This window comes from Bidens hawaiensis, unplaced genomic scaffold (assembly GCF_021521415.1).
Source record: "Bidens hawaiensis isolate Kalapana, Puna unplaced genomic scaffold, B.hawaiensis_p1.1 tig00006520_1, whole genome shotgun sequence".
Lineage (NCBI taxonomy): Eukaryota > Viridiplantae > Streptophyta > Magnoliopsida > Asterales > Asteraceae > Bidens > Bidens hawaiensis.
The window spans coordinates 995760-1121746 of NW_027491437.1; the positions used below are offsets into that span (position 1 = coordinate 995760).

Below are 125987 nucleotides of genomic sequence, written 5' to 3' on the forward strand. Positions count from 1 at the left end.
TGACATATGAAAATTGTTATCTTTTTAACTATTGACAACAAATCACGCAATAATATAGAAATATAAGAAACAGAAACACAAGTTCTTATTTTTTTAATACTTTGTTTGAACTTTTTAAGAATCATTAAATCAAATAAAATGTAGTAACATGCATATGAGTTTCATGTTACCTGAATCTAGAAACAATACATGAAAAGTATTAGGGTTAAATTATAATCTAACCAATATATCAATGGTCAAAAGTAATAAAAGTAAGAAAATATAGTTGTGCTACAATTGTTATCTTGTCATCTCTTGTTAGTTTTTCTTATGATAATAAAGTATACTTACGGGTTCTAAAAAAACAGAAAGCTTACTTTTTTTTTTATTTAAGATGTAAAAATCTTTTTATAACCACGAAGAGTATTTAATTGCAAATAAAAAGTATATATGTAACGATAAGCAACATCTTTAAAAAAAACAAAAAATATAATGAGTAACTAATATGTTGAGTAGTTTTACCATCACTTATTCTCTTATTTGAGAAATAGAAGTATAATTGTAAATTTTTGTTCATTATATTTATAAGTTTTTTTTTATGGCCATTTTGTCTTTTGTGTAATAAATTCCAGCTGGTGTACAGGCTTGCTTGCTTGCTCTCATAATATTAAGTACTCTGTTATGACCGGATTTCCGGTTAGGAGTGAGGAGTTAAACTTTTATAAAACTATCATACTTTTAAAATAACTATTAAAATCTAATGTAGTTTATTAAAAATAAGTTTATTTACGTATGCTAGTGGTATGTGAAAATATTTGATCAGTATATAATTAGCTACCCCTCAACTTATCCTAGGCAGTACAAATTTTATACGATTTGGTCGTTTTTGTATTTCGCTACCCCTGAAAAAATATAACGTTACCCCTGTTTGTTTAAAGCCCAACAAAATTAAAAGACGAAACCAATTAAAGCCAAACCAAATTTAAGCACAAACTAAATAAAACCATTTGTTTGTTTTTTTTTTATGCTTAAACGTTTGATTTAGGTCGGACATCAACATTCAACAAAATAAAGTTTCATTCAGTTGTGGCTTCCACCCCACACCGCCCCAACCCCTTGCATGCTGCATCCGAGTAGCCAACGGCCGGTGCTTCTTCAGTCCCTCACTCCCTCGTCCACGGTTTGAGTTATACTTGTTCAATTTAGGTATTCTTCTACTTCTACTTAAAATTGTAATTGTTCATTTGTTTATATAAATTGTTAATTTGGAATTATTTATGTGCAATTAAATGAATTTTTTTAACAGTGAACTTTTTAAAATTTTTGTTGTCTTTAGTATTTGAACCCAAGACCTCCCCTCCAAACCTAGGTGTTTTAAAGGTTTTGCTCTTGGCAATGGAGCACCACCCCATTAGTAGCAATTGAATGATTGATTATGATTTGTTAGATATTCGGATAATGTAAACTGGAAATTGCAAATCAAACTTTTATGAACATTTTATTAACTTTTATATTTTATTTGGTAATACTCGGTTTTGATCAATGTTTTTTCCATTAATAAACTACACTATTTAACAACTTACACATTATATGACAAAGGAGAACATAAAGTTTTTATTAATTCACATTACACATTCTAATTTTAACAAGTTATACTTTTTCAATTAGTAATAAAATTACTAAGCTAAAATAGCAAACTATAAAACAATTTATATTGTATAAATAGTTTATAAATATAGTCTTGAACCCCATCCCTGTATTAAAAAATAAAGAAAAGAATAATATTTTAGTGCATAGTACTACCTAAAACCCTAAATTTCCAGATTTTTGTCCATTATGTACAACAATATCCACTGATACCCTGTCTATAATATCACACCTCCTCATTAAAAAAAATCAGTAAAGCATTTTCCCCAGCTGAAGCATTTCAGGTTTGAATATTTACTTTCTCCCAATGTTCATCATCAACCCATTAACTAATATTTTCGTTTTGTTCACTATTTTTTTTATTAGCTATAGGTTTAACTTGTGTATCAATGGCGCCTAATGGTAACAAGAACGGATTTGAAACCTTTTGGAGAGCTTGTTTCCACCGCCGCCGCTAGCGGTGGATGCGGCCGCCGCCACCGTCGACACCGCCGCCTTAGGCTTCGCCGTCACGTTCGTGTTAGACACTATTTACTCCTATGTTGTTCGTGTTCCTGATACACCCAAACTCACTGCTCTCAAGATTCCGAGAAGGCGTTTGATTAATGCGCGTGACACGGGTGTTTTGCTTGGAGCTACTGCTGGTTTAACGTGTGTGGTGAAACGTGTACGAGGAAAGGATGATGTTCGTACTAGGTAACTATTTAATTAATTCATCATGTTTTGTTACTGTTTATTATAACTAGCAGCTATAGGTTATGATTTATGATTTTTTTATTTTATTTTATTATTTTTTTTAGTGATAATTGTGTTTTTTTGTAGGATGATGGCTGGATTTGGAGCGGGCTTGCTGATGTCGATGGCTCGACGTGATCCGCCTGCCTTCGTGATTGCGTGGGGGGGTTGCGTGGGCGCTTGCTGAAGGAGGAATGTTCAAGGTGATCATTGTATTTGTTGCTTAATAGGTGATGGGTTGAATGTCACACCCAAGTTAATAATATAGTTTTTTGTAATTACATTTATCGTCGGATATTTACGAAAATAAAAGTTATGTGAATTGATTAACCGAACCGGTTTTAACTCGAACTTGTTTTTGACAGGTTAGGGGGAAATGAGGAAAGGACCAAGGAAGATGGGGATGTGGTTTTTGTTATCTAGGAAAACTATTGTTACTAATTTCATATTGGGTATGTATTAAATGAAGCTAGTTATATATTTTGGATTGTTAAATCTTTATGGATATGTTTAATAATTACAGAAATCGGCATCTTTAACTTGTTAAAATGTTGATGTATTAATTAAACTTAGTTATATATTTTGGATTGTTAAATCTTTATATGCAAGTATGGACATGGATATATTTAATTTTTACTGATATAGGCTTAGCTTGGAAGAAAAATAGTCTAAATTAATTCAGCTTGTACGTGTTTTGAACCAACGATAGTCGTTGTATGATTTTTATCAAAGAATTAAATAAGTTAAAAGAGTTCAATAGGAGCATGCAATTGTTAAATACAAAAGAATAATAATATGATAGAATCCAAATAGTCTAAACAATTTGGATCGATCAAAAATGGAATCGGACGCCCTCAAGCTTTGACACTGATTATACAGAAGGTGAAATATCAGAACTATTACAGGAAAAAGTTTATATAAGGTTCAAAGTGGCAACATAGACACTTCAAAGTGTCAATATATGTTTGGGGATCAAGTTTGAATCCGAGCTTGTTTCGGTTGCATGTTGTTACAGTATTATAGAGGTATTTGAAAAACTGTTCACACCGAGGATTTAACCAACTAAAATCACGACATGCCCAACAAAAAAGCATATGGCTGGGTCATCGGGTTCTACTACAGTGGATCTTCGAGCGACAGGTTTTCTCCGTAACATGAGATGGTGGACTTGAGTTACCAAGCATTGTCGGTGATCGTAGGCGTATGGAGTCACCTTTTGCGATTGGTTATCACGTCGGGTTTTATTCGTTTGTTAAAATGTAAAAAAATCATTTGTTAAAATGAAAGGAATTAAATCCATATTCCAAAGTGACAATAAAAGTAGTAATGTGTTGTGTTGTTACTCATGTAAGCCTTAATAAAAAGATGCAATATCAGATTAAATATTTATTATGTTATTTGTCTTTGGCGCATGAGAATCGCTCTAATGCCATTGGCTTGCCTGTTCTCACCACGACAAGGTACTGTGTCACAATCGTACTCCTGTGTATGGTAGAGGAAACAATTTTCCTAAAACCTTTTGTATTTCTAAATAATTATTTTAAAAAAATTTCACTCATTTCTTATTTTGAGGATATTGGTTTTTTATACTCTAAATTTTACCCATTGCCTAATATCATTCCAACTTTTAATTTGTTACCCACAACTCCCAAGTTTCATTCTACTTGTTTCTGGCACTCCCGAATTTAACTGACCATAACTCCGTTAATTTTCTTGCTGATGCGACTTTTTTTTTCTTTAACACAAGTGACATGCTTATGTGAAAATACCTTAAAAAAACCTAATTCCATATAGGGAAAATTCTGAAAATAGTCCAAAAGAGTTGAGAGGTTCTCAAAATAGTCTTTCAAAATTCCATATTCCATAAATAGTCCAACAAAATCTATCGGACTCGATAGAATTGAAAAAATCCGATGGTTTTCTCGATCCAGTAAAATGCTACCAAGTGTCCCACTCCCACCCAACCCCCTCGGATTTTTCCTCTGAAAATCCCCGTTCCAAATGGTTTTCCAATCAAACTTATAAATTCTCAGCCTTTACCTTCCCATTTCCACCATCTTTTCTTCACATATTTACTCCTTAATCCCCTTCTTCATTCCTCTGTCCCCATTTCATAATATTCAAACACCCGAATGACGAATCCGAATGCGGTTGTTTCCGACGCTCAATCCGCCATTGCCATGGCGATCACGGCGGCAGTAAACACCTCAATCTACTCCCAGTCGGTCCCCAATTCGCCTTCCAACATCACTTTGTTTTCGCAAAACAAGTTTCCAAAAATCATTGAAACCGCTACCGGAATATGCAAAAACAACGGGTGGGTGGAAGCCATGAGAGCTTCTTCACCCACCCGAAACTCATCTGAAGATGCTGAAAAGAAAAGAGTTTGGATTGTGAGTAATTGTTTGCCATACTCATTTTGGATGCTCTGTTTTTTAAAAACAAAGAAATATTATATATTTTGAGTGGATTTTTGTTATAATTTTTAATAGATGAAGCATCCTTCTGCATTGGGTGTATTTGAAGAGATTATGAGTGCAGCCAAATTTAAACAAGTTGTCAGTCCCCTTGATTGTTTTGATCGGAAGACCATCAGGATTTTGAGGGGAAATCCAAGGGGTCGGGTGGGAGTGGGACACTCGGCAACATTTTACTGGACCGAGAAAACCATCGGATTTTTTTCAATTCTATCGGGTCCGATAGATTTCGTTGGACTATTTATGGAATATGGAATTTTAATGACTATTTTGAGAACCTCTCACCTCTTTTGGACTATTTTCAGAATTTTTCCTTCCATATAATATACCATCATCACCAATGGTCGGCTGCCACCACCTCCACCAACCATCAAAAACACCTAAGTTTAAGCATTAATTTCGTATACCACTTAATTAAACTAATTCCATATAATATATATTTGTTTCGACCCAACACAAACCGAATATTGCCACGTCTAGTTAATGACATACGAGTATCGGAGAAAACCCGAGCTCGGTAGGAGAAAACTATGAGTCCGTCACTGAATACAAATACCAGATGAAAATAACGATATGTAATATTACTAATACTTGGTCAGCGCAAATAGTCCAATGTTACTATAGACAGGTAAAAGATTATCTTAATTTTTCAAAACTTTTAGTAACTATTAAAACAATGATAGTTTTAGAAATAATTGGAAAGGAAACATTGAGTGTACACAGTTGACGGTTGATAGTACTGTCTAAAACCCCTTTATATATAGCATCAGTCAGACATCTTTCACCAAAAGAAGCAGCTGACCATTTTCTTTCAGTTGAGGGAAATCAGGAATTGATAAAGATTTTATTTTAAAATAACTTAAAAAATGAAATGGTTATTAAAACAAATTATTATTCATCATATTGGTGTTTATAATTGAGAATGCTTTAAGTAAACAATGTTATTGAAAAAATGGTGAACAAGCTAAGATAACTAAAAACCTAAACGGTTGATAACTGAATTATTATTTCTTGTGGTCAACGGAAGCAGTGTGTTAAGAGTGAAAGAATCATAAGATGATAGAGTCTGACAACAACAACAAACGTGTAGCTAACACTCATACCCAGTAGAATCCAACAAGCCCAAACAAAAGTATGTGACAGAATCAGACTAGAAGAGTAGAATATCCAAAACTGATTTGTGATCCAAATAGAACTTAAGCAAAAAAAAATTTTAATGTTGAATTAATTTCTTTTCAATCCATGTCGTCTGCTTGGCTTGAACCCTCAAGACTTCCACTCACAAACCTAGGTGTTTAAAAATTTATCTTTGTCAATGGACCAACGTTCCATTGGTATAACTTAGACAATTAATGGTAAAAATGGATAATCAAAATAGAAGTTAGGAGTTAGTTAAACTCTTTTGAAGATGTAATTATGTAGTGTGATCGTTATATGTCTATTGAATTCATTAAGTTATTTATATTTAAATACCAGCCCGAACCAAAAACATGTAAGCAAATTATCCCATATTTTCCCCTTTCGTCAATTAAGAAAGACACTCCTATTTAAGTTATGCTCTTCCTCAAACAATGCCGTCATAGATCTTGATAACTAGCAAATAAGACAAGCGTGTATATACATGATTCGGTAACACAGTAGCCTATTAACAAGTCTTGCAAAGGAATAAAACACAATATAGTAGGGAGACTTGAAGGCGGAAGATGGACTATCCTCGTGTCTAATGGATATCCAAGGGTTTACCGGTGAGACATAACTCAAAAGGGATTGGAAGTCGATCGTAGAGATTTGCCTTTGCATACATAGAGGTCTTACATTATCTTGTAAAGCATCTATCATAAAAGAATGTGTAATTTTCTATTTTATAGCTTTTTGCATTTTCTTACTTATGCTCCAATATTATTTAAAGTAGCCATACTAGAAACTATATACAGTTTTCTATACACGCCCAAAAGCTGTTCTCTAACTAACTATGTTTCAACTTTCAAGTTTATATAGTGATTACTTGTAAAGCGAACAAACCAAGTGAACTTTTATAGTTCTCGACCTTTTGTATTTTCACCAATAAGTCAAAAGTTCATTTAAATATTCATTTTAGAAATTATAATGTATACACCTTAATACACAAATTGTGATTTAAATAACCGTACACAAAATGCATATTGGCCTACTATATTTGGGTGGACGGTGTGCTACCCATTGGAAAGCCAATCACAAATAGCCAACTCACTTGTATCTATCGGTACCCACCGATCCCACCTCCACTGGAGCCCCTACTGGCGTGCCTACAATAATATTGTGTATGGTGTTCAGGGTTGTAAACAAACCAAACATTCGGTAAACAGTTTGTCGGGAAGTTCATTTGTTTAATAAATGAACAAACATAAACAAGGGAAATTTTGTTCGATTAATTATATTAATAGACGCGATCAAAGGACGTGTTCGTTCAATTATGTTCATGAATGTTTAGAAATATGCTTGTTTATATACTTTCATCAAGTTTATGCTTATTATGTCAAGTGCTTAACAAGGTGATCATCTCTAATATTTGGGATCTGCGATGTTTTTACAAAATTTTATAAAACTTTTCAGAACGGTATATGTTCATGAACCATTTCAATTCCTTAACATTGAACACAAACAAGAATTTTTCTCGGTTATGTATTCGTGCACCATTCATAATGTTGGCTCAACTTGCCAACATGAAAAAAAGCTTACAAACAAGAATTTTTTCTCGGTTATGTATTCGTGTAAATTATGTTTACAACTTTAATAAAAAAGATAAAAAATCATTTATTATTTATTATTTATTTGATTTTGTCTTTAGTGCAACAACATTCTTGCAAATTATATATAATATTGTTCCCGAAAGAATTAACTGTTGGATGGATTAATCTAAACCGTTCAAAGTAGATGAAATTGAATCCTAACCATTTAAAGTCTTAAAAATCCTTGTAGAAGGGGGAGGTTACTGCCAGTTACCAGCATATTCTCACCCTCCGTACGTCTCTCCACGTCGCCCCCTTCATCGGAGCCGTTAACATCAGCGAAGATTTATATCTATTGACACGTCTCCCATCCCCTCAATCTGATTCATATCTATAAAACCGTAGTATGAGAAGGACGGTGAGGGATCATATCATATGGTGTGGTCGTGATAAAGCTACCAAGTAGACAATTGCTTCAAAGAAAGATTCTTCTGTAGCAAGAAGACCGGCACATCTATTAGTCATTGTTGAAACAGATGCAACTTGGAAACATTGTAAGGTAGTTACAATTCTAGAACCACATATATAGAATGATATCATATGATTGAATTTTAGTTTAGTATTATTGATTTTTGAATTTTTTATTATCTTACAGCATATATCTCTTTAATGTACTACAACCTGAGAAAGGACTGATTAAAAGTTATAGAGGGTGTGATATTGGTACATTTTAAGTTAAGGTAACCAAAGCATTCCTTCCAACTACCAACCACCATTCATATTCAGATGTTATGTTTTTTTGCTTTACTTAAATATGATGTTTTTTCTCATTATTGATTTAGCCTATGTTTGGCAGGTTTATAAACATCAAGCAGATTTTACTAAGCTCTTAAGATCATTAAGGCATGAAGGAGAAGTGACTGCTATAGATTGGTATGCATTATTGTATTAGATTTTTTTTATAAGTTATAACCTTTTGATGTTGCTTTCCACACATTTTGGTTTTTTTTAATACTATTTTGTTTAGAATGCAAAGGAATATCTAAATATCTAGTGCCTACATATGATTATATGCTAGATATGGAACTGATAGAACACTGTCTTCAAGAGTATTTGGATTAATTTCTTAGTTGATCATCATTTGCAGGTTTCTTTCCTACAATTTACTTAACTGCATGCTTTTTTCCACAACTCTAATGATATTCTTCAAAAGAAAACGCCTTTAAAGGTACCGTGACACTTAATTTAGCTAATAGTGCCATTAATAAGGGAAGTTCTTGGGAGTCATTATTACTAAAGATGGCTTCAGAGCGAACCCTGAAAAAGTCGAAGCCATTGTCAAAATGGAATCACCTACCACCATAAAACAGGCTCAAACACTGAACGGACGACTAGTCGCGCTTAACCGCTTTTTGGCAAACCATGCGGATAGGTCGTTCCCATTTGTGTCAACACTAAGAAATTGTTTAAAGAAAACGCACTTCCGCTGGACACCAGAAGCGGAAGCAGCTTTCCAGGAGATTCGATCACGCCTGATCGAACTCCCAACACTCACAGCACCACAAGCGGGAGAGGAGTTAATCCTATACCTCTCCGCAACAGATAGAGCAACCGGGGCAGTCCTGCTTGTAGAACGAAAAGGCATCCAGATGCCAATCTATTATGTTAGCCGCGTGCTGGCAGACGCGGAAACCCGGTACTCTACCCTGGAAAAACTGGTCTTGGCACTTATACACGCTTCACGCAGGTTGAGACGATATTTCCAGGGTCACCCAATCACTATTCTCACCAACTTCAAACTCTCAAATGTTCTAGGCAAACCCGAGTTATCGGGACGCCTAGCCAAATGGGCAATTGAATTGGGAGAATATGCGATTCAATACAAGCCGAGACCAGCCATTAAAGGCCAGGTCCTGGCTGATTTTATTGCAGAAGTCCCCGCTGCGCGGGAGAAAGAGTGCCAGGAGGAGGTTCAACCCTCCCCAGCACACGAAATCGATGAGGTCTGGCGACTCTACACTGATGGAGCAGCTAGTAACGAGGGTTCAGGCGCAGGGTTAAAATTAACAAACCCAGCAGGCCAGGAATATACTTATGCTATTCGGCTGGATTTCCCAAGTACGAATAACGAAGCTGAATATGAAGCATTCCTGGCCGGATTGAGGATTGCGCGTAAAATGGGTGTAAAAAATTTGGAAGCCCATGTAGATTCCATGCTAGTGGCAAACCAAATAAACGGGACGTACACGGCTGTGAATGACACAATGGCCCTGTACCTCGCCCAGGCCAAAGCCATCATGCGCGATTTTAATGATTGTAAAGTGATACATGTCAAGCGCAGCGAAAACAAATCTGCGGATGCGTTAAGTAAGCTTGCATCACTGGCCTTCACCCACTTGGGAAAGGACATCCGCGTGGAACTCCTCGAAACACCATCAGTCCCGCACAAGGAAATTTGTGTCATCCAAACCGGTACAGAAACATGGATGACCCCAATAATAAAATACCTTGAAGCAGGAACGTTACCAGAGTCGAAGTCACAGGCAAGAAAACTACGCTGTAAAGCACTGAATTATCAGCTGGTCAATGACACCCTTTACAGACGTAACTTTCTTGGCCCATTGTTAAGATGCGTAGACAACCAAGATGCTGACTACCTCCTAAGGGAGGTTCACGAAGGCATCTGTGGAGTACACGCAGGCCCCCGCGCTGTGGTAGCCAAGCTAAACAACGCGGGATACTTCTGGCCGGGTATGCATATGGACGCGTTGGCATACATCAGAAAATGCAGATCTTGTCAGCTTTACGCACCCAACACGCATCGCCCGAAAAATGAACTTGTTCCTGTCACTTCCTCGTGGCCATTTCAGAAGTGGGCCATTGACGTGACAGGCCCATTTCCAACAGCAGCTGGGAATGTTCAGTTCCTAGTGGTAGCCATTGACTACTTCACCAAATGGATAGAAGCGAAACCTTTAGCCCAAACAACTGCAAAGCATATCAAAAAATTTATTTGGGAATTTATTATTTGTCGTTTTGGACTTCCACAGAATTTGGTAAGCGACAATGGCACCAACTTTGCTGACAAGAAGCTACAGCAGTGGCTGAAAGAACTTCAAATCACCCACACCTTTACCTCAGTGGCACACCCGCAAGGTAACGGTGAGGTAGAAAGAGCAAACAAGAGCATCGTCGAAGGCATCAAGAAAAGACTCTTGGAACACAGATCTGGCTGGGTGGACGAGCTTCCGCACGTCCTTTGGGCAAACAGAACGCTGAAGAAGACCAGTACGGGAGAAACCCCGTTCAGTCTCACTTATGGCACTGAAGCCATGATCCCAGTCGAAATCGGTTTACCCTCACCAAGGGTCTTAATCCAACCAGAAGACAATGATGCGGAAAGACGGTTAGACCTTATGCTAACCGAAGAGCGCAGAGACTTAGCCGCCGTGCGTGAAGAAAACTACAAACGACAAATGCAAAAGTACTACAACACGCGGGTAAAACTCTGCAACTTCAAGGAAGGAGACTACATACTGCGTAACAACGAGGCTTCGAACCAACAACGCCCAGGAAAGTTGGCCCCGATTTGGGAAGGGCCATACATTATCAAAGAAGTTCTGGGAAAGGGCGCGTACCGGCTCGAAAGGCTCGATGGCACTCCCATCCCTAGAACATGGAATGGAGCTCAATTACGCAAATGTTATATGTAGATCAATTCCAACTTGTAAAGAAAAGGCCTAGAGCCACTTCTAATGGAAATGATTCTCCTTTCATGATGTATTGATAGCTTGTAACCTATGAACTTCCCTTACGGGAAGAAGTAGTTGCGTGTGGAAGGCGGCAATACCCGCATAAACACAACGCCAAAATGTTAAAAAGTTCTAAGGAAAACCTACACGCAGGTCAGATGAAGGTAAAGTTTAGCCATCCTTGTAAGTGCAAGTGACGGTCTTACCCGCACAATCACGAACAAGGAAGCCAAACTTAACTTACCATCTACCACGTTAAAAGGTTAACTTATGAACACTTAAAAAAGGAGAAGAAAAACCTACACGCAGGTCAGATATAGGTCTAAAGTTAAAGCCATCCTACTAAGTGCAAGTGACGGTTACACCCGCACAATCACGAAAGAGGAAGCGAAAACTTTAGTCCATTATCAACCACGTTCAAAGGTTTAACTTAATGCCTTAGAAATTTCGAAAAGGAAACCTACACGCAGGTCAGATAGAGGGTAAAGATTAGCCATCCTACCAAGTGCAAGTGACGGTTTTACCCGCACAATCACGAAGGAGGAGGCGAAACTTTAACCCATCATCAACCACGTTCAAAGGTTCTTATTCTAAACACTTGGAAAATTGCTAAATCAAACTAAGTATGCAAGTCATAAGTTTATAAAGCAAGGAACCCAAGGAAGGAAATAACAATCTTATACGCAAAGAGATTAATATTTCACAATCAATTACAAGAATGGCTGGGTAACTACCCGCCTAAAAGAAATCTATACAAAGCTAAGTCTATCCTAGCAGCGGGAAGGGATCTTCAGGATCAGGCTTCAGGGCCACCTCCGCTTGGGCCAGCACCATCAGAGCGCGGCTGCCCAAGGAAAGCCTTAAGGATGTTTAGCCCATCATCAGCAGCAGCAGCTTCATTCACCTTCTCCACCACTGGATGCGGGAAGGCAGCGTACTGGTTCACAGCTTGGTCATAAGCAGCTTCAGTGTTAACATTGAATAAAGGGAAGTTGGAGGGCGGAAAGCCTCTCTCAGCAAACCCTAGACCAAGCAGGAAGCCAGTCTTCTGCCCATCCTCATGAGAAGCGTTGAGGGCTGCGCTCATCGCATCGTCATAAGAGGTCTCTGAAAGGACCTGACGCACAACCTACAAAAGAATTAAAGTTAGAACATTTTCTAATTACGAGCAGAAAGCGTAAAGAAAAAGAGGATACCTGAGGCAACGCTTCTCGAAGCAGCCATTGGAGGGTAGCTTGACTTTCTTTGTAAGCACGTTCGGCTCCGCTTTTATCAAGGTTGGCAAGTTGAATTTCCTTGGCGGCAGCTTCTTCGACGCTTTGAAGTTTCCTCTCAGTGCGGTCAAGCACCCCCCTCTGGTCAAGGATCTCTTGCAGCTTCTTGGCATCTTCCATTGCCAAGGCGTCATGAGCATGTTGAAGAGCTTTTAATTTGCATTTAAGCTGCTCATTCTCTTCGCGAAGCGGCTCAGCAACAGCTTCAGCCTTGGCAGCCCTCTCAGTTGAGTTTCGCGCAGTCTCCTTAGCCAGCCGAAGCTGTTCATTCACAGCTTGGGCAGCCTTGGAGCGGGCCTCGAGTCGCGCCTGGACTTCAACCTCGAGGGCCTTGAATGCCTTCTCCTTCTCGGCTGCGGCAGCGGCCAACTGCCGGTTCTCCTCCCAAAGAGCCCGCGCTTCAGATACATCTTTGGCGCGAGCTGCTTTTAACTTGTCGTTTTCACGACAAAGCAGCTCGACGCGGGGCTGCGTTCGGGCCTGGAGAACCCGAAGCTCATTGGTTAGCCTACCCTCTTGGTAGCTAGCCATGGCTTCCCCCAACGCACCATGAGGAGCAGCGTGGCGAGCCCAGTCCACGCACTCCACAGGGGTGCGAAGGGTTGTTCCTCGGCGTATGTTCCATCTTGGAACATACACTTCATTGGAATCCGACACTGCAAAAGAAACAAAGGCAGTTAGGAAAAGATGACAAAAATATACAAAGAAAAAAGAACCCTACGTACCTGTAGGGTCAATAACAGGCCGATAGCCGCCAAACCCATCACCTGAACCTAAAGGAAATCCATCCAACAGGTCAGGCAGATGGGAAGGTGGCATAGATCGGCGGGAAGCCCGGCGCGTACCTGATGGTCCGGCCGTCGGTGCCGTTGGCGCAGGTATAGTGGCAGCCGCCGTGGTAGCCATTGTTGGCGCCGACTGCTCAGCAACAGTAACCGCCGGCTCCGTGAAAGATGCTGTAAAAACTGCACTCACGGCCGGCGGAGACACCTTCGCAGCTGGAACAGCCTCAGGAAGGCTGGAACCAGCAGAAGCAAGCGTAGACGCTTGGGTCGACGCCTCGGGAAGGCTGACCGAGCCTACCGTCATTGGCGGGGGAATACTTACTCCAACTCCACCCTGGAATGCGTCAACATCCGCACCTGCACGAGCAAAAGTGTTAGAAAAATTTATTCGAAACAAATCTAGACAAGAATTATGGGGGTACTTACGGGGTCTCTTGAGCTTGAACGCACGGACGAGCGGGGGCGAACCCGATGGAGCCGGCCTCTTAACACCGGTAACCGTCGTCGTCGCTGCCTCCCCGGAGGTAACACCTGCAGCCTCCGGAACGGTGGTCTCTTCACCACCGGGCTTCCCCGCCACCTCTGCATTATCTGACTCCGAGTCAGATAGGACTACCGGGTCGGCCGTAGAGGCCACCTTCTCCTTGCCTTTCCCGACGGCAGCCTTTTTCTTCCGCACCAGCGGAGGACCTTCTGCGGATTCCTCAGAAGAAGAAATGTCATGAACTCCAGCAGCAGGCACAGCATTGAGAGGATCAGGGTAGAAGATAGGCTTACCTGGCCGTCGGTGGCTCAGGATCTCTTGGCCTGGCGGGTAAACCTCCACGAACCGACCCGCAGTCTGCTCTAAGATGGGTAACTCGTTCTCGTCCAGAGCACGAGTACCCATCCGCGCAGGACCATCTTCCTCCCGCGGATTCAGGAGCGATTGAAGATCGTTACCCTCTGAAATCAACAAGAAAGTTAGAAAAAATCGTAGTCAGCAAAAAGAAACAAGACATACCATAAGGGGTAGAGTTCGAACCATATTCAAGGACGATCGGAACCTTATCCGCATTCGCCGCCTTCCACACCCGGCTCATCCCCAGCATCACCATCGCCGACTCTGGAAAACGGAAAACCGGGGACTGGACCCGGGATATCTTCGCGAACCATTCCGCCTCCTCGTAGTTGATGGCGGGAAGGTTCGGAAGCGGCTGGCCATTCTTGAACTTCATGGCAATGGGGATGGCTCGAGCGGATATGAAGAAGAACTCTCTCCTCCATGAGCGAAGACTCCGCTCGGTGGCACAAATCTTTAAACCCTTGATACGGGTTGTAAGAGTGTACCACCCTTGGATGCACCTCCAAGTATAGAAGGTCATCAGGCGGTCAACGAGGGGCTCAAGGCCCAGTATCCGGCACACCCACTCAAAGTGCCGGACCTTGGCAATAGCCATGGGGTGCACCTCTGTCAAGTGCACACCGTGCCTCTCTAGGACACGGTACACAAACTTTGTCAACGGAAACCTAAGGTTCCCATAGACAAAGAATGCAGCATAAACCCCGATCTTGCCACTTGGGGCATCGTACACAGTATGGTGGGGCTCAGGAAACTCAGGCTCGAGAGACTCGAGCATGAACTTCCTGACGATATACTGGTACAGCTCGGCAGGAAGAGAACACTGGCATTCACCAGCAGTCTTCTGGTCATCAGCATCGTGAGAAGACATGGTGGAAGAAAGAAGAGATTTCGGAATAATGCTTTACTGAAAAAGAAATTCGCCGGAAATTACTTGAGAAGAAGAGATGAAAGTGGAAAGTGTGAATTGCAAATAACCTTCTCCCTCTTTATACAGTAATCGCAATTAATGCGATGCATTTAATACGGAAGAAAGAGAAAGCAAAGGTGCAATGACACTATGACGCGTGGCAAAAACAAACTAGCAACAGCTGTCAAAAGGACGTGTGCCAGAGATTTCGCGGCCACGCGCCCGAAATCCCGTGCCCACGCGCCTGAAAAAGCAACTGGAATGACCACATAATGTCATGTCGCCATAACTTCTGGCACGTCCTGACACAGTCAGAAGAAACCGTCGCACGACGTTTGAGGTATTGGGTTGTTATCCATCCACCAACCCTTCAAATTTCAAAATTTAAAAATTTGAAGACTTAAGGTTCAAAAAATAAGCGGGAAAATACCCCTTACCTTGGCAAACAAGTAACCATAAGCCGGGTGTGGGTACAGTGTAAAGGCAAAACCCTTCACATACCTAACACCCGCAGGGAATTGAAGCCAAAATATTTGGCAACCAAGTAACCATAAGACGGGTGCGGGTACAGTGTAAAGGCAAAACCCTTCACATACCTAGCACCCGCAGGGAATGGACGCCAAGAATACCTTGGAAGTAAAGTAACCGTAAGACGGGTGCGGGTACAGTGTAAAGGCAAAACCCTTCACATACCTAGCACCCGCTGAGAATTGAAACCAAGAAGGATCTTCTGGGCAATGCTTGCGGAAGCGGAAATAACATCCCCGCATAGCGGGAACATCGAGTACTACGTTGTTTGAGGCTCCAAGATGGAATTGGTGGTTTAAACATAATTGATCACTATGTTCAAAACCTACCAGAACCACAGGGAGAATCCGCACAACTAAGACTCAGTGCTCCTGACTTGCGAGGAGGTTACAGACCTACCCGCATCATACCCAAAGACCAAGCAGGAAACTCGGGAATTTCTGCAAGTGACAAGGACTTCCGCGGGAAGAACCCCCATGGAAAACCTTACAAAAACCCCTTTTCAAAACCCTTTGCTTAAGTCCAAAAGTTCACCTCACTTTATTAGACATTCATGAGAAGAACATTGGACTGGGGGGACTTGAAGAGGTAGGTCCCAGCAGGGCTCAGTTGGTCCCGCATGACTCACCTTGAACAGGGATGTCTGCGCAAAGACCATCTACTCCCGCAGGACCCACCATGCTCAGAGAAGCCTACGCGCAGTATGCAAGCTGCATACGCAGGGAAAAGCCTCCCAATGGTAAAGTAACCCGCCTGTTCCCGCAGTTGCGGATACAAGCCATCAGGGAAGGCTACCCGCACAGCATAGCTACACGCATAAGGCTTAACACTTACAAATATTCAGTGTCACCTGAAAGAATGAGCAAAGGCGGGAGGGGGAAAACTCCCGCCAAAATGGGCCAGTCCGTATGATGGAGGATCTTTTGCGTGATACCTGGCGAGGTAAAGACAAAAGATCTGACCAAGAATGCGACAGCTCACTGACAGCAGCGTGGCAGACAGCACGCCACTGCACTGTGACCAATAGCCGCCGCCTGCTCACCAACTCCTGCCAGAGCACGTGCCTAGCCTGCAGTTGGTAGAAGACGAAGAGTGCACGGCACGCCTGCTCTATGTCAGACGCTACCTGTCCACCACTCACAGGCAAGGCACGTGCATAGGTTACAGTTGGTAGCGTGTTGGGCCGGCTAAACCCCTTGGATACCCACCTTCGGCTATAAAAGACAGCAAATGGTATTATCATTTCATCATCTACTATCTCGTATAACTTACTTGATAACTGCTCTAATAGTATTCATATACTTTTATATTCAAAGAGCAATATAGACTGATTCTCACGCCGGAGGGTGGTCACAAGGAGGAACCCCCCCCTTCTCAGTGACGAGCTTACGGTGTCTGTTTTGCAGGTTCCCTGAAGTACAACTTACTCTGCTGGACCTAACCTTCGTGGGAAACATTACTTAGCCCCCAGATTACCTATAATCTGCCCGGGGTCACTTAGTGTTTCTTCAATATTCTTCAAAAGAAAACGCCTTTAAAGGTACCGTGACACTTAATTTAGCTAATAGTGCCATTAATAACATGTCAAAATCCTTCCAAGCCTTTAATCCTCTTTTCTTGAGCTTAACAATTGATAAATTTTACAGGGGGTGATGAGATTGTCTTTTCTTGCTGGTTTTGCTCTTACTGTTGTTGGAGTTTACTGGTTGATAAAATGATGATCTTTGATATCCATTGGACATGAAAGTGTTAAGATGGTTTGTTGTTTGCCTAACCAATTTTTAAATAAATGATACATGTATGTACAGGTCTTAATTTGATCACTTCATCCCACTTCATTGTGCATTAAATCTGATTGTCAAATTATATATATACAAAGATGTGCTTTGTATAATTTTGGTATAACTCATATTGAATCCTTTTGGTTCAATGAATATGGTACAATTGTGTCTTTGGAGGTTAGAACTTATTGGAAGTGGCAAGATCTACTCATTTACTTCTGAAAGTGTTCAAAGTTTATTCTTAAACTCAAGTGTATATCAAATAGTTTTTCTTAGATTGCTATTATATCCTCGTTTCAATGTTAATGTGCGGTGGTTAGAATTAGAAAAAAAAATATTATATATTTCATTGCCAATAAGCCTCCGTATAAAACTAGTTCTATTGGTCGCAGCAGGCGTTGTCTAAAAGTCCAAAAACACACATTGTGAGCATTCTCTGTGATTGAACAAATTCCGGTACCCTTCATCCATCCATAACGTTTAATATTTTTGTTTGATTAATCATTTACTTACTTAACTTCAGTCTCATTTATTCCGTCTTCAGAATCAATGGCTGACAGTGACGGAAACAAAACGGTCATTTCAGCGGCGTTGTTTCCAGCAAAGCAAGTAGCAGAGATGATGGATAACTTCAAGAACTGGATCACAAAACAGCCGCTAGCCGTCGAAGCCACCGTCGTCACCGTCTGCAACGGCGTTTACGGCGCCGGCTTTAGCTATGTTTTTGACACTATTGCCCTCCAAATCTGCTCTGCTTTCCCGCTCGTTCCAACACCTTTCAAGGTTTACTCCTTTTAATCACTTCCCATTTTATTATTTATTAAATAAAAGTCAGTTGTATTTAACCCTGATATGATTTTGTTTCTTGTAATAATAATAATAATAATAATAATAATAATAATAATAATAATAATAATAATAATGTATGTATGTATAGGCTGCTTTAGAAAGTCGGGTGATGAATGCGCGTGACTTCGGATTATTGTTGGGTGTGGATGGTGGTATAAGATGTGTCATGAAAAATATTAGAGGAAAAGAAGATATTCAAACCAGGTATTTAAACTGATCTGTAATCGAAACATACACACGATTTGGTTTTATGATTTTGTACGTTTCGGGTTGGGTCTACTGGTGTGTTTGAAGCCAAAAAAAAAAAAACAATCCGACGGTTTCATCCTATGCTTCTGTAAAAATCAAGCTTACGTATCACTCTTGGTTTTGTATGTAATAAAATTCGGAAAAAAAAAAGAATGGAATATATAGAATTTGCTTTTTTTAATAATTAGTTTATAAGAATTAAATAAATATGTAACTTAAATATTTTTACTCAAATGTATTATGTTCAATTAGTTATTAACTTATTAATTAACAAATCATTCGGGCCCAAATCCGTTATTTTGGGCCAAATAGCATACTTAATTCGGCCCAAAACTTTTAAGCTCAAAAGGCAAAACCGAAGACGAACGGTTTTCAAAATTTCAAAAACTGAAATTAAAGTTTTTGGTTCAGATTTAGCCCAAAACCGACCCAAGCTGAACTGTGCACACCATAATGATTTTGTTTTATTATAAATTGGCAATATTTTCATGTTACTTGTTTTTTTTTTCAGTTTGATTTGGTTAAATGCATGTAAATTTATTGCAGAATTGTGGCTGGTTTCGGAGGTGGGGCTATGGTCGCAATGGTTCATTGCAAGCGTCCTGAGTTCATAATATCGAGTGGTGTTTTGTTTGCGCTTCTGGAGGCTGCAATGTTTAAGGTGATCATGTTGTTTCTTACTTTTCGTTTTGGTTTTATTGATAATAACATGTTAGATTTAGCAAGTTTGATTGTATTATTTGAAAATTGCCAGGTTTAGGTTATGTTCTGGATTAAAATTGATTGCAATGGAGCGTAAGTGTTTTCAAATTGATACGTTAATGGATAAATTAGATTATGATAAAAAGTTATAAGCATTTTTTTGGTGATCATATCGGCCCGAATTGAACGTTTGGTGAGTCATTTGGTGGTAAGTTTGTTTATTTAATAAACAAGTGTGAACAAATTTTGTGTACATTCATATAAGCGAATATATATGAGCACATATATAGTTTCCTTCATTAATATGCTCATATAAACGAACAAATATGAGCATGCGTTTAGGATTGTCACTTTAAGTTTGCTTTTTTACGTTCCTTTATATAAGGGAAAGTCAACGTACAAATGAAATTAACGTGCTAATTGTGAGAATCAAGTATAGTAATTATATATACATGTAGAGTAATTATGTAATTAAATCATATAGTTATTATATAATTAGTTTATGATTTAATTACATAATTACTATATTTGATTCTCACAATTAGAACGTTAATTTCATTTGTATTTAATCCAAACGTTGTTTATATAATTGTTTAAAATATTTAGGTATGCCACGATTTAATATAATTTTTTTTAAATTAAAGTTAACCTATTACAATTTTGTCTTGCTTTATTAAAATTTTAAGCTCAACATTTTTAACTGATGTCTGCTTGGTTATATCTGTTCATCTATGTTCAACCACGTCCGTTCGTTTACATTTGTGAATAATTCGTTTATACTATAAACAAACGCTCTCATTTTCTTAATGAACACCAACAAGAAAATTGTGTCCATTTAATTGTTTGTGTTTGTTCAATTCGTTTCCAAGTGTAGGCCCGATTCATTTTCAACTTGTTTTGACTCAACCTTGTGCAGGCACATGAGAAATCCAAATCCTCAAAGTAATGGGCTGGTAGGAGGTGAAGATAGGAAGATGGAGATTTTGTTTTATAATATGAGAATCATCCTTTGCTTGTTTATAAAAAAATGCGTTGTGTTTTTTGGTTGATGTTGGGATGAATTGTTGTTGAATCTATGATTCCCAAAACCAAGAGTGATTGCTATGTCATCATGCTCCTTAATACTGTTTTTATAATTTAGTCGTTGCATTGATACAAATTAAGAAACACATGGTTTATGGTTCTGTCTAGTATAGTTTAAAATTCGAATTAAACAAACATAAACAAATAGTTTGTTGCATAATTAAACCCAAAAGAAATGGAAGTGGGCAGGCCGATGGCAGAGCCGTCTCTGAGAATTTATATGACTCGGCCGAGCTGAAATAAAAAAGCCCGTAGACCCTAACAAGTAACGAAATAATATAAGCAAAAATTTTTTTAAGCCTTATGTAAATGGTTTTTTGTTTGGTTTAATAATTAAAATTTTAAATTGGCTTACTTGGTAAATTTTTTGTATAAAAATAAGCTTAAAAACGTCCCAAGTGAGACTAGAGCCTACAACCTTTTGGTTGGTAGTTATACCCCTTAGCTACTATATCAAGCTAGTTATTGTATAATTATGGTGAAACATTAAATATACATATTCTTTTACATAAAAATATATAGATAAAAAAAAATTATGTCCCCCCGAGTGTCGCGACCGGTTGCCCGCGTTGCCCAATGCCTGAGCCGACCCTGGCCGATGGCCCTTTAGTGATTCAAATTAGCCGTTAAATTAAACATTATTATTTTGTAAAGCATATAATCATACACAGACAAGAAAGTGCGTATTTTTTATATAGTTTTTGTATTTTTTTTATTCATACTTTCCAAAGTTTATTAAATATTCGTGCTAAACACTATATATAATTCGATATACATGTCATGTGCTCTATGTAACGATATATAAACTTTACACCATAAAACAGAAAGATTTTAGATATGGACACATCCATTGGTGTTCGTCGGTGAAAGTAATAATCACTTCTAATTCGCATAAACCATGGCTTGGGTAGACGTTTTAACTATGAAGTTCATCACCTGCGGATTACCAACAACACGCACCCCAGTATCGGGAGTAAGTTGTGATTACCATTACTGATATGCATCTGTCGTCGGAAAATATGTGCTTTTACTGATATATTACCGATGATATATTTACTGAGGGATTACTGACGTCCTTACCAGCGATGAATATTTCATTGAAAATCCATCGTATTATTGAACTTGATTAAAATAATTTTAAAACTATTTTTTTTTTCAAATAATATACTAATTTTGTAAACCTATACTAACTTCAGGATGGGCTAGATATTTGAATTTCTATCACACGAATGAAAAACAACTATGGGCTGGAGGTAGTTTCGGGATTGGGGGCAAAACAGCCCACCACCAAATCAGATGGCTTGCTACTGGGCTGTAAAAGAGTTATATTATGCATAATTTTGTAAGTCGGTGAACAATTGGAGGGTACGATTTACGAAGGTGACGGCAGCACCGGAGATCGAACAAAACAAATCAAACGGAGAAGAAGAAAACAAGTAATTTTTTTTTCGATGAACCCTAATATCATGATTATCAATAGCTAAACTTGTTTAAACTATCTAGACAATGATGAATATTGGCTTTGTTTGACTATTTTCTGTTGGTAATTCCACACAGTATTCAAAAGTCAATGAATATGGAAGGACTTGAGTTAACAAGTTGACCAAGTTGATTTAGTTTCCTAATTGTAATATGATTAATATGGTAATGCTTTGGTGCTTGAGTATATATCATAACTGAATCTGCGGAGTCTTGAAATCACAGCAAGCGATGCTTGAGTATATATCATACTCCTTGTCCTATAATTTAACACACACACACACTAGTGGGTTAGCCCCCACTATGCTTTGGGAGCCATCAAGACTCTTTTGAGAGCGCAATCTAACCCAACATGCCTTATGCCTTATTATTATTATTATTATTATTAGGTACATAGTTAGTGATCATTAGTTAAATAATTAAATATGATAACTCTTAGTTTATACAGTATATTTAGTTATAAAAATATAAATTTAAAGTATTCGAAATGAATTGAATGTAGGCTACACACTAAAAGATCATTTTAGCCCTTTAAACATAGTTGTAATTAGTTAAACCAAATGCATTAAGTATTGTACTTACAAATGAATAAAAGTTTGTAAAAACTCTTAAAATAAAATAAAAACTCTTAACATGTCTTGCTCAAATATTTTATAATATAGTAGATACAGATATGGTTATACGGACACATAAGCTTGTGCATTTGAATACTAGTGATTCTTGCACAGGCTAGGCCACATTCACAGGTAGACTCCCACGCAGTTGTTGCATCCATGCCTCCCTTTCTAAAAAAGAATGTTATTCCGCCCCACCAGACACCAGTTCACTGCAAAGACGTTAGAAGAAAAGTTGAAGTTTGCTAGTAAGTTGTTAAAGGTGCATCGAGCCTCTCGTGTAGTTAATATTGATCTATCCTGATTTTAGTTGTATAATTTTAGAGCCCCTTATGTCGGCGGCGTTTAGTTTCTTACGAAATCGATGATTACAACTGATATTGGGGTTTGATATTACAATCTTGAAAAATGGAACTAGTATGAATTTTATCATTTATGGTGTTGAACCTATCCGTTATTAGTTATTATTTAGTTCAGCTTTTGGCATCCCACTTAGCTTAATCCCATTATCCACCCTCTCACAAAACATGATCGATATAGTCGAGTAAATAAAATGTATCCCCAATTAAAATTATTGAAAGGTAAGCGTAAACATCTAATAATCGAATTAACCCATAAAACCAAATCAAAATAACAAAATAGAACACATTATTCAGTCAAGCCAACTTCTAAATGCCGGTTTTATTGTGCTAGTCTTTTATGATTTAGGTCATAACTGAATAACCAGACCAAACCAAACCGATATGTTATCCGGCGAGCCTGTCTCATCCAAATTGAACCACTGAATCGACTAAACCGTAACTCGGGTTACATTCCTTATGTTATATGTTTTCGTTAGAGACTTTGCTACTTAATTGCTAGAGGAAAATTATAAGGAAAACACAAATTACACGATGAGAAAACTAGGCCCAGTTAAAAGTAATTATAGGCCAATCACACAACCAAAACGTTTAAAACATAAAATCAAAATTAACCTAGTAACCTAATCAAACCCACCGGCCAGAAGAAGGTAGTTTCAACTTTCAAGGTTAGAATATGTTTATATCATCATTGCTTCCGTTAAGTTTTGTTTGCTAGTGGAAGGTGACAGCATTTTTACTTAGGTTTAAGAAACTTTGTTGAATTGGATTCATAAAGGAATATATGTTAATCGATCGCTAAACCAATCAAGCCTTCTAGGGCTTCGTTACACTTCAAGTATCTGCATTGTTAATATGTTGTAACATGTTGACATATGTTAGCGTATAAGTAGTTGCTTATATGTTTAGTTAGCATGTATGTTAGTTAATGCATATGTTTAGTTAGTTAGCGTATATGTATAGTTGCCTATAAATACTTTATTGTAATCACTTTTAGAATGTGAATGAGAACCATGATTTGAATGATTTCATAACATATGTTTTGTGTTTATGCTTGATATCTTAAAATTTTGAGCTTAGAATTGCGACTCTCAAAAATTTGAAAGTGGAAAATTGGAGGAGTTTTTTACTCGGTGTCCCGTGCTTGAGATTTTGAACATAAATGTTCCCTACTCTAAAAGCCAAATGAAACTTACTGAGTTTACGAAACTTGCAAATCTCAAAATTTTGTCCTTATTTATGTGTAATCTTGACAATAGGATGTTCATAAGTTCTAGCAGTATCTCTGAACTTGTGGGCTTTCTTCCAAAACTTCAAGAGCTGGATTTGGATTTTATTATGTGCAAGGTATGTCTTTCAAGTTTGCACTCGTCTCATCTTTTCATATCCTAATTAAAATATTTAATATAATCTAAAGCATTCATTTTATGTACCACTCATCTTAGATAACCGATGGTGGCGCTAATACGCACTTCCCAATCGCATTTCCCTCTCTCAAGATTCTTAAATTAACAAGAATATATTTAGACAATGGTACGAATTTATTATGTGGTTTTGAAATGATTAGGAGTTTCCCAAATCTTCAGACCCTTGAAATCTCCGCAATTGGTTGGGTATGTATCCTGCTCCTGTCTTGTAATCTCATACACGGTTTTGCCTTTGAGTACTAGTTAGTTATTCTTGCAGGATGCTGAAACGACACCTACATTTTGCTCTCCAGAGATAGACTACAATACAATGGCATTGTTGCAGCTTCAAAGAGTTGTCTTTAGATATTCATCAACTTCAGAGAATGAAGTGTGTTTGATCAAGTATTTACTTGCATGTTCTCCTGTCCTGAAAAAGATTGTTATCTGCCCCCGGAAGTTCCCAGTGTCAGATGAAAGTTTGTATTTGCTAGGAAGTTGTTGAAACTCTATCGAGCTTCCCCTGGAGTTGATATCGATCTTTCCTAAGTTTGTTTTAATCTTGTCTTTTAATTTCTGCAAATTTGTGCTTGAATTAAGGTGAACTTTTGCTTCTTATTTCGGAACTTGTACGAATTTATTGTTTGGTTTGGACTTATTTTATATCACTATAACTTGTTTGCCACTCCCCCCCCCCCACCCCACACACACCCACCCACCCCTCAGTTACGAAATATTACCAAACAAGTCTAGCCTTTACTGATGCATTTAGTTCATGGATATTGATCATACATATGATTATACATGATCATATGTAGGTGAATATTGCCATATCCATATGCATATTTAAGGTATATATAGCTATCAGTTGGTGTATCGTTATTTTACAAAGACTACAAATAAATTGCATTCTTTTGTGCCATTTTCAATTCTTTGTATCTGTGATTCTGTGAAATTGTGTAAAGTGCATAAGAGGACACGACTTTGAGGCTCAGGGCTTCTTTTCGTGTTAAGCTGTACCACGGTTTGGGAACTTTTTTTCAATTCAATTAACACAAGATATCTTTGTATGCTGAGAGGTCCAACCTTACATGAATCTGAAATGAGGTCAAGACGTATATATCGAGCACAACATAGATATTAGTGGGTTGACACGAACGTGAGCCCTTTAACCCGAGTTTTTTCTTCTTAGCTTTTGGCATATTCTTGCTATAAAATTACAATTTACCCAAAAAAAAATACAAATGTATATAATATGGTTGCATTTTTAAACTATAAAAGCTTATGTCAATTTCTCTTTTCACTTTTAAATGTGGGCATAATATATATATAACTAATGTCAACGAATTTTAAATAAATTATATAAAAGGGGTATAACCATGTTAACCAACAAACACGCTAGAATGCTAGATTGGTATGAGCACGACCATTCCGTTAAATGTGTTCATGGTTCAACATAAAATTTACACTTTGCTTTCATTGAATATTATAATAATTGGTTATGTTCGAGAATTTCTATCCTTACGTTTTCTCTCTTCTATTCAATTAAATAATACTTTTCTATACATTTATCATTAACTTTTCTCTTTCCTCTACTCAGAACTACTTTTAACAAAAATTAAAAAGTTATATGAGGTAAACAGAAGCTTTTCAAATATACAGAAAAATCATTGCATTTTCATTATTCTCTACTCACGACACTCTAAACCACTCCCTACCTTATAAATCGTACCTCACAAAAAATAAAAGATAGGATGTGAATGCTCTTATATTTGATATTTGGAGTCCATTTATCATGCAATTGCCCATGTGAAAGGAGAGTTTTATGGAGCAAAAGCAACATTTTAAAATCACCGGACGGGGTTTTGGCTTTTTGGGCTAAAACCGATATGGAAACCAAATTTTCGGTTCTTTGCTTTTTCATATCCGTATGGTTTCAGTTTTTTTTTCTTTTTTTTTTTGGGTTTCGACTTTCGCCTTTTTGGGTTCGATATGATCTTTTCAGTTTTGTATTAACAATAAAAAGTCATAAATTCAATAATTCTTAGGTATAGGTAGGTTCGGTTTTAATGTCAAGGTTTAATTCAGTTATGTTATTACGGTTTTTTTTTTTGGTTATTTTGTTCGCTTTGGTTTTTTCAGTTCTTCAAAAAACACAAAACCGAACCAAAATCAATATTCCGGTTTTTACTAAAGTTCAAAATCGAACCGTCGGTTTGGCTTTTTTGATTTTGGTTTGCTTTTTTGGCCCAAAAACTAAATTTTGAAATCAGTTCAGGTTGTGATTTCATCAAGATTATACACGCATAGATATGCAAATAACATATATTGATATATATCTTAACCAAACACAAAACATTCAAGAAACAATATCCAAATCCATAGAAATTAAGTTGAGGCTTAAAGAAAGCAAGCAAATTCTAGAGCCTTGGAAGTATCCCATCATCATCATCAACTTTGAAACATTTTGCATACTCTTGTGCTGCAGGAAGCAGAATTTCCTCCTCAGACTCTGAAAAACCTTCCAAGGAAACCTAATAAACCAGAAAATTAACAAAATCAATGCATAATAATAATAATTTAAAAGCTGGGGGAATTGAATGGAAATATATATATATATATATATATATATATATATATATATATATAGTAGGAAGGATTGGAACCTGAGGATGACAGCTAACAGTCATGTCTTTTTTGGTATTAGCCAACATATAATCACCCATAGCTTTCGTTGCCCCAACAACACGTAAATGTCGGTGGAGGACTTCAAGTAGTTCTTTCACATCGGAAGCATTCACACCTTCCAGAACAAAAGTTGCCTTAGCCATAACTTTCTTCTCCGAACCCTGACCGTCTGACGCTGCAGCTGACACGCTCCTGGCCTTCGCCGGACGCCGAAACATTGCCTGAAGGTTAGCATCAAAATAAATCTAAATTACTAGCATAATAATAACAACAAAAATACGATTGAATCAAATCGGTTTATTCGTCACTTATGGCGGCAGTTGATTGACGGATCAGTGAGCGGATTAAAGACGCGGCCATCTCAAGGAAAAGAAGAAAGGAAAAATATAATATGTGAGAGAGGTTATTAGGCGAAACCTAAATAGAAACCGAAGTAATCGGTTATTTGAATACGCAAACCGTTCGGTTTTCGGTTAATTTCGGTTTCGGTTCGATTATTTTCAGTTTTTTTCAATTATGTGTTCACATTGCAAAAAAAAAATTAAAAATGAAAATGCATATTTTAAGCTTGTATAAGAACGTGTTAGAGTACCACAGCCCGCATATATATTGAATTCAAAAACTAAAAATAGGCACGTGTTATGTGGTACTATACGAATACAAAGTTACCAAATAGAGTTTAAAAATTAAAAAGTGTTAAAAGTTTAGTCCCGATCTTCATTAATCATCTTATTTATATATCTTAAAAGTTTAGTCCATTTCTCATCATCTTGATAATCTTTATTATCATCAATCGGTCCGGTTCAATTTTTTTCGGTTTTTTAGCAATGGATACCGAATCGAAACCGAAATTTTTGTTATTCAAAAAATCAAAAAATTAACCGTCGGTTAATGCTTCGGTTTGGTTTTTTCGGTGCGGTTTTTTCGATTAATTCGGTTTTGATTCGATTAATTCGGTTTTCTGCTCACTCCTATGAGAGAGAAAGAGGATTGTGAACGCGGCTAAGGGGTTGTTTGTTACATGCTAAGCCATTAATTAAGAGCTGAACCATTAAGATGCATTAAGAGGTTTGAATAATTAATAGACTCAAAGTCACTAAATACTTAACCAGTTAAGTTTGTTTGGTTGAACCTCTGAACAATTGTGTAAAATGACTATCTTATCCCTCTGGATTACTTCCTGCTAAATGAAATGTGTCTGTTTGGTTAGAACTCTCAACGATAAGTAATTATAAAAAGAAAATACAAAACATCATAGAAAATCCAAATTACACATTATTAGATCAAAATTCATGGAAACATACTAAAATCAAAATAGAAATTAATACTTTACGCACAACCTAACCGATTAGGTGCAAGATAACAAAGGAAAAGAGACCAAAGCGATTCGCATTTTGTCACACCCCAACCTAAGACGGAAATGCCGAAGCGTGATCCGATTACTCACAGCTCGAAGATACTATCATAAAATGTGACAATATCTAATTAATTATTTTATTGAAAAAATACACACCATATCCAAGTATAGCAAACAATATAAGTACATAAATGTAAGCACAAATAATATTTTCTTGTTTATATCCTAAGGTCTTGTCTACGTATCTGATGTGGGCTAAATTATATATAAATTTTATAACTATTCCCTACACTTTTGACTAGCATGTTAGATTGATATTAGTTTTGTCACGCACATTCACATTACAACATATGGATTAGTCATTTCTTTCGGGATGACCGGGCAGCTGCAAGTCCACCAGCCATAAAACCAACCGCCGTAATAGTCGTGCAATATTTATACCGATCACTCCATCTACATACCGTACAATATCACAACATGCATAAAACAACTTAATTCCTTCAAAACAAATGCATAAAGATTAACATATATATTCTTGCCTTTCCTTTCCTGATATGATCTTCAACTTTTCTTCAGGTTAATTTTGGTACAATATGTAAAATCCACACATAGATCTATTGTATAAACATAGATAACACTTGTAAATGAGTACCCATTTTCATCAGAAGAATCTCTCTGTTTTAGAAACCTCACACTCACAGCCCTGTAATTGAATTAAAAACGTTAACATTATATATATGTTTAAAAAGCAAATGTGGGCTCACTCACATATGTTACTGTTCAACTTTTGTGCAATTACCCAAGCATGAAATACAAGCTCTTAATGCTATATTTGTTACTTGAAGATAAGATACAACCCCATAGGGTGGCCCACTACGTGGGATGAACTGTCCACGTGCACCTACAGTTTTAACACATGTTAGCCACCTCCACATATATCATCGATCTATCTTTTCATCTTGCTCAAACAGCTTTTTTAGTTTTTATATCTATTTATCTCTCAGAACATGTGTTCTCTGCTATGCATCCGATTAGCAGTTGAGGTTTGTTTCGATTATATGTAATGTTTAATTTCTAATGTTCGCTTACTTTCATTTATCCCTTTTCCGCATTCAAACCCTAAATAGTTTTGATGTTTCATAATCTCTTGCAGAAATATGTTGGTGGGCTTCCTGTTAATTTTACTTGGAGTTAGGGTTCGATTGGGGTTCGTTTTGCGATTGCATCGGTGAGGTATGGTTTTAATCTGCTATGATTCACTCAATTTCCTTCCCGTTTTTGTTTTGCCCTGGATTTTGTATACACTAAGTGACGTTTTGTTTTCCGTCTGCGTTATTCTTAAGGGTTTAATTCTGATGGTGATTCGGATTATATTTGGTGGAATTAGGATTCAAAGTATTGGATATTTGCTCTTGGATCATTCAGTTTCATCAAAGCATTGGATATTTGCTCTAGGATATTTCAGTTTCATCATCACCAATGAAATTTTAGGTATATGTTTTAACATTAGTTAAATTTCCCTAATTTAATAGTTTTATAGTCATTGTTTCGTGAATTTGTGGTTTGTAAACAGGCTATCTCAAAGCATGATGCCAGTGGGGCCATTTCCGCTTTCTACCAACACCAATCAAAAGATCGTTGGTTGTAAGTATTCATTTTACATAGGATGATATTATGCGATACAAGTAAAGTAAATTATTGAAGAACATATTTATGTAATAATGTTTTTAACAAGTAAGGTTGCATCTGCATCAGTACCTCTTAGTGATAGGAGTCGAAGGAGCCAAACCTGGATCAAGCAGCAAGAGTTGGATGGCATTTTACCTTCTATGCGGCTCAACGCCTTCTTGCGTATCAACTCATATTTTCTTTGGTAAGTTTTATAATGTGTTTGCCTTTTTCTTGAAGTAAATTGATTTTCGTTTGTTTACGTTCGAATCTTTTGTTACGTTCGGTGGCATTAATAGATTATTTGTTTACTTTAGAGTCTGCATTTCTACCAAATGAATTTACCTTTAGTTAGGGATTGCATTATGTGAATAATTTTTTGTTGGTACCATAGGTTTTTATTTTAATTTTTTATTTAAGTTTTGGTGTTTAGTTGTACTTATTAGTCTGTGTTGTTCATGGCTTGACCTGCACCTTACGCTATCAAAATAGTACTGTCTGTTATACAATTAATATATATTTAATCTGTTTTGTCCCAAATCTTAACATATACTAAAATATTTGTGAAAATCCCGAAAGAAACCCATAACCCGTCTTTACTGCAGTTGGAAAAACAAATAAGATGATGGTAACTATCACGATAGACCATGTATTTGCTATCAACAACGTGACAGAGATGCAAAACACTGTCCCGATGGACATACCACAAGCTGCACTCCCAATTTACCCCGCAACCCCGGCTCCAAAATGTGAAGGAAAAAGGCCATCTACTGAACAAAGGTTAGCAAGGATGAGGAGCCTTTTAACCATAGAATGAAGTCACAAGGCTTTTGAAAAATATACTATTAGGCTAACCATGGATAAATATGTATGCAGAGACTACTACTTACATAGTTATATTGGACATGGTAACTTTTAATTTACCAATGATGTGGCTGCTCCATAAAACAAATGACCATATGAACATATCCTAAAATTCGAATCCGAAATATCCGAAATTTCGGATATCCAAACCGCGTATATCCAAAAATTCAAATTCGGATAGCAATTCTGTGATTTTTCGGATATTCAGATTATCCGAACGATTCGAATATTAAATTTAATATTTTTTTAAATATATAATCTATACCACATATAACTAGAGGGGTGGCCGTGCGATGCAGCGGGAAACATAAACTTGTTAATAACGTAACAAGTTTATAGGTGTACATTGTTTCGTTTGAAATCGTAAACCGTTCAAACCGGCCATTGGTTTGGTTTCAAGGTTGAATTTCTTCATTAACTTTTGGCCGATCATTTTCAATCTTCAAAGTTTTGGTTTCAGTTATTGACGACGAGAACCCGTTGCTAACGGTTTGGCCCACGATTTAGTTTTAAAACCATCAAAATCAGACTGGAGACGCCCTTAAATACAATGTTTTTTTTTACTGAAAAAAAAAATTATAACAATATTACTCAAATTAAAGAGGAAAATATGCTTGTTTTTTTGGTGCAATTTCTTTAAAAAAAAGTATTAACGTATGAAAAGGTTATTAACGCTTAAAAATAACGGAGAAAGTTGGGTTAAAAGTGAAAATAAAAATCACATATTAGTGAAAGATCAAGGATCATAGTTGTAACTATTTTTAAAATTTATAAAAGTTAGGTAAAGTGAATGGGCCAATGTTGTAAACTATTGTTTAGTAATTATATTTGCATTTTTATTGGACAAGTTTACTCTTATCCTAAATGCATTGAATGTTATACCATTTGCTATAAATATTGTAAATTCCTTAAAACCAAGGTGCCTTAATTTGCCATCCTTTCATACGTTATATATATAGTATAGATGTAGCACTCATGGGTAAATTAAGACATTTGGTTTTTAAGTAATTTATAATATTTAAAGCTTTATGTACACCCTATAAAGCATGTAGCATAGGGCAAATTTGTCCATAAAATATGTTTTTTTATGTTGTTAGAATATAGTTACAATATTAGCCCTTAAACTTTACTAACATTTTGTAAATTTAATAAATTGTTATAACTTTTACCCCTCATCTTTACTAATGTATTTGACAAGTTTATATATTTTCTTGTTGTATTCTATATCTCTAAATATATTATATTTAAAGAAAAAACAGAGCTTACCGATGCATCATACTTATTTTTGCTGACGCTTCCATATAAAATTTATTCAATGCCCAGGTACGGTTTATAATGTATAAGTCACTGAAGCATTAATGTACAACTCAAATATGCAACAATAAACCAATAAAATGTTTAAACACATAAACATGCATTAAAGTACAACCCATGCTCTGTTTTAGTTTATAAATTCTGAAATTACAAATTGAGGCCTTCAAACTCACGTTACAAAAACAAAACGATAAAATCAACTCAAATTAATGTTATAGGAATTTGTAACCGCTTCACAAAAGGTTTGAAGGTCAAACTTAAACCGTGGGCATAACCGTTAGCAACGGGTTTTCGTCAAAAACCGAAAACGACCGGCCAAAAGTTATTGAAAAAAATCAACCGCGATATCAAGCCAATGACCAGTTGAACGGTTTTACGAACACCTATAAACTTGTTACATGATCACCAAGGTATGTGTATCCCGATGTATCGCGCGGGCACCCGTATAATGTATATCAATGTATAAGAAACAAAAAACCTAATCTGTTTACATGCGCCGCTCCTCTCATCTGAGCTCTCCCTCCTGCCTCCACAAGACCATTACCCAACGACCAAACCTTGAGAATCCAGTCCATCACCGTCGTCTCCGCCAGCCGCGTCTTGAATAAAGACATAATCTCAATTTGGATATGGGTTGTTGGAATTAAGGTTATTGAAATTCAAGGTGGAAGATGTTAAATTTTAGTCGCAATTAACCAACATCAACTGCAGATTTTGTATGTAAAAATTTATTTCTTTGATTTTTATTATAATAAAATCATTGATAGTGAGAATTTGTATCCCCAAATTTGTTTGTGGAATCCATTTCTTTGATTAAATTATACATAGTGAAAACTAATTCTTGTTTGATTTACCACTCTATCCCAAATCATGAGATTTTTTTTAGCATTTCGGATATCCGATTTATTATCCAAACGGATATCTGAAATTTTGGATATCCGAAATTTCGGATACAGATTTGGATAGTAAAAACAGCTATTAGAATTTTCGGATATCCGACTTTGAACACCTCTGATTCCCGGCAAGTTTCTCATCCCTATATCTATAATTATATTAAAAATCATTGCATTTCTCTCTCGTGTTTGAAATTGTGTAAAGTGCATAAGAGGACAAGCCTCTGAGGCCTCAGGGCTTCTTTTTGTGTTGAGTTGTAATACGGGTCTGGAACTTTTTTTCAATTCGATTAACACGGGATATCTTTGTGTGCTGTGAGGTCCAACCTTATATGAACCTGAAACGGGGTTAAGACGTATATATCGAACACAACACAATGAGCCCTTTAACCCAAGTTTTTTTCTTCTTAGCTTTTGGCATATTATTGCTATAAAATTACTATTTAGTGGGAAAAAAAATACAAATGTATATAATATGGAATTCCTCTAATCGTATGTTCTGATGAGGAATCCGCAGATGGTCCTCCGTTGGTGCGGAAGAAGAAGGCTGCCGGCGGGAAGGGGAAGGAGAAGGTGGCCTCCACTGCCGATCCAGCGCCTCGGTCTGATTCGGAGACCGAGAGCGAAGAGGTGGCGGGGAATCTCGGTGGTGATAAGATCACCATTCCGGAGGCTGTGACAACTGTCACAGAAGAGCCCAGGATGACAACGGTGACCGGCGTGAAGAGGCCGGCTCCATCGGGTTCATCCCCGCCCGTCCGTACTTTCAGGCTCAAGAAAACCCGTAAGTACAAATTTTCTTTGTCTTTAGCTTCATAGTTTAATATCGTTAACACTTATCTTCTTTACGCAGGCGTGGATGTTGACGCATTCCAGGGTGGAGCGCAGAGTGGTACCTCCCCGCCAATGACGGTAGGCCCGGTCAGCCTACCTGAGGCGACGACCCAGGCGGCTGCGCCTGCGCCTGCATCCGCTGGTTCAGTTGCTCCCTCCTTTGAGCCGACTGTTCCAGCTGTGATGACATCACCGCCGGCTGTGAGTGCTATTTTTACAGCATCCTTCATCGAGCCGGCGGTTACTATTACTGCGGATTCCGCGGCGGCGACAGCGGCGGCTGCTACCATGCCCCCGCCATCGGCAACGACGGCCGATCCATCAGGTACGCATGGGGCTTCTCGCCAATCTCTGCCACCTTCCCATCTGCCTGACCTCTTGGATGGATTTCCCTTGGGTTCAGGTGATGGGTTCGGCGGCTATCGGCCTGTTATTGACCCTACAGGTGCGTAGGGTTCTTTTGGCCCTTTTCATTTTTTTTTTTTTATCATCTTTTCCTAACTGCTTTATGTTTTTTGCAGTGTCGGATTCCAATGAAGTGTATGTTCCACGGATGGCGCCAATGAAGAAACACTAACCGGACCCCGGGCAGATTACAGGTAACCTGGGGGTTAGATAGATGTTTCCCACGAGGGGTTAGACCCGGAGAAGATGGTTCTTCTGATAACCTGCAAAACAGACACCGTGAGCTTGTCACTGAGAAGGGGGGGTTCCTCCTTGTGACCACCCTCCGGCGTGAGAATCAGACTAGATTGCTCTTTAAATATAAATGTATATTAAGAGATTGCTAGAGCAGATATCAGGTATATTATGATGATACAAGATAAGATGAGATGGTCATACCATTTGTGGTATTTATAGCCGAAGGTAGGTTTCCAAGGAGGTGTGGCCGGCTGCAACAGTATTCCTGTTCCATCAATAGTGGCCTACGCACGTGCCCTGCTGGTAGTTGGTGGGTAGGCAGCGGCTGATAGTGACCAGGACTGCTGTGTACTATTCCTTTTCCACCAACTGCCGGCTATGCACGTGGTATGGCAGTAGTTGTTGAGTAGGCAGCGGCTAATAGTGACATACAGTACAGGAGCATGCTGCTCGCCATACTGTTGTCAATAAGCTGTCGTATCTTTAGTCAGATCTTTTGCCCATACCTCGTCAGGTACAGTACAGAAGATCTTCCCGTATCGTACGGACTGGCTTATTTGGGCGGGAGTATTCCCCCTCTCGCCGTTGTGCGGGATTGTTCCCGGCTTTGCTCATTCCTTCAGGTGACACTGAACGTCTGAGAGCTAAGTGCCTTGTGCGTGTAGCCTTGCTGCGCTGGTGGCCTTCCCTGATGGCTTGTATCCGAAGCTGCGAGAACAGGCGGAGTCCTTCACCATCGGGAGGCATTTCCTGCGGGGACAGCTTGCGTACTGCGCGTAAGGACGTCCCGTCTCTGAGCATGGTTGGTCCTGCGGATCCAGTTGGTTTCTGCGCAGACGTCCCTCTTCAAGGTGAGTCTTGCGGGTCCAACTGGGCTCTGCTGGGACCTACCTCTTCAAATATATATACATATTTTTACATTAAAAGCATATATGTCGGATTAAAAAACCCGACATGGTATTTTACGGTAAAAGACGGTAATTTTATATATGTTATAAAGGATTACGAAACTTTCATCAACAGGTCATCAAATCAATTTAGATCAAATCAATTTAAATCAACATATTGTTTAGACACATTTAACTAGTTGGTTGAAAAGCTTGAGTGTTGATAATGAAACATTAAACCTAAATTGTTTTCGCACGTTATAGGGCCCTCGTATGTCGAGATTTGGAATTTTATTTGTTTTTGCACTATTCGGGATTAACGCACCCCACCCGTGCTTAGTTGCACTAACTTAGATTGAAGGTCTAGCCGGTGACATTTGTTCAATAGATGACCTCGATGTTTACGCATTGGAACATTAAGAGGGACGCTTATAGAAATGCTGTTAAGTCTTAATCATATAAATCATGATAACTGTTTGAGAAAATGGTTGACTCGTTGTCCAAGAAACATAAATTTTTTAGATGTCATATAAACTATGGAACTCACCAACAATTTTTGTTGACGTTTTTATGTATGCATTCTCAGGTAATTGAAGCATTGGAAACACATATGGAGTCACATGCATGTAGAGGCATTTTGATGAAGTATATGTCGTATAGTCTATATACATTGACTATGATTCATGATGTCATAACGCCCCCGCGTTTTCGCCGTTGACGGGGGTGTGACACCATATGAAGTATCTATGCGCTCTAGGTTTGTTGGCCGTTCAAAACAAGGGCACCAACGTCAAATAAAATTTACATGGAATAGTAAGTGTTGTATTTTAAGAAGTGTGATATTTTAAGAAAACCCGGGCCTAACACCCACCTACCGACCCATTTCCTTTCCACCCAAACACCCCCTCTTTCTTTTGGTTCATTTATTATTGCTCAGCAACACAACACACCCACCCACCCATACACACGCACACACCGAGCCTCAACAATCGTAACAATGTCGTCGATGTTTAGGGTTTATAAGCAGCATATAGGGTGTAGGATGTGAGTTCCGTGTGTGAAGCCCACCCCATCCATTTGCAACGGCAGGACCTTAATCCGTTCTCCGGCTGCAAGTGAGGTGCCAGGTACAAGTGCCCAGCTAAGAAATAACGATGGGAGCCACCGTCGGTCTGTGTTTGACATGAACTTTTATGAAACTACTGAAAAACCTACTGAAAAACCCCACCAGATGGAGAAAAAAATAGTAGGTAAACTGGATGACTTTACCGTGGAATATATTAACCATGAGGTCGCTGAAGTTTCCGAGAGTTTGTCCGGGTACAACGTACATATCATTTATAAGCTCGTAACACATTAACGGTGACAATACATTTATTTTATTCAATAATTTTGAAAGTGCACAAATTTATATCTAAAGGAAACAAATATTATTAATTGTAATCCTAAGGTATAACTAGTTTTCTTTTTCCTGATAGTTCATCGTATTAACCCGCAACACGTTTAAAATAATGTAATAATATATTTTATCCACACATGCTGGTGAGTTTTCATAAGTTTTTGCGTATATAAATATATATAAAATGTGTGATTCAACGATCGTCATGCAATATTCACACATAATGTAAATGAAATCAAATAGTGTCGTCATCCTGTTTATTTAGCCGAAGCCGTAGAAGTTGGGGAAATAGAACCGCCTTACGTAAGCAACCGAAGTCGTAACATTAGACGGCGCAAGTATGACTCGTTGGAAAAACTGGTCCACTGGTTTCAGTTCAACACATAAAATTTACAACTGATTAAAATTTACAACTCATGATAATTGAAATGACGTAAATTTACGTAAGCAACCATACCGTAAATTTTACGTAAGCAACCATATCGTAAATTTTTTCGTAACCACTTCGACGCATAATCTTAATTGGTTGTAAATTTTTTTTGACAACCGGTTTCAGTTCAATTATCAATTTTGCGAGGTGTTATGGTTAGGTGGAATGGTGGATCACCTACTGTGCCTTCTACCAGTGAGGCAATAAAGAGTTCTTTAGTCATGTTTTTCTCAATAAATTACTTATATATAACTTACTTATATATTTGTTTAATAGGTTATGTTCTCTTGTGCTATGAGGTAACTTTAATATTTTGTTATTGACATCGAATCACACAATATTATAGATTCATAAGAGCATTCTTATCCATCTTCTATCTTTAAAGCAAAAGTTACACTAAAATTCATTTTATTTTCTTTTTTCATTTCAGTTAAGTAATATTTTTTATACCTTTTATCATTAACTTTTATCATTATAAAAACACCACTCACAAAACATAAGGGATTGAATCATTAAATCAAATAAAACGTAGTAACACATGAGTGTCAAGTTACTTGAATTTAGACACAACACATGAAAAGTATTAGTGTTGAATTATAATCTAACTAAAATATTAATGGTCAAGTATGAAGGAAAGTAATAAAAGTAAGAAAATGCATAACTACTTGTGCTACAACTGTTATCTTGTCACCTCTGGTTAGTTTTTCTTATGATACAAAAAGTATACTTGTCGGTTTGAAAAAAAAATAGAAAGCTTGCTTTTTTATTTAAGATATAGAAATCTTTTTATAACCACGAAGTGAATTTAATTGTAAATAAAAGTATATCACGTTAAGCAACATCTTCTTTTTTTTAAGTTATCAAGTTACAAACAAGATAATGATCTTATTGTAAGTAATATGTTACATATGAGTAGTTTTACCATCTCATAATTGAGAAATAAAAGTACATAATTGTAAATTTTTGTTTCGTTATATTTAAAAGTTTTTTATTGTTTTGGCCATTTTGTCTTGTGTGTAACAAATTTCTGCTTGTGTCAGTGAGTTGTAGGCATGCTTCCTCTCATGACGATGAGGTACTCTGTTAATTACGACCGGATTTGCTGTTGGATCTCCGGTTAGGAATTAACTTTTTTAAAACTATTATATTTTAAAATAACTATTAACGTCTAATCTAGTTTATTAATTGTTAGAATTTGTAGAGACATAGTAGTATTAGTAACAAAGATTTGCTAATCCTCAATCTTAAATAACATAGAAAACTCCACAATTTAGAATTTAAAACTAAGTTAATTTATTTACGTATGCTTGGGGTATATGAATATATTTGATATTGATATTAAATGTATATATTATTATTTTATTTTGAATTTTCTCTCTTTCTTGACAAGCAAATCAAACTTTTATGAATATTTTATTTGATAATGCTAGGTTTTAAACAATGTTTTTTCCATAAAACTATACTTTTTAACATCAACTTATGCATTACATGAACAAAAAAAAACTGAAAAAAAAAACATAAAGTTTTTATTAATTCTTATTGCACATTCTAATTTTAACAAGTTATACTTTTTCAACTAGTAATAAAATTACTAGGAGAAAGTGAATATAAGACTCTTACACATATAATTTAGATGCGAAATCAATCAAAAACTATATACTTTTATTCAAATCCAATTAAAACCTAATTTTAATTTCTTTATTTAACAAACTACTCTCGAAATTGACGCATCTTACATTCTACGATTTATTAATTTATGGTATTGTGTGGTGTGCTCGGTCAATCAATAGAAACTTGATTATGAAATTTAAACAATTGTCCATTATCAAAACTAAGAATTCCGATATGCGTTTGTTCAATTTTTTTAGGATGAAGACATACTCATGATATTTCGATTAAGAGATGTTTTTTTAATATGTTGAAACTACTAAACCAACCAAACATTTAAAATTTATTATAAGATGGTTTACATTATCAACTCGTTCTTTTGGTTGTTCAATTCGAACCTTGTGTCGAAGTATGATGCCAACAATTTTAATTGTTCACCTTTAATCATATTAAACATTTAATTGAGGAGTATTAATTGAGGAGTATGATGCAAACCTTAAACCTCCTTTTCCAATCTGTTTTCTCTTCGAATTATACAGAGTTTTGGTTTTTGGTGTCTTAAAAGATGCACAATATAATGCCATAAATAAAGTTTGCAATAATTTGGGAGCAGTTTGTTAAATAAAGATATTAAAGTTAGTTTTTATTGAACTCAATAAAAAATTACGTACTTCTGATTGGTTTCGCATCTAAGTTAGATACGTGACAGCCTCGTATTCACCTTTTCTTAACTACAAAGAACTAAAATAGTAAAGTAAAAAACAATTATATTGTAAAAATAGTTTAGTCTTAAATCCCATCACTGTATTTAAAAAGAAATAAAAGAATTATACTTTAAATATAATTCAATAGGGAAACACTTGAGTACAGTGTGTCCAAAACTCTAAAGTTGCAGATTTTTGTCGATTAGGTGCAAAAATATCCATTGATTCCCTGTCTATAATATCACACATCCTCTCATTAATAAAAAATCAGAAAAGCATTTTCCCCTGCTGAAGCATTTTAGGTTTGAATCCCATATTATATTTAGTGGTTTTTTTTAGACATCCAAGAAAAAAACAAAAAATTAGGAGACACTCAACCTATCTCAAAAATCATTTTTTTCTTCTTTTTTAAATGTTTTTTGCTCTTGTCTTCTTCTTGACCTTTTTATTTTATGTTTTATTTTGTTTTTTTAATTAGTAGAGTTTTCTTTTTTCAAAATACTTTTTTTAATATTTTCATTGCCAACAATCGGTTATACTTAATTGTTTTGATTTTAAAATTGCAATGAAACAACATAAACAAAACGATATTTATATATACACATAAAATCATTACAACGAGTTCGTACAAAAAAAATATAAAAATCGATCTAAACTGCAGCACTACCCGCATCGTCGTATCGTCTGGTGTCACATCCCAACCTAAGACAAAAATATCTGGGGCGCGATTAATAATGTCATTAACTATTTAATTTATTTCTTTCAATCCAATACATCAGTTCAAACAATCAACAAAACAAATATCCGATAAAATACAATAAGACAAAGTTGTTAATTTATTTAAGACAAATTGGATTTTATTAATTCCAACAATCTTTTATTAACCGATAATAATCACAGCTTAGTTTATTCCCACCAGTAGTCCCAAATGTAAAAAAAATTGGCTCTCAATGGTCCATTGTTTAAAAAAACCTAACTTTAAGTTTTTCCTGAATTTCAAGCTAATTTTTTAGGGCTTTTAATCGGAATGAGGATACAAGTCGATTGATGTAAACTTTAGCTTGAAACGATACTCCAAACAACTTAATTTTTGTTAATTTGAAGTTCAAACACCCTATTTGAGGCACCAATCAAGTCATTTGGAGCATCGTTTCGAGCTAAACAAAAATACTGTCGATATGGACAGAATTTACTTAAATCTTGTCGGTGGTGACGGATTTTAAATAAATTCTGTTGGTGTGGAAGGGATTCCAACTTATAAGAAGAAAATATAAATCTCGTCTCCTTAGAACAAATTCCTCTCACATGCGTCTCCAAATACGAAATTAAAAAGGAAATTTTTTCAAGATTATAAAAATTTTGTACATATAGGAAACATAAAAAAATCGTACAGGAAGACTGCTTTTGAGAAGAAAATTAAGTCATAAAATATTGACGGCTCACTCAAGATTTTCAATTTTTTGCCCGTGTCCACCAACATTATTCATAAAGTTGGCCTGCTCCCTCAACATTTTTAAAAATTTGGCCGACCATGTCATATTAGGGATCTTTTTCCAATGCGTCGTCCATTTTCATATTATTTGATCTATTTTGAAAATATTCAAGATTTTTGGACTATTTTATGCTTTTTCTCTCTTAAAAAAAGCTATATTGAGAATTTTTCCAATAATTGAAAATGAAGCATTCGGAGTACACATTTTGACAATATTGTCTAAACCTCCTTTGTGTATAGGATCAGACATCTTTCACCAAAAGAAACAAAACCTCCTTTTATGTATAGTACACATCTTTCACCAAAAGAAACAACTGATAGGGAAATCGGGATAAAAATTTTATTTTAAAATAACTTCGAAAAATAAAATGGTTATTAAAACAAACTACTGTTCATCATATTACCGATCAAATAAAAAAGAACAAGCTATTGTTTCCTAGTGTTTATAAAGTGATAGCATCCCCTCTTTCTTCCCTTTTCACCCAACTCCAAGCACCCACACTTTCCTTCCCTTTTCACCTAATTCCAAGCACCCCCACTTTCTTCCTTTCTTCTAATATAGGTTTATTTATTAATCAGCAGCAACACACACACATACACGCACACACACTGTGTCTCCGAAATCGTAACAATGCCGTTCCCTAGGGCTTTCTCATCCCATCTCCTGTCTCTAAGACGGGTCGTTATGGGCATCCAAGTGGGCTTGGTTAGGGCACCTTCGGGCTTGAACACCTCCAGGGCGCTCAGCAAGGGGGCTCAAAGGGGGGGGGGTTCACTTTCTAACAAGCACACACATACACACACATATATATGTATATATAATGAAGCGGTAAAGTGACTTAAAACCATAGCGGGACGTTATGAAGAAAGACTTCAATAATTTCAATTCAAATTCCATTTCTTATGTAAATTCCAATTCAAATTCCATTTCCTATGTAAATTCTAATTCCAATTCCAATTACAGTGCATTCCACGAACCAAATGCCCCTTTATTGTCACACCCCGGCTTAAAGCAGAAACGTCTGAGTGTGACGTACAGATTGTTCAAAACACATGTGACACTATTAGGTGACAATATTATGATTAATTAATTTACCATTTGTCATGGCAGGACCTTAATCCGCTAGCCGGCTGCTGCAAGTGAGGTGACAGGAACAAGTGCCTGACTAAGAAATAACGGTGGGAGCAACCGTCGGTCTGTGTTTGACATGAACTTTTATGAAACTACTGAAAAACCTACTAAAAACCCCCCACCAGATGGAGAAAAAAAATAGTAGCTTAACTGGATGACTTTACCGTGGAATATATTAACCATGAGGTCGCTGAAGTTTCCGAGAGTTTGTCTCGGATTTTGGCTAGTGTTCGTCCGGTTGATGCGGTTACGGTTAGCGGTGAGAGGGATGAGTGAATCAGGAAGTGGAAGCTTTATATTCAGATGTTAGGGATCACAGTTAACACTGCCACAGTCTGAGCCGTGATAGACAAGCTCGTGGAAGACTCGTAGGCCATACAACAACTCGTGGAAAAGATTTAAGGTTGTCTTTGATTTTGATTTTCAATTGATATTAGGTTTATGACTATTATGCTGGATTTCAAGTATTTTGTTTGATTTTCAGTTTATGACTTAATCATCTATGGATGTATCCATGTATTTAATCAATTTTATTACTAATTCGCTCTATAGTTTATTTGGCAAAATTAGTTTGATTTTAGTTAGAATGCATGCCAATGAAAGATAATCTACAAACCTTATGAAAATTGCTTGTATCCCCTCTACTATTATGTGGTTTACAAGATCATTGGTTTTTATGTCTTTTCTCTCTCACTTACTTACCAAACTTTCAAAATATATTAAAAAGATTATGAGGTGCTCTAATAACTTTTCATATATAAAAAAAATCACTTCATTTCTCTTTCCTTTATTCATAGCACTTTAAACAATCCCTATTTTGGGTTTTTTTTATTAATTGACAATATTTAAATTTTTTAAAAATTCTAAAAACACAATCTTGTTAAAAAAAATTTTAATGAAAATTTCAGTATAAATTTTATTAAAAAAGGGGTACTTTGATGAATGCATTTTTTTAATTAGTTCGTAATACTTTTAAAAATTCTAAAAACACAAGCTTTTTAAGTTTTTCTTAATATGGTTGTTTAAAAAAAGTAAACATTTTTACTATTTATAAAAAATATATAGAATAATTAAAGGGGCATTTACATATTTCCCCTTTCTAAACTTTGAAATTACATAATTTCCCAAACCATGCTTAAAGAGTATTATACATTTTGAATTAAAAACTTGTATTTTGAGGAAATATATAATTTCAAAGGTTTAAGAGGGGAAATATATAAAAATCCCATAATTAAAACCTAAATCATATTTATGTAATAAAAAATGGTCTGGGTTGGGTTATAGGTGAAAGTGAAAAGTTGGTTTAGGTTAGATTGTATAGGTTAAAGAGAGAAAAATTAATTTTGTATTAAAGGTTGGGTTGGTTTAGGCTGTGAATAAAGTTAGTCTAACAAACCTGTTTACCGTTATGAAAACATGCATAACTATCTAGCTATGGATGTAGCCATGTATTAAACCAATTTTATTATTAGCAAGAGCAATCAGAGACATAGACGGAAAAGTAACATGACGTTAGTGGCCAGAAGGGGTTAGGAGAAGCGGTGGAGAAAGTCAGAAAACTTACATGAAAAGCTTTGAGACCGACATAAGCTAATGGACCGACAGTCCAATAGAAACAAATAAAGAAGAAAATATCATCAAAGCTTAAAGTACAAAAGTATGATGCACAATTCTCCTGATAATGTATATATATAAATTCGCTCTATAGTTTATCTGGCAAAATTAGTTTGATTTTAGCTAGAATGCATGCCATGAAAGATAATATATAAACCTTACGAAGATCGCTGGTATCCCCTGTACCATTATATGGTTTATAAGATCATTGGTTTTGATGCATATAAGTTGGAATTGAAGATTTTAACAAGTGGAGTTAAATTCATCCACCGAATAAGAAGACTAAACCTACAATAAAACGTCTGCAGTATAAATAGCACATTGGCATGATCGTTACTGAAGTTAAAAGTTTGATTTATGATGCCAAAGTTAGTATGTCTCAACTAGGGATATGTTTGTATCAGTTTGGATCCACAACCAAATTAAAAAGTTTGGTTGTAAATTTTATGTGAAAACCGGTTTCAGCTCAATTATCGGTTTTGCGAGGTATTATGGTTAGGTGGACCACATAGCGGGCCTCTACTAAACCAGATTGTTTGCTCACTTGCTTATTTTATAATTTTAATGATAAGTTGTACACATGCCCTATGGTTTCATGTGTAGAGTTTGACCTCTTATTTGTTGTCAGAAAGCATGACGGGGTAGTATCGTGTGTGAATGCTTATTTAGGATTTTCTATGGCTCAACATGAAGTCTTAAGAAGCTATTTAATCATTGGTTGTATGTAATTAGCTACCCTAACCAACGTATGAAGTTAATTATAGTGATTCTGTCATGTAATAAACTATATAACGCTGCAAGAAGAAGATTCATTCACTGGTTATTATAAATCAGCAAAATATGACAAGTTACCAAAATGCAGTAAGCATAGATATCTTAACGAAACAGAAAACATTCAAGAGACAAATTCAAAGTAGTTAGATAGAGTATCTTATGCGACTCCCCCCAGCTAATTCTACAGCCTCGGCGTTCTCTGGAACTATAGCACCACCTGTGAAGCATTTTCCATACTCTTGTGCAGCAGCAAGCGGCACTTGCTGATCATGTTCTCCCACACCTTCCAAGGAGACCTTATAAACCAGATAACTATTATTATTACTAACAAATAAATAATAAATATGAATCAAAGCATATAACATAATTAGTAAGTAACCTCGGGATAACAGCTGGCACGAATCAGTTTTTCCGGATTAGATTTCATATGCTTTCATTTCCCCAGCAACATTTAACTCTCGACTGAGCACTTCAAGCAGCGTTTTCACATCGGAAGCATCCCGACCTTCCAGAAAAAAGGTTGCTTTAACCCTAACTTTCTTCTCAGTAAATTCAACCTCCGAACCATCACAGTCTGATGCTGCCGCAAACGCCGACCCTGCGCTCCTGACGACGGCGATGTTGAATTAAGTGATGAATCAAAGCAAGGAAACTAGTTGCTGGTTGTTTACACAAAAGAACACAAGAACGAATTGCTGTGAAAGCTTTTTGTATTGATGAAAAACTGAATAATAATCAACGTACAAACTGAGAATATAAATACTAGAAATAAAGAAACTACCACTATGGCACTAAGCCATGACTCTAGACTACCATGAAAACAGGAAATAACTAACCACTAGTAACAGAAATAAACATGTGATAAAAGATAAATAAACATGACTAATTTGACTTGTAAAACTTGTGACCGAAACTTCAGCTTTGGATGTTGACAGCTTCAACACTCCCTCTCAACATCGAAATTTCCCAGACCAAAACCACTGCCAAGTTTGAGTAACTTAGGACTTGACACACTCTTTGTAAGAATATCTGCAAGCTGCTCAGTCGTGTCAATCCGCTCCATTTGAATTTCTCCTTTTAAAACCTTTTCTCGGATAAAATGGTAATGTATTTCAATGTGCTTCTTGCGGGCATGAAACACGGGATTTTCTGCAAGCTTGATTGAAGACATGTTGTCACATAATAGTCTAACTGGATAATTCACATCCTGATTCAATTCTCCTAGCAAACGTACAAGCCAAACACACTCTTGAGCTGCAACCGCTGCGGCTCGGTACTCGACTTCAGTGGTAGATAACGACACGATTGGTTGTCGTTTGCTACACCATGAAATTGTACTCAACCCATACTTGAAAACATATCCTGAGGTAGACCGCCTTTCATTTAAATCCCCAGCATAATCCGTGTCACAATAACCAGCCAACTTTGGCTCATTCTCCCTCTTAAACCATATTCCATGACCTACAGTGGACTTTACATATCTCAACACTCTCCGAATGGCAAACAGGTGCGGTTTCCTTGGACACTGCATGAACCGACTCAAGACCCCATGTGACATTCGTCAATTTTCGATTCGTGTTCATATTGTAAACCCGACCCGTTGGGTCGTTTCGATGTATTAAATATATTTTAATAAAGTGATTCCCGACATTTAATGTTCATTATTCGTTGTTCGTTGTTTATAAATTTCCGAACCTTAGCGTTAATCGAGCCGCGCGAGTAAAACGCGTAAATAATCCAAAACCGAAAACTTTATAATTTAATTATAAAGTTGGGTTAAAAATGTAAACTTCAAATACTTATTTAAAACTTAAAAGAACTTAAATTATCTTTTAAATGGTTATTGAAACTTGAGGGACCAGAAATGAAAATAATTCAAATTATATTATTAATATACCCAACCCTAGCCGCCCCCCGCACCCCTTCATTGTTCGTTTTTCCGGCGGGGCCTCTGGCCACCGGAATCCGGCGCCGGAGGTGGCCGCCACCCCCTTAAAACACATTTTTTTTCCAAATTAAATATATAAAAACGATTTGCCGTCAACACTAAACAATAACTATTTAATTGCGTTTAACATCTGTAAATCACCCCGTAATCGTTGCCGGAAATTCCGGGTAATCAAATCAAGGCATTTAACGCTTAGACGCTCCGATTAGTTGTATAAATAGGGACCTAAGCCTTGTTACAACTCGCTCTTAACCTTCTTTCCCTCTAATTCTCTCTACAATAGTCGTAATAATCCGGCAAAGCTTCGGCTCCGGCGAGTCTTGTTCTTCACCAAATCAACACCTTTTGAGGTAATTGTAACATGTTTTTGATTAGTTTTGATCCAATAAACAAAAACCCTATACTAATTTAAACACACATGAAACAGAAACTGAGATTGAATTATTAGGGTTTATGTTCTTCATGTGAAGAAGATGAACCTGAAGTATTATATATATATAATGATTCTTAACTCTTAAACAAATATCCTTCTAGTTCAACTGGTTAAAATCAATTCCTCGCAACCATGAGACCCGGGTTCGAAACCCGGGTCATGCTCATTTTTTTGGTTTAATAAACTATATTGTTATTATTATTATTATTAAAATCCATTCCAAAGCTAATAGTATATTTAAGTATTAAAAACCATACTATAAACGAATATTGTCACCAGAGCAGTTGGATAATACCCAGAACTTATACCACCAAGACCCGGGTTCGAAACCCGGGTCAATCTCATATTTTTTATTATTAAACATTTTTCCAGTTTATTATTAATTAATAAATCATTTTAATCAATTAATAATCATAATAAATTTATAAAAACCTTTTTAAATTAAATAAAAATTATGTAAATTAACTATAAAATATATCTCACCATTTTACATATAAAAATCAAGTTTCTCGTTTTCATAAGTCGTTATTAAAAATCGTGTAATAATCGCAAAGTAAACTTTAATTCTCTAAAAATCGTTTTGTTAAAGCAACAATTATATTTTCGACTTGTAAACAATAGTTCAAGCTTTTCGAACATATAAACTTTGTTTTCTCGCCATTAAAGTGCTTAAATTGTACTAATAACCAAGTTGTCGTTAAAACATAAATAATAATATAATAATCTAAGAGCCATAAGATTCGTAATAAAATAATAAGTATCTTCTAAAACTATCATACATTTAAACAACCTTAAAATCCCGATGGAATAGCCGTTAAAAGTCATGTTTATTTTTATTTATAGTTCGTACGGATTGATTGCTTCGGTTCCTTTGACGCCTTCAAGTTATTCTTATTCCTTTTTCACTTCAATTACTAATGTGAGTTTTTCACCACCCCTTTTTAATGTTTTAATGTTTTGGGGTAGCATATGTATCCTTATAAAAATTCAAGTATTATTTCTTCTATTACCAAAACTACAATTCGTATATGGACTTGTGTGTTACTTGTATTACTTGCACGAATATTACTTGCACGATTGGGAAGCCTCATTAAGTATGATCATACGCCCCCCTTTGCACTCTGGTCCATTTGTATCGAGTGGAAAAGGGCCTCATTATCCAAGTACGTTGGTTGTTACCAATTGGAAAGGACCTTACTTGCGCGATTATCCAAGTACGTTGGTTGTACCAACTGGAAAGGACTTACTTGCTCGTTTATCACATGTCTATGAATTGTATGGTTTTTATGTACGTATTTAAACTGTGGAAACTCACCAGCTATATTTATAGCTGACCATATTTTATACATATGTTACAGGTACCGTGATTAGAGGTTGAAGTATTGAAGACACTTAGATTACTTAGGGTATTTCAATAAAAGAACTATTGTTATGGTTATGTTTTGGTTTGAACTTGTATTGTTACTTTCGAACTTGTGTTACTTGGCTTATTAAATGAATTAATGTTATTACGGTCACTTAATAGTGCCACGTGTGTTTGCACAATCTGTACGTCACACTCGGGCGTTTCCGCTTAAGCCCACCCCAACTATAAAGGAAATGTCGGGTCTTGTTAGTGTGAGGTAAATTAGGCTCCCCACCATTTTTTTATACTCTGAAGGGTCGTCGATCTCCACTCCTTGATCAGCATATGACTTGGTACTTGGGTCCATTGGAGTAGTTGCTAGTTTGCGCGAGATCATATTAAACTTATGCAACATATCAGTAGCATACTTGGTTTGGTGCAGCAGACACTTATCCCCTGCATAAGTTAGTTCTAAACCAAGAAAATGCACCAATTTTCCAAGATCTTTCATCTTGAACCGTACACACAAGTTACTCTTCAACTGAGTGATTTCTTCTTCACTATCTCCTGTAATAATTAAGTCATCAACATACACTAGCTCTACTACAACTTTGTTGTCAAATTTCTTGACAAACAAGCTTGAATCAGCCGTAGTTAGCATAAAACAATTTTGTTCAAGAAACTCTCCAATCTTACCAAATCATGCCCGCGGAGACTGTTTCTGCCCGTAGATCACTTTCTTCAACTTACATACATCTTCCGGACGATCTTTATCTTCAAACCCCAATGGCTGATCCATGAGTATTACCCGGTCAAGGTCACCGTACAGAAATGCGTTGTTGACGTCCATTTGCCATAACTTCCACTGTTTACTAACTGCAACAGCTGGTAACCCTCGGATAGTGGTTATCTTGGCTATCGGGCTGAACGTATCCTCATAGTCAACTCCGTATGTTTGAGAAAAACCACGAGCCACCAAACGGGCCTTATACCTTTCAATGGACCCGTCAGCCTTTCTCTTTAACTTGTAGACCCATTTACAAGAAACTGTTGTTGCATCAGTCGGCTTTGGGATGAGTTCCCAAGTTTGATTCTTTAGAAGAGCATTCATCTCCTCCTTCATTGCCATAACCCATTCTTCTTTCACACATGCTTCATCATATGACTCTGGTTCACCAATATTAGCATACTTAGGATTAGGATTTCTAACCCTTTGTGACCTTCTAAGACCAGGTGCTAAACCATTGTTATTTTCTTCCTCTACAACAGTTTGATCACATGCGTTACTACCTTCTTCCACTTGATTATCATCAAACTGTAGCTTCACCATTTGGACTTCAAGTTCTAATTTAAGTTGTTGAGTATCAGGTAACAATTCAAAACTTGATGACCACCAGGAAGAGTTTTCATCAAAAATAACATTTCTTGAAACATAAACCTTGCCGGTATTAGGATTGCAACACCTCCAACCTTTGCGTTCCGGGTCATACCCAACAAACACACAACGGATAGCTTTCTTCTCCATTTTGTGACGGAGATGACTCGGGACAAACACATAACACACACAACCAAAGACTCGAAAATAGCTAACATTTGGCTTTATATTAGTCAATTTTTGAAAAGGAGAAATGTAATAGAGACTTTGCGAAGGTACCCGATTAATGACATAGCCTGCTGCATTCATTACCTCAGCCCAAAATCGTCCAGGCATGTTCTTGCTATGAATTAGACTCTTTGAGACTTCTCCAAGATGTCGATTCTTACGTTCCGATACACCATTTTGCTGAGGTGTATTTGGACACGTAAACTGCCTTCTAACTCGTTTCTCCTTCAAATACTCGCAGAAATCTTGGGCTATGTATTCTCCCCCATTATCAGATCTCATACATCTGATCTTGTTCCCAGTTAGAGTTTCAGCCACAACCTCAAACTCTTTATACTTTGAGAACACTTCAGCCTTTTCTTTCATAAAATAAGTCCACACAAAACGAGAATAGTCGTCAATAAATGTAACCATAAACCGCAAACCTTGCATAGATGCTTGTTTAACTGGACCAAACACATCAGAATGAATGAGTTCAAGCGGCTCCTTGGCACAATAGTCGGAGCTCTTGAATGACAATTCTTCTGCTTTTCCAAACTGACACCCAGCACAAACCCCTTCTTCATTCACTTCCACCCTGGGCAGCCCATCTACGAGGTTGTGATTCATCATACGGCCCAACTTATCAAACCCTACATGAACCAATCGCTGATGCCACAAATCAGCCATTTGTTTCCCTTTAGCTTTCTCTACATAAGCAGATTCGGCATTCAAAACATACACTGTTTCTATTTTACGACCTTGAAGAATTGGAGTCGATGGGGTCTCAAAGTGTTTATACACTTTCACGTCCTTTGGTCCAAACAATACGTAGAGACCTTCATCTGTCATTTGAGGAACAGATATGAGATTTTTCTTCATCCCGGGAACGTGGTAGACATCCTTCAACACTAGCTCATGCTTGTTTCTACTCGACGGAAGTTCCACATCACCGATATGTGCAATCGAGTGCTTGGAATTATCCGCAATTACAACCACCCGGCTGCCACCATACTTAATTGGGTCTTTTAACTGCTCTTTGTCACCGGTGAGATGGTTTGAGCAGCCCGAATCCATGATCCAATCGTCCAATTTGTTTCTTCGACTTTCAGTTGAAACTGTAAGAGCAACAACCTCTTCAGTTTTGGCAACATAGGCTTCGACATCCCAGCCATCTTCATGTTCGACTGTGGCTGCATTTCCTTCTTCACTTTTGTCACTACAACTCCGGGCAATGTGACCTTTCTGACCACATTTGTAGCACGGAAACGGGACCGTTTTCCGCTGAACCGAGACTTTCGTTCACCAGATTTTTCACCATGATCAGAATCGCCCCGTTTCTTCTCACGTTGTTGATGATGCTTGTTCTTGTCATGGTACCTATACGTGTTACGTGGCTTATTGTTGTACCTACCCTTGCCTTTTTCGACGTACAACACTTCATCTTCTTGCTTGGAACTTGAGCCAATAGATAAATTTCCCAGCTGCTTGGCCGGCTTCTTGGCTAGCTAACAGGTTTTCAAACTCACCCAACGATGGTTGCGTTGGCCAACCCTGTACAGCAACAACAAAACTTCTATATTCAGGCCTCAATCCATGAATGATGATGCGTTTCATTCTGGCATCACCAATAATAGATTGTTGGTCGAGATCGCCAATCTCTCGACATAAAGTCTTAACTTTATGGAAATATTGGGAAATTGTTAGCTCCTTCTGAGTTATACTCAACAACTCGTTTTCAAGCAATTGAAGTCGGGCATCATTCTTTTTAAAAGAACCTCTGACAAAGTATCCCACGCCACTTTGGGACTTGTTGCATCCTTGATATGTTCAAGGACCTCTTTTTCTACCGTTGTCATCAGAATAAACATTGCTTTGCCGGCTTTGACTCGCCACTTTCTTAGAGCTCCATCTACTGTTTCACGAGGGGGTTGAACAGTATCACTCCCTTGTACCACTTCCCAAAGATCTTGCCCCTGCAAATACGAAGAAAGATACGTAGCCCAGGTCTTGTAATTCTGGTTATTCAATTTCTTCACACCACCGATCAATTGCAGGTCTGACATCTTGAATGGAGGTTCTGATACCACGTTTTGAATTAAGTGCTCAATCAAAGCAAGGAAACTAGTTGCAGGTTGTTTACACAAAAGAACACAAGAACGAATTGCTGTGAAAGCTTTTTGTATTGATGAAAAACTGAATAATAATCAACGTACAAACTGAGAATATAAATACTAGAAATAAAGAAACTACCACTATGGCACTAAGCCATGACTCCATACTACCATGAAAACAGAAAATAACTAACCACTAGTAACAGAAATAAACATGTGATAAAAGATAAATAAACATGACTAATTTGACTTGTAAAACTTGTGACCGAAACTTCAGCTTTGGATGTTGACAGCTTCAACAGGCGAAACATTGCCTAAATTAGGATCAAAATCTATATCTAAATTAGTGACATAACAATAACAATAAAATTACGGTTAAATCGAATTATACGGTGGCGGTTGATTGACGGATTAAAGACGCGGCCATCTCTGGTTCGATCTCACGGAAAAAAAAAATAAAATAAAATAAAATAATTGGAGATTAAAGGGCATATTAAGGCACGGCCAAGGGCTCCGGAAAGGCCCATAATTGCTGAGAAAAAATATATTTATATTTTATGTATCATAATTTTGTTTTAAAGTAAAAGCTTACAAAATCAGTCATTGGTTCAACGGAAAAAGTGCTAGAGTATGGAAACAAAGGCTATGGTCACGGTGGTTCACGTGGTAGTAGGTATAGTGGATATTGGTTTAATATTATCTAGAATGTAACAATATTATCGGATTTTAAAAAGAGTATCAGTATAGATATGTTTTATTAATAATATTATATATGTACGAATAGTTTTGTTAACACACTCGTAAACCCTAAATTGTCGAAAGTTTTGAAGGTAAATCTTCATTTAAGTTTCATATTTATGATCCAACAATCTTGAGTTAGGGTTTCTGAAACTAGTTTTATTTTGTTTTGTTAATTAAAAAAACAGTCTAAAAGAATCCATGACATTTGCAAAGAAGCAAGTCACGGAGTTAGTGACTAAATACAAAGAAATGGAGTACAACTTCAAGAACTGGCTCCATAAACAGCCATTAGCTGTCAAGGCAGCCATCACCGCCATCATCAACGGCGCCCCTTGTTTTGCCGGTTTGTTCGTTGTCGATACCATCCTTTATAATCCCGCGTGCAATAACTGGTTGCCTTTTACAGTTCCTCCAATATATCACAAGGTTTACATGTTACTATACTCGTTGTATTATTAATCAACAATTTATATGAATACGAGTATGATCGATGAATATAATTACAAGGGAAGTATAATCAAATTATCTTTTCGGACTATATCTTAATGATATAACAATAAACCTTAATTGGTGTATTGTCTCGGATAATGAGAGCTTAATGATATGTTTTTTTTATTGTTTTGTTTTGTTGTATGTAAAGACTACACAGGCTAATTTGATTGATGCACGCAATTTCGGTGTGTTGGTCGGTTATGATAATGGCATACAATGTGTGATGAGAAAAACAAGAGGAAAAGACGATATTCAAACAAGGTAGTTATGTTTTATTAGCTAGGTTATGATCTCGGTTTGGTTTGGTAATCATGAATGCATATTATTGCAGTATGGCTTCAGGGTTTGGTGTTGGGGTCCTGCTAGCTAGGAATGCTTCATCGTGAACGACCTGCAGTAATGTTGTAAGGCATTGTAATTGCGCTCGGGAGAGGTGGATTGTTTAAGGTGATCCCGTTATTATTTTCTTTTCGTTTGGGTTTATAGTTTTTGGCACGTATTTATGAAAAGGTTATAAATAATCCACCTCTGAATCATTCAACATGTTTCAGAAACGTGGATTGTTTAACACGTATTTTAAGTTTAATATATTAAGTATTTATGAAAAGGTTATAAACAACTTGGAAGTATAATTTCTGTTTAGAAAAGCACCTGTTCTGACTCGACCTTCATGCAGTTATCCGAGAAATCCAAATCCTCAAAGTAACGTGCAGGAAGGAGACGAAGAATAGAGGATGGAGCCACGTTTGCTTTTTTCAATCTGGAAATCAATGTTTTTTACTTGATATTACTATGCTATATATTTTGTAGATGTTACATACTTACATGGAAGTGTGACCCCGGGTCCGTATGACAACAGTTAAGAATACTTAAGATTTAAGAATGCGGTTTTTGTTAATGGATTGTGTTGATATATTACTGACCCATCTTTATTTGGTCCAGCCCATTACGTACGGTGTAGCCTTTTTTTTAGTGGGTACATACTAATTAAACTTTTGGATCGTATAATGTTGTCCCAAGAGCCTAATTCATGGGACCAAATGGTTTTTAAGGAGTTGACTTTTTTAGCCATCTTATCAAGAGCATAATATATGGTCTTTATGGTTTCAATATGCTAAAAATTAATTGTATGTATTATAGGTTGTCTGGTAGTCTTTGAGTTAATTCATTAAGAGACTATTATTGAGTCGATTAGAAGTGGAGTGTTTGATTCACTAAAAAAAACCGTTTATTGGTTCATGATGAATAATTTAAAGAAATCTTTTAATGGTTAAGTTTTGAAAACATGCTGAATAATTTAAAAGTTACCTTTTAATCAGACAACTTAATGATTCAACATAAGATTGTCAAACAACCATTTATTGTGAATTTAGAAATATGAACAACTAATTCGGAGTTGAAACACAAAGAGATTGGAAGGTCTTTGGTTCAAGTCTCCCAGATAGGCCTATAAACGAATCGAACGTTTGGTGAACTTTTCGTGATCCGTTCGGCGGGAAGTTCGTTTAATGTTAGTTTATTTAATAAACGAACGAACATGAATAAAAAATTTGTGTTCGTTTAATTAAACGAACGAACACGAACACATGTTCTGTTCATTCATTTATGTTCATGAACGTTCGTTTATGTTTGTTTATTTATGTTCATTTATGTATTAATAGAAAATAATTAAATATTTTTTTGGATAAGTTATCAACTTAAAAAGTTTTGTATTTGTTAATTTGTGTTCATTTATGTTTGTTGTGTTCATTTATGTTCGTTTATCTTTGTTGAATTATATTAAACGAACACAAGTGTTCAATTTTAAATAAACGAACAAAAACTTAAATATTCGTTCGATTAAGCATTCGTTTCCGTTTAAAGTTAAATGAACGAACACTAACATACCCTTGTTCATGTTCGTTTGAATTGTTTACATGCTTTTATTATTCACGTTGTCTCAATTTCTAAGTTTTGCCAATTTTATTTGTGTTCGTTTGTGTTCGTGAACACATTCATTTCCTTAATAAATGAACACGAACATAAAATCTCGTTCGGTAAGTGTTCGTGAACCGTTCATGAAAAAATTATTTCATTAACGAACGAACATAAACAAGGTCTTGTTCGTGTTTGTTCGGTTAGTTTACAGATCTACTCCCAGATGACAAAGAGTTGTCATTCAAATAAAAGAAAAGGGGAACAAACTAATTCGGATTTTCAAATAAAAGCAAAACGGAACAAACTAATTCGGATTTGAATACCTACAGATGATTCTAATGTGCTTTCTATCTTTAAACATAGATGGAAGTGAAAGCATTTACGGTTTAAGGGTTTTTATTTATATCTTTTAGTCGGATTTTGTATATGGTTGTTTGAGTATGATTTCTTAAGATGTTTGAGTTAGATCTTATGGACGAAGGACCAAATGCCCAAATGGTGATTAACAATGCCTGTTATAACAAAGATGTAGATGGCAGCTTGTGACATTGTTTTTTTTTTTTTTTCAAAAGGCCAATTTTATAAAATAAAATAAAAGGACCACTTACAAGAAGCAAGGAACCCAAGTACAAAGAAAACAAAAGAAACAAGCATCAAACAACTAATTGGTTAGTTAGAGATTTTTTTTCCCCGAGTAAAAACAAGTCATAAAAAAATAACTTTCATGTTTTTTTTGCGTGGTTAAATCGTGTTTATATTGGCGATAGTTAAAAAGAAAGGCTTAAAAGTAAAACAAGGATTTAAAAAATAGACAAAAATGCGTTAGGTAAAGTTTGATACCGTGGCTATTAATTGAGGAAAACAAGATTAACCAGTCTAGTACCTAACAGCTTTGGTTTTGTTTTCACAAATTGAAGAGGTATGTCCCAGCAGAGCCCAGTTGTACCCGCAAGACTCACCTTGAAGAGGGACGTCTGCGCAGAAACCAACTGGATCCGCAGGACCCACCATGCTCAGAGACGTGACGTCCTTACGCGCAGTACGCAAGCTGTTCCCGCAGGAAATGCCTCCCAATGGTGAAGTACTCTGCCTGTTCCCGCAGCTGCGGATACAAGCCATCAGGGAAGGCCACCCGTGCAGCAAGGCTACACGCACAAGGCACTTAGCTCTCAATCACTCAGTGTCACCTGAAGGAATGAGCAAAGCCGGGAACAATCCCGCACAAAGGCGGGAGGGGGAATACTCCCGCCCAAAAGCCAGTCCGTATGATACGGGAAGATCTTTTGTACTGTACCTGACGAGGTATGGGCAAAAGATCTGACTAAAGATACGACAGCTTATTGACAACAGTATGGCGAGTAGCATGCTCCTGTACTGTATGTCACTATTAGCCGCTGCCTACTCACCAACTCCTGTCATACCACGTGCATAGCCGGCAGTTGGTGGAAAAGGAATAGTACACAGCAGGCCTGGTCACTGTCAGCCGCTGCCTACCCACCAACTACCAGCAGGGCACGTGCGTAGGCCACAGTTGGTAGAACAGGAATACTATTGCAGCCGGCCACACCTCCTTGGAAACCTACCTTCGGCTATAAATACCCCAAATGGTATGATCATCTCATCTTATCATATTATCATCATATTATACCTGATATCTGCTCTAGCAATCTCTTAATATACATTTATATTTAAAGAGCAATCTAGTCTGATTCTCACGCCGGAGGGTGGTCACAAGGAGGAACCCCCCCCCCCCCCCTTCTCAGTGACAAGCTCACGGTGTCTGTTTGCAGGTTATCAGAAGAACCATCTTTGCCGGGTCTAACCCCTCGTGGGAAACATCTAACCCCCAGGTTACCCGTAATCTGGCCGGGGTCCGGTTAGTGTTTCTTCATTGGCGCCATCCGTGCATAAAAGCTAGAACTTCATTTCTTTTCAGTTTTTTCAAACTTCTTGAAAGATGGTTAAAGAAACTCCGGTAACCACAACCCCAGCTACTGGGGGAATACCGGCTACACAGTCTTTACAAACACTACCCCGGTTATCCAAGCCGGGGCAAGTGAAGTAAATTTTACGAACACTACCCCAGTTACCCAAGCTGGGGCAAGTGCAGTAAATAATCGCTCATTGGGATTCACCGATACCCAGTTAGAGAAACGAACAAGGCTCCCCCTCCAAACACTCGATGAAGTTAAGGCATGGGCGGAGGCACGTCAGAAGGAATTCCAAGCTGAGTTGGACGAACGCTTGCGTTCCGTCCAACAGGCTGACGAATTCGAAGATTACTTGGACGATGATTCGGAGGAATCCGATAGAGACGCAAACCCTCGTCATAAGGCGATAGGGAAGCGTAAAGAAACGGACTCCCAACCGAGAAGGCATTTTGGGGAAGCCTTCAAACCAAAAGACGCAGGTGGAAGCCCACGTGACTTCTCCAAAACATTTAGACCAACTGTTGCAAATACGGGAACGTCCAAAATTGCAAGGGACATTGCGGAAGCAATTGCCCCAAAAAGTGCCAAACAAATGTCCAACATAGGCACATATGATGGTATATCTGACCCAGACGATCATTTGAACAGATTCATAGCGGGGGCAACCGTCAGCAATTGGACGGAACCTACGTGGTGTTACATGTTCCAAATGACGCTTGTGGGGCCAGCTAGAGCGTGGTTCGATCGTCTACCGGTCAACCACATCTACGACTGGGCAGACTTCCAACAGAAGTTTAGCCAACACTTCAGCCAACAACGAAAGTTTACCGAAGAGCAATGGACAATCCTCAAATGCATTCGAGAGGAGGATGAATCTCTGCTAGACTTCATCACTCGCTTCAACTCAAAGAAGCTAAGTCTGGGTAATATCAGCGAAGATCTTGTTCGCGCCGCTTTCATCCAGGGCGCGAACGACCCAGAGCTCATCCGCACCTTAACGGGTAAAGATGGCATGCCATCCACATGGGATGCCATCATGACAGCAGCAAAACGCTTTGCGGAAACTGAGAAGCAACTGGGTAGAGATCTTCCCCAGAGCACAAACCTCTACACCCAGAAAACAAGAGAAGACAACGTCCTTACCGCCCGACTAAACAAAAAGCGGAAGCTAGGCATTTGGCAGTCAAGGGTGAACTTTGACACCTCATCCGGCTTGCAACATCGGTTAGGCGGAAGGGATAACGTACAGTCAAACAAGAACTCCAGATGGACACCACTCACTAAAAGCGTCACCGAGATATTCGCCACTGAGGAGCTCCCATGGCCAAAGCCTCCAATAATCCGACATCGTCACAATGCTGATCGGAGCAAATACTGTGACTTTCACAGGAAAAAAGGCCACAACACTGAAGAATGCATAGACGTAAAGGACATGGTCGAAGCATTTGTCAGAGATGGGACGCTCGCGCACCTCGTGGCGCAATAAACGCTGAGCAGGCTGATGCGTGTAGAACCCCACTTGGGGAAAACACGAATAAAATTGCAGCTTCAATGTTGGAGACTACATACTGCGCAAACAACGAGATCCCGAACCAGGTGCATATCGGCTCGATGGCACTCCCATCCCAACAACATGGAAGGGAGCTCAATTACACAGTTTGCATGTTGATCAATTCCAAATTTGTAAAGAAAAGGCCCAGAGCCACTTCTAATGGAAATGATTCTCCTTAGAACATCGACGCTGATGATTTTACATTTATACTTTATGAACTATCAACACTGATGCTGGTCTTCACCGCATACATAAGTGTGAAAGTCGTTGCATGGGGAAGGCGGCAAAACCCGCATAAACCCAAAAAACGACAAACCTTCACGCAGGTCAGTTGAAGGGTAAAGTTCAGTCATCCCACTAAATGAAAGTGCCGGTCTATCCGCATGAATCATGATAGAGGAAACTGAACACTAACCTATTAACAACCGCGCGTCGAACAGTTAATTTATTCAACACGGATATGCCGGTCTTCACCGCATAATTACGTGGAAAGTCGTTGCGTGGGGAAGGCGGCAAAACCCGCATAAACCCAAAAAACGGCAAACCTTCACGCAGGTCAGTCATAGGTAAACTTTGGTCAACTAAATGAAAGTGCCGGTCCTAACCGCACAAATCATGAGAGGAAACCGAACCTATTGACAACCGCGCGTCGAACGGTTAACTTATTCAAAACAGAGAATTTCTAACAAAAGGATGAGGAAAACCTACACGCAGGTCAGATATAGGTAAAGTTTAGCCATCCTACTAAGTGCAAGTGACGGTCCTACCCGCACAATCACGAAAGAGGAAGCAAAACTTCAACCTATTATCTACCACGTTCAAAGGTTAACTTATCCTAAACACTTAGAAATTTCAAAAAAGATGAGGAAAACCTACACGCAGGTTAGATGTAGGTAAAGTTTAGCCATCCTACTAAGTGCAAGTGATGGTCCTACCCGCACAATCACGAAAGAGGAAGGAAAACTTCAATCTATTATCTTCCACGTTCAAAGGTTAACTTATTCTAAGCACTTGGAAAATTGCTAATTTAAAATAAAGTATGCAAGTCATATAACGTTTATAAAGCAAGGAATCCAGTGAAAATAGCGGTCTTACCCGCACAAAGATTTATATTTCATAATATTCATTACAAGAATGGCCGGGTAACTACCCGCCTACAAGAATATAAATCTATACAAGCTAAACCTATCCTAACAGTGGGAAGGGATCTTCAGGATCATGCTTCAGGGCCACTTCCACTTGGACCAGCACCATCAGTAGAGCGTGGCAGTTCAAGGAAAGCTTTAAGGATAGCTAGCCCATCATCAGCAGCAGCAACTTCGTTTACCTTCTCCACCACCGGATGCGGGAAGGCGGCATACTGATTCACTGCTTGGTCGTATACAGCTTCAGTATCTACATCAAATAAAGGGAAGTTGGAAGGCGGGATGCCTTTCTCAACGAACCCTAGACCAAGCAGGAAGCCGGCCTTTTCCCCATCCTCATGAGAAGCGTTGAGGGCTGCGCTCATAGCATCGTCATAAGACGTCTCCGTGAAGACTCGATGCACAACCTACAAAAAAGAAAATATACAAGTATCAGAACCTTTTCTATTTACAAAGAAAAGCGTAAAGACATGAAAAGCATACCTGAGACAACGCTTCTCGAAGAAGCCATTCCTTGGCAACCAGAGCCTCCTGGAGGGCAGCTTGAGCTTCGTTACGGGCGCGTTCGGCTTCACTCTTGTTGAGGCTGGCAAGCAACAATTCTTTAGCCGCAGCCTCTTCGACGCCCTTTAGCTTCCGCTCGGTGTGGTCAAGCACCCCCCTCTGGTCCAAGATCTCTTGGAGCTTTTTGGCGTCTTCCATCGCCAAGGCATCATGAGCCTGCTGGAGAGCCTCTAATTTGGCGTTAAGCTCCTCATTCTCCACGCGTAGAGGCTCAGCAACAGCTTCAGCCTTGATGGCCCTCTCGGTTGCGTTCCTTGCAGTTTCCTTAGCCAGCCGAAGCTGTTCGTTAACAGCTTGGGCAGCCTTGGAACGGGCCTCGAGCCGGGCCTGAACTTCAACCTCGAGAGCCTTGAAGGCCTTCTCCTTCTCCGCAGCAGCCGCGGAGAGCCTCCTATTCTCCTCCCGGACAGCCCGCGCCTGAGCTACTTCTTGAATGCGAGCTGCTTTTAACTTGTCGTTTTCACGACAAAGCAGCTCGACGCGCGGCTGCATCCGGGCCAGGAGAACCCGAAGCTCATTGCTTAGCCTACCCTCCTGGTAGCTAGCCATGGCTTCCCCCAACGCACCACTGGGAGCTGCGTGACGAGCCCACTCCACGCACTCCACAGGTGTGCGAAGGGTTGTTCCTCGGCGGATGTTCTATCGTGGAACATACACTTCATTGGAATCCGACACTGCAAAAAAAACATAAAGCAGTTAGGAAAAGATGATAAAAATATGAAAAGGGCCAAAAGAACCCTACGCACCTGTAGGGTCAACAACAGGCCGATAGCCGCCGAACCCATCACCTGAACCCAAAGGAAATCCATCCAAGAGGTCAGGCAGATGGGAAGGAGGCAGAGGTTGGCGATAAGCCCCATGCATACCTGAAGGATCGGCCGTCGTTGCCGATGACGGAGGAGGCATGGTAAAAGCCGACGCCGTCGCCGCTGCGGAATCCGCAGCAAAAGTAACCGCCGGCTCAGTGAAAGATGCGGTAAAAATGGCACTGACAGCCGGCGGTGATGTCGTCACAGCTGGAACAGTCGGCTCAACGGAGTGAGCAACTGAACCAGCGGAAGCAGGCGCAGGCGCAGCCGCCTGGGTCGTCGCCTCAGGTAGGCTGACCAGGCCTACCGTCATGGGCGGAGGGGTACTCCTCTGCGCTCCACCCTGGAATGCGTCAACATCCACGCCTGCACAAAGATGTGTTAATAAGGAAAAGCTATGAAGTTAAAGATAAAGGAAGTTTGTACTTACGGGTTTTCTTGAGCCTAAAAGTGCGGACAGGCGGGGATGAACCCGATGGAGCCGGCCTCTTCACGCCGCTCACCATTGTCATCCTGGGCTCTCCGGAGGTGACAGTTGTCACAGCCTCCGGAGCGGTGGTCTTATCACCACCGGGGTTCCCCGCCACCTCTTCGCTCTCGGTCTCCGAATCAAACCGAGGCACCGGATCGGCAGTGGAGGCCACCTTCTCCTTCCCCTTCCCGCCGGCAGCCTTCTTCTTCCGCACCAACGGAGGACCATCTGCGGATTCCTCATCAGAACATAAGATTAGAGGAATTCCAGCAGAGGTTTCAACATTGAGGGGTCGATGGTTGAATAGCGCCTTACCTGGCCGCCTGGCGCTCAGGATCTCGTGGCCTAGCGGGTAGACCTCCACGAACCGATCCGCCGTTTGTTCTAGGATGGGCAACTCGTTCTCGTCTAGAGCGCGAGTACCCATCCGAGCGGGACTGTCAGCCTCCCGCGGATACAGGAGCGACTGCAAGTCGTTCCCCTCTGAAATAAACAGGAAAGAAGTTAGAAGAGATTCTAAATCAACAAAAAGAAACAAAGCATACCGTAAGGAACAGAGTTCGAATCGTATTCAAGGACGATTGGGATCTTTTGCGCATCCGCATCCTTCCACACCCGGATCTTCCCGAGCATCACCATCCCGGACTCCGCAAACCGGTAAACCGGAGATTGGACTCGGGATATCTTCGAGAACCATTCCGCCTCCTGGTAGTTGGAGGCGTGAAGGCTGGGAAGTGCTTGCCCATTCTTGAATTTCATGGCAAGGGGGATGGCGCGAGCGGAGATGTAGAAGAACTCCCGCTTCCACGAGCGAAGACTGCACTCGGTTGCGCAAATCTTCAAACCCTTGATCCGGGTTATCAACGTATACCACCCCTGGATGCACCTCTAAGAGTAGAAGGTCATCAGGCGGTCGACGAAGGGCTCAATGCCCAGAATCCGGCACACCCACTCGAAGTGGCGAATCTTCGCAATCGCCATCGGGTGCACCTCGGTCAGGTGCACACCGTGCCTCTCCAGGACACGGTACACAAACTTTGTCAATGGGAACCTAAGATTCCCATAAACAAAGAATGCAGCATAAACCCCGATCTTGCCTCTGGGGGCATCATACACTGTCTGATGGGGTTCAGGAAACTCAGGCTCGAGAGACTCGAGCATGAACTTCCTGACGATATACTGATACAGATCGACAGGCAGAGCACACTGGCACTCGCCAGCAGTACTCTTGTCATCGGCGAACACCCCAGCCTCCTGGGCTGTAGCTTCGACATCGTGAGAAGACATCTTGCAGATGGAAGAAGAAAACGATTTCAAGAGAATGCTTGACTGAAAAGGTGAGTATTCGCCGGAAATCGTTAAAGATGAAGAGAAAAGTGAAAGTATGGATTACAAAGAACCCTCTCCCCCTTTATATACTAATCGCAATTAATGCGATGAATTTAATGCGGAAGAGAGAGAAATCGAAGGTGCAATGAAACTATGACACGTGGCAAAAAGCAAGCTGGCAACAGCAGTTGAAAGGACGCGTACCATTAATTTCGCGGCCACGCGCCCGAAAAATCGCGCCCACGCGTCTGAAAAAGCGTCTGGAATGACCATGTACTGTCACGTCACCATAACTTCCTGCACGTCCTGACACAGTCAGAAGAAACTGTCGCACGACGTTTCAGAGGTTTGGACTGTTCTTATCCTTTCACCAACTTTTCGAATTTCAAAATTCAAAAAGATTCAAAAGTAAGCGGGAAAATACCCCTTACCTTGGCAACCAAGTAACCATAAGACGGGTGCGGGTACAGTGTTAAGGCAAAACCCTTCACATACTTAGCACCTGCAGGGAATTTAAGCCAAGAATACCTCGGCAACCAAGTAACTATAAGACGAGTGCGGGTACAGTGTCAAGGCAAAACCCTTCACAGACCTAGCACCCGCAGGGAATTGACGCCAGGAATACCTTGGCAACCAAGTAACCATAAAACGGGTGCGGGTACAGTGTTAAGGCAAAACCCTTCAAATACCTAGTACCCGCAGGGAATTGACGCCAGGAATACCTTGGAAGTAAAGTAACCGTAAGACGAGCGCGGGTACAGTGTCAAGGCAAAACCCTTCACATACCTAGCGCTCCGCTGGGAATTGAAACCAAGAAGGATCTTCTGGGCAATGCTTGCGGAAACGGAAATAACATCCCCGCATAGCGGGAACGTCGAGAACTACATTGTTTGAAGCTCCAGGATGGAATTGGTGGTTTTAACATAATTGATCACTATGTTCAAAACTATCAAAACCTCATGGAGAATCCACACAAGTGGGACTCAACGCTCCTGACTTGCGAGGAGGTTACAGACCTACCCGCATCATACCCAAAGATCAAGCAGGAAAGTCGGGAATTTATGCAAGTGACAAGGACTTCCGCGGGAAGAATCCCCATGGAAAACCTTAAAACTAAACCCTTTTCAAAACCCTTTGCTTAAGTCCAAAAGTTCACCTCACTTTATTAAACATTCATGAGAAGAACATTGGACTGGGGAGACTTGAAGAGGTAGGTCCCAGCAGAGCCCAGTTGTACCCGCAAGACTCACCTTGAAGAGGGACGTCTGCGCAGAAACCAACTGGATCCGCAGGACCCACCATGCTCAGAGACGTGACGTCCTTACGCGCAGTACGCAAGCTGTTCCCGCAGGAAATGCCTCCCAATGGTGAAGTACTCTGCCTGTTCCCGAAGCTGCGGATACAAGCCATCAGGGAAGGCCACCCGCGCAGCAAGGCTACACGCACAAGGCACTTAGCTCTCAATCACTCAGTGTCACCTGAAGGAATGAGCAAAGCCGGGAACAATCCCGCACAAAGGCGGGAGGGGGAATACTCCCGCCCAAAAGCCAGTCCGTACGATACGGGAAGATCTTTTGTACTGTACCTGACGAGGTATGGGCAAAAGATCTGACTAAAGATATGACAGCTTATTGACAACAGTATGGCGAGTAGCATGCTCCTATACTGTATGTCACTATTAGCCGCTGCCTACTCACCAACTCCTGTCATACCACGTGCATAGCCGGCAGTTGGTGGAAAAGGAATAGTACACAGCAGGCCTGGTCACTGTCAGCCGCTGCCTACCCACCAACTACCAGCAGGGCACGTGCGTAGGCCACAGTTGGTAGAACAGGAATACTATTGCAGCCGGCCACACCTCCTTGGAAACCTACCTTCGGCTATAAATACCCCAAATGGTATGATCATCTCATCTTATCATATTATCATCATATTATACCTGATATCTGCTCTAGCAATCTCTTAATATACATTTATATTTAAAGAGCAATCTAGTCTGATTCTCACGCCGGAGGGTGGTCACAGGAGGAACCCCCCCCCCCCCCTTCTCAGTGACAAGCTCACGGTGTCTGTTTTGCAAGTTATCAGAAGAACCATCTTTGCCGGGTCTAACCCCTCGTGGGAAACATCTAACCCCCAGGTTACCCGTAATCTGTCCGGGGTCCGGTTAGTGTTTCTTCACAAATATTTATACGGGTTAATACCTAGAAAGTATGAAATTCAAATTTGATTGCGCACTTATGAAACAAATTTGAAAAAAAAAAGGATCGCTTGACTCCGGTTGGGCCTTAGCAGGCCCGCCCTCGGACACTGGGAATAGTTGTTCGATGTACTCATGCTAGAAGGTGGTCGGATCCTTTGGTTGGAGGGTAGTTTTCAATTGATAGTTAATTTTTATCATTTTAACATAAAGGATAGTATATTTCATATTTATACTAGTTCCCATTGTAGACTGCCTATAATTTTTATTGCTTGTTTTGTTAATTTGTGGATGGATGGTATCTCACTTGTTGAATACATGATCGTTGTGAGTTGTCATCCACGCTTTATGCAAGCATAAAATCCAAAATAAGTAAACGGATGTAAAATATTATTATAACGTGTCTGTCTTTGATTGACCACACCACATAACCCAAATTATACAATGGTGATCAGTATTAATATACTATTAGTTGTATATTGTAACCTAAGGCAACAGTTATGCAATTGTAACTTCAAAATAATATGCACTTGAAACCATCACCACACTCTCTACTTAAAATCGCATTGAGGATTTCAACTTGATTATAATTTAGTCGGAACTTGTTTTCATTCGAATTGAATTAATACTTTCTAACACATCTCGTTCAGCTCTTGATACGAACACAAAGTTTTGAGTTAGAATTAGCTTAATCCAAACTCATTTTAACCCGTTACTAACCCGTCCTGTCACGAACCGAACACAACCAGCATATTCATAGGTTGACCTGAAAGTTTCTTTTATTGTTTATTGTTTTCACGTATTAATATTTTAAATTCACACTTTTTGCAAAGAAAAATACAAGTTAATATAAAACAGATACATTTAAAATATAAAACGTTATGACTGTTTCTTTTTTTAATTATTAATTGTGACATAATGTATATATGTGTGAACCCTCAGGTGGACAAAAATGAAATTGCACTAATTTTGATGTTATTTTACTAATCTCGTGAAAATAACGTTAAAACTGGCAGAAGATTAATCAGGTATCATGTGGTGGCGTTGGTAGTCGAAAGACAAGGGTACATGCATCAATTGGCTGGTGTACCGATGGTTGAGTGTTATGTGCCTTATGTCCAAGGCTTGATGCAAAACTACTATCTAGCCGGAGGTCTCGCCGGAAGCAGCCTCTCAATTCCTACGGGGTAGAGGTAAGGTTGTCTACATCTTACCCTCCTCATACTCTACCATAGCTTTGCTATTGGTGGGATATACTGAGTACAATGATGATGAATTGTGATATAAGATACCCAACCAATTTAATTTAGACAAAACACATAATAAAAAATGGGTTAAACAAGTTCACGTGTTCGACCAGAAACTTGTAAGAATATGGGACACTTTTTATATTAAAATTAATACAAATAATAGTGATACTCTCGTTATTAACATGAGAAAATAAGTAGTACAAATACCGTAATATAAAATATAATAAACAATGAAATAACATAACAAATATGTTAGATGATTCAACTCAAGATCTTCAAATGATAAAGTCTTCAACTTGTTATTCAGCAACATTCTCTTGTAATCTTCTTGACATGAATTAAAAAAAAATCCAACTTTTACCACATCAACAACTTCTAGCAGTCTTTTTGGCTGCAAGAATGAACGAAAAAAAGTTGACGGTTGAGGCTGAGGCACGTGTTCAACACGCTTCCCTTAAAACAGATTCCGCGCCTCTACATAAGACAGCGCGTCTGTCTCCCATGGTACAACAGCCGAAGCAGTTAGTACGGCCGGAGATGTCCACGCGCCCGAGGTTATATCGGGGTAATTAAAGTGTAGTGTTAAAACTTATGGAAAAATTAATAGAATAAAGAAGTAAATGAATCAAGTAGAGAAACTCATCTCTATAGGTTTGGAAACTTATCTCTATAGTTTTCTAACATATGAGTCTTTAAAGATTTCTTCTTCACCAATAACTATTCTTGCATGCATACATTTTCTATTGAATTTTCTAGCTTGTATTTTTTCTAGCTCCTTTCAAATAACACACATAGCCTATTATATATATAAGAGTTAAGGGTGAGTAAGGTATCACTTAATTAGAAATTTAATAATCTAATAAAAACTAATCAATTATCATCAAAAGACTCTACTCAAAAATTTCATGACTAAATAAACAGTTTAATATTAATTATTCTAATTAATCTTCATTCAATATATTTAGTTTTCCAACAAAACTAACCCTTACCCATTTATATTAAACACAAACCCACAAACATCATATTAGATTCATGTCGTGTTAAAAGTTCAGACCACACCACTGGTCATCTAGTCTATTTACTTGACTTGGAACTTGCGTAACTTTAAAGCAATTAATAACTAAATAACCATGATATCTTATTATTTGTAGAAGTTTATTTTATATTCAAACGATAAAAAAAATATTATTATTTTATTCATTTTCAGCCAGCGATAGTCTCCACGATACCATTATTATTCCAATTTCAACTCATCACTTCCATCAAACTCTTCTTCTTCATCTTAATCAACCAAATTAAGCTTCTTCAAACCCTTAATTATTTATGCCAATTCACAATTCAATCAATTAACAATGGGCAGGCGGCGGCTGCATCCCCAGCAAACACCAACCACCATCAATCACCGATTCGGATCCGGGTCCTGACCCAATTCCAGTAACAACCCATCACAATTCAATTCCAATTGAACACGTTGAACCCCATAAATTAAGAATCTTTGTCATATTTTACTCAATGTACGGTCACGTGGAGACTCTTGCGAATAATATCAAGAAGGGTATTGAGGAAATTGAAGGGGTTGAAGGTGTTTTGTTTCGGGTGCCTGAAACGCTGTCGTTTGAGACGTTGACGGCGATGAAGGTGCCGGAGAAAGGTGATGGGATTCCGGTGATATCGCCGGAGGAGTTGGTGGAGGCTGATGGGTTGCTGTTTGGGTTTCCGACGAGGTACGGGTGTATGTCGGCGCAAATGAAGGCGTTTTTCGATTCGACGGGTGGTTTGTGGAGGGAGCAGAGGCTCGCCGGAGTTCCGGCCGGGTTTTTTGTGAGTACCGGCACGCAAGGTGGCGGTCAAGAGACCACCGCGTAAGTTAGCTTCTTGACACTTGTTTGATTCACAAGTTTCACACTTTCATGCTTAGAAAGTGGTCTCTTTTAGGGGCGTATATATGACGTGAACCTAACATAAAATTTATGGGTTTGGGTTATTTTCATCTATCGGGTCGAACCTGTAAACCCGTTAATCTAACCAGGTTGGGGTAGGGTCAACTCGACGGGTTTGCTAGCTGACCTGTTTATTTTGTATTTTATTTTTTAAAATGTGTTTTCATGTAACAAATTAGGGAAAACTTTATACAATAGTAACCAATAAATTGGATGAATATTTTATCGCAAAATTTAAAATTGAAAAAAAAAATTTAACATAAGATTTTATAATTAAAAATGTAATTGTTTTATGAGAATTCATACTTTCTGTTGTAAAAATGCAAATTTAAAAATGTTAGTATTTGAAAATATAAGAAAAAACTTTTGGGCAACCCATGAGAATACAGTTTGTATTCAGGTTCATGTGTCTTATACGATTTTCAAGTTCAGATTTATGTTAAATTTTTGGGTTTGTGCCCGGTGGGACGTGCGAGCCCAGAGCCCACAAGCACAACCTATTTAACACCCCTTTATAAATTAAATCTTTTTGCATATTTTGTAATTATATGTTTCTTTTCTTTTAAAATAATTATTATAGTTTTAATAGGTTATAATTAATGTGGTTGTAGTAGTGAAAAAAAACAAAGTATTTTTCCTGAAAAGGAATTAGTGAATATCATGTGAATATCATGTTCACATGAAAAGTCTTAAATTTACATATTTACATTGTTTTAGTTGGTTATACGTTAAAACTTAAAACTATGTTATTTTGATTAAATTTGTTTTTCCTAATGTTCCTTTACACGCAAAAACTTTCTTTGGTTCGCAATGTTTAATAAAGAAGGAACAAAGTTTTCCATTTTTTTAAAAGAAAGTAATAGGGAAGCACATTGCTACATTTCTTAAATAATGAGCATATAATTGTTTCGAGCTATCGATTGCCTAAAGTAACAAAATAAAACAAAAAGAATGTTTTGGGGGAAAATAAATGTGGGAGTTAAAAATAAGTTGTTATACGTCTTTTTTGTTTCATTAATGGGTAACCTAGTATTTTTTTATTTTTCTTCTGAAAATATACTTTTCATATTTAATCATCACTTGAAATCTCATACCGGTTGATGTGGTTGCAGATGGACCGCAATTACTCAATTAGCGCACCATGGGATGTTGTATGTTCCGATCGGATACACATTTGGTGCTGGAATGTTCAAAATGGACTCGATCCGTGGTGGTTCACCATACGGTGCTGGTGTATTTTCAGGCGATGGGACTAGAGAACCGAGCCAAAGAGAACTTGAGCTTGCACAACACCAGGGTAAGTACATGGCTATGATCGTCAAAAGATTCGCATCTCACTTGACACTATGATGAAAAGGCTAAAACCGAAAGCGTACATCTTTTAGTAAATAAGGTACAAGTTATTACAACAAATATTTAATTATTATTTTTGAAAATGGGTTTGTGAGGTAAAACCCTTTCCAATTTCCATTTATCTGTCATCCAATTTGTTGATTGTATGTGTGTTGATAACAACATTATTTACATTATATTAAATAGAAGAGTTGTATTGTGAATTTATATTTTTCTTTTCTTCTATCATATTAGTATTGTGAAAATTTAATTAAAATACCAGAAAAAGTAATTAAATAATAAGGAAAATAGTTAAGAAATTGAAATAAATACATTTGTTTGATATTTTAATGGAACTGTTAGTTGGCATGTTTGCACCAATTTACATAGTTCGACACACGAAATGCTTTTTCAACGAAATAATAATGCATGTTAAAAAGAAAATGATTGGTCAAATGTTGAACATGGCACATGCTGCTTAAATCATTATAAAATTGAAAATTGATAGATAAAAAAACGCGTCAATTTGGAAACTTCTGCTGATATTAACAGCTTTGTTAAAAGTTTTGCTTAATAATTAAAAATGAGCCATTTAAAATTAGTAATGTGTTGCTAAATCACCACTAGCATAAAATGTACTTTTTAGCCACTTGAGACCCAAGTTAAGCAATTAAAACAAGTTAACTTTTGTTTAGTATTAGTAATTAGACTTTTGTAAAGGTGATAGTTAGATGGACTCATGGAACTTGGAAAGCAACGTCTTCATTATCGCGTGGTAGTTGAGTTGGACACTTGATTGAATTTATTTTTAACGACCAACAATAAAAATTTTCATTAACTACCCAAATAGTATAGCAAGGTCTCAGGCGCACATTAATCGTCTGATGATTTGCAAAATATTTCTCATGTCCCCCCCCCTTCCTTCTTTCACCACACACATCAAAAGACGACTGGAAACTTCATATTTTCCATCGAGCAGCCGGTCACGAGAGCTTTTCACAATGTTGTTCTCTAAAAAGGTGATTTACATTGCCAATAGCATTGTTCTCCAAACTTTTCACATTACTTATCAATTTGATACAAAAGGATGTGTGGCCTAGAAGTTGTGTAGGAAAGACATATCTTTATGTAGTTGATGTTAAAAAACATATTTATTTATGTGATTAGATGTTGTGTTCTAGCTGTTCTAACAGATATTATCAATATGATGTCATTTGCGGATTTGCGACCTTTGCTTATATGAGAAATGCAAGTACATTAGCATGCATAATGATAATTGAAAATGATAAATCTTTCTCAGCCCTATCAATGGTTTTACTACGAGTGAGATTATACCGGCATATTTGTTTGTTTGTGAAAACCTTTTTGTAGTGTACTAGTGTTAAGTTGATTAAAAATAAATTGAGCCTCCATATGTTTATATAAACTCTTCAAAAAGCCCCCTTCGGCCCTTTTAAAGCAGCCCTTCCAATTTATTTTAGTCCATTCCACTTTCAAGAAACGTAAAAATGTAGGTGAAACTTGAAAGTATGAAATCCAGTCGCCTAATAAAAAAAGGACTTTGTTTATGGGGTAAAGTTAAAATAGACGAAAACAGGAAGTGCGAGAATAATTTGTGGTCATACAAAAAATTTTATTAAAAAAATTCAAAAATTAAAAATAAAAAATAATAACTCAAAATATAAATAAAAAACAAAAAAAATAAAAACCTAAATGCTCCCTCCCCCCCCCCCCCCCCTCATTCCCATTAAAAAAAAAAACCGATGAAAAGACACAATGCCGAGAAAAAAGACAAAATGTTGAAAATTAACAAAAGACACAATTATGAATAAAAAAAGACACAATAGATCGCAAAATATAACACAATTCCGAACAAAATATAACACGATATAAAAAAAACACAATGTCAAGGAAAAAGACACAATCAGTAACAAAAAAATTTATAAACAAAAGACACAACCATCTTTTTTTCTCAACATTTTGTCTTTTTTTTAAACAAAAAAGACGGGAGAAACATTATCGTTTTTTACTTTTTTTTTAACTTTGTGTTATGACTTTTTATTTTTTTAGGGGGTTTTTTGTTCCCCTTTGCAAAATAATCTGACGCTCATTTATAATCTGTTAAAATAAACCAGTTACTCGGCCCTATATTTTAAATCAATTCGGGTTACTCGGGAGTCTGATTAATTGCTTACGGTTGATTTTGGCACCCTACTTCTACTAAAGTTTATTATTTACATATTTGTGTCTTTCAATAAAAATCTTGGATCAGCATATATAAATTGGGGTGAGATAATGTACAAACAAGTTTTATCATTCAAACATTACGAATTGAATAAAAAATGGACGCAGTGACATTTTTATAATTACTCTAGATATTAAATACACTGATTAGAGCAATTATAATATATGTAGTTCGCGAAAGTACATAAACCTATATTTGTATTGTTAAACACGAAAATAGTTATCTTCTTGTTGATGAGGACGGCGATAATAGTAAATTCAACACTTAAATGCCATAAACCTATTGTAGTCTTTTATTTAAAAAAGAAAAATAAAATTGGTTGGAAATTGATTTTTAATTATAGAATCATGTAGTATTGAATTATTTTTTGAGTTAAAATTGTATTTTAAAAACTTGTTCAAATCAGCCGGTATTAGAGCATTCACAGTCCGTCCCTCATCTCCATATATAAAATTACACTAAAAACACTACATTTCTCTCTCATGTTTAATTAAATAATACTCTTTTATACATTTATCATTACGGTTTTCTTTTTCCTATACTCACAATCAATTCAATAAATATTAAAAAATAAACAGGGGCAAACAAAGTTTCCCAAAATTTTAAAAAATCATTACATTTTTCTCTCTCTACCCTATAATTTACACTCACAGTCACTCAAAACCTCACTCTATAATTTGCAAACTTCCCTCACATAATTTTAGGAGAGGGTTGACAATGCTCTTACCAGTTATCACTTAATATAGCATTCTCAGCCTATTCCCTATGAGTGAGTTTTGTAATTTATATGGTATGATTATGAGTGGCTGTGAGTATAGTAGAGAGAAAATGTTATATGAGAAAGTTAAATTTAGGGTTTCACTATTCGTAATAATATTTCAATGTTTTCTGAAAGTGGTTGTGAGTGGAGGAGCGAGAAAAAAGATAATGATAAAGGTGTAAAAATTATTATTTAATTAAAAAAGAAAAAGAAAATACAGTTATTTTAATACAGTTATATGATATAAATAGATATCTGGTAAATTGGATGGGAATGCTCTTTGTGGCAGATCTAGCAACCCCTCAACTTTTTTTGTTGAATTATATTTTTAAGACAAATATTTATTTTCCCTTTTTCATTTTATGTAGATTAAGAAAACCTTTTTAACTTGCGGTACCCGACCAGTTTTTAAAACATTAAGTGGGTGTTTGGTTTAGCTTTTTAAGCTTTTGCTTATTAGCTTATATAAGCTAATTTGAAAAAGCTTATTTGAATATTCTTTTTTAGCTTATTTGAAGAAGCTGATTTGTGTAAAGGTATAAGTTACACATTTATCCTTAAATGGTGATGAATTAATAATTATTGAAGCAACTTATTAGTGTAACAAATTAAGAATGATAGCTTTAACAACTTATTAAGAAGCATAATCAACTTATATAATATAATATAAGCTAATCTAAACACTTAAAAAAAGACATTCAAATAATAGAAAACAAGCTATAAGCTAATTTAAAATATAAGTATTTAAAAAAAAAATAACAGACAAGCAAAACACCCCATAAAACATTGGTTATCATCAAGATACGAGTGGCCACGATATCTATCCCGCGAAATCTAATCAACGAAACCGAAAAAAAAATCTCTCATTTTGGATAAAACCAAACGGTCGTTAGCTTAACAACTAAGTCTCCGTTGTTCAACAATGGAGACCCTTGTTCTAACCCTTAACCCACTTAAACCCCAAACCCATCTCTTCAGTTATCAAACCCACAACCGCAGCAGACGCTTAATTCCAACAATTTCTTGTAAGCTGTCATCACAGCCATCAAAAGACAACAAGGTTGTTGTCCCTGGTGCAGCACCATCACTGTCGGAGGAAGTTAAACCTCCTCCTCCTCCGGCAGCGAAGAACTCCGGCGGCGGGCTGTTGGTAAAAAGGTTGACCAAAAGGGTTCTTTTGGGCCTTGCTAATTTGCCTCTGGCTATTGGGGAGATGTTCACCATTGCCGGTCTGATGGCTTTGGGTATGTAGTCTTTTACTTTACTCAAATGTGAATTGTCTGTTTTTATTTTTGAGAATTGAGTTTGGATATAAATGCTATTTTGACTTTGCTAGTCAACACATGTTCGGGTTAAGTATACTGGTTATATTTAACAATGCTAACAATGCAATAAGTTGTTCTAATAGAGCAATGATGGCGATAAATTTGTATACAATTATTACAAGTTAATCTTCAAACGGGTTAATAAAATGTTGAAGGGGTTAAAGTGGCAAGTTTGATTTAATAGTAGAGATAATGATGTTAGTATTAGATTATAACTGCGAGAAGCATTCGAGTAGGTTTAGTATAGTTTATTTTTTTAGTATAAATAGATGGGTTATTAGGCCATTGTAAGGCCACCAGGGGCACCTTCAGGTACCCCTCACGGGTAATGGTTTGCCGATCGGTAAAAGCAGTGCCAAGGAACCGGGCACACATCCGGCAAGTATTAATATAAAAATAATATATTTGTAACTATAACTAACACGTAAATTACTTATAGGAGTTTCTGAACATGACCAAAAGGTGTTTATGGGTCGACACGGCTCATTTCAACCTGAACTTGTTTTGACCCGTTACCCAACCATGTTGACCTGCCATTTTATCACCTCTACTGAATTGTCCTCATTTTTATGCAACTGTTTATGCAGGCACTGCAATAGATCAAGGCGAGAATCCAGAGTACTATTTCCAAAAATACCCTGAGGATCATCCAGTCCTAGGATTCTTCACCTGGAGATGGATACTTACTCTAGGATTTGATCATATGTTTTCATCCCCTGTATTTCTTGGCACTTTAATATTATTGGGAGCATCTCTTATGGCTTGCACATACACCACTCAAATCCCCATGGTCAAAGTAGCAAGAAGGTAAATATTATTATTATTATTATTATCTTAACTAAAGCACCTTTGCCATTTGGCTTAAATCGCTATTTTACAGATGGTCTTTCTTACATTCGGCTAACTCAATTCGAAAGCTGGAATATTCAGATTCTCTGCCCAAAGCCTCGGTTCAGGATTTAGGTGTCGTTTTATCGGGAGCTGGATACGAGGTATATAAAGAGTGTTTGAGTTTGCATTTTGCATTTTGAAACTCTGTATTTGATTATTACGGGCTTGAATTCATAATTCATAATAATCAATAAATTATAATTTGGATAACCATATTCCAGTTCTGATTATCTAATGTTAGATTTCATATAGGTAGTAACAAAACTGATTTATCTTATGATACAATAAAATTACCTATTTATCACTTCTTTTAAGCTTTTGAGGGTGCATTTACTCTCATTTCATAAAGATTTAAACTTTTCTTTTCTTGTTAACTTCACCCAAATTTAGCATTTTTACTTAGGGTGTGCATGATCCCAAAAAAACCAAACCCAAACAAAAATGACAGGTTGGTTTTATACTTTTATGTCTGTGTAAAAACCGAACTTTCGGTTCAGTTTCGGTTTTGTGTATAACTGAAACCAAAGCTAACTTATGTATTTCAGCTTCTAATATGATTTTTACAAAATTTAATAGAATTGAATAGGTAGTGTAACTCAAATATTTTAGCCAAAATGTATAATAACAATTAGCTTTTAGTTAACGAAAGGATTCAGGCCCGAATTCATTATTTTGCGCCAATTTGTTTTTCAGCCCAAAACTTTCAAGCCCAAATGAGAAAACCAAAACCAAAAGCAAACGGTTTTCAAAAACTCAAAAAACCGAAATTTTGGTTATTGGCTCATTTTGATCCCAAAATCAGGTAGTAACAAAACTGATTATTAAATGATTAGACTTACCTACTTACCCCTTCTTTTAACCTAATTTACTCTTATTTCATAAAAAAATTAAACTTTTCTTTTTTTGGTAACTTTAACCCAAATTTCACAAGTTTGCTGATTTGGATCTACAAGAATCCCCCCTTTTCGATATTATTAGCAGGTATTGTAAACATTTTGTAATAAACTAATAATCAGACATTTTTTGTTAGGTTTTTCTGAAAGGACCATCTTTATATGCATTCAAAGGGCTAGCGGGCCGGTTTGCACCAATCGGTGTGCACATAGCCTTACTCTTGATAATGGCGGGTGGGACCTACAGTGCTACTGGAAGCTTTAAAGGTTCGGTAACAGTCCCACAAGGCTTAAATTTTGTTATGGGAGATGTATTGGGCCCGAACGGATTCCTTTCTACACCTACTGAAGCTTTTAACACTGAGGTTCGTGTTATCCGGTTCTACATGGATTACTATGATAGCGGAGAGGTGAGGATAGTTGTTTTTAGTAGTAACAAACAGAGCATGTTCATGTTTGCTTATTTAACTTTAACCGAACAAACGAGCGAATGTGAATAATTAAATGAATGGGTTTTCTTGTTCGTGTTCGTCAAGGAAACGGGCATGCTTGTGTTTGTTTATGTTCCTTCGCTAACAGTGTAAATGAATGGTTCACGAATGTAAACGAACGAACATAACTGAACTTAGATGATCGAACATAACTAAGCTAAAACCAGTAAAAGTAACATGAAGAACAATGTATTTGGCCTAAAAATTTATTAAAAACAGGCAACATTCTAATGTACAATAAAATTTAAATGAATATATCAACGAACGAACTCAAACAAAGCTAATGAACGTAAACGAATTTATTTGAAGAAAGTAAATGAACGTTCACGATCATAAATGAATGGGCAAGACATGTGTTCATGCTCGTTTAACTAAATGAACAATTATTTTTGTTCATGTTCGTTCGTTAAATAAACAAACAAAAACAGACTTCCCGCCAAACGCTTCACGAACTGTTCACTGAACGTTCGGTTTGTTTACCGGCCTGCTTTCTAGTGTTGGAAAATAGGAAAAATCAAATGGGTTGGAAGTTGCCCGAATTGTATTTCTAATACATGAAGCTTTCTTAATTATTTTTTCAAACATGTTTGATTATTATCTCATATATAAAAACCGGTAGCCCCATGACTCTCCTCATGGGAGGCCGTGGGTTCGAGTCTCATGTTGTCTGGAGCATTTTGTTCGAGGTTGAGCCAGGGGGTTTTCCCACTTGTGGGTTTCCTCCTGGGTGGGTGGGCTGGGTCACCACGATCCCACACGGATACGCCGACAATCAAATAGCCCGTTAACATGACTTGTTTCATTATTGTGGTATAGGTTTCACAATTCCACACGGATCTTTCTTTATTTGATATTAATGGGAAGGAAGTAATGAGGAAAACAGTAAGTGTAAATGACCCCTTAAGATATGAAGGAGTCACTATATATCAAACTGATTGGGGCATTTCCGCGCTTCAAGTATTAAAAGATGATGAAGGCCCGTATAACCTAGCTGTTGCACCGTTGACCGTCAATGGAGATAAGAAGCTTTACGGAAGCTTTTTGCCTATTGGAAATGCAGAGTCAACAGATGTCAAAGGAATGTAAGTTTTGTCCTTTTTTCTTCTTTTTTAAAAAAGAATTAATTACATAGATGGTCCTTGCGGGACGCTCACATTGTAACTTTAGTCCCCAAGTTTCAAACTTTGCATGTTCAGCCCTATAGTTTGTCAAGACGTCATTTTTTAAAATGACAAAAATACCCTTAACGAAAAAGATATATGCCCAAACCGCAGGGGCCATCCGTGTAGTTAATTTTTTTTAGATGTGACAAAATGGGCAGGGGTAGCAGGTCAAAATAGGTGTATGCATTGGTTGTACCATAATCATCATCATCATCATCATCATCATCATCGTACTCAGTATATCCCACCAATAGCAATGCTATGGTAGGGTCTGAGGAGGGTAAGATGTAGACAACCTTACCTCTATCCCATAGGGATAGAGAGGCTGCTTCCGGTGAGACCCCCGGCTCGATAGTAGTTTTGCATCAAGCCTTGGACATAAGGCACATAGCACTCAATCATCGGGACACCGGCTGATCGGTGCATGTGCCCTTGTCTTTCGGCTATCAACGCCACCACATGATGCCTGATTAACCTTCCGCCACTTTTAACGTTATTTTCACGAGATTAGTAAAATAACGTCAAAATTAGTGCAATTGTACTTTTGCCCACCCGAGGGTTCACACATATATACATTATATGCGCGCACCGCAAGCAGGGCGTTGGTTGTACCATAATGATGAAACAATAAACCTTTTGACCATTTAACCCGTTGGCCCATTTGAATCTTTTCATATTTAGGTAGTTTTCTACATTTGACCGGGTATCAATAAAATAGAATCTGAATTGACCCGGGTTCGATGCAAACTGGTTGACCTTTTCATCAATTCAGATTCTATTTTATTGATACCCGGTGGGTTCGATGCAAACTGGTTGACCTTTTCATCTTTACTTTATATTTTAAACTCCAATTTTCTTTGCAAAAAGTTGAATTTTTTTTTCTTGTTTATCAACACAGATCAATGCTTCTTCGTGATCTTCAGTCAGTTGTGTTATATGATCAAGACGGGAAATTTGTTGGGGTCCGTAGGCCCAACTCGAAGCTTCCGATTGAAATTAACGGTACCAAAATCGAAATTGTGGATGCAATTGGCAGTAGTGGACTTGATATGAAGGTAATATACTGTTGTTTTAGACACAAAATGGGTCAGGTCAAACGAGATGGGTCGGGTAAAACCGGGCCAGGTCTGATTTTCTCTGAACACTGTATAGTGTTAATAAAAATCTATTTGCTTATTAAACTGATTTAAAAGGTTTTGACCCGTTTCATGTATAGCTTTGACCCGTTAATGAGACGAAATTGCATGTGTACAGACTGATCCTGGCGTGCCGATTGTTTATGCTGGATTTGGTGCGTTAATGCTTACAACTTGCATTAGTTATCTATCACATACACAGGTACGATTGCATGAATCCGACAACAGGTCAAAGTCAAACAAAACACATTTTATCTTGACTTCTGAAAACTAACTATACATTTTGTTTGACAGATATGGGCTTTACAAGATGGAACAACTGTAGTAGTCGGAGGCAAGACTAACCGAGCCAAGTTTGAGTTCCCTGATAAGATGAATCGATTGCTAGATCGGGTCCCCGAAATAAACGAACAGTCTGATGTTATTTGTGGCTAAGAAACAAAATATGAGGATTATTTTTTGGAGATTTATTTATTCAAATATAGAAGTGTATATATTATACACCAAATTTATAAAAATTTTGCTTAAAAGTATTACGCGCCAGGAAGGGGTCGAACCTTCGACTTTCTGCTTAGGAAACAGACGCTCTATCCACTGAGCTACAGGCGCTTTGCTCTTTACTTAAGCCAAATAAAACATATATATTATATCCTAACCTTGAGACAGTTATCCTTGAATGTATGTGTTGTTTCTCTCGATATATTACTGAAACACTGTGTTTACATGATTATTTGATTCTTGTGATTATGTATTTAAAATGAAAAGGATTATCTAATGGCATGCTGCTATATAATCATACATTCTTGAGATTTTTCTATTCTTTAACTTTATATATTTTAATTTTTGAAACATGTATTCCGATTCATAAACTTTACAATAGCTTTTAAGTAGAATGATATTATATTCTACATTTAGATATAATATAAAGAAATTATTAGTGATACTAATACTAATTTAATAAAATATAGCAATGAAAAATCACACATGCAAACACATATACCAGCACTTTGTCACGCTCCGCTAAAATTCAAGTTGCTACATCTCAAAAATTGAAATTTTCTAGCAAAGTTTTCAATCTTCGCAGCCTTAGACTACCTCTAATGCTTCTAGTGGAGGGGATGCATTTAGAGTCCACTTGGGAGGGATGCATTGGAGTGGGGGGGAGCATTTGAAGGAGATGCATTTGGTGAAGTGCATCTAAATAATGGGCCCAATTAAAAAAAGTAATAGAAAGAGAAATGGTGATATGGAAGAGAGAGGATGTATGTGAAAAGAATGTGTTGGAGTTAAAAATAGGAGAGAGAGAGTGCATATGAAAAAGATGGGTAAAAAGCTGACGTGACAGCGATGATTAGGATGCATGTAGTAAATGCAGGACCTTGCATTGCGGGTAGTCTTAGAAAATTCTAGATTATAGATGGTGATAATAAAGATATTTGAACTCATTTTGACAATTTGGCCATCTAAACCAATTCAGGTTCACATGCAGTTTGTATAAGATTGGAAATGTATGAACAAAATCAACTAAATGATATATATCTTCTAAAATGATTACAATCTAATAATTACCTCTACTTTTGGTTTGATTGAGCATGGACACTTGATTTGAATTTGGAAAAACAACCAGTGTATCTTTTGTAAAGTAGGGAGGGAAAGAAACATATAGAAGCTTTTCAGAAAAAAACCACCACCACCACCAACTATTGTCTATATTCCTCAAGTCTTTTGCTGCTTTTGGCTTCTTAAACGGTCCCTCCATTTGCATAATTATTTTATGGAATATTGGAACTATTATTACCATATCACTAATAATATTGTTATTGCTGGCCTATTCTTTATTCAAATTATTTGAGAATTCTATAATTTTGTTTTGAAGAGTGAAACACTTGTTAGAAAATGTTAGCATAAGTATGGAGTTTTATACACAACAAGGTATGGATAACCTCTTAATACACAATCTCATAAACAGGCATGTGCCATATGCACCAGTTTACAAGCAACAAGCTTTTTAAGTTTTAATATCCAACCACTAGCTCGTTCACATGGAGGGCTAGCAACAACCTCCATCCCATCAACTACCTTGTCTTAATAGGTTAAGGTATAACATATTGGTTTGTGATAAGAAGTGAGGCTCACCATGCAACACTAAAGGTTGGGATAGCGACCTACGGTCTGTACAGATGAAAAGGACAGTAAACAAGAGAAAATGTTGAGTTCACCGAGATATCCACAAAGCTCGCATCATGTTGAACTACGAGAAAAAAGACGGGACAACCATCATTTGAACAATTATAGGTACAAACTTATGAGAAACATAATGACGGAATTCACATATCACCAACTTCTACTCATTAGTTGTTGGTCACCAACGGTTGGTGATCAACTTTAGAATGCCAACATTAACAAATCATGCCTAGAATGTTAGTGTTGGAAATCTCAACTTAAAATGTCAGTATTGAAAGGTTAGCATAAAAGTCAGCTCTATAAAATGAATTGTTATTATTGTGTAGGCACTAGCCATCATCCAGATAGATGTTAGCCTAGACCTTCAAATACAACATATAAAAGAGATCCGCAAGTTCAGACACAACCACGGCACACATTTAATATGCTCTCATATGGCAGAGGATGTGCGTGTCATTAGTACTTAGAAAACGTAGTTGGGAGGACCACAAGTCATGACATTGTGTGGAAACATCAAATACCATAAGAAGACAAAACAAAAATCTATTATTCATTGCTATAATATATTTATTGCCAATGCTACTCTCTTTCTTAACATAATATCACTCTTAGTCTTAGACCATATGTTATGGTTCATTTCCATCATTCTCTATCATTCGTCATGTTTGTGCTACCTCGGTGTCAACTTAATTTTTCCTTCATAATTCAGCCCCACTACTCAACGCTTGTTATACCTCATTCTTCATCATTATCCACCACTCAATTTTATTTAATCACAAAAAGAAATAAAAAGAAAAGGAGAAAAAAAAAAAACTTGGGGCAACCACCTTCATCGGGCTCCCGCCATTCTCCACTCGGTTCCCAGCCACTTAGGACTAGTTGAGGGTTGGGAATGAAGTATAACGCATGGTCTTACTCTCATCCCAAATTATGTTCATGACGTCTAATATGTGTAATAAGACTAACTTTGTTCTTTCTCTCAGATAAGACATCGAGACTTTTGAACACAAATATATTCCTAGATCAACCAACATCTTAGATTCTTTGTATTACTATGAATGAAATTATACTAGGTATGTTTGTTTTATTTGTTTTTTATATCATGACATAACTACAAATAAAAGTGTCAATATTTTAACTATTTTTGTAAAAGGATAGAAGACATTATAAGAAAAACAGGTTAATTTTAGTAAACGTAATATCACCTCTCATCACCAACTTAAACACATATTATAATCCGCCGTACGATATAAACATGCTTTCAACTAACTACCATAACGACCTACCAAATTACTTCATCTTTTCCCCCTCTTTTTTATATTTTCTTAAAAAAAATCAAATACAAAAAAAGCTGACCCCTCCACCCTCTCCGTCTTCCCCAATTCTCTATCATTTCAATTCATATCATTATCATTATTATTTCAATCATCATAAATCATATCATAAATAAAAATAATAATACCCCTCTGTTTCCCCAATCTCCAATTTCCCGGTCAATTTCCACATTGAAATGTGGCCGTACCGACGAAACAATAGCAATAACAACAACAACAACAACGACAACGAAGAGTTTTTAACCCCGAAATCACGCCGAGCACCTTCCAGCCCCAATTTCAAACGCCGATCCTTCAAAGACATCGAAACCCTAACCCATGACGGCAATAACATGATCAACGACGACGCATCCTCCTCCGGCGACGCCGATACCAAACGCCCCACCACCGTCTTCCACCGCGTCAGCCTCGCTAACCAATTCACCCGCATTTTCTCCGCCCGACCCAAACCCAACGAACCACCAGATATCCCACCCGAATCAACCAAACCCACCCCACTACCGGAAAAACCAAAACCCACAAAATCTGAAAGATTGGAAAAATTCGGACCCCGGGTCACAATACCCGGATCCGAAAAACGGGTCGTGGTCTACATGACCAGCCTCCGCGCCGTCCGATCGACATTCGAGGCCTGCAGGACCGTCCGATCGATCCTCCACGGATTTCGTGTCCCAATCGACGAACGGGACTTACTAATGGACTCGTCGTTTTTCGACGAAATTCGAAAAATAATGGCGCAAATTGGGCAAGGGAAGCGGGACGACAAGCGGGTTGCGCTGCCGCGGGTGTTCATCCGCGGGCGGTACATAGGCGGGGCGGATGAGATCGTTGAATTGCACGAGATCGGGGAGTTGAAGAAGCTTATGTCCGGGTTGCCGGCAGCGCCCGCGGGAGTTTGTGATGAGTGTGGCGGGTTTAGGTTTATTTTGTGCGAGGAGTGTAACGGGAGTCATAAGTTACCGTTGGATGATGGTGGCTTTAGTACTTGTACGTCGTGCAATGAGAATGGTCTCATCAGGTGCCCATCTTGTTTGACCTGTTGATAATAATATTATTGGGTTTTCATTTGAATGTGATTTAGATTAGTGAAAGGAATTTTTTTTGTTGAATGCAAAGAAAGTGATTTGGGATTCATTGATATTTTTGGAGGGTAAATTGGAATTGTAGTGTAAAATGAATGAATATTTTACGTGACGTTATGTCAATGGATAGTCAAATAGATCTATGTTATGTAACTCGTAAATGGTTATTACTTATTAAGAACTAATGTTGGTCGGGACAGCCGGTAAAACCTAGCATTGAAACCCGGTGTTGTAATACCCGAGTGTTACGACGATAAGTCGACCGGAGTTCATACATTATTGGTTATGCTCGTTAAGGTATAGACACCGTTGGTAAAACCTAAACGTTACTCCCAAAAATTAAATTTGTCAAATTAACATATAAAAAATTAAACTATTCAATGTTTATTTGGTCGGTAACCCGGGCAGTGGTAAAACGCAAGCGTTGTCGGTCCAGGGCCTTGAAGCGGTAACTCGACACGAATTCGGTCGGTTTAGGTTACTTTCGTTACGGTACCGAAGCTAAAAATGGTAAAATATAAAAAATGAGGTGGACCAATGGGTGACGTCGGTCGGTAAACTTGGATGTTTGTAAAACCCGAGCGTTGTTGGTCACGGTCGTTAAGGTTGTGAGTCTACACGAATTTGGTTCGTTATGCCCGTTACGGTATCGGAACTAAAAAAAAAATCAAAATCATAATAACCAATACGGTGCCGCTAAGTAACCCAATCGGCACTTGGCGGCACCAAACTTCCTAATTATTATATATAATATAATATAATAATATTGTCACTCATAATTTATTTAACATATGCTTTGCCGAGGCAGTGGAGTTGTCACCGAGCATTCTTCTTTTCTCTACTTTTCTTAATACTCTTCAATGCTTAAATTTTTGAAGATTCTTTTGTGAAGAGATGTGAATATTTTTCTGTCATCAAAATAGTGCGTGTATTTCTAATTCTCTTACCTGAATGGTGTTGACATGGCATGAGTTAATGTGACGCCAGTAGGAATGTGGCACGCGAGCAGGGTTTAGATGCGTGGGGAATTCCTTGCATAGTAGAATGGATAAAGAAGGAAACGAGGCATGCGGGGATGGAGCAGAAGAGACTGATCTGGAGGTTGAACGGGTCGATCGCCATTCCGGTGTTGCAGGAGCGAGGACCCCACATGTATAACCATGCTCTTATAGTTTTTAACATCATGGTAAATGTGCCCCGTATGGGGAGACAAAGAAGCCACCACAATATAACTCACTTTCTAAGAATAGCATAGCTCATGAAAGTGGGATTAGAGAAATGACGAAATGTTGTGATTTTGGGTCATTTCTTGAAGGGCTAGCTTGTTAATTACGTTCACATGAAGGTGATAGAAAGCCAATTTCCCTAGTGAAGCATGGGATACAAGAATTAGCTACAAATTCTAATATAGTAGTAACTAGTTTTAGAGCCCGTGTTACACACGAGATAATTCAAATTATAAAATTATAAGTAAAACAAATAATTACATGGCGTATATGAAAAAAAAAATGTATTACATCTATGCTTGTATCTATACAATGTGTACATAAATTGATTTTATTTATATCACATAATAGTTTTTTTAAATGAAATTAATAAAAAAATGTCGGTGCAAAATCGTACCCGAGAATGCTTCTTTCTATTGAAAAATTCATTCTCGGTGTCATATATGTATAATTGAAAGAATTTTGGTTATGAACCAATTTCGAAAATAAAACTTCTCATACGATAGTAGTTCTAACCACTCAGCCTAAATACAAAAGAGACTTTACCTTTATTGATATATTTATCAATTTACCACCCATCAAAAGAAAGTAGGATATAAAATTGTAACAATGGATGTTCTTCAAGAACTATGTTTTTCTGAGCCACACCATAAAAAAGATTTTGATAAGTTTCAGAGGGCTTCTCTACTTTTTCATAATGACAATATAAAAAATAACATTTTAACCCATTCAATTTTGTGAATATTTTGTTTCATTTGAGCATAGTTTTGCATGACATGCTTCCCATATAACGTTCTGATCATTATTGAAGGAAAAATTAATGTTGACATAAATATTTGAAATTCGATAAAAGTTAGAAGCATTGATAGGCATGGGGGGTGGCATGTCGAAAGTGTTCGCAATCTTTTCTTAAGTTTTAATAGTTGAGGAAAAAATAATCAATTTGCCAAATCCCGAACCTTTTGATTATTTCAAAAAATGCCCTTAAAAATAAACTTGAAACCCGAATCATGTTTAAAATTCTAACTTTCATACTTTTGACATTTTAAAGTCAACACTTTGAACTCATAACAAATTTGACGATAAATCTATTTTGCATTCTCAAACTTTTAAAATACTCAAAATTTTTATTTTGGACCTGTAACAAAATTTGACATAAATGTAATTAACTTGTACCAAACAATCTATTTACCAACTTTTAACCCATAAAATCAAAATTAACATCCACAAAAAACCCAAAACAATTTTTATTTGAGAAACATGATTTGTTGTTAATTTTTGGATTCACCAAGTAGTTTGAAATGTATAGTAAAATAATATGTTAATATTTATATTTATAAAAATATATAGATATTATATAAATATAGTGTAAAAGGAAAGTGAATTGATTTATTACATATATTAGGGTATATTAGTTTTGGAGGGAAAAAAATTATAAGAATTAACCAAAACATGACAAATGTGTCCATTTATTTTACTTTATTAGAATAGTTAAATGAATGATTTTGTATAACTAAAGTAGCTAATATTTTTACAACATTACAACCACGCTATTTATTACGAAGTTTTGTATGTTTGGACTTCATCTCAGAATTATTTTAAATTATATAATTTACCAATGGTAGATCGTATATAACTATTAGAGATATGAATAAAATTATACCTATATCGAAGAAATGTATGTGATTATTATAATTAAATTATGTGATTATTGTTAAGTAGACTTGATTTTCAAAAATCTTATATGTTATAGAAATATTATAGGCTGTTTGGCAATTGCTGAATCATTAAGTGCTGAATCATAAAGAGGTCTGAATGGTTAAGAGGGTCTGAACCAGTAAGATCTGAACAAGATAAAGTCAGTTTGACTGAACATCTGAATAACTGTACAAAATGACTATCTTACCCTCTGAACTATTTTATGCTGAAAGAAATGTATCTGTTTATTTAGAACTCCGAATGATAAATAAGTATAAAAAGAAAATACAAAACATCATAGAAAATCCAAATTACACTATTACTTCAAAATCCATGGAAACATATTAAAATCCAAATAGAAGTTAATACTTCGCATACAAAAATAATTTTGTTAATTTGAAATTAGTTGAGTAGCTATTTCGTCAAGCAAAATAGTCATATACTCAATGCCTTGTGAACCCCATTCTATGTCATGAACGAACTGGCCATCACTTTCTCCACCATGTTTTGTCAATAGCCTCGTGACTCCAACAGATCCTACTCTTTTTTTGCGCCATTTCTTTATGGGTCATTTCTAAAAAACAAATATCACAACGAAGGTAAACAACCAACAACTTAGGTGATCAGAACTAGAAGGTGAAAAAACAATAAAAATAATGTAAAGTACAAGCTATACATAAAAGTACAAGAGAAATGAGCTTAAAAGACTTGAAAACAATCATGATAAACACGCCGTTCGGACAGCAAACTACAACAGTAGAATTAGCTTAATAAATCAACATTCACGGCTTAAAATTAACGCACTACACTTTCCATGTGGACAGCAAACTACTGCAGCAACATAACACATTAAATTGATATATTTAACAGCAAAACAACCTAATAAACATGTAGTTGCAACAGCAAACCAGTGCAGCAAAATTAGCGTATTAAACGAACATTTATAGCTTCAAATGAACACATTAAACATGCCATTTGGACAGCAAAGCAAACACTCGACCAAACATATGTAATAGATCCTGATTTAACCAATTCAGCAGCTAATATCATGTCTATAGGGCTACACAACCATTACATATGACCATATGAAAACTTTAATCATAATATCAATTGTTAAGCAAAATAATACAGCATTAAAAAGGGAAGTACCTAAGATTTTTGAACAAAACAAACATGGGAAGCTTCCACCTTCCCTGTGTTGGAAAAACAAAATCATTCCACCACTATCATAATAAATAGGGGTGTTCATGGTTCGGTTTAAAACCGTGACACCGCCCAAACCGGTCATCGGTTTGGTTTCACGATCGGTTTTATTATTTAAACTTCGGTCGGTCGGTTTTCAAACCGTAACGAATGGATTGGTTTGTGGTTTATTTAAACAACCGGCTGTATAAAACTGGACCAAACCGTAGCACTTAAATGTTATAATTTTTAAGAAATTTTTTATTAGCTTAATACTTATAATACCAGGCCAAGTAACCTGATAGTTGCAATATAACTTAATAATAATCCCCACAATCATATGCTTTGTACGCATAGAAAGAAGGGTTGTTGGCAGTGAGCAATTAACACTCAAATATACTATCTGGTTTAATTTTATTGGGAGTGAAAAAATTATGTGATAAAATGCATAAGCAGATAAACATTGAATTTAGCTAAACCAAGTATGCTTGCATGTCTACATATGGGTGTTTATATGCATAACAGTTCCTCATCAAATTTACAGAGTTTCTGTTTGTTTTTTTTTACCTTTCGGGTCTAATAACAATTGTTATCTAGAAAAGAAATTGATCCAGGATACCATTCTTTATGAAACAAACCCCGAAGTCTAAACCGTGAAACCAAAACCGTTTATAACGGTTTGGTTTGGTTTTAGGTTTCAACAGTTTGGTTACGGTTTTCAATACTAAAAAACCGTCACTAACGGTTTGGTTCACGGTTTAACCTAAAAACCGGATCGTGAACACCCCTAAATTAATAGATTTGTGACAAACACAAACTATGATGGTAAAAGCATTAATTGAGCAAAAGTTAGCCATTCGAACCAAATTGTCAAAATAAAAGTAAGATTCAACCAAATAGAATATCAAACAGTATAAACCGAGCATCAATTGGCCGTTCAAACCATAAACCCTAGCTTCTAGGCCTAGCCGTTCGAACCATAGAGGTCATGTAACAGAAATCAACGACAGATGGGGAAAGATAAGAGCAGAAATCGAGTAGTGAATAAAATCATACCTGTTTGTGCTTGGGATCGGGCTGAGAATAATGGTGTTGTGCCTGAGTCGCCAGAAGAGAAGGAAGGAGCTAAAGGGTAATTATGTCTCTATTTCATTCAGATGTCACATTCTATTGAAACAAACAAGGAGAATAATGAGCGATTCAGTCTTTTTAGTTATGCTCATATATGGCTATATATATATGTATGTATGCCGGCATGCTGCTGCTCGTATGTGTTTGGATCACCTTTTGTCAATAGATATAGCCCACTTAGTTTTAGTTGAAACCCAATTAAATATTTAATCTTCATTTGATATACTTTTTCTTTTTCTTTTTCTTTTTCTTTTTGACATTTTATTTCTAAATTTGATCATCATCAATTGCGTTTAAACACTCGATCACCCAATTGTGATCGTTATCGTTTTAACTCATTTTTCTCTACCACCTACAATATATAGACAATCCAACTAGTGCGATTCATAACAGTATCAAGGCATTTAATAATTAATTAATATGTGAATAAGAGTATCTAAAATGCACTAACAAATATTTGGATGAAATTTGTCTTTCTCTTTAGAAGATCGTTTAGGATTAGACTAATCATCTCTCTGCCTTTATATGACCTATTACTCTGTGAAGAAACACTAAGTGACCCCGGCAGATTACGGATAATCTTAGGGTCAAGTAGATGTTTCCCACGAGGGTTAGGTCCGGCAAAGATGGTTATTCTTCTGGTGACCTGCAAAACAGACACCGTGAGCTCGTCACTGAGAAGGGGGGGTACCTCCTTGTGACCACCCTCCGGCGTGAGAATCAGACTAGATTGCTCTGAATATAAATGTATATTAAGAGAAATAGCTAGAGCAGATAAGATATGTGATGGTATAAGATAGTATATGATATAAGATAATGATACCGTTCCAAGGTGTTGGAGTATTTATAGCCGAAGGTAGGTTTCCAAGCAGGTACAGCCAGCTGTATAATATTCCTTTTCTACCAACTGTGGGCTACGCACGTGCCGTGCTGGTGGTTGGTGGGTAGGCAGCGGCTGATAGTGACATGGCCGGCTGTGTACTATTCCTTTTCCACCAACTGCAGGCTATGTACGTGGTACGATGAGGGTTGGTGAGTAGGCAGCGGCTGATAGTGACATTTTGTACTAGAGCGTGCTCCTCGTCGTACTGTTGTCAGTGAGCTGTCACCCTGTGATGGGCTGCTTTGGTCAGATCTTGTCTATTTTGTCCATACCTTGGCAGGTATAGTACAAAAGATCCTCCAGAAGCGTACGGACTGGCTCATTTTGGCGGGAGTATTCCCGCCTTGCTCATTCCTTATTCAGGTGACATTACTGAATTATTGAGAGTTAGTGCCTTGTGCATGTAGCCTTACTATTAGTGCGGGTAGCCTTCCCTGATGGCTTGTATCCGCAGCTGCGGGAACAGGCGGGGTACTTCACCATTGGGAGGCTTTTCCTGCGGGAACAGCTGGCGTACTGCGCGTAAGGTCTTCATCTCTCTGAGCATGGTGGATCCTGCGGAACCAGTTGGTCTTTGCGCAGACGTCCCTCTTCAAGGTGAGTCTTGCGGGTCCAACTGGGCTCTGCTGGGACCTACCTCTTCAAGTCCCCCCAGTCCAATGTTCTTCTCATGAATTGTTAATAAGTGAGGTGAACTTTTGGACTTAAGCAAGGGGTTTTGAAAAGGGTTTTTAGTTTTAAGGTTTTCCGTGGGGATTCTTCCCGCGGTTTCCCTAATGTCACGTGCAGAAATTCCTGACTTTTCTGCTTGATCTTTGGGTATGATGCGGGTAGGTGTGTAACTTCCTCGCAAGTCAGGAGCGTTGAGTTTCACTTGTGTAGATTCTCCACGAGGTTTTGGTAGTTTTAGACATAGTGATCAATTATGTTAAACAACCAATTCCATCTTGGAGCTTCAAACAATCTAGTTCTCAACGTTCCCGCTATGCGGGGATGTTATTTCCCTTTCCACAAGCATGGCCCAGAAGATCCTTCTTGGTTTTAATTCCCTGCAAGTGCTAAGTATGTGAAGGGTTTCGCCTTGACACTGTACCCGCACTCGTCTTATAGTTACTTGACTTTCAAGGTATTCTTGGCCTCAATTCCCTGTAGGTGCTAAGTATGTGAAGGGTTTCGCCTTGACATTGTACCCGCACTTGTCTTACGGTTTCTTGGTTACCAAGGTATTCTTGGCTTCAATTCCCTGCAGGTGCTAAGTTTGTGAAGGGTTTCGCCTTGACACTGTACCTGCACTTGTCTTACGGTTTCTTGGTTACCAAGGTAAGGGGGTATATTCCCTCTTATTTTTGAATCTTTGTTTCACGCATATTTTAGTTTTAACTTAGCAATTTCTTGAGTAGTTTGGATAAGTTAACCTTTCAACGTGGCAGATGATAGGTTAAAGTTTTAAGTGTTTTAAATAAGTTAACCTTTCAACGCGCGGTTGTCAATAGGTTGATGTTCAGTTTCCTCTATCATGATTGTGCGGGTAGGACCGTCACTTTCATTTAGTGGGATGACCAAACTTTACCTATAACTGACCTGCGTGAAGGTTTTCCTCATCTTTTCCTTATAAATTTTTGCCGTTTCTTGTGTTTATGCGGGTTTTGCCGCCTTCCACACGCAACGACTTACTTCCCCACTTATTTATGCGGTGAATACCGGCATATCAATGTTTTGAATAAGTTAACCTTTCGACGCGTGGTTGTCAATAGGTTAATGTTCAGTTTCCTCTATCATGATTGTGCGGGCAGGACCGTCACTTTCATTTAGTGGGATGACCAAACTTCACCTATAACTGACCTGCGTGAAGGTTTTCCTCATCTTTTCCTTATAAATTTTTGCCGTTTTTTGTGTTTATGCAGGTTTTGCCGCATTCCACACGCAACGACTTACTTCCCCACTTATTTATGCGGTGAATACCGGCATATCAGTGTGGTCAGACATAAGTATAAATGTAAGACCATCAGCGTCAATGTGATAAGGAGAATCATTTCCATTAGAAGTGGCTCTAGGCCTTTTCTTTACAAGTTTGGAATTGATCTACATGCAGCCTGTGTAATTGAGCTCCCTTCCATGTTCTTGGGATGGGGGTGTCATCGAGCCTTTCGAGCCGATATGCACCTGGTTCGGAATCTCGTTGTTTACGCAGTATGTAGTCTCCAACATTGAAGCTGCAGTTTCATCTGTGTTTTCCCCAACTGGGGTTCTACACGCATTAGCCTGCTTAGCGTCCATTACGCCACGAGGTGAGTGAGTTTCCCATTTCTGACGAATGCTTCGACGACGTCCTTCAAGGCTACGCATTCCTCCGTGGTGTGGCCTTTTGTCCTGTGGAAGTCACAGGATTTGCTTTGATCAACGTTTGGACGCTGTCGGATTATTGGAGCCTCTGGCCATGGGAGCCTCTCGGTGGAAAATATCTCGGTGACGCTTTTGGTGAGTGGCGTCCATCTGGAGTTCCGGTTCGACGACTGCATGTTATCTTTCCGCCTAACCGAGGGTGCGAGCCGGATGAGGTGCCAAAGTTTACCCTTAACTGCCAAATACCAAGCTTCCTCTTTTTGTTTTGTCGGGCGGTAAGGACATTGTTTTCTCTTGTTTTTTGAGTGTAAAGGTTTATACTCTGGGGAAGATCTCTACCCAGTTGCTTTTCCGTTTCCGCGAAGCGTTTAGCTGCTGTCATGATGGCATCCCACGTGGATGGCATGCCATCTTTACCCGTTAAGGTGCGGATGAGCTTTGGGTCTTCCGCGCCCTGGATGAAAGCAGCGCGGACAAGATCTTCGCTAATAGTGCCCAGACTTAGCTTCTTTGAATTGAAGCGCGTGATGAACTCTAGTAAAGGCTCATCTTCCTCTCGGATGCAGTTGAGGATCGTCCATTGCTCTTCGGTATACTTTCTTTGTTGACTGAAGTGTTGGCTGAACTTTTGCTGGAAGTCTGCCCAATCGTAGATGTGGTGGACTGGTAGACGGTCGAACCACGCTCTGGCTGCCCCAACAAGCGTCATTTGGAACATGTAACACCACGTGGGTTCCGTCCAATTGCTGACGGTTGCCCCCGCTATGAATCTGTTCAAATGATCGTCCGGGTCAGATATACCATCATATGTGCCTATGTTGGACATTTGTTTGGCACTTTTCGGGGCAATTGCTTCCGCAATGTCCCTTGCAAATTTGGACTTTCCCGCATTTGCAACAGTTTGTCTGAAGGTTTTAGAGAAGTCACGTGGGTTTCCACCCGCGTTTTTTGGTTTAAAGGTTTCTCCAAAATTTCTTCTGTGGAAATCTGCTTGTTTACGCTTCCCTTTCGCCCTATGGCGCGGGTTTGCGTCACTGTCAGATTCTTCCCAATCTTTATCATACTCGCACTCATTACTCATGTTGAGCTGTTGTCGAGTGCTTCCGAATTCGTCAGCCTGTTGGAGTGAACGTAAGCGTTCATCCAACTCAGCTTGGAATTCCTTCTGACGTGCTTCCGCCCACGCTTTAACTTGATCAAGTGTTTGGCGGGGGAGCCTCGTTTGTTGTCTCTCCAACTGGGTATCGGTGAATCCCAGGGGAGGATTATTTACTGCACTTGCCCCGGCTTGGGTAACCGGGGTAGTGTTCGTATAAATTGTGTACTCGCCGGTGTTCCCCCCAGTAGCTGGGGTTGTGGTTACCGGGGTTTCTTGGTCACTCGCTGGCCTTGGCACCGGAGTAACCTTAACCATCTTTCCAGAGGTTTTGAAAAAACTGAGAAAATTAGTTCTAGCTTTTATGCACGGATGGCGCCAATGAAGAAACACTAAGTGACCCCCGCAGATTACGGATAATCTTAGAGTCAAGTAGATGTTTCCCACGAGGGTTAGGTCCGGCAAAGATGGTTATTCTTCTGGTGACCTGCAAAACAGACACCGTGAGCTCGTCACTGAGAAGGGGGGGGGGTACCTCCTTGTGACCACCATCCGGCGTGAGAATCATACTAGATTGCTCTGAATATAAATGTATATTAAGAGAAATAGCTAGAGCAGATAAGATATGTGATGGTATAAGATAGTATATGATATAAGATAATGATACCGTTCCAAGGTGTTGGAGTATTTATAGCCGAAGGTAGGTTTCCAAGCAGGTACAGCCAGCTGTATAATATTCCTTTTCTACCAACTGTGGGCTACGCACGTGCCGTGCTGGTGGTTGGTGGGTAGGCAGCGGCTGATAGTGACATGGCCGGCTGTGTACTATTCCTTTTCCACCAACTGCAGGCTATGTACGTGCCACGATGAGGGTTGGTGAGTAGGCAGCGGCTGATAGTGACATTTTGTACTAGAGCGTGCTCCTCGTCGTACCGTTGTCAGTGAGCTGTCACCCTGTGATGGGCTGCTTTGGTCAGATCTTGTCTATTTTGTCCATACCTTGGCAGGTATAGTACAAAAGATCCTCTAGAAGCGTACGGACTGGCTCATTTGGGCGGGAGTATTCCCGCCTTGCTCATTCCTTCTTCAGGTGACATTACTGAATTATTGAGAGTTAGTGCCTTGTGCGTGTAGCCTTCCCTGATGGCTTGTATCCGCAGCTGCGGGAACAGGCGGGGTACTTCACCATTGGGAGGCTTTTCCTGCGGGAACAGCTGGCGTACTGCGCGTAAGGTCTTCATCTCTCTGAGCATGGTGGGTCCTGCGGAACCAGTTGGTCTTTGCGCAGACGTCCCTCTTCAAGGGGAGTCTTGCGGGTCCAACTGGGCTCTGCTGGAACCTACCTCTTCACTCTGTTAGGTATATTCTCTTCAAGGACGACCCTGTTGTTTCCCCAACTAATCTCGACCTCAACTCTGTCTCCTCTAATAGCTCATGTTCTCATAGTCTGTATTTGAGGATTCAAATACCTAATACCTTTACCTCCCAAATTTCACCAGGATTCAAAACCATTATTTAAATATAAGTGTACCAATGTTTTCTCCTTTAATTTGGGCCTTAATTAAAGATAAGATTAATAAGTGGATTAGGTGAAACCCGCCACACATATAATCCAAACGAATGCACTATACTTGCATATTTGAAAATAACATTGGGCCCAATCTAATATATCAAATCTTCATTGGTTTTGTGAAAAGGAAATCTTATACACCCAACAAATTTACTTTTGGTATTTGTTTCCCGGATCTAATTGGAACCACCTTCAATACCTGGTTAAGCCTCCTAAGATATATGTCTACCGTCCATACTGATTTTGACGCTTCATATATGACTCACCCAAAAATAACATCAAGGAGGAAGCCCACATCAGTGGGACAACCCCATTGAGTCAAGTTTTGAATTTGAGAGCTTAAGATCTCAAGTCTTAACCATCACTTTTATGTCATTAGACCAAAATGTCAACTGCATCTAATATTTCTAACGACTGTGATTAATAAAATACACTGATTTATTGTAAAGTAATTTTTTTCTTCAATTAAGAGCATAATGTTATAATTGGATTGATTATTTGTATAACTATAGTAGTTGATATCATCTATAAAATTGCAGTTAAAAGGTTATTATGAGGTTTAGATCTTTTAAATTACAAATTTTCAAATATCTTAAATAAAAACTAACTAATAATAGAAGTAATTTTGATAAATCATAATTCACTAATAATATAATAGTTAACAGGGAAATGAAAAATAATATTGGAAACTAACAAAAAGAATGGTTACATAGATTGGAAAAGATCCCAACCACTAATTCGGACACGCTTTAGTTTGTACGAACGTTTGAGATTTATTTGATTACATACCAAATGCCATTATTCACTAACACGTTTTCTTATAGAATATATATATATATATATATATATATATATATATATATATAAAAAGCTATAAAGGAGAATTAAGAGACCAAAAGGTGCTTAGCTTTATCCATGGTCGGTCCAATCCTTTAAGAAGCCTAAAACAAAACGAGAATTCATGGCTTTTTTGAATTTTACTGTTACAAAATAACTAATTACACATATGTTTGTGTTTTCAAATAATTTAAAGGTCATTTTTATCATTTATTATTTCTTTCCTAACTTTGGTCTAAATTAAATTAAGGTCTTATGTAAGCAGAGCTTAAAGCTATAACTTGAATTCACTTCCTCTAAAGTTGCCCTAGCTTTATGACACCAAGTGAGTTATGGTGTTATACAATCTATAGCTTACAAATTGTATTACAATTTTTTTATTATATATTTCACGTTTAGCTAGCTCATCTCAAATAATTTTTTTTAGTGCTATTTATTACCGACAGTCGGTTTTTAATATATGTAGTACAAAAAGATGACTCTTAGTCTTATTCATCACACATATTCATGAATCATGATACATGAACACATATTCAATAAATGACACCCAATAATTAATTTGGTTCATTACTCTGGTGATAGCAATTTATTTAAGCCAAATTTCACTGCATATAATTCACTTTTGTATAAATTAGTACTATGATTAGATTTTTATTTGTTATAAACATTCCTCCAATTTTGACAAGGAGATTAAGACAAGTAGTTTTGTCACTAGATATGGTATAGGACAATAACCAAAATACATTACATAGAAAATTACATTGTCTAGATATGTTGCTATTTTATACAAAAAGATACATATACAGGTTGTAGTTTTGAAGTAATTTAACTAAAGCATAGAAAGCAGTCAAGAATAAAAAAAGAGGTCGTTTGTTTCTAAGATTTGGATGTTATAAGAGTAAACGGCTGAAAAAATAGTTAAAATAGTTTTTCATTAACTTTATATAGATTAACATTTCCACGGTTTTTCAATTGCTTAATAACAAGTCGGTCTCAACTCTCAAGCTCCAAGATTGTTGAAGTCTTGAAGATATTAAAGAAGACTTGTTTTCCTTTATGAAAATTAAATAGATCAAAATCCTCTTGTTTAAATAGAAACGGGTGAAGAAATTTTAACTTGTGTATGCAAGTTTTCTTGCTTCTCACGGTTTCTCCTAGTTTCTTGCTAGGGGTATCCCGTGCCCTAATAAATATCCACTGTTAGAAAAAAAGCCGTGTCTTATTCTATCCTAGAAAAAAATTAATTGTATAAAATACTAGTGCTCTGAGATTAGTGAGTTTAGGTTCGACCGAACAAGCTTTGACTGTTGTACCCTAAAAACATAGGTGAATATGTACATCACGGAATATGTTTTAAGGAAACCATGCTAACGACGTGGCCTCAACCAAACCAATTACACTTCTTCATTATTTTTGGTTTGAATTATGTTGCATTTAACTATTATATATGTATGCCATATTTTTTATTGTAATATGTTTTTGTACAAATTGTATATACAACCAAATAGAAAAAGGTTATATTTATTTTTATAGGAAAATAGAAAAGAATACAAATTATTACTATACAAATTGTTCTAAGGAGATAAATTAAGAGTATTACAAATAAGAATATATGCTAATAGTTATCCGTCTCAAGTATCAGTTTGATCAAGGGTTACAAATGAACTATACGTTGGTACGGGTCACTGTATCCTGTTTTATACAAATGTTTTGTTTATGTATCTCGTTTTTTGTTCTGTATATATTGCAAAGTTATTTGAATTAACGAAATTAGAAAATCATCCCGAAATTCTTGTCTTGTTTTACATTATCATGCATACTTGATTTCGTCATAAAACAGTTAGAAATTTGATGGTAAGTTCATTAATAATAAGAAACTTTCCTGATAATCACGACCTAATAAATTTTCGTTTAAATAATATAAATGGACGCAATTGGTCTATCGAAGTTTCACTTCAAAGAAAATGAAACGATGATGATGTTGAGTGATATAAGATGGTCACTCCACATCTCTAAGTTGGGAGAGATCTTAGCCTCCAAGACATGTAACATGATACAACCCCACATATTGGGACTACTCAATCTCCCAAGAAGCTACACACCCAATTTCATAATTAATAAGCCCCCACATGCAATTGTTAATGCTACATGAAGGTAGAAATAATACATCACAAAACAAAAGCAAGTGCTTTTGGTGGCAAGTGTCCATCAATAAACCATGACTTCCATATCACAATTCTCCTTATCATTACCTCTTAACAAATAAAGCAACTAATAAATGAGTCAAAGAGTATCCAAATGTATATAATCTTTTAAACTATTCTATAAAAGAAACTATAGTATCAGTCATTTAATTTCTTAATTGTATGTATCATGTTAAGTATATGTATCAATTATAATGAGCGAGCAAAAAATGTTTGCGGTTCGCTAGGTTTTATCATACTCAACTCGTTTGAGAGACCCAAATGCTTTATGACAAGTATCACTCTCTAATCATCATCTAACTAGTTATCAATGTCTTAGGGTTCTCTCTATATATATTCTTTTGAGCTCATAATAAAGACCTTCATTAAAGCTAGTATTGTCTGTAACAATCATTCACCTAATTTAAGTACAAAATCACCATCTTCCTTCCAATAAAAGATAGTTGCAAGTCAAATCCTTTGAAGTGCGAATTGATGGTAACACTAGGTGTTGTAAACTTTTGAGAAACTTAAATTCAAGCTTGCGCAAGAAATTTTGGAACTCATGTTTGCTTTTTAAGTGATATTATACAAGACTATTGAACGCTTTCGATAAATTTTGAAAATGTCACGCCACTTAACTATAAGAGATCCGGTAGAAACCGCTACAATATTTTTACCTTGGTGTTAAAGTCAGAGGCACTCTTTCAACATATAATAATTAACTATATAGCATATATTTAAGTTCAAGTCAAATGTCATGTAAAGAAACTTGTACAGAACAAGTCCAAAGTTACAAGAATATTATATATTTCTCGCTTAATACAAAGCTATAATTATATATATATATATAATAACTCGTATATATTGATTTAAGTTTAGTATATAAGAAGGTTTTGTAATCACACCTCTTTCTCTCTCCCACCACATCTCATTTGGACAGCATATAAGTGCTTATGTGTTTCGTACGATACTCTACCTAAAATGAGTATGTTTTAAACACGCTCTCATATACATGTAGATGTGAGTTCAAACGTGAACCACTAAATATTTAAGAAACATTAGGAACCACTTTATTTAAAGGTGAACACATATGTTCATCAATGAATACACTATCGGTTAACTAATTGCTAATTATAGTCTATTTACTAGTGGGTATATGTATTAAATCATCATCAAATACATGTATTTACTAGGGAATACACTGTAAGGCCATTAAAATATATGGTACATAGAGGTTATCGGTTTGGAAGGCGTCTGTTCTATCGATAGGGGTAAGACTAACTTTGCTGAAATCCGTAATGGAAACTCTCCCAACTTATTATTTTTTGCTTTTTAAGCTCCTTGTAGCATCATAAATCAATTGGAAGCGAAAAGGAGGTCCTTTTTTTGGGGTGGTAATGATGAAAAGAAAAAGATTTGTTGGGTGAGTTGGGATAAAGTTACTTCCAGTAAAGAGGCGGGTGGGCTCGGTCTTTCTCCTCTTAGGGATGCCAACATAGCTCTTCTTACAAAGTGGTGGTGGCGTTTCAAGAACGAACCCAATGCCCTATGGAGAAAGGTTATTGTCTCTTTACATTCGACTAACAGATCTTGGCCTATTCTTCCCTATTCGAAAAATCAGCCGGGTACGTGGAACTCTATAGCTAAATTGGAAAATCAGCTTGCGTTTTCTAATATTAACCTGGGTAATTTAATTAAAGGAGAGATGGGAAGAGGTGATAAAACTAGATTTTGGCTTGACCGGTGGATCGGGTCGGAGCCGCTTCGGTTAACCTTCCCTAATTTGTTTGCGTTGGAAAAGGATAAGACTTGTTTAGTAGAGAGGTGTTATGATCGAATCGGAGACAATATTGTGTGGAAATGGCGCTGGAAGAGGAGATCTTTAACTCACGAAGAAAATTTAGATTTGGCAATATGTCTGAATATGCTGTTGCATGTGAGGGTCGCCAATAGCCCAGATCGATGGGTATGGTTAAATGATTCTTCTGGAATTTTTTTCGCTTGCGTCTATGAAGAAGTTGTTGTCCGATTCATCCAACTCTCCCGTCTCATGTGTCATGAAGTGGAATAGTTGGGTTCCTAAAAAAGTTAATATTCATGCATGGAAGGCCGAAATGGAGAGGATTTCGTCTCTAAAAGCGCTTTCTAAAAGAAACATTGAAGTGGGATTGACGATGTGTAGATTTTGCGGGGAGCATGAGGAAACAAGTGAACATTGTCTTGCTTTGTTGCCTCGGTTGTTTGGCAAGGAGTTAGTACTTGGTGTCATCTACCTCCTATCTATGCTTTCTCAGTGGCCGATCTCCTCAAAGTTCATGAAACGAGTGATTTGGGCCATCTCAAAAGTAAGGTGTTATATAGTATTGTTCTAGTCGTTTGTTAGTGTATTTGGAAGGCAAGAAACAATCTCATCTTCTCCAACAAACCGGCTTGCATATCCAAAATAATGAAGGATATAAAATCGTTGGGTTATCTATGGATCAAGAATCGTTCTCCTCTTAAAAGCATTAGATGGATCGATTGATGTAATTTTATATTGTAATCATTTCTTGGTTGTGTTTTGTTTCTAGCGTCTCGCTAGTTTTTTAATGAAATTTGCCGTTCAAAAAAAAAAAAACTAGTAAATAATATTAGCTAGTTCTCAAATATTTAATGATTCACCTTTGAATCTACCACTATATTGTAATCGAAGTTGTTTTCTTATATGAGGGGAATTAATCAAAAGCAACTATAATGTGAAATACTACAAGGAGAAACAGTTTATAAGTATTAAATCTGCAGCCGGCCAATTACAAACAATGGTGACTTTTTCAAGTAAACATTAAACAAATCTTGGTCGATCTTATTTGAGTAATTCGAACACTATAGGTTCCCTTTGTAGACTACTTTTACCTCATAATATTTACGGTCAAATAAAGGGGCTTATATTTTTCTATGTGTTTTACACTTTTACTAATTACTTCTTATTTTCATATTAATATATTATATAGTAACCTCTAGTATCTGATAGCTAGTCAGATTTTTTGTGTATTTTATGAAAAGTGACTAGCTATGATCCTGTTAAAAAATTCATCAATTGTTAAAACAGTAAACACGTAGCCTCTTCTTGTCAATGTAGTTTACTGTGTATTAAAAAAGTGTTACTATTTCACCACTCATCTTAATATCAGGTAATAGTTTTCTTTGTCTTTGTTTTCTTTAAAATAAACACACAAAAATGTAGGATTGACGTTTTTTCATCCAAAATTTATTTTTATCATATTACTTCATATAAACCAGATTAAGTGTACTTTGTGAAAGTACATTAAAAAAATAACATAGCATACAAAAATGATTTAATTCTACAAAATGATGAAGTTAGATGGATAAAGATCAACAATTGCATTTTTTTCTTCTTTTTGCCCTCAAATCATAACTTGTAGATTTATAGCACATGTTCAGTTAGTTAAGAATTTAGCACCACCACATCTTAGTCATTGATTTGATAAGATGTTTGGTATTAAGGGTTAGAGTTTATAAATAGACAAAATGACAAAAGACGTCCTTTACGTTTGACCTGATTTTCATTAGACGTCCTTTAATGAAAGAAATAGCAAAAGACATACATCATGTTTCAAATTCCTTTCACGTTACGTTCTTTGGCACTAACCCCGTTATTTTTTCTCGTTAAATCCAGTCATGTGCGCCTCATGTGAGGGCAACTTAGTCATTTTACCTCTTAAGGGGTTATTTCTGTAATTAAAATCACTTAAATACTCTCTCCCCATCTCATCTATTCTCTTTCTCTCACCTCTATCTCCGATCACTCTCTCTGAGCCACCATTACCTCCACCTACCACCACCACCTGCCACCTACCACCACCACCTGCCATCGTTACCACCGCCACTAGTATCAGGGCAGCCACGAAACCAGCAACAAAATCTCATTATATTATCATCACCGGAACCCGATTTTATCCACCGGAGCTTCAAATCACCAACAACCTTGCTGCTGTCTTTAAAACCCAAACAATTGTGCCATAAAATGAGCTTGAGGGTGGAGATGTAACCGGTGGATGTTGCAGGTGTAGGCGAAGCGGCGGTGATTTCAGGTTGAGCCCGAGCCAGCAGTGGTTGAAGGGGGAAGCGAAATCGACGGTTTTTACAGGTGGAGGCAGAGCTGATGGTGGTTACAATGGGAGGCGGAGCTAACGGAGGTTGCAGGTGGGGTGTTGAGAACAAAAATCCCTAATTTGAGGATCTAGGGTTTTAAAGTATGCATCATCTTCATCTTTTTTCTAGGTTTGAAAGCTCTAATTTGGGGTGGGTAGGGTTAGACTTGCGGTGATGGTCGTTCGATGTTGAGGCGTTCGTCAGACTATGCAGTGACGGTGGTCCGTTGTGTAAGGCCCCCGACCCGGGTGCCCTACTTTCTCGCTGGTTGGATTTACTCATTCACATAATTCGAAAAATCAGAGTTAATTAAAACATTTCGTGGAATTAAAGGTCATTCATTCATAACATAACCATCTTGTCTTAAAATAACATAACATAAGTCTTAAACATAAAACGTAAACGACACGGATGTCTTCTTCATAACGATGTCAGTCTTCCTCTTATTGCCACGTGTCCTCATCAAGCAACTTGCCTCATTCTACTTGCCTGCGTGTATACTAAAAGTCAGCTACGCTGAGTGAATTCTAGTTAATTAACATACGTTGCATTCACTTATTTATTAATACGCGTCCGAAGATACGTATTAATTAGTTACCTGTTCTTCTAACATTCATACTTACATACATACAATCTTCCATACTTTATCTGACTTTCTTAAATTAATACATACGTGTCCTTTCTATATTTTAAAGAGTCTTTCATCCTATAAACTTCGCAGATATTATTAAGGTTCGTCACCCTATATTCTTCGCAGATATTAGCAGGGTCCGCAACCCTTTACTAACCGTTCAACCATACAATCATACCTTCGTTCGTTTCATACCTTTATCCTTCAATTATAATATACTTAATTATAACTACGGCATACTAAATTAATAAATCCATATCATTCACATTCATACGCAAACATATACCTAATATACACTTACCATTTAAGTTAAGTGTATAAACCTAAACACATCGTAGTATGCACACAGCCCCGAAAACATAACACATAAAGGGGCTAGAACTCACCTGTAGTCGATTTCTTTCCGAATTAGTAGGGATGCCTTTCTTCAACTGGGCTCGACGAACTGTTAATAACGTACACGTACTAATCTCTATACTTGTTTGTTATTTAATTTCTTAAGTTAACGGGGTTAACTTTTAAGTTATTCGAACTGACACATAACCTTCTTACATTGTTTTTGTTAATTTAATATACTTGGCATCATCTTATTATTGAATCGTCTTTATTAGTTTACATTCTTAACGATATTTATGATTATCGTAGCCATATCTATTATTATATTATTTCATTACCATTCATACTTATTATTATTATTATATATACTTTATAAGTTGTCCTTTGCTAATAAATTCCTTTATTAACGGGTTGGCTCTCGTTTTCGGTTCACATTCCACTCCCACTCTTATTACTTGAGACGGGTCACGGGTCGTTAGATGAGTCGGGTCTCGGGATCGGGTTTTGTTCAGGTCCTGCACCCATACTTCTTTCAATTTTATGTATTATTATTATTATTATTAAAACTTAATATATTATATATTATTATTAATATTATTTTCACTTTTCCTTTCTTTCTTGCTTTTCTGCAACACCGCCGCCGCCTCACCACATCTTTCCGGCGACCTCCCCTTCTCCCTTCATCTTTTCCGCCCACCACCGGCCCCATACATCAAACCACCACGGCGACATTCATCCACAGCTCGCACCCGATCTAATCGCATAAGGGAAGAGTCGCTTCGCACGGGTGATTCGCATCGCACGTCGGAGCTTCGCTTCGCACAGGTGATTCTTCGCATGGGTTCAAGTTCGCTTGGGATGCGAAATTCAAGATTTCGCTCGGAATCATTTCGCGCGAAATGGGTTTATCAGATTTTAGATCCGGTTTATTCTTGGTCCGTACTCGAGCCGCCATGGGTTCAGCTGGGTTCGGATGGTTCGCGCCTCGTGTTTCGTGTCTGCTCATTGCTCACCGGAAATGGGTTTTTCCACCCTCGCCGGAATTTGGTTGACCTATATTGCTTTTGACATTTGGCTTCGGGTTCGAGTCTTGGCCGAACCTTTTGGAACCCGGGTCTCGTTGAAGACCCGTTTTCATCAGTTTGCTATTTGAATTGCTTATTTTCTTAAACACCTTGTCTTTATTGTTTGACTGGATTTTGATTAAAGCTTGCGTACATCGGTTCTTTCTTTTTTTTACCTTCAACTTGTTCGTTATCGAAATTAATTAAGAAAATGAAACAACGAATGTAAATCGTTTACCTTTGGTGTGGTTATGCTAGATCTAGGATGGACGATTTGGATCTGGAATATTTGGTGTACAGGGGATCTATGTTTTGTGTAGGTATGCCAATGATTGGAATGATTACGGTGAAATGATGAGGATAATGACAAGATTAGGGTTTAGGAGTTTAAATAGGCAAAACCCAAAGACTTTTGGGCCCAAATCACTCCCAAGTCCATTAATCCTTCTTAACCTTATCTACTATCTATACGTTATTTGATTAATTACCGACGCAAAACGATACGATATCTAAAAATAAAAACTCGAACATTTATTTATTTATTTTATTTACTGAAACGGGGATGTTACACGTTGATTAATTTGTTAGTTTGTTGTTAATTAAAGATTGTGGTGGTGAATGATTCTAAGTTAATAAGGGAAGACATTCATGGTGGCAGGGTTGGGTTGCTTGGAGGGAGAGACAATGGTAGGTGGGCAAGCTATGGTGGTTCCGGTGCCAACGTTGGTGGCTCATCGGAGAAGACGGTGGTGACTTCCTCGCCGGAGATGAAGCTTTGGTGGTGGTGGATGAACTCAAAGAGAGGGGTTTATTAAATTGATTTTTATTATTACAATGTTTTTTAAATAAATAGGTAAAATGACCGGTTTGTCCTTATGTGTAAGACACATGACTAGATTTAATAAAAAAATTTAACTAGGTTAGTGACAAAGGACGAAGCATGAAAAGAATCTGAAACATGAAATACGTCTTCTGCTATTTCTTTTATTAAAACACGTCTAATGAAAACCGGGTTAAACGTAAATGACGTCTTTTGCCATTTTGTCTTATATATAAATATATAGATAGATAGATAACCTCAGCATGATTAATAAAAACTTATCTTGTAGTTTTAAACTTGCCTTGTTGACATAAGCTATTAATATGATGTGACAGATATTTTTATTGCATGAAAGTTTAGTATACATGTATCTTTCAATTAATTGCTGCGTTTTAACCAAATATATGAAGTACATTACTATACAACATATTCTGATTGATTGCTAAATGCTAAATACACGTATTTAGAAAGACAATAAAGCAACAAAAGTCCTCTAATTTATAATGACCCAATTACAAATTTTGTCCTTTAAAAAAAGCCAAATTACGGTTCGTGTCCTTTCCTTGCAGGCGGTGTCCTTTAAACTTTTTTTTTCTACACGTTATGTCCTTTACGCTAACTGGGTTAGAAAAACTCAGTTAAATGCCCTCACGTGAGGCGCATGTGAGGGTATTTTTGTCTTTTCGTCTTTCTGACTCCATACTCTTTCCACTGTTCCTCTTTCTCTCTCTAATCTAAACCACCGGAAACCACTGCCTTTTTTGCAGGTGGTCACCTTCTCCGGTCACCATCAAACCACTGTAGCCAAAAGCTCCAGCATAACGACCGCCACCGTAGCCACCGGAAGCTCCCCAAGAACCGAGATTCACTCTCTTTCTTACTCGATTGCATCTTTATGTCTTCGATTTGATTCAAAGACTATGAGCGAGCTCCGATTGGGGTTCCGATTTGGCTGGAATAAGATGAACAGAGTCCGATTTGGGCGGAATAGGATGAATGGACTTCGATTATGGTCCCGATTTGGCCGAAAACGATGAACAGACTTTGATTATGGTCCCGATTTGGCGGAAGACGATGAACGAGTTTCGATTAGGGTTTCGATTAGGGTTTTGATTCGACGTCACCTGCAACTCCTCTCCTCCACTCCGATTACCTCCGCTGACGTCACCACGAGCACGGCCGGTGGACACGGCAGCTACGGCCTTCGTAACCTTCCGCTTTCCGGAACACCGATTACTACTAACAGTAATAGGTAAACAGGTTGTTCTTCTGTAGCAACTGGAGTTTATGAGTATGAACGGTGTGTGTAGATGACAGCTAGCGGTGGTCATGTTATTATTGTTGATGAATTGGAGTTGGAAGAAGAAGAAGGGTAGGCAAAAAGACAAAAATGCCCTCACATGCGTCTCACGTGAGGGCATTTAACTGAGTTTTTCTAACCCAGTTAGCGTAAAGGACATAACGTGTAGAAAAAAAAAGTTTAAAGGACACCGCCTGCAAGGAAACTTAGAAAAGGACACGAACCGGTTTTTGGCTTTTTTTAAAGGACAAAATTTGTAATTCTGTCATTTATAATTCCAAACAATATTATATTGTTACCTTATATAAAAAAGCTAGCATACATGCATTTTTTAAACCAGCTAAAAAATTGCCGATATTGTTTTTTAAGAATAGAAGATTGATTTTAGCTACCAATATATAAGACACCAACATATTCAAATATCAAATGCCAGTACTTTTTTTCTCATTGTAATTAAAAACATATTTTTTAACTAAAATCCGTCCAACCGTCACTCGTAAAAAACCGTTCATTTCAAACGACGTTGTTTTAATCAAACCAACTAGTGATCCGTTCTGACAAGATCAACCAGTCTGATTTTAACAACAATTGCGGCTTTTAACCAACCGCTAAACACGTACACTTAAATAGTTATATTTAATAAAAAACTTAAAAACATATATTCAAATTCAATTCAGACGATCTGGTTAGGGATGTGCTTTTTGATATATTTAGGCGAGCTGGAATTTCTGTTAAGAAATAAGCACCTGTGAATTTCCTGATTGACCCGTCGGAGGGAAGATCATCTCTTCGACCGGCTGACATTTTGGTGTTTGGATGGATAAGAGGGAAACACATGTGTGTGGATTTAACAGGGGTTTCTCCTTTGGTGGGCTTAGGGAGTAGTGGTTTCGCGATCGGTCAAGCCGCATTAAAAGCTGCTTCAGGTAAGGTGGCAAAACATGAAAATGCGTGTCTTGACAACAAACATGTATTTATTCCTTTAGCTTTTGACACTTTTGGTTTCCTCGCACCTGAAGCTGTGGAGCTACTTACCCGTGTTCAGCGGGTCATGCATAGTAATGTTATGACCTCAAGATCAACAAATATTGTTTTTAAAAGATTGGGTTTTGTGATTCAAAAAGGGGTAGCGGCGCAGCTTGTTGCCCGCTTGCCTTCTGTTTCGATGTAATCCAATACATTTTTGTACCTTTATTTTACATAATTAATAATAAAAAAATTCAAATACTTAATATTGCTAAATAGATAAATTAAATGGATTAAAATGCCACATTTCCATTTATTATTGGCAGTTGCAAATTTAAGTAATGATAAATGCCATGACCACCAAACATGGCCAAGTAGAACATGATAACAACAAATAAAAAAAAATAGCACGTGACGTACGTAGGACATGTTATAAACAACAGGACCGGCCGCCATTATTATAAAACACAAAACATTCATTCATATATACTCGGTCAGAAAACATCTCTCTTCCAAATTCATTCAAATAATAATAATACCATGATTTCATTCTGTAACAGAAACCCATAATCCCGGTAGTCAGTCAGCAACTATATTACATTTTTATTCAAATTCGTTACCTGTTTTACCGTGATTTTGCACTTTTGCAGTATTTATTCAAAACCCTTCATACTCTGTTTCTATTTTGCTTTCAAAATGGAAAGATTTTGGAAACTGGCGATCATGCTGGCTGCTGCTATATTATTAACAATTGATCACAATTCGAGTGTTTGCTGGTCTCTAAACACTGAAGGTGTGGTGGGTTTTAAACCAATTGTGGATTTATTTCGAATTTTTATTAAAGTTTTGGTATTTATCATTCATTTATGGGTTTTGCAGGGTTGGCTTTGTTGAGGTTTAGAGAACAAATTGAGTCGGACCCATTTGGGGTTTTGGCTAATTGGAATCATGACGGTGACGTGGCGGATTTGGGCCATTGTTTTTGGTTTGGGGTTGAGTGCTCTGATGGGAAAGTGGTAGTCTTGTAAGCTTTTTTATCTTGCTATTATTAGTGTCTGTTAGGTGTTCGATCTAATGCCTAGCTGAACTGAATTTTTTTGTATAAGCTGTCTTTTTTTATCTAGTTTCTTGGTAGTACTCTTTGATAATATTATGTGATAATATTTTTCACAGTTTGAAACAAAATTTGATTACAGAATCGGTTTCGTAAGTGCATGTTAGGTTTTCGATCGAATGCGTAGCTGATCACAATAGCTGTGGTTACCCGGGATGCAGATCGGGTCGGGTATGATTTGAGTCCATGTTACTTATTATTATTATTATTCTTGTAATAACAGGAATTTGAGAGATCTATGTCTTGGAGGAGCACTTTCACCCGAGCTTGGAAAGCTAAGAAATATGAAATCCATGTGAGTATCCATGTTTAATGATTTTACGTTCTTTATTTTTTTGGTCACTCGTCGTGTTTTAATCATTGGCTTGTGTGTTATATGCGCAGTATTTTACGTAATAATTCGTTTAACGGGACGATTCCTCGAGAAATTGGAGATTTGAAGGAGCTAGAAGTGTTGGATTTGGGATATAATAACTTTACCGGGACATTCCCGTCTGATCTTGTCAATAACCTATCGATTCTGTGAGTTGTATTTTTGGCTGTATATATTTTAACATGTTCTTATGTTTGCTGACTCGGTTTGTATATGGTTGTTGATGCAGTTTATTGGATAATAACAATTTTCTTGATACTTTAACCCCTGAAGTATATAATCTTAAGACACTTTCCGAGTTTCAAGTAGATGAAAACCGACTCACAAGATCCAATAATGATGCTAGATGTAATGACAGATCAAATTCTTGGTAAGTGCTTTACATAGAGGTGACTAAATGGGTGGGACGGGTCGGTTGAACTGACCCGAACGGCCAAAATAATCTTTATTTAAAAAGTTGTTTTTTTTTAATGGAAAATTAGCTTGTCAAATGTAATAATCTATCTTTTCAATAAAATGATTTAGAAGGTTTTATGCATTAAAAGTCCATAATCGACCCACTAATAAGCAAGCGGGTCGAAATTACCACCTAGACTCCTTACGGTTTGACTTTTTGGAAAAGTTGACTAACTTTCAACTTCAAATCCGATATGCAACAATACCCGTTCGTATCTGTATCAAATCTTGAATCAAAACATTCAAACTCTAGTTTCTTTTGTTCTTACAGGAATATTATTCACACCGGCGATGCTACCGAAAGGAAGTTGTTGCAAGTCTCACCATCACCATTATCTTCACCGTTACCATCGCCATCACCATCACCGTTAGGTGTACCGACCTCATCAATATCATTTCCCCCGTCACAAATCGCCGCCCCTTCGCTTCCGCCAGTAATTCCACCATTGCCAATTTTCCCGCCAGCAAGTCCACCAATTGAGATCAAACCCGCATTGGCTCCTTCACCTGTTTTGGCTCCAAATTTTATAAAGAACCATTCAAACCATCACAAGGTTTTAATCTGGTCCGGGGTGATCGGGGGTTCGGTATTTATATTTCTTACGGCTTTCGGTTTTGTTTTCTTGAAAAAGAATAAAGTTGTTACGGTTAACCCGTTTGCTACTGGGTTAAGTGGGCAACTTCAGAAAGCATTCACAACAGGTCATTTTTTCTTCTTTCATTATATTTCTAGTAAAATAAAAATAAAAAGTAGTTTCAAAGCAAATGTGTCAAACTGGTTGGTGAGAATTGCAGCCCTGAATTAATATTAGTTTAGTGATTATAATCATATTTGGCATTAACCATGTCAAGAACTGCAGCCCTGGTTTTTGACCCATTACTAAATGAGCGTGGCATGTTCGTGTTTATTTGTTTAACTTTAATTGAACAAACGATCAAACAAGTAAAGTTAATGAAAAGAGTCTTCTTGTTCTTTTTTGTGTACGTTTGCTAAGAAAATGGGTGTGTTTATGTTCATTTGTTAATTGTATAAATGAACAATTCTCAAACCTAAACGAACCTAACTAAACATAGATGAACAAACATAAACGAACATAACTGAGCAAACGATAATTAAAAGTGAACGTGAACATCAATATGTTGGCCTAAAAATGAATAAAACTAGACTAAATTGTAATGATTAATATCATTTCCCCCGTCACAAATCGCCGCCCCTTCGCTTCCGCCAGTAATTCCACCATTGCCAATTTTCCCGCCAGCAAGTCCACCAATTGAGATCAAACCCGCATTGGCTCCTTCACCTGTTTTGGCTCCAAATTTTATAAAGAACCATTCAAACCATCACAAGGTTTTAATCTGGTCCGGGGTGATCGGGGGTTCGGTATTTATATTTCTTACGGCTTTCGGTTTTGTTTTCTTGAAAAAGAATAAAGTTGTTACGGTTAACCCGTTTGCTACTGGGTTAAGTGGGCAACTTCAGAAAGCATTCACAACAGGTCGTTTTTTCTTCTTTCATTATATTTCTAGTAAAATAAAAATAAAAAGTAGTTTCAAAGCAAATGTGTCAAACTGGTTGGTGAGAATTGCAGCCCTGAATTAATATTAGTTTAGTGATTATAATCATATTTGGCATTAACCATGTCAAGAACTGCAGCCCTGGTTTTTGACCCATTACTAAATGAGCGTGGCATGTTCGTGTTTATTTGTTTAACTTTAATTGAACAAACGATCAAACAAGTAAAGTTAATGAAAAGAGTCTTCTTGTTCTTTTTTGTGTACGTTTGCTAAGAAAATGGGTGTGTTTATGTTCATTTGTTAATTGTATAAATGAACAATTCTCAAACCTAAACGAACCTAACTAAACATAGATGAACAAACATAAACGAACATAACTGAGCAAACGATAATTAAAAGTGAACGTGAACATCAATATGTTGGCCTAAAAATGAATAAAACTAGACTAAATTGTAATGATTAATATCTTAATTCCATAAAACTAGAGTAAATTGCGATGAGCCAAATTTTTTTTTTAATGAATATGTATCTAAAACAAACATAAAGTAACGAACGAGACGTGTTTATGTTCGTTGTTTAACTAAATGAACAAAAAGTTATGTTCATATTCGTTAGTATATTAAATAAACAAACATAAACGAGCTTCCCGCCGAACGGTTCATTGAGCGTTCGGTTTGTTTACAGGCCTACATCCGACCTCTAGTAATTAATATCTGTATTTCAGGTGTTCCAAGTCTACAACGCGCGGAACTTATAACAGCTTGCGAAGATTTTAGTAATATAATTGGATCAATGTTAGATGGAACCGTTTACAAAGGTACACTTTCAAGTGGGGTTGAAATAGCCGTTACATCAACTTCAATAACATCGGTTAAAGATTGGAACAAGAAACTAGAAACCCAGTTCAGAAACAAGGTTAGAAACCTAGTACAACACAAATCTTGTTTGATCTTTATTTAAAAATCAAATCTTTGGTGGTGGTTTGTTTTTCAGATAGAAATGTTGTCAAAGGTGAATCACAAGAATTTTGTCAATCTTATTGGGTATTGTGAAGAACAAAAACCTTTCACAAGAATGATGGTTTTTGAGTATGCTCCAAATGGAACTCTGTTTGAGCACTTGCATGGTAAGTTACTTTGGTCCACTTTGACTTTTGACTTTTGCGTCTCCTTCGTTAGATTCAACGATTAGATCATATTCATACGTATGTTCTAATATTTTAGTTTCATATAATAGTCAGAATAGGTTAAGATAATTAATATTAATATGTGTTATGATGACCTTTTATTAATCTTGGTTTGAGTTATTGGTCAATTATTTGACCTTTTCATCTTCATCAGATTCTTGAATCAATTATGCATGCTAGCCAATAATGCATGTTATTTAAGAAACCTTTGATTACCTTTTTAATCTAGTTAGCATCAAGAATAATGTTTATCTGATGAGTGATGACAGCTGACATACATCTAGATCACATGCAGTTAACAGGATTAGGTAGTGATTCATCATTATTGATCATTTTTATATATTAAATTTCAAATAAAATGATTCAAGAGGTTTTATGCACGATGTACTTTGCGCAAGTTTTGACCTTTTGACCCGTTTGACCTAATTGTCACATGTACTAATGAATATCTATACAATTTGGTCAAATTTTAACCTTTTGATCTGTTTGACCAGTCAAAGAAGCAGAACATTTGGATTGGTCGACACGATTACGCATAGCTATGGGCGTTGCATACTGCTTGGAGTATTTGCACCAACTCGACCCGCCTATTGCTCACAAAAACCTAAAATCATCATCTATATATCTAACCGAAGATTATGCAGCCAAAATCTCAGATTTCAGCTTCTGGGACGCATCAAAAACGGGCCCCACAAGAACCGAGCTTTTGGAGACCCCGCTTTCAACCCCACAAACCAATGTTTACAGTTTTGGTGTGATATTATTTGAACTCATTACCGGTAAGATGGTTAATGATTCTCTCGAAAATTTGGTATCAGATTTTTTGATAACCGAACAGCCCATTACAAGTTTAGTGGATCCGAGTTTGAGCTCGTTTGAGAACCATATGATTAACGGGCTTTTTGAAGTGGTGAAAATGTGTGTTGTTTCTGACCCGAATCAAAGGCCCATTATGAGAGGGGTTACGGGTCGGTTGAAAGAGATTACTGACGTGGCACCTGAAAGTGCGATACCGAGAGCGTCTCCACTTTGGTGGGCTGAACTCGAGATCTTATCGTCTACGGAGTCAACCTAAAAAGATTGGAGCTGTTATTCATTGTGTATCTATTATCTTTTGGACCTAAGTTTTCTGTATATATATTATTAATAATAAGTATTTCATTTGTTCATCTTTAAAACCTTTGTAACTTGCTAATCAACTAAATTTATAATAACAAAAGAGAGTTTTGAAGTTTATATTCAGAAATATATGAAGAAACAATGATTTTACACCGTACAAAAAGATTCCCAAGGGTGAATGTGTGAAATTCCCTTTTGACCCCTCTACAACTTGATAATCACCCCAATTTATAACAAAAGAGAATCTTGAAGTCTACATTCCGAAATTTATGATGAAACAATGATTTTACAGCATACAACATACAACTTACAACAAGATTCTCAAGGGTGGTATGCGTGTAATTCCCTTTTCTACCCTTCTTTACAACCCTAATCAACATTCAAATACATGTAACATGCTCCTTGAACCATACCTTATGAACTCCTCTCCTGTTCTGTCCCTCTTTTATCATACATTCCGAGCACAAATGACGAATCTGCAGTTGTAATTGAACCAATGGAGGGCGTAAACGTGTAATTGAACCAATGAAGGGTGTAAACGTCTTTTTACGCCCTTCATGTATAGATCTCAGCAGATTCTTTTAGTGTTCGGTTATAAAGCTCGAGGGTCTCTTTATGATTAGGATCTAAACAAAGTGCTGCTTCACAATCTCTTAAAGCCAAGTCAAAATCACTCATTGACTCATAAAACGCTGCTCGAAGATGCAACATTTGCAGCTCGGGTTTAAACGCTAGGGCTTTTGTAAGCTCGTCAACAGCTTCAGTTTCCTTTTGTTCATCCATCAACACTGGTAGAAAAATAATAAAGTTCATAACTTTATTAATCTTTGAATGTCATATTTATAATTATTAAATATTGAAATATACCTGCAGCTCTATATCTATAAGGGTAAGTTCTGAGTGGATCCAACTGAGTTGCCATATATAAATCAATAACAGCATTATCACGATCACAATATTCGGAACGCTTTTCGTGAGCAGATGCATTATTTTCTGCCTTTTCAATTAATTTTGTCATTTCATCATATGCGGCTTTTCTGTCATCTTTTAGAGAATAGACACGTGCCAACCCTTGATGGGCTCTTGTGTGTTTTATATCAAGTGCATTTATGTAACAATCTGCAGCAAGATCATGCTTCCCACAGTCCACGTATATACTTCCTAGATTATTTAATGCCTGCAAAATAAAAGAGAGAAATTTACCCTTTGCTTTATCTTTCTGTTCCTTGTAAAGGTGACACTTTTAATTGATTTGGGATGCTTCGGTTATTTTTTATGTACAAAAAGACTCAAATTGGGGCTGCTTGCAAAAAGAAGGTAAAATATCAAACTTTTATTAGAAAAAATGATCAAACTTTCAAGAAATTACGTGACTTGCATTGTTACATGGCACATGAAACTAAATAACTTAGAAAGTCTCAAGGCTTTTCAAGAAATTATGTAAGTTGGATTGCTGGCATGGCACTAGAAAACTGGATAAGTTATGAGAGTCTAAAACTTTCAGGAAATTATGTGACTTCATCGCTGACATGGCACTTGAAAACGGGATAAGATAGAAGTCTCAAACTTTCAACAAATTATGTAACTTGCATTGCTGACATGACACTTGAAAACGGGATAAGTTCGAAAGTCTCAATCTTTAAAGAAATTATGTGACTTGATTACTGACATGACACTTGATAGCCTGATAAGTTAGAAAGTCTAAAATTTCATGATATTATGTGATTTGCTTTGGTGACATGGCACTTGAAGACCGGATAAGTTCGAAAGTTTCATGCTTTTTTCACGTCTAAAATAACTTGGCTAACAGTAATATTGCTTTTGTAATTTGTATTAATATTTATGTATTAGCTGTGAATAAATATTTTTAAACAGATAAGATACGTTTATAGGTCAACCGACGGCATGCAAAAAAAAATGATTTGTTTTAGCTCGAATCCATTATAACCCGTGACCCAATCGGCCCAAGCCCAACCCACCCATCTTGCCACATGTCACTTACTTGTCCTTTCCGAAGGCCGTCTGAAGGGCATTTAAGAGCATCAATAAGAAGTTGAATAACAACAGAAGACGAATCGGGATCAAGTGATGTATCTGCAAGTGTATATGCTTTAAGAAAATACGCTTCAAACGATCTTTGAATTGATACCGATTCTTCAGCTTTCGATAAAGCTTCTTCACGATATCCTGTATCGTATAAAATCCATCCTTCATAAACGAGTCGTTCATGCTTTGCAGTTGCAAGATTTCTAGCCAATCGTAAGCTCCGCATGGCCGCCTTTTGGCAGTTTAATCTGTTATGCCCAATATGTAAAATGTTATGTTTAAAAGATCATAACAAAACCTTAAGAGTGAAATGCAAGAAATAGCAATTTATTCTCATTTTCTTTTCTTGTAATAACAACATACTTTCATTCATTTATTTGTTAAGAGTAAATTACATCAATCGTCACCATTTCATCTTTGGTTTGGTAGTCTGTTAGTTTTGGACATTAATTTTATCAAAATGACCAATTTATACTCTGTTTAAAAAAAATTATGCTTTGTTTGATAATTTAAAGCAGTCTCCGTTTCATCCCCGTTAGTTTTCGACGTTAATTTTATTGGAATGAGTCAAATAACCATTTTACCCTCTGTTTAAAAAAAGCATGTTTTTGTTTAATAATCTAAAGCCATCACCATTTCATCCTTAGCATGAATGCCGGTTAGTTTTGGACGTTAATTTTATTAAAATAACCATTTTACCCTCCACCTAGAAATACTTTTGTTTGATAATTCAAATGACAGATGTTACAGTCTTCCAATTACACGTTAGTTTCAAAGTACACATGGAATTTCCATGTGTACAATGACACGGTGTAAACAGGGAAAGTGGTGCCACATCAGCAAATGGATAAATAAATGAAAGTAGGTAGTTATTATAAGAAAACAAACAAAATGGGAATAAATTGCTATATTTAAGGAAAGAAAATGCGCTATAATAAGAAATTAAATGAAAGTAGGTTGTCATTTATTGCATTCAAAACATAACAAAATATAAGAAAAATAGATTTTTAAATATGGAAATTACCTTAAAAGAAGTAAAGATTGTCTGAACCTTAAAAGACTCTTTCCCGGATCATGAGCCATCATTTGATGAATTATAGCAAGTGAACCAATGTCATCAATATAGGACCACCTATCATAAAGCTGCAGCCAACAATCAGCAGGACTCCACTGTTTGACCCGTTGACTCAACAAGTCAATCATATAATCACACCTCATTTTACCATGAAACATCATATAACAAGGTTCTAAACTCAACAACGCCCGAATATCCCTCACTGCAGATTGATAATCTTCAACAAGAAGATAAAACCACGCCCTTAATTCAAGGCAATCGGGTGAAACCTTAAACCGAATGATTTTATTGATTTCTTGAATCGCCTCATTGATTAAATTCTCACCCACGAATAATACAGCTCGGTATTTATACGGGTATGCGAGTGTCGGGTCTAATTTGGTAGCTAGTTCCAAATCTTGAATCTTTTTACTTCCAAGATTGTATAAAGATCTTTCTTGATACATCCACCCATTCGGTCGTTTACAATCTGATATAATCTTCTTGATTAAATCACGCGCTAGATACGTTTTCCCTTGTTTGTACAGTGTCCGAGCAATACCCATTGCAGAATAAGCGTGACCCAATTCATAGGCTGCCTCAAAACAACTTTGTGCGGCTTTATAATCTTCTTTTTCGAATAACAAAACGCCTAACTGATGAAACGCAAGCGTTTTCTGCCATTTTTCTGTTGCAAACTCGATTAATCGTTCTAACAATATGACCGCGTTTGATGATGTCATCTTTTCATCCATGGCTACTTGTGTGAGAAGATAGTATAGTAAAAAAGATGTATGATTAACCATGGTTAACTTCTCTATACATTCAGGGGTAGTAAACAAGGTTAAAACTTTGGGATTGTTTAATGAATTTGGCAGCTCTCTTAATATAACTTGTAAACAAGAAGCTACAAGAAGACTCGCGCTGTCTTCAAAGCCGTATTCGATGAATATTAACGCTTCATCAACGGTGGAAACTAATGAAGCTAGATAAACTTCACAGGCAGATTTCATCTCCTCAGAGCAGAATTGCTGTGAAAATGATAGAATCTCTAAAATTACATTTGGAGTAACAAAATCGGGCAACTTTTTCGTTCGACTAAACATTTCAACACCTCGCATTGCCTCCACCGACATCCCAATTTGGGAAAAATCAATACTTTGTTTCGATGATTCGACAAAACTACCGTATAATAACGTGTTTAACGGGCTGGATAACGAAGCTATTTTGGGTCTAACACAATTAATTACCTCGTTCCCAATGCTGAAATGTACAGTTTCTGCTTCATTAATGTCATCATCAGCCTCGCATTTATTACCCGTATCAATAAAAACATTAACTTTCATTGAGGCATTTTCACAAACACAATGACAACAATCAAAACTGTTTCCAATCAAAGCCGATTTTGGCTTACCGCTGCTAAAATGTACATTTTCCGCTTCATTAATGTCATCATCAGCCGCGCATTTATTAACTTTCATTGAGGCATTTTCACAAACAAATTGTGTGCAACCAAAACTATTATCAATTAAAGCCGATTTCGGGCATTCGAGAGCCTTACCGATACAATCCATACCCGAGATCCCAACGAGCTCATCCTCTCGCCTTTCGTACCGCAACCAAGCCGACAACACGACCTTCGAATGCACATCACCCGCATACTCTCGAGCCGACTGCAAGCTCCTCCGAAGCAGCTTCGGGTCACCAACAACACACAACAACGCATACTGCTCCACATACAACCCCGATTCGGAACCCGAATGCAAGATTCTCCGGTAAAGATCGGAAACGGAGTCAACAAAGTCAAGGTGGGTTAAAAAGCGGTCAATTGGGGGTTCAATTAGGTTGGAATCGGGTAACCCGTATGGAAGATGTGATTTTGAATACTCGTCACTGCTGGAAGAAGATGATAGGATGGAATAGATGGTCAAGGCGTGCACTTGGGTGGGTTTCTTGCAGCGGTCTTTGAGCTTTGAGCCGCCGGATTTCATGGTGTGTGTGAATTGACGGAGTAAGTTGACCACTTTGGTTGACCTGGGCGTTGATGATGAAGAACATTCATCGGAAGTTGATGAGATCGGCATAGTAATAATAATAATATTAAATGGGTGTTGATTATTATTGATTAAAGGTTAAAATGTTGCCGGAGTTGAAGAGCATTGGGACAGTGGTTCTGGTTCTGGTGGTGATCAGTGCGTGCATCCGTGATTGTATGAGAGAGAAACAGAAAGAATATGTTTAAAGTTTATTATTATTATTATTATTATTGTAATTTATTTAACATTATTTGTTAAATCTTGCCAAAAGATTCGTGGGTGTAGAAGATTTTGGAGTGGTGTTAAATATCGAAATTTAATAAATGAACACAAAGAGTATATATAGTTAGATCATTATAACAACTATTACAATTAATTACAAGTGAATCAATGTTTCCTTTAGGTAAATTTATTTTAACTTTGTTTTGTCACTGTACCATCAACCCCAAAACTATAAGTGTATTACATTAATTTTATATTTTTTTATTACTAAAAATTGATTGGGTATACAAGTCTCGTGTATAATTATTTATCGAGAATAGAGAGGGTGAGAAAAAGAAGGGATGTGATGGATAAGAGAGAAGAGAGACTTGTCTTGGTCAAGGAAGACATCAGACAAGTTATATGGGTGAAGAGAAGAGAGTGCGTTTTCTATAACTGTGTGAGGGCAGGTATTAAAGGGTTTTGAGTGGGTGTTGTATGTATGGAATGATACGTTTTAGCACCTATCTTTGAAGATGCTTTTAATAATAATAAACTTTTTATAAGTTTATGAGCATCCTTTTAAGATGTCATGTCTTATGATCGTATGCTTTTTAATCTATCACTCTTACAATGCTTGCTTTTCTTTTTTTAAAAAAAGAACAATTATCTAAAACATGTTTTTTTTAGTTTGATTTGTTATTCATAAAACATGATTTTAGTTATAATTTGGATTTTTATTTCAAACTGAAAAGTAAATGTTTAGATTACATCGAAACAGAAGGCAAGCGGGCAACAAGCTGTGCCGCTACCTCTTTTTAAATTGCAAAACTCAATCTTTTAAAAACTACATTTGCTAATCTTAGAGTCTATGCATGACCTGCTGAACACGGGTAAATAACTCCATAGCTTTAGACGCGAGAAAACCAAAAGTGTCTTTTTAATCATGAGTCTTTTTATTTTACTTTTAGATGAAAGTAATGAATCGATCTTTTGGGAAGTTTTTTTTGGGTTCTTTCATATTTTTATTCATTTTTATGTACCAAATTAGCTTTGTGACAAAAGTTTGTTGGATTTCCATGTGCTTTTATTATTATATTAAGTTAAATAAATATTATTTTAATGTGAATAATTAACATTTAATATAAGTATACACGTACGACTTATATATTATGAGTTGTCATGCATGATTTGCATTATTGGACCATCACTACAATTCGATGTTTGTTTTCTTATCAGTGGCCGAATTAGGAGGTTAAGGGTTCGGTAACCCTCCTCGTCTAAATTCGTTAATTATTCCATAACATTTGAGTATTTTTAGGAAACAAAATGTCTCTCTTTTGTTTAAACAACTTTCCATTAAAACGCAACCACAATTCCAACTAACAAATAGCTAGCACAAGCCGACTAAAACAAATACAAACAATTACATCATACATACATTCCACTTGTCGCAATGCATATTCAAATATTTTGACCCATGTTTCATACACAGATAACTTAAGACTTTAATATCGGCAAGAATGTTTGCGGTTTTAATTGGCTTGTTGGAGAAAATGAAATAGTTGCGAGTCTTCCAAATACTCAAACATTCTACCATAACAACAAAGAATCAATTTAGTACAAGTCTCTTAAAGGATAACCAGCTAACCAAGCATCCTGTAAGAATCAGATTTTTACCCCATTCCTAGCCGCCCCTTTGATCTCTTTAGATAAGGAGACTTGAGAAGAAGCAAGGAAATTGTTAATTTTTGCAATTGTTCTCCAAATACTGTTTCACTTTTTGTATAAGGAAGAGCCATCCACGTTCTAACAATGTGTTGAATTGCCTCAACAACCCTTCCAAGGAAGAGCCGTCAGTTGGTGGAACAGGAATAGTATACAGCAGGCCTGGTCGCTATCAGCCGCTACCTACCCACCAACTACCAGCAGGGCACGTGCGTAGGCTACTGTTGGTGGAACAGGAACACTGTTGCAGCCGGCCATACCTCTTTGGAAACCTACCTTCGGCTATAAATACCACAAATGGTATGACCATCTGATCTTATCATATCTTACCACATTATCATCATATTATACCTGATATCTGCTCTAGCAATCTCTTAATATACTTTTATATTTAAAGAGCAATCTAGTCTGATTCTCACGCCGGAGGGTGGTCACAAGGAGGAACCCCCCCCTTCTCAGTGACGAGCTCACGGTGTCTGTTTTGCAGGTTATCAGAAGAACCATCTTCCAAGGGTCTAACCCCTCGTGGGAAACATCTATCTAACCCCCAGGTTACCAGTAATCTGCCCGGGGTCCGGTTAGTGTTTCTTCATTGGCGCCATCCGTGCATAAAGCTAGAACTTTATTTTTCTCCAGTTTTTTCAAACTTCTACAAAGATGGTTAGAGAAATTCCGGTAACCACAACCCCAGCTACTGGGGTGAATACCGGTAACACAGTTTTTACAAACACTACCCCGGTTACCCAAGCCGGGGCAAGTGAAGTAAATTTTACGAACACTACCCCAGTTACTCAAGCTGGGGCAAGTGCAGTAAATGATCGCCTACTGGGATCCACTGATACCCAGTTTGAGAAACGAAGACTCCCCCGCCAAACTCTCGATGAAGTTAAGGCATGGGCGGAGGCACGACAAAAGGAATTCCAGGCTGAGTTGGACGAACGCTTGCGTTCCATACAACAGGCCGACGAATTCGAATACTGGGAGGATGACTCGGAGGAATCCGACTCCGACGCGAACCCTCGCCATAGGGCAAAAGGGAAGCGTAAGGAAATGGAATCCCAACCGAAAAGGCATTTTGGACAAGCCTTCAAACCAAAAAGCACAGGTGGAAGTCCACGAGACTTCTCCAAAACGTTCAGACCAAACATTGCAAATGCAGGAACGTCCAAGTTTGCAAGGGACATTGCGGAAGCAATCGCCCCAAAGAGTGCCAAACAAATGCCTAACATAGGCACATATGACGGTATATCTGATCCAGACGATCATTTGAACAGGTTCATAGCGGGGGCAACCGTCAGCAATTGGACGGAACCCACCTGGTGCTACATGTTCCAAATGACGGTTGTTGGGGCTGCTAGAGCTTGGTTTGATCGTCTACCGGTCAACCACATCTACGACTGGGCAGACTTCCAGCAGAAGTTTAGCCAACACTTCAGCCAGCAACGGAAGTATACCGAGGAGCAATGGACAATCCTCAAATGCATACGAGAAGAAGATGAATCTCTGCCAAACTTCATCACTCGCTTCAACTCAAAGAAGCTAAGTTTGGGCAATATCAGCGAAGATCTTGTTCGCGCTGCCTTCATCCAGGGCGCGCATGACCCAGAGCTCATCCGCACCCTAACGGGTAAAGATGGCATGCCATCCACATGGGATGCCATCATGACAGCAGCAAAACGCTATGCGGAAACGGAGAAGCAACTGGGTAGAGATCTCCCCCAGAGCACAAACCTCTACACTCAGAAAACGAGAGAAGACAACGTCCTCACCGCCCGATTAAATAAAAAGCGGAAGCTAGGCATTTGGCAGTCAAGGGTAAACTTTGACACCTCATCCGGCTTGCAACATCGATTGGGCTGAAGGGATAATGTACATCCGCACCGGAACTCCAGATGGACGCCACTCACCAAGAGCGTCACTGAGATATTCGCTACTGAAGAGCTCCCATGGCCAAAGCCTCCAATAATCCGACATCGTCATGATGCTGATCGGAGCAAATACTGTGACTTTCACAAGACAAAAGGCCACAACACTGAAGAATGCATAGACGTAAAAGACATGGTCGAAGCATTTGTCAGAGATGGGACGCTCGCGCACCTCGTGGCGCAATAAAGGCTGAGCAGGCGGGTGCGTGTAGAACCTCGGCTGGGGAAAACACGAATAAAAGTTCCAGCTTCAATGTCGAGACTACATGCTGCGTAAAGAACGAGATCCCGAACCAGGTGCGTATCGGCTCGATGGCACTCCCATCCCAACATGGAAGGGAGCTCATTTACACAATTTGCATGTAAATCAATTCCAATTTGTAAAGAAAAGGCCAAGAGCCACTTCTAATGGAAATGATTCTCTTTAGAACATCGAAGCTGATGATTTTACTTTTCTGAACACTAGTATGCCGGCTTTCACCGCATAATTACGTGAAGTCGTTGCGTGGGAAGGCGGTCCTACCCGCACAAACCCAATAATGTGAAAAAACCTTCACGCAGGTCAGTTGAAGGGAAAAGGTTCAGCACCCAAAAATGAAAGTGCCGGTCTATCCGCACGAATCATAATGAGGAAACTGAACAATAACCTATCAACAACCGCGCGTCGAACGGTTAAACTATGCAACACTGGTACCGGCATTCACATTACGTGAAGTCGTTGCGTGGGAAGGCGGTCCTACCCGCACAAACCCAATAACAGGACAAAACCTTCACGCAGGTCAGTTAAAGGGGATGAGTTCAATTATCCCATTAAATGAAAGTGCCGATCTATCCGCATGAATCATGAAAGGAAACTGAACACTAACCTATTGACAACCGCGCGTCGAACGGTTCAAAACAAAATTCTTAAAAGGATGAGGAAAACCTACACGCAGGTCAGATAAGGGTAAAGTTTTGCCATCCTACTAAGTGCAAGTGACGGTATTACCCGCACAATCACGAAAGAGGAAGCAAAACTTCACACCTATTATCAACCACGTTCAAAGGTTAACTTATCCTCAAAAGATGAAGAAAACCTACACGCAGGTCAGATAAGGGTAAAGTTTTGCCATCCTACTAAGTGCAAGTGACGGTATTACCCGCACAATCACGAAAGAGGAAGCAAAACTTCACACCTATTATCAACCACGTTCAAAGGTTAACTTATCCTCAAAAGATGAAGAAAACCTACACGCAGGTCAGAGGAAGGTTTAAGTTTAGCCATCCTACTAAGTGCAAGTGACGGTTCTACCCGCACAATCACGAAAGAGGTAGCAAAACTTTAACCCATTATCAACCACGTTCAACAGGTTAACTTATTCTACACTTGGAAAATTGCTAATTTAAACTAAGTATGCAAGTCATAAGTTTATAAAGCAAGAAACCCAAAGAAGGAAATAACAATCCTATACGCAAAAAGATTAATATTTCACAAACGAATTATTACAAGAATGGCCGGGTAACTACCCGCCTACGAAAAGAAAATAAATACATCTGTACAAGACTATCCTAGCAATGGGAAGGGATCTTCAGGATCAGGCTTCAGGGTCACTTCCACTTGGACCAGCGCCGTCAGTAGAGCGTGGCTGTTCAAGGTAAGCCTTAAGGATAGGTAGCCCATCATCAGCAGCAGCAATTTCATTCACCTTCTCCACCACCGGATGCGGGAAGGCGGCGTATTGATTTACTGCTTGGTCATATATGGCTTCGGTATCTACATTGTATAAAGGGAAGTTGGATGGCGGGACGCCTTTCTCAACAAACCCTAGACCAAGCAGGAAACCGACCCGTTCCCCATCCTCGTGAGAAGCGTTGAGGGCTGCGCTCATTGCATCATCGTAAGATGTCTCTGAAAAGACCCGATGCACAACCTACATAAGAAAATATACAAGTTATAACACCCTAATTACAAAGATAAGCGTGAAGACATGAAGATAGACATACCATAAGGAGTAGAGTTCAAACCGTATTCGAGAAGGATGGGAACCTGAGACGCCTCCTTCCATACCCGGCTCATCCCCAGCATCACCATCCCGGACTCCGCAAACCGGTAAACCGGAGATTGGACCCGGGATATCTTCGCAAACCATTCCGCCTCCTGGTAGTTGGTGGCGTGGTGGCTCGGAATGGCTTGGCCATTTTTAAACTTCATGGCAATAGGGACGGCGCGGGCAGAAATGTAGAAGAATTCCCGCTTCCACGATCGGAGACTGCGCTCGGTGGCGCAAATCTTCAAACCCTTAATCCGGGTTGTCAGGGTGTCCACCCCTGGATGCACCTCCAAGTATAGAAGGTCATCAGGCGGTCCACATAGGGCTCAATGCCCAAAATCTGGCACACCCACTCGAAGTGGCGAATCTTGGCGATCGCCATGGGGTGCAACTCGGTCAAATGCACACCGTGCCTCTCCAGGACACGGTAAACAAACTTTGTCAATGGGAACCTAAGATTCCCATAGACAAAGAATGAAGCATATACCCCGATCTTGCCACTGGGGGCATCGTACACGGTCTGATGGGGTTCAGGAAACTCAGGCTCGAGAGGATCGAGCATGAACTTCCTAACAACATACCGGTACTGATCGCCGGGCAGAGCACACTGGCACTCGCCAGCAGTACTCTTATCATCGACTACAGCTTCAGTATCATGTGAAGACATATTGCAAAGGAAGAAGAAACGATTTCGGAGGAATGCTCAACTGAATAAGAGTATTCACCAGAAATCGCCTTAGAGATGAAAGAGAAGTGAAGATGTGAATTACAAATGACCCTCTTCCCCTTTATATAGTGATCGCAATTAATGCGGTGAATTTAATGCGAAGGAGAGAGAAATCGAAGGTGCAATGAAACTATGACGCGTGGCAAAAAGCTAGCTGGCGACAGCTGTAAAAAGTACGCGTGCCAGAAATTTCGCGGCCACGCGCCCGAAAAATCGCGCCCACGCACCTGAAAAAGCGTCTGAAACGACCATGTACTGTCACGTCACCATAACTTCCTGCACGTCCTGACACAGTCAGAAGAAACCGTCGCACGACGTTTCAGATGTTTGGACTGTTCTTATCCTCACCAACCTTTCGAATTTCAAAATTCAAAATTTAAAAAGATCATAAAGTAGGCGGGAAAATACCCCCCTTACCTTGGCAAACAAGTAACAGTAAGACGGATGCGGGTACAGTGTAAAGGCAAAACCCTTCACATACCTAGCACCCGCATGGAATTAAAGCCAAGAAAACCTTGGCGAACAAGTAACCGTAAGACGGATGCGGGTAGAGTGTAAAGGCAAAACCCTTCACATACCTAGCACCCGCAGGGAATTAAAGCCAAGAAAACCTTGGCGAACAAGTAACCGTAAGACGGATGCGGGTACAGTGTAAAGGCAAAACCCTTCACATACCTAGCACCCGCAGGGAATTGAAGCCAAGTACCTCGGCAACCAAGTAACTATAAGACGGGTGCGGATACAGTGTAAAGGCAAAACCCTTCACAAACCTAGCACCCGCAGGGAATTGACGCCAGGAATACCTTGGAAGTAAAATAACCGTAAGACGAGCGCAGGTACAGTGTTAAGGCAAAACCCTTCACATACCTAGCGCTCCGCTGGGAATTGAAACCAAGAAGGATCTTCTGGGCAATGCTTGCGGAAACGGAAATAACATCCCCGCATAGCGGGAACGTCGAGAACTACGTTGTTCGAAGCTCCAGGATGGAATTGGTGGTCTTAACATAATTGATCACTATGTTCAAAACCACCAAAACCTCAAGGAGAATCCACACAAGTGGGACTCAACGCTCCTGACGTGCGAGGAGATTACAGCCTACCCGCATCATACCCAAAGACCAAGCAGGAAACTCGGGCATTTCTGCAAGTGACAAGGACTTCCGCGGGAAGAATCCCCATGGAAAACCTTAGAAAAACCCTTTTCAAAACCCTCTGCTTAAGTCCAAAAGTTCACCTCACTTTATTAAACACTCATGAGAAGAACATTGGACTGGGGGGACTTGAAGAGGTAGGTCCTAGCAAAGCCCAGTTGGACCCGCAAGACTCACCTAAAAGAGGGACGTCTGCGCAGAAACCAACTGGATCCGCAGGACCAACCATGCTCAGAGACGTGACGTCCTTACGCGCAGTACGCAAGCTGGTCCCGCAGGAAATGCCTCCCGATGGTGAAGGACTCCGCCTGTTCCCGCAGCCTCGGATACAAGCCATCAGGGAAGGCCACCCGCGCAGCAAGGCTACACGCACAAGGCACTTAGGTCTCACTCAGTGTCACCTGAAGGAATGAGCGAAGCCGGGAACAATCCCGCACAAGGGCGGGAGGGGGAATACTCCCGCCCAAATAAGCCAGTCCGTACGATACAGGAAGATCTTCTGTACTGTACCTGACGAGGTATGGGAAAAAGATCTGACTAAAGATACAACAGCTTATTGACAACAGTATGGCGAGCAGCATGCTCCTGCACTGTATGTCACTATTAGCCGCTGCCTACTCACCAACTACTGCCATACCACGTGCGTAGCCGTCAGTTGGTGGAACAGGAATAGTATACAGCAGGCCTGGTCGCTATCAGCCGCTACCTACCCAACAACTACCAGCAGGGCACGTGCGTAGGCTACTGTTGGTGGAACAGGAACACTGTTGCAGCCGGCCATACCTCTTTGGAAACCTACATTCGGCTATAAATACCACAAATGGTATGACCATCTGATCTTATCATA

At 37.8% G+C, this 125987-nt stretch overlaps 7 protein-coding genes and 1 non-coding gene across 8 annotated transcripts; 6 read left to right on the forward strand and 2 right to left on the reverse strand.

Moving 5' to 3' along the window:
- The first annotated feature begins 17966 nt into the window (after window positions 1-17966).
- On the forward strand, window positions 17967-19369 carry LOC143632693 (chloroplastic import inner membrane translocase subunit HP30-2-like). Its single transcript, XM_077101148.1, has 4 exons — window positions 17967-18200; window positions 18355-18470; window positions 19062-19184; window positions 19270-19369. The coding sequence occupies exons 1-4, from the start codon at window positions 17967-17969 to the stop codon at window positions 19367-19369; spliced, it is 573 nt and encodes a 190-aa protein (XP_076957263.1).
- A 33450-nt stretch (window positions 19370-52819) lies between these two features.
- LOC143632695 (chloroplastic import inner membrane translocase subunit HP30-2-like) lies at window positions 52820-53499 on the forward strand. The gene is made up of 3 exons (XM_077101149.1): window positions 52820-53047; window positions 53262-53374; window positions 53445-53499. Exons 1-3 carry the CDS (start codon window positions 52820-52822, stop codon window positions 53497-53499), a joined length of 396 nt encoding a protein of 131 aa, XP_076957264.1.
- A 14181-nt stretch (window positions 53500-67680) lies between these two features.
- On the forward strand, window positions 67681-69736 carry LOC143632642 (putative NAD(P)H dehydrogenase (quinone) FQR1-like 2). The gene is made up of 2 exons (XM_077101109.1): window positions 67681-68144; window positions 69335-69736. The coding sequence occupies exons 1-2, from the start codon at window positions 67795-67797 to the stop codon at window positions 69570-69572; spliced, it is 588 nt and encodes a 195-aa protein (XP_076957224.1). The 5' UTR covers window positions 67681-67794; the 3' UTR covers window positions 69573-69736.
- Window positions 69737-73481: 3745 nt separating this feature from the next.
- LOC143632643 (cytochrome c biogenesis protein CCS1, chloroplastic-like) lies at window positions 73482-78893 on the forward strand. Its single transcript, XM_077101110.1, has 8 exons — window positions 73482-73803; window positions 74472-74691; window positions 74765-74876; window positions 75806-76078; window positions 76976-77241; window positions 78221-78377; window positions 78577-78660; window positions 78753-78893. Exons 1-8 carry the CDS (start codon window positions 73482-73484, stop codon window positions 78891-78893), a joined length of 1575 nt encoding a protein of 524 aa, XP_076957225.1.
- A 101-nt stretch (window positions 78894-78994) lies between these two features.
- Window positions 78995-79067, reverse strand: TRNAR-CCU (transfer RNA arginine (anticodon CCU)). Its single transcript has one exon. It is a non-coding gene; the product is annotated as a tRNA-Arg (tRNA).
- A 3085-nt stretch (window positions 79068-82152) lies between these two features.
- LOC143632651 (uncharacterized protein At5g39865-like) lies at window positions 82153-83106 on the forward strand. The gene has a single exon (XM_077101117.1). It carries the CDS (start codon window positions 82153-82155, stop codon window positions 83017-83019), a length of 867 nt encoding a protein of 288 aa, XP_076957232.1. The 3' UTR covers window positions 83020-83106.
- A 13799-nt stretch (window positions 83107-96905) lies between these two features.
- Window positions 96906-117459, reverse strand: LOC143632661 (ethylene-overproduction protein 1-like). Its single transcript, XM_077101126.1, has 7 exons — window positions 116842-117459; window positions 116773-116780; window positions 115313-116725; window positions 114245-114536; window positions 113110-113419; window positions 112465-113030; window positions 96906-96920 (listed from the first exon to the last, which is right to left on the reverse strand). Exons 1-6 carry the CDS (start codon window positions 117424-117426, stop codon window positions 112798-112800), a joined length of 2841 nt encoding a protein of 946 aa, XP_076957241.1. The 5' UTR covers window positions 117427-117459; the 3' UTR covers window positions 96906-96920; window positions 112465-112797.
- LOC143632662 (inactive receptor-like serine/threonine-protein kinase At2g40270) lies at window positions 107014-112328 on the forward strand. Its single transcript, XM_077101127.1, has 9 exons — window positions 107014-107272; window positions 107359-107503; window positions 107817-107888; window positions 107978-108115; window positions 108196-108336; window positions 108694-109124; window positions 110662-110852; window positions 110931-111063; window positions 111618-112328. The coding sequence occupies exons 1-9, from the start codon at window positions 107176-107178 to the stop codon at window positions 112196-112198; spliced, it is 1929 nt and encodes a 642-aa protein (XP_076957242.1). The 5' UTR covers window positions 107014-107175; the 3' UTR covers window positions 112199-112328.
- Window positions 117460-125987: the final 8528 nt, after the last annotated feature.

Excerpts from the sequence above, each read along its gene's own strand:
- LOC143632643 (XM_077101110.1), top strand. The coding sequence starts at position 73,482 with ATGGAGACCCTTGTTCTAACCCTTAACCCACTTAAACCCCAAACCCAT. Across the intron at positions 73,804-74,471 it reads TGCCGGTCTGATGGCTTTGG|GCACTGCAATAGATCAAGGC; the intron begins GTATGTAGTCTT and ends CTGTTTATGCAG. Across the intron at positions 74,692-74,764 it reads ATGGTCAAAGTAGCAAGAAG|ATGGTCTTTCTTACATTCGG; the intron begins GTAAATATTATT and ends GCTATTTTACAG.
- LOC143632662 (XM_077101127.1), top strand. The coding sequence starts at position 107,176 with ATGGAAAGATTTTGGAAACTGGCGATCATGCTGGCTGCTGCTATATTA. Across the intron at positions 107,273-107,358 it reads CTGGTCTCTAAACACTGAAG|GGTTGGCTTTGTTGAGGTTT; the intron begins GTGTGGTGGGTT and ends TGGGTTTTGCAG. Across the intron at positions 108,116-108,195 it reads GTCAATAACCTATCGATTCT|TTTATTGGATAATAACAATT; the intron begins GTGAGTTGTATT and ends TTGTTGATGCAG.
- LOC143632695 (XM_077101149.1), top strand. The coding sequence starts at position 52,820 with ATGACATTTGCAAAGAAGCAAGTCACGGAGTTAGTGACTAAATACAAA. Across the intron at positions 53,048-53,261 it reads TTCCTCCAATATATCACAAG|ACTACACAGGCTAATTTGAT; the intron begins GTTTACATGTTA and ends TTGTATGTAAAG. Across the intron at positions 53,375-53,444 it reads AAAGACGATATTCAAACAAG|TATGGCTTCAGGGTTTGGTG; the intron begins GTAGTTATGTTT and ends ATATTATTGCAG.
- LOC143632661 (XM_077101126.1), bottom strand. The coding sequence starts at position 117,426 with ATGCCGATCTCATCAACTTCCGATGAATGTTCTTCATCATCAACGCCC. Across the intron at positions 114,537-115,312 it reads CAATCTTTACTTCTTTTAAG|ATTAAACTGCCAAAAGGCGG; the intron begins GTAATTTCCATA and ends TGGGCATAACAG. Across the intron at positions 113,031-113,109 it reads TTATAGATATAGAGCTGCAG|TGTTGATGGATGAACAAAAG; the intron begins GTATATTTCAAT and ends TTTTTCTACCAG.
- LOC143632693 (XM_077101148.1), top strand. The coding sequence starts at position 17,967 with ATGGCTGACAGTGACGGAAACAAAACGGTCATTTCAGCGGCGTTGTTT. Across the intron at positions 18,201-18,354 it reads TCGTTCCAACACCTTTCAAG|GCTGCTTTAGAAAGTCGGGT; the intron begins GTTTACTCCTTT and ends ATGTATGTATAG. Across the intron at positions 19,185-19,269 it reads GCAATGTTTAAGGTGATCAT|GTTTAGGTTATGTTCTGGAT; the intron begins GTTGTTTCTTAC and ends GAAAATTGCCAG.
- LOC143632642 (XM_077101109.1), top strand. The coding sequence starts at position 67,795 with ATGTACGGTCACGTGGAGACTCTTGCGAATAATATCAAGAAGGGTATT. Across the intron at positions 68,145-69,334 it reads GGCGGTCAAGAGACCACCGC|ATGGACCGCAATTACTCAAT; the intron begins GTAAGTTAGCTT and ends ATGTGGTTGCAG.
- LOC143632651 (XM_077101117.1), top strand. The coding sequence starts at position 82,153 with ATGTGGCCGTACCGACGAAACAATAGCAATAACAACAACAACAACAAC.